Source organism: Salvelinus namaycush, chromosome 3, assembly GCF_016432855.1.
Source record: "Salvelinus namaycush isolate Seneca chromosome 3, SaNama_1.0, whole genome shotgun sequence".
NCBI lineage: Eukaryota > Metazoa > Chordata > Actinopteri > Salmoniformes > Salmonidae > Salvelinus > Salvelinus namaycush.
In genome coordinates, this window is record NC_052309.1 from 41,776,785 (window position 1) to 41,920,963 (window position 144,179).

General features: G+C 43.0%; 5 protein-coding genes across 6 annotated transcripts in view; all 5 read right to left on the minus strand.

The window, feature by feature from the left end:
- Positions 1–10,567: 10,567 nt before the first annotated feature.
- Positions 10,568–44,231, minus strand: LOC120031497 (exocyst complex component 3-like). Its single transcript, XM_038977279.1, has 13 exons — positions 44,122–44,231; positions 33,260–33,759; positions 32,283–32,503; positions 29,045–29,768; positions 28,489–28,603; positions 28,222–28,332; positions 27,922–28,022; positions 27,700–27,810; positions 27,225–27,360; positions 26,913–27,035; positions 26,598–26,753; positions 14,553–14,674; positions 10,568–12,341 (listed from the first exon to the last, which is right to left on the minus strand). Exons 2-13 carry the CDS (start codon positions 33,730–33,732, stop codon positions 12,023–12,025), a joined length of 2,712 nt encoding a protein of 903 aa, XP_038833207.1. The 5' UTR covers positions 33,733–33,759; positions 44,122–44,231; the 3' UTR covers positions 10,568–12,022.
- Positions 44,232–48,995: 4,764 nt separating this feature from the next.
- On the minus strand, positions 48,996–59,418 carry LOC120044362 (protein phosphatase 1 regulatory subunit 14A-like). Its single transcript, XM_038988986.1, has 4 exons — positions 59,221–59,418; positions 55,120–55,200; positions 54,961–54,993; positions 48,996–49,446 (listed from the first exon to the last, which is right to left on the minus strand). Exons 1-4 carry the CDS (start codon positions 59,416–59,418, stop codon positions 49,276–49,278), a joined length of 483 nt encoding a protein of 160 aa, XP_038844914.1. The 3' UTR covers positions 48,996–49,275.
- A 2,598-nt stretch (positions 59,419–62,016) lies between these two features.
- LOC120043875 (delta-like protein B) lies at positions 62,017–67,791 on the minus strand. Its single transcript, XM_038988480.1, has 7 exons — positions 67,741–67,791; positions 67,402–67,641; positions 67,235–67,292; positions 66,854–67,111; positions 65,700–66,061; positions 65,135–65,351; positions 62,017–62,738 (listed from the first exon to the last, which is right to left on the minus strand). The coding sequence occupies exons 1-7, from the start codon at positions 67,789–67,791 to the stop codon at positions 62,017–62,019; spliced, it is 1,908 nt and encodes a 635-aa protein (XP_038844408.1).
- Positions 67,792–114,028: 46,237 nt separating this feature from the next.
- LOC120031506 (calpain small subunit 1-like) lies at positions 114,029–126,842 on the minus strand. 2 transcript variants are annotated; one of them, XM_038977288.1, is made up of 11 exons: positions 126,735–126,842; positions 125,975–126,046; positions 118,297–118,333; positions 118,091–118,183; positions 117,766–117,823; positions 117,489–117,553; positions 115,696–115,764; positions 115,469–115,547; positions 115,114–115,230; positions 114,822–114,880; positions 114,029–114,646 (listed from the first exon to the last, which is right to left on the minus strand). In XM_038977288.1, the coding sequence occupies exons 2-11, from the start codon at positions 126,019–126,021 to the stop codon at positions 114,620–114,622; spliced, it is 651 nt and encodes a 216-aa protein (XP_038833216.1). In that variant the 5' UTR covers positions 126,022–126,046; positions 126,735–126,842; the 3' UTR covers positions 114,029–114,619. The 2 variants fall into 2 exon arrangements, with proteins under 2 accessions (XP_038833216.1, XP_038833223.1); XM_038977295.1 differs by lacking the exon at positions 126,735–126,842 and adding an exon at positions 126,249–126,528.
- A 4,885-nt stretch (positions 126,843–131,727) lies between these two features.
- alkbh6 (alkB homolog 6) overlaps positions 131,728–144,179 on the minus strand; it is a 16,346-nt gene continuing 3,894 nt past the window's right edge. The window contains exons 5-6 of the mRNA XM_038977307.1: positions 140,194–140,292; positions 131,728–134,709 (exon numbers count right to left, since the gene is read on the minus strand). Of these exons, the coding sequence (XP_038833235.1) occupies positions 134,437–134,709; positions 140,194–140,292 (372 nt within the window). The 3' untranslated portion in view covers positions 131,728–134,436. The remainder of the gene's footprint in view (positions 134,710–140,193; positions 140,293–144,179) is intronic.

Here is a 144,179-nt window from a genome sequence, read left to right on the forward strand (position 1 = left end):
ACTCAAAGGAAAACAAATATCCCAGCAACTTTGGATGTTTACAGTGTCAGTGACATCATGCAACTCAGGCCCAACAAAATATTTATAGGGACATACTTTGGCCAATTCGGTCTTGTGTTTCGTGGCATTGTATTATTATTTTTGAAATATGGGCGATCTCTCTCACTTTGTCAGAATTATGAATTGCCATCAAGCCAGAATTAATCTTGTGTAGAAAAAAATTTACATTTACATTACATTTAAGTCATTTAGCAGACGCTCTTATCCAGAGCGACTTTCAGTACATTTACATTTAAGTCATTTAGCAGACGCTCTTATCCAGAGCGACTTACAAGTACATACATTCATACTTTTTTTTTTTTTTTTTTTCTTTTTTTTTTGTACTGGCCCCCCGTGGGGAATGAACCCACAACCCTGGCGTTGCAAGCGCCATGCTCTACCAACTGAGCCACACGGGGCCCGTAACACAATTAACAAAGTAAAGCAATGAATAACTTATTATTAAACCCTGAGCTTATTTTTGATAGGGTTGTTTATAGTTCTCCTTATCCTTCTGTACGTTCTCATCCGTTTTCACAATGAATATGTATTTTTGTGCATGACATGACACACATTTTAAAAACACAAGCATGGAACCTTAAATTTGACTTTGTGGCTTACATGATTTCGTCTTAGACGTCTTACACAAGTGTTCTCTCTAAGTCAGATTAGATTTTATCAAGGTTATTTTACGATGCCCTCTGAAGAAAAGTGGACATCTGCTTCTCATATTCTGGTCAAGGGTAATAATTTAAGGTGGACATGGATACTGACACAAACAGGGTGGGTGGTCCACCAGCCAAGAATCCAGGGAAAAATACTGAGGCTGCAGCATCCCAAATGGCACCCTATTCCACTTATAGTGCACTACTTTTGACCAGGGAGCCCTATAGGCCCTGGTCAAAAGTGGTGCACTGTATAGGGAATAGGGAGCCATTTGGGATGCACACTGAGTTTTATTCTCAGTTCACAGGTTACGGAACCATATGTCTCCTACAGGGCTAAATAAAGAGTAACCTGATGGATACACTGTGATAACATAAATCAGGATATCCCATCGGGTTTGACGAAGTGCCCTATTGTTTTGATTCAAGTGGGTAGTCATCCTGACAGACGCAGAGCAGACGTATACAGTAGTGGAAGAGGACATGGGGTTCTATTGAGTCTTCCTCTGTCGGCCTGTGGCGTGTTACGGCGGGCTGCATTGTGATGTGTTGTTTATAGGAACGTTGTTAAGCAATCTATAGGCAGTCGATGCCACAACCCTGCCCTGCTGGGTCGTCACCCACTAGGAGAGAAAGAGTGCCCACTGGGCACACACTGGTTGAATCAACGTTGTTTCAACGTAATGTGACGTGGAATCAACGTGACAAATACATTGGATTTGAAAACATAATCAACCAGTACTGTTTTCATCTCATTTCAATCAGCGTTGTAAACAATGTTGTGAACAGGATGAAAAGTATTTTTTTACGTTTCTATGTGGAATTTTTGATGCAATTTCAACTTATACATAGTTCTGATGATTATGTTGAAATTAGATTGATGTAACAACCAGTTAGTCAGGTTAAGTCAATGTATTTACGGGGATGTTTTACCCTAATTTCAATGTTGACAATGCTGGTTGAAAATAGTACTGGTTGATTACTTTTTCAAATCCAATGTATTTTCCAAGTTGATTCCACATCACAATACTTTGACAAATAATGTTGAAACAATGTTGATTCAACCAGTGTGTGCCCACGTGGGTGGACACAACTCAACCTTTAGGCACACTCAGACCAGAAGCTTGTATTTATAATCAAAGGGAATAGAGGGTTGCTGTGCTCCAGACTGGGCCGACCCCTTCTTTCCCTCCCTCCTCAACACAGCCAGGCAAATTGAGAGCAAACAACAACAAAAAATGTAGGAACCAAACCATGAAAATTTGTATTCATTGAGCGGAAAAAGAGAGGGGGAGGCAGTTGAGGCTTTGTTCCGAAAACAAACAGTGGATTGTTGGTGATTAAGTCAGATGTGTTTTCCAGTGCTGGCCCGTATTAATTAGGAGGAAGCTGGGTGGTTCTTCCCAGGGACTTCATTGTGATGTTCTGTTGCTGTTGCGCCATTAAAGGACCTGATCAGTGGGAACCTCCATGTACATGAGCTCATTTGGTTCCTGCCCCTACCTGCCTACCTCTGCCAAAAAGGTTGGTCCTTGCCTGGAATACTCACCGGTGGCATCTGTGTCCGTAGTGTTCTAGGTATATGAAAGGATGTCTGATGATGCCATTAGATATCCATATAAATTAGAGTCAGCCAAGCTCAACATTCAAAGCAATGCCAAACTTAAATTGACTTACTTCCTGTCCTTTACAAGACTTGCCTAAATGGACAATACATTGTGCTTTTCTAGGTCAAATAGCCTAGTCTCACAGTGTTCTGTACACTTTGGATGTTTCAACAGGGTTAGCATTGGAGCTAACATGGCTACAGCTAAAGGGTTAGCTCCAATCAACCGGTGGTGTAAAGTACTTAAGTAAAAATACTTGAAAGTACTACTTAAGTTTTTTTTGTTGGTATCTGTACTTTACTTTACTATTTATATTTTTGACAACTTTTACTTTCACTCCGCTACATTCCTATAGAAATAATGTACTTTTTACTCCTTATATTTTCCCTGACACCAAAAAGTAGTCATTACATTTGGAATGCTTAGCAGGGCAGGAGATTTGTCTAATTCACGCACTTATCAAGAGAACATCCCTAGTCATCCCTACTGCCTCTGATCTGGCAGACTCACTAAACACACATGCTTTGTTTGTAAATTATGTCTGAGCACAACTGTGTCCCTGGCTATCCGTAAATTTAAAAAAACAAGAACATCTGGTTTGCTTAATATAAGGAATGAAAAATTATTTATACTTTTACTTTTGATACTTAAGAAAATTTACAACCAAATACTTTTACTCAAGTAGTATTTTACTGGGTGACTTTCAGTTTTACTTGAGTCATTTTCTTTTGAGGTATCTTTACACTTACTCAAGTATGAAAATTGTGTACTTTTTCCACCACTGCAATCAACAGGGACTGGCTTTGATCAATGCTTAAAATCGTTTAATTGTGAGCGAAAGTCGCACCTATTATTTATCTTAGGTCAATATATGAGGACATTTCTTGTTCTAAACGTACCCTCGCAGTGATGCTGCAAGTGCAAGCGAAGTATTAGTAACTTGTTTTGATTATTTTCCGCGTCCTGTCTGTTTCAAAAGTTTAGGTTACTTTGCGCACTTTTTTGTGCGTTTGTGCGTTTACAAGAGGAAATGTCAACCATAGTGTTTACTTAGCATAGTGACAGGAGGCAAGACGCAATAACCATTGGCAGGAAGAAACTGTGAAAGTTTGGCAAAAATTATATCGTAGTACATTTTAAGTTTTTCAACCAAGTATTTCTCCCAAATTGTTTAGGCCTGTATTGCAGATATATTCCACGTTATGGCCGACTCATCTCAGAATCGGCTTCCTATCGCATCACTGGCCTGGGGAGACGACAGCATGTGGCAAACCTGATACACAAACATAGAGAGTACCTCGAAACTGTTAAAGGGGGAGAGAGAGAGGAAAAGAGAAGAGGGAGGATTAGGAAAGGATTGATGACAACCCCAGTCAGAGGAAGAGCGAGGAGAGACATGGCACACATGACAGACAAAGTGAGCTGACAGGGGAGATAAGAATGCTATGGACGGAAACTTTCATGTCTGGTATTCTCACCGTGGGGAATGAAGTCTGTAGACTAACCTTCCCTCTTTGTTTCAGATGACAGCGCAGCCTGGCACCAGGGACAGTTGACCATGCTGTCAACTTTGATTGTCTGACAACTGAAGACTTCCTAACTCTATTGTTTACCCATAGGGTTGCAAAATTCCAGTAACTTTCCCAGAATTCCAACCTTTTTCAGAATGACATGTTGGAGGATTCCTGCTTATTCCCTCTTGATTCCAGGAAACTTCCAGACAGGACTTTGGGGAAGTTAACAGAATTTTGCAAACCTACCCTGGTAGTTCAGTGGCCTTGTGGTTAGTATACGCCCTGAGATTGGAAGGTTGGGAATCCAATCACCGTCATACCAATGATGCATCCCCGCTTGGCAGAGGAGAAACAGTGCCTTTCAAAAGTATTCATCCCCCTTGGCATTTTTCCTATTTTGTTGCATTACAACCTGTAATTTAAATAGATTTGTATTTTTATTTGATGTAATGGACATACACAAAATAGTGAACTGAAAAAAATTACTAGTTTCAAAAAATTCAAAAAACTAAGAAAAAAGAAAAGTGATGCGTACATATGTATTCATCCCCTTTGCTATGAAGCCCCTAAATAAAATATGGTGCAACCAATTACCTTCAGAAGTCACATAATTAGTTAAATAAAGTCCACCTGTGTGCAATCTAAGTGTCACATGATCTGTCACATGATCTCAGTATATATACAACTGTTCTGAAAGGCCCCAGAGTTTGCAACACCACTAAGCAAGGGGCACCATCAAGCAAACGACACAATGAAGACCAAGGAGCTCTCCAAACAGGTCAGGGACAAAGTGGTGGAGAAGTACAGATCAGAGTTGGGTTATAAAAAAATATCAGAAACGTTGAACATCCCACGGAGCACCAATAAATCCATTATTAAAAAATGGAAAGAATATGGCACCACAACAAACCTGCCAAGAGAGGGCCGCCCACCACAACTCACGGACCAGGCAAGGAGGGCATTAATCAGAGAGGCAACAAAGACACCAAAGATAAGGAGGAGGGAGCTGTGAAGCTCCACAGCAGAGATTGGAGTACCTGTCCATAGGACCACTTTAAGCCGCACACTCCACAGAGCTGGGCTTTAGAGAAGAGTGGCCAGAAAAAAGCCATTGCTTAAAGAAAAAAATAAGCAATTACGTTTGGTGTTCGACCAAAAGTCATGTGGGAGACTCCCCAAACATATTGGAAGAAGGTACTCTGGTCAGATGAGACTAAAATTTTGCTTTTTGGCCATCAAGGAAAACGGTATGTCTGGCGCAAACCCAACACCTCTCATCACCCCGAGATTACCATCCCCACAGTGAAGCATGGTGGTGGCATTATCATGCTGTGGGGATGTTTTTCATCGACAGGGACTGGGAGACTGGTGAGAATTGAAGGAATGATGGATGGCTCTAAATACAGGGAAATTCTTGAGGGAAACCTGTTTGTCTTCCAGAGATTTGAGACTAGGACGGAGGTTCCCTTTCCAGCAGAACAATGACCCTAAGAATACTGCTAAAGCAACACTCGAGTGGTTTAAGGGGAAACATTTAAATGTCTTGGAATGGCCTAGTCAAAACCCAGACCTCAATCCAATTGAGAATCTGTGGTATGACTTAAAGATTGCTGTACACCAGCAGACCCCATCCAACTCGAAGGAGCTGGAGCGGTTTTGCCTTGAAGAATGGGCAAAAATCCCAGTGGCTAGATGTGCCAAGCTTATAGAGATATACCCCATGAGATTTGCAGCTGCAAAAGTTGGCTCTACAAAGTATTGACTTTGAGGGGGGTGAATAGTTATGCACGCTCAAGTTTTCTGTTATTTTGTCTTATTTCTTGTTTGTTTCACAGTAAAAAAGTATTTGTATCTTCAAAGTGGTAGGCATGTTGTGTAAATCAAATGATACAAACCACCAAAAAATCTATTTAAATCCAGGCAGTAAGGCAACAAAATAGGAAAAACGCCAAGGTGGGTGAATACTTTCGCAAGCCACTGTACACTATACAGTGCCTTCGGAAAGTATTCAGACCCCCTTCCACATTTTGTTACGTTACAGCCTTATTCTAAAATATATTTCTTTCTTCATCAATAGTGACAAAGCAAAAACAGGTTTTTAGACATTTTTGCTAATTAATTAAACATAAAAAACTGAAAAATCACATTTAGATAAGTATTCAGACCCTTTACTCAGTACTTTGTTGAAGCACTTTTGCCAGCGATTACAGTATCAAGTCTTCTTGAGTATGACTCTGCGAGCTTGGCACAGCTGTTTTTGGGAGTTTCTCCCATTCTTCTCTGCAGATCCTCTCAAGCTCTGTCAGGATGGATGGGGAGCGTTGCTGCACAGCTATTTTCAGGTCTTTCCAGAGATGTTTGATCAGGTTCAAGTCCGGTCTTTGGCTGGGCCACTCAGGAACATTCAAAGACTTGTCCCGAAGCCAATCCTGCGTTGTCTTGATTGTGTGCTTAGTGTCGTTGTCCAGTTGGAAGGTGAACCTTCAACCCAGTCTGAGGTCCTGAGCTCTCTGGAACAGGTTTTCATCAAGGATCTCTCTGTAATTTGCTCCGTTCATCTTTCCCTCGATCCTGACTAGTCTCCCAGTCCCTGCTGCTGAAAAACATCCCCACAGCATGATGCGGACAACAACATGCTTCACTGTAGGGATGGTGCCAGGTTTCATCCAGCCGTGATGCTTGGCATTCAGGCCAACGAGTTCAATCTTGGTTTCATCAGACCAGAGAAACTTCTCATGGTCTGAGAGTCTTTAGGTGCCTTTAGTCAAACTCCAACTAGGCTGTCAAGTGCCTTTTACTGAGGAGTGGCTTCCGTCTGTGCACTCTACCATAAAGGCATGATTGGTGGAGTGCTGCAGAGATGGCTGTCCTTCTGGAAGGTTCTCCCATCTACACAAAGGAACTATAGAGCTCTGTCAGAGTGATCATCGAGTTCTTGGCCAAGGCCCTTCTCCCCCAGTTTGATCGGGCGGCCAGCCATAGGAAGAGCCTTTGAGCGGGTTGAGAGTTTCAAGTTACTTGGTGTCCACATAACCAATGAATGATCATGGTCCAAACACACCAAGACATTTGTGAAGATGGCACGACAACACCTTTCCCCCTCAAGAGACTGAAAGGATTTGGCATGGGTCCCCAGATCCTGAAAAAGTTCAACAACTGCACCATCGAGAGCATCCTGACTGGCTGCATCACCGCCTGGTATGGTAACTGCTTGGAACCTGACGTAAGGCGCTACAGAGGGTAGTGCGTACGGCCCAGTACATCACCGGGGCCAAGATTCCTGTCATCCAGGACCTATATACTAGGCGGTGTTAGAGGAAGGCCCCAAAAACTGTCAAAGACTCCAGTCACCCAAGTCATAGACTGTTCTCTCTGCTACCGCACGGCAAGCAGTACTGGAGTGCCAAGTTTAGGACCAAAAGGCTTCTTAACAGCTTCTATCCCAAGTCATAAGACTGCTGAACAATTAATCCCCCTGTATATAGCCTCGTTATTGTTATGTCATTTTTTTTTTTAACTTTAGTTCATTTAGTAAATATTTTCTTAACTCTATTTCTTGAACTGCGTTGTTGGTAAAGGGCTTTAAGTAAGCATTTCACGGTAAGATCTACACCTGTTGTATTCGGCACATGTGACAAATAACATTTGATTTGATTTGATTTGGTGGTTCCAAACTTCTTCCATTTAAGAATGATGGAGGCCAATGTGTTCTTGGTGACCTTCCATGATGCAGACAATTTTTGGTACCCTTCCCCAGATCTGTGCCTTGACACAATCCTGTCTCGGAGCTCTACGGACAGTTCCTTCGACCTCATAGCTTGGTTTTTGCTCTGACATGCACTGTCAACTGCGGGACCTTATATAAACAGGTGTGTGCCTTTCCAAATCATGTCCAATAAATTTAATTTACCACAGGTGGACTCCAATCAAGTTGTAGAAACATCTCAAGGATGTTCAATGGGAACAGGATGCAACTCAATTTCAAGTCTCACAGCAAAGGGTCTGAATATTATGTAAATAAGGTATTTCTGTTTTTTATTTTTAATACATTTGAAAAAATGTCTCAACCTGTTTTAGCTTTGTCATTATGGGGTATTGTGTTTAGATTGCTGAAGATTTTTTTGTATTTTTTGTATCCATTTTAGAATAAGGCTGAAATGTAACAAAATGTGGAAAATGTCATGGGTCTGAATAATTTCCAAAGGTGCTGTATATAGAAAAGTATGAGGACACCTCTTCAAATTAGTGGATTTGGCTATTTCAGCCACACCCGTTGCTGACAGGTGTATAAATATGAGTACTCAGCCATGCAATCTCCATATTGAAACATTGTCAGTAGAAACGCCTTACTGAAGAGCTCAGTGACTTTCAACGTGGCACCGTCATAGGATGCCACCTTTCTAACAGGTCAGTTCGTCAAATTTCTGCCCTGCTAGAGCTGCCCCAGTCAACTGTAAGTGCTGTTATTGTGAAGTTGAAACGTATAGGAGCGACAATGTCTCAGCCGCGAAGTGGTAGGCCACACAAGCTTACAGAACAGGACCGCCGAGTGCTGAAGCGCATAGCGTGTAGAAATCGTCTGTCTTCGGTTGCAGCACTCACTACCAAGTTCCAAACTGCCTCTGGAAGCAACGTCAGCACAATAACTGTTCGTCGGGAGTTTCATGAAATGGCTTTCCATGGCCAAGCAGCCGCACACAGGCCTACGATCACCATGCGCAATGCCAAGCGTTGGCTAGAGTGGTGAAAAGCTCACCGCCATTGGACTCTGAAGCAGTGGAAACGCATTCTCTTGAGTGTTGAATCACGCTTCACCATCTGGCAGTCTGACAGACGAATCTGGGTTTGGTGGATGCCAGGAGAACGCTACCTGCCCCAATGCATAGTGCCAACTGTAAAGTTTGGTGGAGAAGGAATAATGGTCTGAGGCTGTTTTTCATGGTTCGGACTATCCCCTTAGTTCCAGTGAAGGGAAATCTTAACGCTACAACATACAATGACATTCTAGACGATTCTGTGCTTCCAACTTTGCGGCAACAGTTTGGGGAAGGCCCTTTCCTGTTTCAGCACGACAATGCCCCCATGCATAAAGCGAGGTCCATACAGAAATGGTTTTGTGTGGAAGATTTTGACTGGCCTGCACAGAGCACTGACCTCAATCCCATCGAACATCTTTGGGATGAATTGGAACGTCGACTGCGAGCCAGGCCTAATTGCCCAACATCAGTGCCCGACCTCACTAATGCTCTTGTGGCTGAATGGAAGCAAGTCCCCGCAGTAATGGTCCAACATCTAGTGGAAAGCCTTCGCAGAACAGTGGAGGCTGTTATAGCAGCAAAGGGGGCACAAACTCCATATTAATGCCCATGATTTTGGAATGAGATGTTCGATGAGCAGGTGTCCACATACGTTTGACCATGTAGTGTAGATTGGGGGTAAGCCCCTGTGATAGACTAGCATCCTGTCCAGAAACAGACTCCTGCTCCTACTGTATGCACCGTTCAGACTCATGCAAGGCTTTTTTTACTTACCCTGGTTGGTCTGCTGCAACCCTCCAGGACCAGGCGGTCTGGTGCAGGTGAGTCATGAACACTCACAGTAGGGAAGTGGGACTCTGTGTGCTATTGGTCGCCATTGAAAAACAAGGATGTTCAAGTGGTCAATGTGAACCATCTGCTCTGAGTACAGAATTTTCTGCCATGTGTTGTAATTTTTCCATGGAAAAGGGTAAGAAAGCTACACATAGACATGTAGTGACATAGGCTTTTAGAGATACAGCCCAATTTAGGAAGTGTGTGAAGTGAAAACACAGCACATAACCCATACTGAGGTTGTCTGACTTGTTTTGAACAGCCCATGAGTGTTTATAAAGCATGAAAAAGATCCAGCATGGCTGAACCCACACTCCGACCAGCAAAAAGGAAGTTCCCTCCTAGTGCGTGGCGTAAACTTGGCTCCAATAAAAGCATCCGTTTGCCACCTCGGCGGTAGACAACACGTAGCCTTTGTTTACCACAAAACATCCCCTCGGATGAGTCTGGAGGTACGACCCTTCAGTTTCCCTTTGCAACCAAGCACCATATAGGAGCCATGGTGGAACCCAAATGGACATACAGTAGCTGCCATAACACATGGTGGAGTATTCTTGATACACACAGGAAACTGCTTAGTGTGAAAAACTCAGTAGCGTTGCAGTTCTTGACACAAGCTTATGCGCCTGGCACCTAATAGGCACTTAAATATTTTGTCTTGCCAATACACCCTCTGAATGGCACACATACACAATCCATGTCTCAATTGTCTCAAGGCTTAAAAATCCTTCTTTAACCTGTCTCCTCCCCTTCATCTACACCAATTGAAGTGAATTTAACAAGTGACATCAATAAGGGATCATAGCTTTCAACTGGATTCACCTGGTCAGTCTGTCATGGAAAGAGCATGTGTCCTTAATGTTTTGTACACTCAGTGTATACCCTTCATCATACACTATATCAGTTTGTCAGACTGCCCTTTGGTTTGTTTGTTCACCACTGCTGTTTTCAAGATGTTCAGCATTCCTCCCTTGGGCAGGAAACCACCTTTCTGTCATCAAACATATGCTTCTCAGCACATGACATTTTGTATTTTAAAGATTAGTTTGCTCCCAAACGTGACCAAATATACAGTATGTACTTCTATATATGGTAAAATATATGCCCCTATCAAATGAGAAGTTAGTTCAATCCACCCAATCAATGGGGGTTTATTTACTCATATTCATTCACAGTTGAGTGTTCAAAACATTTACAAACCATGTCATATATATATATATATATTTCTCATATATTTCCATACATATGTGTATCAAACAACAATACAAAGTTAGAGAAAGAGCAGAGAAAAGCTGTGCAGTATCCAAGACAAGGTTAGGATTAGGTTAAATTACCCATAGAATAAAGAGATATTGAACAACATATATATCCATAGGTCATACATTGCATTGGAATCTACAAAGCATTCAACTGGACAATAATTAGTTGGAATATGATGACAACAGTTTGAATAGTTTTGGTAACACTTTAACTTAACCGGTAAAACTTTACATTACAAAGCATTCAACTGGACAATAATTAGTTGGAATATGATGACAACAGTTTGAATAGTTTTGGTAACACTTTACCTTAGCTGGTAAAACTTTACATTAAGGTGTACTTAAAATTATTCTTAAGTTCAGAGTTCTCTGATACAGAGGGGTTGGGTTAAATGCGGAAAACACATTTTGGTGGAATCCATTCAGGTGTGTTGACTAGGTACCCCCTTTCCCTAAGTAGTTTATAAACAATGAATTGTTAGTTATAAAAGTTAACAGTTATAACACATTAGTTAGCTCTAAGTTATCGTTAAATGAATAATTAACAGTTTATTAACTACTTATTTATGTATAAAAGTATACCTTAATACAGTATTTCTCAATCCTGGTCCTGGGGACCCAAAGGGGTGAACATGTTGTTTTTGCCCCAGCACTGACACACCTGATTCACATCGAAAAGCTTGATGATGAGTTGATTAGATGAATCAAGTGCCAGGGCAAGAACAAAAATGAACACCCTTTTGTGTCCCCACGACCATTATTAAGAAACACTGCCTTAATGTAAAGTGTTACCCAATAAGGTTTACAAAACCATTGAAGTGATACATTCATAGATGATACGAAATCTGTGTTTCAAGTATGCCTTAAAATCAATCCAAGCAATGCAACTGTGTACTGGTTCTCATTCCAAACATGAAGAAATATCTGAGCTCGAGGTGCAGTAGATGAGCTTGTATGTGCTGTACCTGAGGTCAAGTCATTTTTATCACATTCCTTTGAAATGTCTGTAAATGAGTGAGAAGTCAATTTACAGATGAATTAAAAGCGGATTTGATAGTTTCACGTTTCTTTGGAGACTTGAATTTCCTATCAGTAGTATGTTTCACAGTATTCCGCCCCATAGTAGTATTCGCAGCACATAATATGACAGATATTAGGATTGAGTGCTCGTCAAATTGTTGTCAACAACAAACCTCTACCTATGTTATTTACAGCAGAAAGTCAAACAATTATATTACGCACCATCAGTATTAATTAGTCATGCAAATGAACACATTGATACAGAATTATGAGTGTTATGGGTGAGCCTCTATTCTACCAATGTGCTCCATATAATTTTCCTTGAAGTCAATCATCATCCATATCCTTCTCCTCGGTCAGGGGTTCCAGTGGCAGCGTGGTTCTGTTCCTGGGGGTTTTCTTGCGGTGTCGTCGAGGCCGGGCCTCTGAGAACCAGTTGGCGAGGGTCATGGCGACGCGGATGAGGCCCAGGTTGATGCAGTGCACCTCGGAGGTGACAGGGATGTCTGAGAAGAGGGCGTGATCCCGGCTTAGAAGGGCAGAGCTGCCACTGCTCTCGAAGTCTCGGACTATGTTCAGGATCTCCTCACGCTCCGCCTGACGCATCATGCCCCGCACGTTCAGCAGGGTGGAGACGTGCTTCTTCCTGCAGGGATGATGGAGGGAGAGAAGGGGAGGAAAGGGAGGGAGATAGAGACTGGTGTTAGTGCGTTTCAGTGGTTTTGATGCTGATTCATGATTCAATTATGCAGAGCAAAGGGCCATAACTTATTATGTTCAGTTGATCTATTGATAAAAAATTATGTATATTTCACGCCAATTAGACACGATTCAACAAAGATGTGACAAGACCTTATTTTTTTTACATTTCTTCACCCGGTACATCTACCAGAGTTTCCAAGTAAATTGAATTTAAAGTGTGTTGCGATTTTAAATTCACTTTAATTTGAGTTGCTGATTGTTTCAATATGAACAAGAGGAAGCATTTGTTCACAAAGCAATCAAGGGTGGGGTGAAACTGACTGAGCTTGTAAACAAAGGTGTTAAACAGTGGTTGGGGGGGATGAGGGGCTGATGTAGGAACTATTGGGACATATGGGGTAGTCCCAGTGGTGGACTGCAGACTTTGATCTCTGAAAATACCAACGGCGAGTTGCGAGCAAGCAAACAAAAGGCACTCCTTGTGCCTGAATGAGTTAACATCGTATCGACCTACTTTAGTTCCATCCTTTGATTCCAGAGCGTGGCACCAGACTGTCTCCCGTGGGGTGGCAGGAAAAGGAAATACTCTGCAGCAGCTTCCTGTCTGCCGGGCCACGGGTCATGCGTCACATACTGGGTACGCTGCCAGCTAGCCGTCCAGTGACTGACCCCATGAAACACACAAACAACGAGGGGCCAGGGACAGTACCTTAAGGGGCTAACCAGCCTCTGCCACTCAAAACAGCCCCTCGGTCCTCTCCAAGAATAGCAGGGTTAATATAAGTATGTTTCCGTGCTTCTTTTCCTTGTGTTGACCCATTGTGTCAACAGAAAGTCTACAATGAGTGCACAAAACATTAGGAACACCTGCTCTTTCCATGACATAGACTGACCAGGTGAAAGCTGTGATCCCTTATTGATGTCACTTGTTAAATCCACTTCAATCAGTGTAGATAAAGGGGAGGAGACAGGTTAAAGAAGGATTTTAAGCCTTGAGACAATTGAGACATAGATTGTGTGCCATTCAGAGGGTGAATTGGCAAGAGAAAAGATTTAAGTGCCTTTGAACGGGGTATGGTAGTATGCCAGGCGCATCGGCTTGAGTGTGTCAAGAACTGTAACGCTGCTGCGTTTTTCACGCTCAACATTTTCCCGTGTGTATTAAGAATGGTCCACCAACCAAAGGACATCCAGCCAACTTGACACAACAGTGGGAAGCACTGAAGTCAACATGGGCCAGCATCCCTGTGGAACGCTTTCAACACCTTGTAGAGTCCATGTGTATTTCACTGGTCACCCCCAGGGCCAATTCCTCCTTTGGCCGCCTCTCCTTCCAGTTCTCTGCTGCCAGTGACTGGAACGAACTACAAAAATCTCTGAAACTGGAAACACTTATCTCTCTCACCAGCTTTAAGCACCAGCTGTCAGAGCAGCTCACAGATCACTGTACCTGTACATAGCCCATCTATAAATAGCCCAAACAATCACCTCATCCCCTACTGTATTTATTTATTTATTTTGCTCCCTTGCACCCCAGTATTTCTACTTTGCACATTCACCTACTGCAAATCTACAATTCCAGTGTTTTTAATTGCTATATTGTATTTACTTCGCCACCGTGGCCTTTTTTATTGCCTTTACCTCCCTTATCTCACCTCATTTGCTCACATTGTATATAGACTTGTTTTTGTACTGTATTATTGACTGTATATTTGTTTTACTCCATCTGTAACTCTGTGTTGTTGTATGTGTCGGACTGCTTTGCTTTATCTTGGCCAGGTCGCAGCTGTAAATGAGAACTTGTTCTCAACTTGCCTACCTGGTTAAACAAAGGTAAAATAAATCAAATAAAATAAAAATGCCCCAACAAATTGAATCTGTTCCGAGGGGAAAAGGTGGTGCAATTCAATAGTAGGAAGGTGTTCCTAATGTTTTATACACTCAGTGTATATGTGGACTTAAATTGTGCTACCTTTGTCCACATGCCAAAAACAGCACTTATGAAACTGCACTGTGGAATGTAGGTTCTGTGTACTATGGCATTGCATATATAGGAAATGGTGACCAATGAATGACACTTGGCAAATTAGTTCACTGTACAACGTTTCTAAAACAGTGCTCTATACTGCATTCCCCAAATGATTGAATCCTTTACCGTATGTCTGGAAACTCCTTCACCAGAACAGCAACCTCCATCTGGATGGACGGAGTGTCCTCCAGTAGAATGATGTCAGCTAGATGAGCGAGGACACTGTCCAGCCAAGAGGATCCTGACTCCTGAGAGAAGAGATATAAGATAAGTCATCATAAAAATGTGTAACACGAATGACCACCCAGAGACATATAAAAGCATTCGAAAACGCATATGCATTCTTCATTGTCCGTTTTTGTCCTTAAAAGGTTTAGCTAATTTCATTGTTCTGGATGAGTTGCGTACTGTAAGTACAAAGGCCAATCATCTCCGTTGTCCATCAGCCATCAACGGATGACTCCTATTGAAAAACCATTGTCTCAATCCATGATTGTCGGACAAAGAATCCACCAAAACCACTCATTCCTTTAATGTACAGTGTTAAATATCACTAATATGTGACAATAATGATTTTTGTGAACAAATGTTTCATTTGGGCGTTATAATAAGATTGGTAGCACATGGAAAATCATTGTGGAAATCTGTTGCAACTCAAGTCGACTACAAAATCCACTAATCCTCTATCTATGGGCTGACTGGCTAGCTCGCTAGGTAGCTAGCTAACGTTAGCAAACGTAGCTACACACAACAATACCAAAGACAATATTAGCATGTAAGATACTGTAGCTAGTTAGCTGTAAAATTGCCTAAACAATCTGCACTATCAATTTAGGAGTCTACAATCTTTGGCGAACACCAACCGTGATTGCTTATTTTTTTCTTTAAGCAATGGCTTTTTTCTGGCCACTCTTCTATGTTCAACCTGCAGATGATTGTGCCTCATAGTGGAGTCTAACAGGCTGACCACAAAATACATTTAGAAATCTATGTTATTAAATTATTGCACCCACACTGCTCGCGCACGCCAACGAGCGTCTGCGTTGCCAAGGGCTAAAATAGAAATCAGTTATATTTCTGACGCAGATCGCGCTGCAAGTCCTGCCTCTCCCATCTCCTCATTGGTTTATAGAAGCAGGTACCCACGTTCCATCTCCTCATCGGTTATACCCACGTGGGTGACTGAAAGATGAATGAGGTCAGTGGCGGTAATGCACCTAATTTATGAAAGTTGCCAATCGCAATATAAAGTCAAGAGAAGAAAAAGTTTGTTGGTGATGTGGACACCAAGGAACTTGAAACTCTCGACTCGCTAGACTACAGCCACGTCAATGTTAATGGGGGCCTGTTTGGCCCTCCTTTTCCTGTAGTCCACGATCTCCTTTGTCTTGCTCACATTGAGGGGGAGATTGTTGTCCTGGCACCACACTGCCAGGTCTCTGACCTCCTCCCTATAGTCGTTGTCGGTGATCAGGCCTCCCACTGTTGTGTCGTCAGCAAACCTAATGATGGTGTTGGAGGCGTGGGTGAACAGGGAGTACAGTAGGGAACTAAGAAAGCACCCCTGAGGGACCCCGGTGTTGAGGATCAGTGTGGCAGATGTGTTGTTGCCTACTCTTACCACCTGGGTCGACCCGTCAGGAAGTCCAGGATCCAGTTGCAAAGGGAGGTGTTTAGTCCAAGGGTTCTTAGCTTAGTGATGAGCTTTATGGACACTATGGTGTTGAACACTGAGCTGTAGTCAATGAACAGCATTCTCACATAAGTGTTCATTTTGTCCAGGTGGGAAAGGGCAGTGTGGAGTGTGATTACATGACAACGTGAACACGATTGGTCAACAGTCTGCTGGGTGGGGCGTTATACGTTCCGTCATTCATTGTATTCCTTTCTCCTTTCTATAATATCGCTGGCAACGGCACCATGGAATACACCCTGGACTAAAGAGGCAGACAAATAGGTAAATTGGGCTAGACCCTCCGTTAAATTACACATTTCTCAAAGTAGGAATATCGCAAAAATATGATCAATGGATCATTCGCGAGAAGACATCCTCCAGAGTTATAACATCGGCCAGTATTGAAATCTGACATGTATGATAAATGGTTTTGCGATGTAAAAGTCTTATTCCTATTAACTTCCAGTGTAGTGAGAACGACTTTATTACGGTGCTACATCATACCGGCCGGATTTATGACTGCTTGAACGTTAAGACCTCAGATACACATGAAAACATGAAATGACCCAGGGAATCGATCAAACATCTCTCAGAGATGCACAAAAACAATATATTATTCAAAATGGGTGAACTTTTCCTTTAATACCAACGTCATGCACCAAAATCCTCCAAGATTTGAAGGCCTACATTCTTTGAATAAAAGGTGCTATGTAGGACCATAAAGGGTTATTTGACTGCCCTTGTTGGAAAACCCTTTTTGGTTCCAGGTAGAACCCAAAGGGTTCTTAAAGGGTTATTTAAAGGCCCAGTGCAGTCAAAAATTGGATTTCCTGTGTTTTATATATACTAAACAAAAATACAAACGAAACATATAGTGTTGGTCCCATGTTTTATGAGCTGATATAAAAGATCCCCAAAATGTTCCATATGCACAAAAAACGTATTTCTCTCAAATGTTGAGCACAAATGTTTTTACATCCCTGTTAGTGAGCATTTCTCCTTTGCCAAGATAATCCATCCACCTGACAGGTGTGGCATATCAAGAAGCTGGTTAAACAGCATGATCATTACACAGGTGCACCTTGTGCTGGGGACTATAAAAGGCCACTCTAAAATCTGCATAATGCCACAGATGGAATGCTGACTGTAGGAATGTCCACCAGAGCTGTTGCTAGAGAAATGAATGTTCGATTCTCTACCACATCTGGCTTCTTCACCTGCAGGATTGTCTGAGACCAGCCACCCAGACAGCTGATGAAACTGATGAGTATTTCTTTCTGTAATAAAGCCTTTTTGTGGGGAAAATGTATTCTGATTGGCTGGGCCTGGCTCCTCAGTGGGTGATTGCTGCGCCCCTGCCCAGTCATGTGAAATCGACAGATTAGGGCCTAACGTATTTATTTCAAATGACTGACGCCAAATCTTTTCAGTCTCCTGAGGGGGAATAGGTTTTGTCATGCCCTCTTCACGACTGTATTGGTGTGCTTGGACCATGTCAGTTTGTTGGTGATGTGGATGCCAAGGAACTTGAAGCTCTCAACCTGCTCCACTACAGCCCCGTTGATGAGAATGGGGGCGTGCTCGGACCTCATTGTCCTGTAGTCCACAATCATCTCCTTTGTCTTGATCATGTTGAGGGAGAGGTTGTTGTCCTTGCACCACATGGTCAGGTCTCTGACCTCCTCCCTATAGGCTGTCTCATTATTGTCTGTGATCAGGCCTACCACTGTTGTGTCATCAGCAAACTTAATGATGGTGTTGGAGTCTTGCCTGGCCGTGCAGTCATGAGAGAACAGGGAGTACAGGAGGGGACTAAGCACGCACCCCTGAGGGGCCCCCGTGTTGAGGATCAGCGTGGTGGATGTGTTGTCACCGTCAGGAAATCCAGGATCCAGTTGAAGAAGGAGGTGTTTCGTCCCAGGGTCCTTAGCTTAGTGATGAGCTTTGAGGGCACTGTGGTGTTGAACTCTGAGCTGTAGTCAATGAATAGCATTCTCACATAGGTGTTCATTTTGTCCAGGTGGGAAAGGGCAGTGTGGAGTGCAATAGAGATTGTATCATCTTTGGATCTGTTTGTGCGGTATGCAAATTGGAGTGGGTCTAGGGTTTCTGGGATAATGGTGTTGATTTGAGCCATGACCAGCCTTTCAAAGCATTTCATGGCTACGGGTCGGTAGTCATTTAGGCAGGTTACCTTAGTGTTCTTAGGCACAGGCACTATGGTGGTCTGCTTGAAACATGTTGGTATTACAGACTCAGACAGGGAGAGGTTGAAAATGTCAGTGAAGACACTTGCCAGTTGGCCAGCACGTCCTGGTAATCCGTCTGGCCCAGCGGCCTTGTGAATGTTGACCTGTTTAAAGGTCTTACTCACTTTGGATGCGGAGAGCGTGACCACACAGACGTCCAGAACAGCTGATGCTCTCATGCATGTTTCAGTGTTACTTGCCTCGAAGCGAGCATAGAAGTTATTTAACTCATCTGGTAGGCTTGTGTCACTGGGCAGCTCTCGTCTGTGCTTCTCTTTGTAGTCTGTAATAGTTTGCAAGCCCTGCCATATAAGACGAGCACGGCGCCGGTGTAGTACGATTCGATCTTAGTCCTGTATTGAAGCTTTGCCTGTTTGATGGTTCATCGGAGGGCATAGCGGGATTTCTTATAAGCTTCCGGGTTAGAGTCCCGCTCCTTGAAAGCGGTACCTCTACCCTTTAGCTCAGTGCTTCTGGTTGGGGTATGTACGTACAGTTACTGTGGGGACGATGTCCTTGATGATCAGTCACTTGCTTATTGATAAAGCAAGTGACTGATGTGGTATACTCCTCAATGCCCTCGGAATAATCCCGGAACATATTCCAGCCTGTGCTAGCAAAACAGTCCTGTAGTTTAGCATCTGCTTCATCTGATCACTTTTATATAGACCGTGTCACGAGTGCTTCCTGCTTTAATTTTAGCTTGTAAGCAGGAATCAGGAGGATAGAGTTATGGTCAGATTTGCCAAATGGAGGCAGAGGGAGAGCTTTCTAGGCATCTCTGTGTGTGGAGTAAAGGTGGTCCAGATTTCTTTCCCCTCTGGTTGTACATTTAACAAGCAGATAGAAAATAGGTAAAACTGATTTAAGTTTCCCTGCATTAGGAGTGGCCAATAGGAGCGCCACCTCTGGATGAACGTTTTCCTGTTTGCTTATTGCGGAATACAGCTCATTGAGTGCAGTTTTAGTGCCAGCCTCGGTCTGTGGTGGTATGTAGACAGCTATGAAAAATACAGATGAAAACTCTCATGGTAGATAGTGTGGTCTGCAGCTTATCATGAGATACTCTACCTCAGGCAGGCAAAACTTTGAGACTTCCATAGATATCGTGCACCAGCTATGTTTACAAATGTGGATGGGCCCCCGCCCCGTGTCTTACCAGAGGCTGCTGTTCTGTCCTGCCAGTGGAGTGTATAACCCGCCAGCTGTATGTTCCTTATGTCGTCGTTCAGCCACGACTCGGTGAAACATAAGATATTATAGCTTTTAATGTCCCGTTGGTAGGATATACGTGCTTTCAGTTCATCCCATTTATTTCCAGCGATTGAACGTTAGCTAGCAGAACGGAAGACAAGGACAGATTAGCCACTTGTCGCCTGATCCTCACAAGGCATCCTGATATCCTCCCGCGAAACCTACGTTTCCTCTTCCAGCGAATCACGCGGATCTGGGCCTGGTCGGGTGTCTATAGTATATCCCTCGCGTTCGACTCATTGAAGAAGAACTCCTCGTCCAATTTGAGGTGAGTAATCCCAGTTCTGATATCCAGAAACTCTTTTCGGTCATAAGAGATGGTAGCAGCAACATTATGTACAAAACAAGTTACGAACAACGCGAAAAAGCAAACGAAATAGCATGGTTGTTTAAGAGCCGATAAGACAGCAGCCCTCCCCTCCGGCGCCATCTTGATCCACAGAGTGATAACGCTGGCATGCGGGACCAAGGACCTGACTTTGACTGGAATACAAATAATACATAAAAGATGATAAGGCTGCACTGAGACACATGGCTTCTGCCTCTGCTCATTCAGTGTGTGTGTGTGTGTGTGTGTGTGTGGTGTGTGTGTGTGTGTGTGTGTGTGGTGTGTGTGTCTGTGTGTCTGTGTGTCTGTGTAGTTTGTGTGTGTGTGCTGAGACACAGATTTGTGTTTGATTATGGCCATGTGTCTTGTTTATGTCACACTTTACTTGAATGAGAGAAACAGATCATGCTCTACTGACTTCCTGGTTTAAGTCATGTTATAACAGATCTGTTCAGTAGCCAAATGTTTATTTATAAGCCACTTTTTTTTATAACCACCGAAGGAAGACTTTGCTCTTGCTTGTCAAGCTATGGCTCTGATTTCTTGTACATTCAAGCCTTTTAAATACCCTTCAGTTAACAAACCACCTCGAGCTCTTTATTGAAGCACAACTTCAACTAATATTTGATCATTAATTAGACAAATAAATCAGAGGTAGACTGCTGTTTTGGATCTAAGGCCGTCTACAGATGGGATACGCACATCACTATCTGGAGTCGGTCGGTGTGGTGATTGTCTCACTGAACTGTAGCGAAGCTTTCATCCCGTTGATATTCACAAGCATCACAACGATTGACTTAAATGGGAAAGAAGGCTGGAGCTTCTCGCACCCTTTGTAAATATGCTCTAAAGTGGCAAGAGCATCAAAATAACTGTCAGGGACTGTATGGGGTAAATGGTTCTAGTGTTAAAGGTTCTTTGTTGAAAGGGTTCTCCCTGGAACCAATAAATGTGTCTCCTACAGGGACAGCCAAAGAACCCTTTATGAATCCTCTTTTTTTGTAAGCTGTATGTTTTTCAGACATACTTTCTCAGAAAGAAAGACAACAGCTTGCAGTGTGCTAACACAGCTTAACCTCTCCATCCACTAAAAATATCCTCTTCCCTTTTAGACAGTGATTAAAAAGTTTCCACAGATGTCTCGTTCTGCTTCTCAAGCGAAAGGCAATCAAGGCTACCTAGAAACACATCAAAGTCGTCCAGCTGACAGGAACAGGAAGTTCCTCAAAACACAGAGACTTCCTGTTGTCAGCCCGAGGTGACAGACATTTCTTTCAACTGGCTCATGGAGAGGGGCAAATGCCATGCTGGCAGACCCAGTTCCTCACAATCTCCCACCCCCTGACTAACACTAACGTAGGCCTGCACTCATTCATCTCCATCTCGCTGACAGCGGCCATTCTTCAGCCTTCTACCCCGTATCAACACTGTCTGAGTTACGCCTGACCTGGCAACCCCCAGGGTCACGGGACCATTCGTAACAGACAGGCCTCTGCATTCCACAGCCGAAGTCCTTTTGTTTCGTCTTCAAAAAAATAAAAAATAATAATCTGCTTCAAAGTGATTTTTCAGAACAAGGTCAATGAAGAGTATAGGGAAGTCAGTTTCTCAGTGGAAAGACTGACAGGGTCTGCCCTATGTTCCCTCAGCCTTGTCTTTTCTGAGCCTTATGTTCCCTCAGCCCTATCTTTTCTGAGCCCTATGTTCCCTCAGCATGTCAGCCCTATGTTCTCTCAGCACCTCAGCATTCACTTAACCAATGTCAAACTAAATTGGCACATGTGTATCGTATTTTATTAGAGGTCTGTTATAAATGCACGCTTAGGGTTTACCAAACAATTGTTGCGAGTGTTAAGCTTAATTGTCTTATTTCATTCAGATAGTTGTTCCCTTTCAGTCAGTCACTTGGTATAACATACTACGGCGAGTCAACGACCAATCCTATTCACCTGAAGAAAACTGAAAATGAAACGGGCCAATGGATGCCGGGGCTCGAGATTCAGCTCCGACTTAGGTGTCTGTTAGTGGGGGGAGCGTACTTGGAGTTTTTTTCTGTTTGCTGAAAGCTAAGCACTTTCTGCTCTGCTTGTGTAGCTAATGCTTCCTTGCTTGGGTAAGAGGGCCAGTGGTAAGAGTTCAAAAACGCTAACCAGACAAATTTGAACCTCCAACCTCATGCATGGGGTTTCACAATGAAAAGTAAGTGCAGTCCTGTTTGTCTGGAGTGGAACCACACTCAGGAGGCCTGCCGGGAGAGAGCAGCAGTGGTGGTTAGAGTTGATAGGGTTGTCATCCCATCTGAGTGAGGCTCATTCTGGTTTCTCTGGCAGTGTTCAGAGTCTGGATTCCAGGGATGATATACTATCCCTGGTTGGCTCTGGACGGTTTTCAGAGTGTGAATCGGATGGCATCTGTACAGGGAGCCTAAAGCCCCGGTTGTGGATTCGATGGGGGAGAGTGAACCATTGGTGGTTAATGCACCTTTGATGGAGCTGTGTCGTAGGCTGGCAGATCACCTGGGGTGGATTGGCCGTCTTCTCCTCCACAGCGGAGTTCCTCCAGTTTTGGGTGAAGTTATTTACCTCCTGTCCATGCAGCGCTTACCCATGTTTAAAGATTTCGCCGATGACCTGGAAATCCCCTCATTCAACCAGGCTAGTGCTACCAGGTTATGGCGAGCTCAATAATGTAGAGGGTACGGAGAAGGCGGGGCTCATTTACACACTGACGATGGATGGAAAGCTGGCAGGTTATTTAGCTCCAGAGGCTAACAAGGGGGCTTATTCTAGCATTGTGCTTCCAAATACACAGTGCCAGTTCTCGGCGGATCAGTTGGACAAAATGTATCAGGCTGAGGGTGTGGCGGCCCTTTCGTTGAATGTGGTCCAGTGCTGCAGATGTATCATATCGATTTGCTGCAGAAGCTAAATAAGACCGTGGAGACGGGGAAGCCGGTTTCAGAGCTTCACGACGAAATCCGTGCTATGGCTGATTTTGTGCTGCGTCTGTCACGCTGTACTATCCTAGCTGTGGGGGAAAGTATGGGGGCAATGGTGGTGGCTTAGCGGGGCCTTCCTCCCCAAGAATTTGTTGTGGCAACAGTGCTTTTAAGTGGCTCGGTCAATGGGGCAAAGTTACTGGTTGCCGAAGTCCCTGAACCCGGTGTGGGCCGGGTATCAGAACAGAGGTAATACGAAAGCACATTGTTTCTACCCAAGGATCCTTGGTGAGGGGTATCAAGACTGTGTTATTGTCCAGGTGTGGGCATAACAAAAAACGAGTTCCTTCCCCACATTCAGACACACGGTTGTCAAGAGTGGTGGATATGAAAACAAGCACGATAAAACAATTTTTTATCCCAGTCCTCAGGGGGGCGCTTTACCTTTTCAGGAGATAAGGTATGGAAGACTGGCAGCATTCTCCAGTCCAGTGGTGGGCAAGCAGTTTCACCATGGGTGATGAGGGCGGTGACAGGGGCTCTGCAGTTCGCCTCTGTAGTGCCTCTGGGACTTCTGTTGATGCTTTTGTTTTAGTGCTGGGGGATTGCTACGTGTCTGGACGTATTTCACCACTGCCATCAGCTGCTCATGGTATCCCAGTCATGCCTTAGGGCGTTAATTCCTTGGAGGAACCCGCAACTGTTGTTGCAGGGGGTTCTCATGGACCGGGTACTGTCCCGCAGGGTGATCACGACATATGCATACTTACTGGGATGGGGAGCTCTGTGTGAGGGATTTGGTCAACAGCGCAAAGGGCACTCATATCAATTACCTAGAGCTACTGACTGTTTTCTATGGCTGAGCTGTTTCCTTCCAATGTTGGAGGGCCAGTATGTGTTGGTAAGGTCTGATAACAGGACGGTGGTGGCATACATCAACAGGCAGGAGGGGATGTGGTCTCTCTCGCTCATAAACCTGTCCCGTTATCTGCTCGTATGGAGCAGTGCACATTTCCTGTCGCTTATGGGGAAGTATCTTCCCGGATCTTTCAACGTAGGTTTGGATCTGCTTTCCAGGGGGTGGTCCTATCTCTACGGAGTGGAGACTGCACCCCTCGATGGTTGTCCAGAATGGGACCGGTGTGCAGGGCTGGCGTAGATCTTATGCATCGTGAGAGAACACGTATTCTAGTCTTTTCTTGTCGATGATGGATCTGGATGCTCCATTGGGAACTGATTCTGTGGAGTATCAGTGGCCTTGGATCCTGCTCTATGTGATGGTTGGGGATCTCTACCTGCTATCAGTACACCCTTCCGGGCTTTCGAGCAGTTCCCTTTCTCACCTCCTCTGTTTGCTTCTAATGAACAATGGAGGATGCATGGCCTGTGTCTGGTGCACACTTTACGCACGTGCTGTATATGAATAGGACCAAGGATATCTGTGTTTGTGACCAGCTTTTTGTATTTTTCGCTAATCCAGCTCGGGGTAGGGCACTTTCTCCCCGGCATATGACAACAAAGGACAAGGATTGCCTAGCGGTGTGCATGCTCACGCCACTAAGGGTGAGGCGGCTGCTTGGGCATTGTTCAGGGGCATGACAAGGTTTTATCGCTTGGATGTAACTGCTGCCGGTGTGGCTCATAGTGTTCTTATGGCTGGGACCAGGAGTGGGTGTTAGGCAGCGCGCAGGTTGCGCATTTATCCAGGTTACAGCAAGTTTCCAGTGGGATGGAGCCTCGGGCTGCCGTGGTTCATCAACTCTGGTCGATGCTATACCAAGTCACAACAAGTGGTCTGATATTTTGGACTTTCGGTTCCTTGTACCAGTTCTGACATTTCAGGATCGCAAGGTAAGTATTGTTTTTGGAACCATGAGATCTATGGACTTGGGCTGCAGCGGCAGCATGTCAGTGTGCATAGCCAAGTTGCAGAAGGTTCTGGTTACCTATATGGGGCTCTGACAGTTCAGGCCTCATGAGGTATTAGTATTAGTATTAGTATTCCCTAAGTATTAGGGACAAAGGTGGCTTCTATACCCCCTTTTAGAGGTGGTGGAACCTGTCTGTGCTTGAGCTGCCCTGGGAATCCTAATTTGGTACCCTCTGAGACGGCTTGAGTCGTTGCTGCTCCTAGACATTTCCACTTCACAATAACAGCACTTACAGTTGACCGGGGCAGCTCTAGCAAAAAAATAAAAAACTTGTTTCAAAAAATTCAAACCGTAGAAGTGGATATGTATTCATGCTATGAAGCTCCTAAATAAGATCTGGTGCAACCAATTACCTTCAGAAGTCACATAATTTGTTAAATAAAGTCCACCTGTGTGCAATCTAAGTGTGACATGATCTGTCACATGATCTCAGTATGTATACACCTATTCTGAAAGGCCCCAGAGTCTGCAACACCACTAAGCAAGGGGCACCATCAAGCAAGCAGCACCATGAAGACCAAGGAGCTCTCCAAACAGGTCAGGGACAAAGTTGTGGAGAAGTACTAATCAGGGTTGGGTTATAAAAAAATATCCCAAACTTTTAACATCCCACAAAGCACCATTAAATCCATTATTAAAAAATGGAAAGAATATGGCACAACAAACCTGCCAAGAGAGGGCCGCCCACCAAAACTCACGGACCAGGCAAGGAGGGCATTAATCAGAGAGGCAACAAAGACACCAAAGATAACCCTGAAGGAGCTGCAAAGCTGAGACTAAAATGTAGCTTTTTGGCCATTAAGGAAAACGCTATGTCTGGAGCAAACCCAACACCTCTCATCACCCCGAGAACACCATCCCCACAGTGAAGCATGGTGGTGGCAGCATCATGCTGTGGGGATGTTTTTCATCGGCAGGGACTGGGAAACTGGTCACAATTGAAGGAATGATGGATGGCGCCAAATACAGGGACATTTTTTAGGGAAACCTGTTTCAGTCTTCCAGAGATTTGAGACTGGGACGGAGGTTCCCCTTCCAGCAGGACAATGACCCTAAGAATACTGCTAAAGCAACACTCAAGTGGTTTATGGGGAACATTTAAATGTCTTGGAATGGCCTAGTCAAAGCCCAGACCTCAATCCAATTGAGAATCTGTGGTATGACTTAAAGATTGCTGTACACCAGCGGAACCCATCCAATGTGAAGGAGCTGGAGCAGTTTTGCCTTGAAGAATGGGCAAAAATCCCATTGGCTAGATGTGCCAAGCTTATAGAGACATACCCCAAGAGACAAAGTGGTAGGCATGTTGTATGAATCAAATGATACAAACCCCCCCAAAAAAATCTATTTTAATTCCAGGTTGTAAGGCAACAATATACGAAAAATGCCAAGGGGGGTGAATACTTTCGCAAGCCACTGTATAGTGTATGTTATACCAAGTGACTGACTGAATGGGAACATAAAGTTATGAATATAGCTATTGTTCGCTGAAGGAGGGAACGAAGTATAACATATTATCGCCCTGCGCCGTCAGGGGATTTGGGCTCGATGAAGAGAGGCACTGAATTGAAGAAATGAATGCGAGCCCGGGTATTATAGCCAGAAAGGCAGGGCTTCCAAGGGCGGGCTTGGCATCCATTGGCCCGTTGGGTAGGATTTCAGTTTTCAGGTGAATAGGATTGGTCGTTGACTCCCCATAGTATGTTGTACCTTGTTCCCTCCCGTTGGGGACAGTAGTTATACTAATAACTGTACATTTGTGGTCATTATGACCATAAGTCAGAGGGATGACTGACCAGGTCTTTGAAGAGTCCTTTGAGCTGTTTGGCCTCGTCCTGAAGTCGGAACGCCATCCTCTTTCTCATCTTCGATGATGTGCAGATGACCCGTCCTCGCATGATCGCACGCACATACTCCACCAGGATCCGCCTGTGTACCTCCCCCACCAGTTTCTGTCAATCAAATAATCAACCAGTCAATCATTCAGTCCGTCAATTGCAATATAAGTGTTGATAAACAAAAAAAATTGGGATAGAAAGGGCAAATATTTATTATTTTATGTATTTCGCGCAACATGTTATCGTGTCAGGTATGTGGTCATTGGTGGATACCTGATAAGGTGGGCAGTCCAGTCTTCTGAACTTCTTAAAGTGTTGCTTGATGCTTGCTTCGATGGCCTCAAATGCCTCCGTGTTGTTTAGCCACTTTCTCTTCACCAGCTTGTCACAGAACGGCTGGAATAGAAATACATAGCTTTCATTTACATGAAGTTGATGAACAGCTTCTCCTATATCAAAACATTTGTGCTAACGTTAGAGCATGTTTGTTTGTATTTGATCAGTCATGAATACGTGTGGAATTGGTGAGTTGTGTATTGAGGACGTTTTACAGCCCTAACAAAAGAAAAAAGCACATTGCCTCACCCTGATGTGCTCAAATAGTTTTTCCGTCAGAACCCTCACTGATTGGTTAATGATCCTATCGAGGGAGGAGTTAGCTCTCTGTGTGGACTCCTCACTGCCCTGTGGGTCACACTGCCTGCAGCGCTGTACGAAGGACCTACACAAAAATTGGAATGCAAACACTGTTGGTCTCGGAATGATCGTATTTCTGACATGGAAAAACCATTTGAACCATTTACAACCTTAATCATGTGGATAACCTAGTTTGATCATGTTGTTAACTTCAGCAAGATAGTTAACTTATTATCCGCAATGTTAGCAAGCTTATCTATCGGGCTGGATTATCGAGCTAACTCATTGGTCTATGCACTTGAATGCTCTCTTGTCGCATTTACAACTTCACCAACTTGAAAATATACGTTTTCGATGAGCATTTGAATGGAGCATCAGTCAACACAGTTGCCACAAGAGATGACTTCTCTGTCTGGGTATCTACCTTAGAGGAGGACAACAGTTGACCAGAGCGATGGTCCTGGAGATGTATCCATCACCCCGGTCCCCAAACTCAGCCTGGGTCTCATGGAACATCTCCACTTTTCTCTGGAAACTGGACACACAGTAAAATTATGAAATTAAATCCATGTATATCGATTTACATACAGGTTATTGATTGAATATACTCATTGTCCATGTCTCTATGAGTACATCTTCTCCTCACCTGTACAGGAAGTCAGACAGCCCATTAAGACTGCAGCGGGCCACCCTGGCCCCCAGAAACGAACTTACAGCTGTGGATCTGTCGAGGTCCACCGTCAGTCTCTGTTACAGTCACACACATACACACTAATAAGGGTAGGAACTTCAAAATCCAACCAGCCAAAATAGGTCATTCCTGAATATTCATAAAAGATTTACAAATGTCTTAGAGTTCTTTGCCACAATGTCACCAGACTGCCATAGTAATAGTGACCTACATATATACTGTACAGTAGTGTCTCTGAGTGACAGTGTGACAGACCTGGATGATGGAGCGGGCCAGATTGGATTGGTACTCCTCTATGTGCAGCATTTGGGCCCACCGCCTCTCCTCCTCGTCCAGAACCTGAGTGAGCTCTGTGGTCACCTTCTCCTGAGATTAACAACAGAACCCACACAACCATGAAGTCCATTGTCTATCCAAGCATGGGCAGTTCCACTACCGTTAGATTAGTGCCAGAAACATTACCCTGTCAGTGGGCAAGTTTTCACCTGACAGTGTTCAGTATTAAAGGAAGTGTGATTTTACCCTGACAGTGTTCAGGCAGTCCTGTTCCAGTCGGTCCACTGTATCTTGGTGCAGTAGGGGTTCCAGTGGGGAGTAGTTAATAGGGGTTTTCATGCCAACGGTGCCCAGGACATCCCTTAAAAAGACCAGAGGAAAAGGGAGGAAGTGCTACTGTCTGTCACTATTCATTCAAGTCTCACAGCTTGAATACCTGTAAAGATCTATATGTTCATATACACGTACATGAACTTACTAACTCTCATAAAATAAAAAGGTTTCTTTGTTTGTTCCCATAGGAGAATCCTTTTTAGTTCCAAGTAGAACCCTTTGTTTGTGAAAAAGGTTATACAAAGAACCTTTTAGTGGTGAAACGGTTTCATGTAGAACCTTGAGTTAGTAAAAAGGGTTCCACTTGGAACCAAAAACAGTTACTTTCAGAGGGTTTTCCTATGTGGACAATTGAATAACCTTTTATGGTTCTAGGTAGTACCTTGTTTTCTAAAAGTGTATACGTCTAACCTGTTGTACATGTCATAGATTTTCTTAATGTTGTTATGTTATGAGTTCTGACACTGACCTGTTGTAGATGTTATAGAACCAGTCCAGCAGGGCGTAGACATCAGTGATCTGCAGCTGGGAGCTGGTGATGATGTTCAGGCGTCGGGCCACTGCCCGGTGGTAGCTCTGCACGTACACCTGGAAGGCCTGGAACTCCTCCGGGTAGACCGACACAACGTTCCTCCGCACCGCGTCCAGGTCGTCCACCATGCGGCCCCTCAGCCGCTCCAGGTACGAGGCTAGCTGCCCTGCCGGAGTTTTCACCTGCTGGGGCAGGCTCCAGTCAGACGCCTCCCCCACTGCCTGCCGCCATTTCAGCTTGAGCTGACGGGGCCGCTGGCTAGGATGGGGCTGGATGCCCTCCCTCAGGGGCTGGGTCTCCTCTTTCTGTGCCTGGGCGGTGTCGGCCTGCTCCTCCTGCTGGATGACCAGCACCACCAGCCCCAGGTTGGGCCCGGCCGTTGGCTGTCGGAGTGACTCCCTCACCACGTCCCACATCTCCTTCTGCAGGGCCTCGTACAGCAACTCCACATCCTTGGCCTTGCGACGGCTGGCATCTCTTGACACATTGGGGCTGGAGGGGTCGTCGAAGGACCCGAGAGGGGTCAGTCCGGGAGGCGTGAATGAGGGTGTGGGGGGGTGGGGCAGGAGGGCCATCAGCTCGCACTCACGCTCCAGCTCCTGGATGTGTGTGTCTGCCAGGAGGAGGTCCCTCTGGTTGACCAGCTGTAGGATCTCCAGCACTGAGGGAAGGAGAGAGAGAGGAATCAATGTCATACTGTTTAGTCTATTGGTTTGTACAGAGTATGTAATGTATGGGTAGGAACGGGTGGGGTAAGTGAAGAGAAAAAGTACATGTTTTCATCAGGCTATATTCTGTGTGAAATATCAACATTGACATATTGAAGGGTGCTGATATGTGTGATATTGAGTATATCAATGATCCAAGCACAGCAAATGTACATTATACCGTGGTGTTGGGAGACACAATGTAAGTAACCTAATTTATGTCCCTCTAACTTCCCTGAATGCCTCTGCTGATCCTACAGCTATTGTATGCAGTAATCATGTGCCTATGAACCAGATTTATACTGTTAGCACTGAGGCGGTGTGCCCTAGTAGGAAGTCCACTGTATGCAGCTCACCCTGCACTGACCTAAATAACATGAGCATATCTACTTCTTCTAAGCTTCCCAGTAAAGCAATGAAAACAAGTAAGCATCCCAGAAGAAAAGTGCTCAAAATAGCCCACGTTAACATATGTAGCTTAAGAAACAAGATTCATGAAATCAATAATTTGCTAGTAACAGATGACATTCATATTCTGACTATCTATGAAACTCACTTAGATAATACCTTAGATGATACAGTGGTAGCAATACAAGGTTATAACATTTACAGAAAAGACAGAAATGTCAATGGTGGAGGTGTATCTGGATAGCACGTGTGAAATGCTTGATAATGTATGTGATATCAAAAGAGAGGTATATTTTCTGGGTGATTTAAATATTGACTGGCTTTCACCAAGCTGCCCACTCATGAAAAATCTTCAAAACTGTAATCAGTCCCTGCAACCTGGTTCAGGTTATCAGTCAATCTACCAGGGTAGTTACAAACAGCACATGAATGAAATCATCAACATGTATTGTTCACATCTTTACCAATGCTGCAGAAATTAGCTTGAAAGCAGTATCTAGATCCATCGGATATAGTGATCACAATATAGTAGCCATATCTAGGAAAACCAAAGTTCCAAAGACTGGGCCTAATATAGTATATAAGAGGTCATACAATACGTTTTGTAGGTGTCCCTATGTTGTTGATTTAAAGAATATTTGGTGGTCCGTGGTGTGTAATGAGGAGCAAACAGACGCTGTACTTGACACATTTATGAAATAGCTTATTCCAGTTACTAATAAGCATGCCCCCATTAAGACAATTACTGTAAAAATGGATATATCCCAGTGGATTGAGGAGGAATTTAAAATTGTATGGATAAGAGGGATGAGGCTAAATGAATGGTAAATAAGTCTGGCTGCACAACCGATTGGCAAAAATATTGCAAATTGAGAAATCATGTGACCTAAACTGAATAAAAAAAAGAAGAAACTACACTATGAAACAAAGACAACATAAAGAGTGATAGTAAAAAGCATTGGAGCACCTTAAATTACATTTTGGCTAAAAAGGCAAAATCAGCTCCATCATTCATTGAATCAGATGGCTCATTCATCACAAAACCGACTGACAATGCCAACTACTTGAATAATTTTTTATTGGCAAGATTAGCAAACTTAGGCATGACATGCCAGCAACAAATGCTGACACTACACATCCAAATATAGCTGACCAAATTATGAAAGACAAGCATTATAATTTTGAGTTCCGTAAAGTGAGTGTGGAAGAGGTGAAAAAAATTATTGTTGTCTATCAACAATGGCAAGCCTCCGGGGTCTGACAACTTGGATGGAAAATGACTGAGGATAATAGCGGACGATATTGCGACTCCTATTTGCCATATGGAACATCAGGGACTGTGAAGCAACATAAACATAGGCACAGACACATGCATACACACATGATAACATACGCACTATACATACACGTACACATGGATTTTGTATTGTAGATATGTCGTGGAGTAGGGGCCTGAGGGTACACAGTGTGTTATGAAATCTGTGAATGTATTGTAATGTTTTTAAAGTTGTATAACTGCCTTAATTTTGCTGTACCCCAGGAAGAGTAATGGGGATCCATAAAAAATACAATACAAATCTCTTGACCTGGCATTTTGGATTGTTGTGAACACGCAATGTACTACACTGTCCTATGATTGTACCTTGTCTGTTTTGGTCCCTATTGAGCTCTGCGAACAGTAGCTCTGGATGAAGTTCTATCTAAAGGGATCTGCAGTGGGAGGAAGTCAGTCATTTCCGGCTTTCATAGCCTGGTGCTGATTGAACCTGATGACTCGGAGGTCCGGGGACCGCACACAGCTCATCAGAAACCAGCATGGGATTGGAGGAGGAAATACTGCAGGACCTGACCAGGAAGTTCCTGACTCGTAAAGTAAACACTGAAACTTACAAACACTGACTGTGGGAGGTCTAAGGTGCTCATGTCAGAGACAGAAGTAACCTGCACTGACCCTTCCATGATTCAGATGTTTCGATTAGGTGATCTGTGATTGGTTGGACCTGCAGGAAACATACCATATCTCCCCTCCTGATTGGTTTGTTTTGGAGTGCCTTGTATACCTGAGAGAGGTTCCCTGGGTTTGACCACTAGTGGCTCCTCCTCCAGCTCCTCCTCAGCCTCCTGGGAGTTGTGGTCCGACAGGGACTCCCTTTTCAGCTTGCCAAGGCTGACCATCCTGAGGAAGGAGGGCCGGCGGCAGGACTCAGCCTCGCTGTCGGCGCTCAGGTCATCACAGGGCAGGCTCTCTCTGCGTTGCGTCTGCTTCCTCCTCCCTGCAAATCTACAAGCAGAAGAGAACCATTAGGAGAGGGTCGGAACTATATTATGCCAGAGTATGACTTTGAAAGGCAAGAATGGCTATGTGTGGATTTCCAGAGTCTGAAATATTGTGGAAATAAAGGTACCATCTACAATATAAATGGAATGGGATACATAATTGTTACCAAATACTGTAGTGTTCAATGTTAACGTGTGACCACCATATCTAGACTAGGCTTCTTATGCTATAAATAAGCAGGTATTTAAATGCTTGAGAGGTGATTGTGACTTTCCCTGACTGGAGCACTCAAAGTGAAAACTGTTTATAAATAGTGCTTAGGTACACAACATAGTATTAGCAAACAAAGCAGTTCTAGTCATAAACATAGTAACTCATGGAACATTTGTATATTACATAACCAAATAGGAAATTATTATGCTATATGCTGTGAACATTTCCGTCATTTTGTTACAGCTTGATAGGGGGTCTCAGTCCTACCCGGTAACAGGAAAATCAGTTTGGATAGACAAGCAAATCAGTAATTAATGGAACTCAACGAAAGCTCTTTGGTCGAGACATTACGAATGAAAATAGTTATTGAGTCATATTATATATAGACATTACATGTATGTTAATCTGTGGCTCTGAACCCGTATTTATAAAGCATCTCAGAGTGGTAATGCTGATCTAGGATCAGGTCCTCCCTGTCCATGCAATCTTTATTGTGATCTAAAAGGCATAACTGATCCTAGATCAGCAACCCTCCCTCCCAGTTACCGGAGCAGGGTCATGATCTCCTCTGAGCTCCTGCGGAGGCCCTTCCTCTTCTCTTTCTCAGGCTGGGGTGAGTGGGGGTCTGTGGGGCATCGCTGGGACGGGAATGTCCCCCACACACTGCACCCCGACATACGCAGCCCCTTCCCCAGCTTCCCCAGGGTCTTCAGGGGCGAAGAGCCGCATAGCCGCTCAAGGGTTCCCCTCAGGGGCCTCCCCCCTCCTCCTTTAGGGGCCTCAGGGCCATGCCTCTCCGCGTTCACCTCATTCTCCTCCTCTTCCCCGTCACGTGACGACCTGCGCTGGAAGATTTTTCCCCCACATACCCCCAAATTGGGGGGCTCACCCTCGTTCCTCTCCTCCTCAAGGTCCACCTCATTGAAGGGGTTCAGGTCCAAGTTTAACCTGGGCAGGATGAGCTCACCATTCCCATGGTTACTCTTGATCCTCCCCGGGAGGTTCTTAAGGATGGGCATTGAAATGTTGTGCTCAAGAATCAAATACTGCAAAGACACAAGGCAAGTTAGTTAGAAGAGAGAATGAGATCACAGATCATTTGAACAAGCTAGTTAGGCTACCAATACCAAGAGCTCAGTAGGAGTGTGCTGGAAAAGGTTGAACAGATAATGAAAGCTAAAACCAGAATGAATGGTAGAGTAATGTTGTACTCGGGGATCTACAGAATATTCTAATAGCATAGGAACTGTTGTAATTATACTATTCATTATGGACTTTACTCAGAGCTAAAATACCAACACAGATGATTAGCCAACAGCTCTTTCAAGTTACGACAGTACAACGTGCTATAGTAATGTACAGGTAACTGCCAAAATAAAGGAAACACCAACATAAAGTGTCGTAATAGGTCATTGGACCACCACGAGTCAGAATAGCTTCAATGCACCTTGTCTGGAACTCTATTGGAGTGATGCGACACCAATCTTCCACAAGAAATGTTATAATTTGGTGTTTTGTTAATGTTGGTGGAAAGCGCTGTCTCCGGCATCGCTCCAGAATCTCCCACAAGCGTTCAATTGGGTTGAGATCTGGTGATAAGATGGCCACGGCTTAGGGTTTCCATTGTTTTCATGCTCAACAAACCATTCAGTGACCACTCATACCCTGTGGATGAGGGCATTGTTATCGTATAGGTAGCCATGGTAGCCAAAATAATATCCAAAATAATGGCCTGCCCAGCATTGTTATACATGATGGGATGTTAATTGCTTAATTCAATATACTTTGTTTCCCTAATTTTCTCAAGTGTTTCCATTATTTTGGCAGTTACCTGTAGATAATCCATACAGTACATAATGACTTTCACCTGTACAGTACATTTACAACCACCTGTTTATCCCATGTACATTATGTAGGACCTAATGCTCTAAGATCTTCACTTGTTTTAGGTTCCTGTACATCTTCAGAGAGCAGTGGTTCAAAGTTACATACAGGGCATTGGGAAAGTATTCAGACCCCTTGACTTTTTCCAGATCTTGTTACGTTACAGCTTTATTCTCATCAATCTACACACAATATCCCATAATGACAAAGAAAAAACAGGTTTTTAGAAATGTTTGCGAATGTACTAAAAATAAAAAACAGAAATATCACATTTACATAAGTATTCAGACCCTTTACTCAGTACTTTGTTGAAGAACCTTTGGTAGTGATTACAGCCTTGAGTCTTGAGTATGACGATACAAGCTTGGCACACCCGTATTTGGGGAGTTTCTCCCATTCTTCTCTGCAGATCCTCTCAAACTCTGTCAGGTTAGATGGGGAGCGTCGCCGCACAGCTAGTTTTAGGTCTCTCCAGAGATGTTTGATCAGGTTCAAGTCCGGGCTCTGGCTGGGCCACTCAAGGACATTCAGAGACTTGTCCTGAAGCCACTCCTGCATTGTCTTGGCTGTTTGCTTAGTGTCGTTGGCTTGTTCGAAGGTGAATCTTCGCCCCCAGTCTGAGCTGATCGCTCTGGAGCAGGTTTTCATCAAGGATCTCTCTGTACTTTGCTCCGTTCATCTTTCCCTCGATCCTGACTAGTCTCCCAGTCTCTACCTCTGAAAAACATCCCCACAGCATGATCTTGCCAACACCATGCTTCATCATAGGGATGGTGCCAGGTTTCTTCCAGATTTGACGCTTTGCATTGAGCCCAAAGAGTTCAATATTAGTTTCATCAGACCAGACAATCTTGTTTCTTATGGTCTGAGAGTCCTTAAGGTGCCTTTTGGCAAACTCCAAGTGGGCTGTCAAGTGCCTTTTACTGAGGAGTGGCTTCCATCTGGCCACTCTACCATAATGGCCTGATTAGTCGAGTGCTGCAGAGATGGATGTCCTTCTGGAAGGTTCTCCCATCTCCACAGAGGAACTTTGGAGCTCTGTCAGTGTCACCTCCCTGACCAAGGCCCTTCTCCCCCGATTGCTCACTTTGGCCGGGCAGCCAGCTCTAAGAAGAGTCTTGGTGGTTCCAAACTTCTTCCATTTCAGATTGATGGAGGCCACTGTGGTCTTGTGGACCTTCAACATTGCACACATTCTTTGGTACCCTTCCCCAGATTTGTGCCTCGACACAATCTTGTCTCGGAGCTCTACGGACATTCCTTCGACCTCAAGGCTCGGTTTTTGCTCTGACATGCACGGTCAACTATGGGACTTGATATAGGCAAGTGTGCGCCTTTCAAAATCACATCCAATCAATATAATTTACCAAAGGTGGACTCCAATCAAGTTGTAGAAACATCTCAAGGATGATCAATGGAAACATGATGCACCTGTGCTCAATTTAGAGTCTCATAGCAAAGGGTCTGATTACTTATGTAAATAAGGTCTGTTAATTTTTACATTTTTTTTTACATATATACAGTACCAGTCAAAAGTTTAGACACACCGACTCATTCCATGGTTTTTCTTTATTTTTTCTATTTTCTACATTGTAGAATAATAGTGAAGACATCAAAACTATGAAATAACACATATGGAATCATGAAGTAATCAAAGAAAGAGTTAAACAAATCAAAATAATTGATATTTTAGATTCTTCAAAGTAGACACCCTTTGCATTGATATTTTTTATTTTTTTTGTTGTAAAATCCAGCCACCCAGAAGTTGAACAGGTACCAGGCCAACACCAGTCTTAACTTCAACTTCAAAGAAAAAGCCATATCTCAGACTGGCCAATAAAAATAATAGATTAAGATGGGAAAAAGAACACAGACACTGGACAGAAGAACTCTGTCTAGAAGGCCAGCATCCCGGAGGCGCCTCTTCACTGTTGACGTTGAGACTGGTGTTTTGCGGGTACTATTTAATGAAGCTGCCAGTTGAGGACTTGTGAGGCGTCTCTTTCTCAAACTACACACTCTAATGTACTTGTCCTCTTGCTCAGTTGTGCACCGGGGCCTCCCACTCATCTTTCTGTTCTGGTTAGCCAGTTTGCGCTGTTCTGTGAAGGGAGTAGTACACAGCGTTGTACGAGATCTCCAGTTAATTGGCAATTTCTCGCATGAAATAGCCTTCATTTCTTGGAACAAGAATAGACTGATGAGTTACCAAAGAAAGGTCTTTGTTTCTGGCCATTTTGACCCTGTAATCGAACCCACAAAGGCTGATGTTTCAGATACTAAACTAGTCTGAAGGAGGCCAGTTTTATTGCTTCTTTAATCAGAACAACAGTTTTCAGGTGTGCTATCATAATTGCAAAAGGGTTTTCTAATGATCAATTAGCCTTTTAAAATTATAAACTTGGATTAGCTAACCCAACGTGCCATTGGAACACAAGAGTGGTGGTTGCTGATAATGGATTTCTGCATAAATTGGTCATAACATTTGATCTGATCTTCATCTGAGTCACAACAATAGACAAACACGGTCTGCTTAAACTAATAACACACAAACAATTATAATTGTTAATGTCTTAACCAGGTAAGCTAGTTGAGAACAAGTTCTTATTTACAACTGCGACCTGGCCAAGATAAAGCAAAGTAGTGCGACAGAAACAACAACACAACAACACATGGAATAAACAAGCGTACAGTCAAAAACACAACAGAAAAAAAGAAAGTCTATATACAGTGTGTGCAAATGGCATGAGGAGGTAAGGCAATAAATAGGCCATAGTAGCAAAGTAATTACAATTTAGCAGATTAACACTGGAGTGATAGATGAGCAGATGATGATGAGCAGATGGTGTGTAAGTAGTCATACTGGTGTGCAAAAGAGCAGCGAAGTAAATAAAAACAATATGGGTATGAGGTAGGTAGATTGGGTGGGCTATTTACAGATGGACTATGTACAGCTGCAGCGATCGGTTAGCTGCTCAGATAGCTGATGTTTAAAGTTAGTGAGAGAAATGTAAGTCTCCAGCTTCAGCGATTGTTGCAATTCGTTCCAGTCACTGGCAGCAGAGAACTGGAAGGAAAGGCGGCCAAAGGTTGGCTTTGGGGATGATCAGTGAGATATACCTGCTGGAGCGCGTGCTACGGGTGGGTGTTGTTATCGTGACCAGTGAGCTGAGATAAGGCAGAGCTTTACCTAGCATAGACTTATAGATGACCTGGAGCCAGTGGGTCTGGCGACGAAAATGTAGCGAGGGCCAGCCGACTAGAGCATACAGGTCGCAGTGGTGGGTGTTATAAGGCGCTTTGGTAACAAAACAGATGGCACTGTGATAAACTACATCCAATTTGCTGAGTAGAGTATTGGAAGCTATTTTGTAGATGACGTCGCCTAAGTCGAGGATCGGTAGGATAGTCAGTTTTACTAGGGTATGTATGGCGGCGTGAGTGAAGGAGGCTTTGTTGCGAAATAGAAAGCCAATTCTAGATTTGATTTTGGATTGGAGATGTTTGATATGAGTCTGGAAGGAGAGTTTACAGTCTAGCCAGACACCTAGGTATTTGTAGTTGTCCACGTATTCTAGGTCAGAACCGTCCAAGGTAATGATGCTAGTCGGGCGGGCGGGTGCGGGCAGCAAACGGCAGATTTCCAATCTTTAGGGATCTCGGACGAAACGAAAGAGAGGTTGAACAGACTGGTAATAGGGGTTGCAACAATGGCGGCGGATAATTTTAGAAAGACAGGGTCCAGATTGTCTAGCCCAGCTTATTTGTATGGGTCCAGGTTTTGCAGCTCTTTCAGAACATCCGCGGTCTGGATTTGGGTGAAGGAGAAGCTAGGTAGGCTCGGGCAAGTAGCTGCAAGGGGTGTGGAGCTGTTGGCCGGGGTTGGGGTAGCCAGGAGGAAAGCATGGCCAGCCGTAGAGAAATCCTTATTGAAATTTTCGATTATCATGTATTTATCGGTGGTGACTGTGTCGCCTAGCCTCAGTGCAGTGGGCAGCTGGGAGGAGGTGCTCTTGTTCTCCATGGACTTTAACAGTGTCCCAAAACTTTTTGGAGTTAGAGCTACAGGATGCAAATTTCTGTTTGAAAAAGCTAGCCTTTGCTTTCCTGACTGACTGTGTGTATTGGTTCCTGACTTCCCTGAACAGTTGCATATCACGGGGACTATTCGATGCTAATGCAGTACGCCACAGGATGTTGTTGTGCTGGTCAAGGGCAGTCAGGTCTGGAGTGAACCAAGGGCTATATCTGTTCTTAGTTCTACATTTTTTGAAAGGGGCATGCTTATTTAAGATGGTGAGGAAATTACTTTTTAAGAACGACCAGGCATCCTCGACTGACGGGATGAGGTCAATATCCTTCCAGGATACCTGGGCCAGGTCGATTAGAAAGGCCTGCTCGCAGAAGTGTTTTAGGGAGCGTTTGACAGTGATGAGGGGTGGTCGTTTGACCGCGGACCCATAGCGAATGCAGGCAATGAGGCAGTGATCGCTGAGATCCTGGTTGAAAACAGCAGAGGTGTATTTGGAGGGCAAGTAGGTCAGGATAATATCTATGAGGGTGCCCATGTTTACGGATTTAGGGTTGTACCTGGTGGTTTCCTTGATAATTTGTGTGAGATTGAGGGCATCTAGCTTAGATTGTAGGACTGCTGTGGTGTTAAGCATATCCCAGTTTAGATCACCTAACAGAACGAACTCTGAAGATAGATGGAGGGCAATCAATTCACATATGGTGTCCAGGGCACAGCTGGGAGCTGAGGGGGGTCTATAACAGGCAGCAACAGTGAGAGACTTATTTCTGGAGAGATACATTTTTTAAATTCGAAGCTCGAACTGTTTGGGCATAGACCTGGAAAGTATGACAGAACTTTGCAAGCTATCTCTGCAGTAGATTGCAACTCCTCCCCCTTTGGCAGTTCTATCTTGACGGAAAATGTTGTAGTTGGGTATGGAAATCTCCGAATTTTTGGTGGCCTTCCTAAGCCAGGATTCAGACACAGCAAGGACATCAGGGTTGGCGGAGTGTGGCTAAAGCAGTGAGTAAAACAAACTTAGGGAGGAGGCTTCTGATGTTAACATGCATGAAACCAAGGCTTTTTCTATTATAGAAGTCAACAAATGAGAGTGCCTGGGGACACGCATGGCCTGGGTTAGCCTCCACATCACCCGAGGAACAGAGGAGGAGTAGGATGAGGGTACGGCTAAAGGCTAGCAAAACTGGTCATCTAGTGCGTTGGGGACAGAGAACAAAAGGAGCAGATTTCTGGGTGTGGTAGAATAGATTCAGGGCATAATGTGCAGACAGGGGTATGGTGGGGTGCGGGTACAGTGGAGGTAAGCCCATGCACTCAGTGATGATAAGAGAGGTTGCATCTCTGGACACGCTGGTTATACTGGGTGAGGTCACCGCATGTGTGGGAGGTGAGACAAAGGAGGAATCAAAGGCATGTACAGTGGAACTAGGGGCTCCGCAGTAAACTAAAACAATGATAATTATCCTAAACAACAGTATACAAGGCATATTGACATTTGAGAGAGACATAAAGCGAGGCATAAAGCAATCACGGGTGTTGATTAGGAGAGCTAGCTAAGTCAACAACGGGTAAGACAACAACAACTAATCAGCAAAGACAACAACAGGTAAAATGGCGATTGGACTATTCCTCTTTACAAAACTATTTGAGTTCTGCAATATTCTTAGGATGTTTGGTGTGAACCCCTCTCTTGAGGTCATGCCACAGCATCTCAATCGGGTTGAGGTCAGGACTCTGACTGGGACACTCCAGAAGGCGTATTTTCTTCTGTTGAAGCCATTCTGTTGAAGATTTACTTCTGTGTTTTGGATCGTTGTCATGTTGCATCACCCAACTTCTGTTGAGCTTCAATTGGCAGACAAATATAGTTACATTCTCCTGCAAAATGTCTTGATAAACTTGGGAATGTATTTTTCCGTCGATGATAGCAAGCTGTACAAGCCCTGAGGCAGCAAAGAAGCTCCAAACCATGATGCTCACTTCACCATACTTTACAGTTGGGATGAGGTTTTGATGTTGGTGTGCTGTGTCTTTTTTCTCCACACATAGTGTTGTGTGTTCCTTCCAAACAACTCAACTTTAGTTTAATCTGTCCATAGAATATTTGACCATCTGGAACATCCAGATGCTCTTTCGTGAACTTCAGATGTGCAGCAATGTTTTTTTGGACAGCAGTGGCTTCTTCCGTGGGGTCCTCCCATGAATACCATTCTCGTTTAGTGTTTTACGTATCGTAGACTCGTCAACAGAGATGTTAGCATGTTCCAGAGATTTCTGTAAGTCTTTAGCTGACACTCTAAGATTCTTCTTAACCTCATTGAGAATTCTGCGCTGTGCTCTTGCAGTCATCTTTGCAGGATGGCCACTCATAGGGAGAGGAGCAACAGTGCTGAACTTTCTCCATTTATAGACAATTTGTCTTACCGTGGACTGATGTACATACATTTAGAGATACTTTTGTAACCCTTTCCAGCTTTATGCAAGTCAACAATTCAAATTTTGTAAGTGTTTTTATAGGGCAGGGCAGCTCTAACCAACATCTCCAATCTCGTCTCAATGATTGTACTCCAGGTTAGCTGACTCCTGACTCCAATTAGCTTTTGGAGAGGTCATTAGCCTAGGGATTAACATACTTTTTACAACCTACATTGTGAATGTTGAAATTATGTATTCAATATAGACAAGAAAAATACAATAATTTGTGTGTTATTAGTTTAAGCAGACTGTGTTTGTCTGTTGTTGTGACTTAGAGGAAGATCAGATCTAATTTTATGACCAATTTATACAGAAATCCAGATAATTCCAAAGGGTTCACAAACTTTTTCTTGCCACTGTAGGGTTAAAGGAAAATATATATATATTTTCCTTTATTAATTCCCCCTAACCCTGCTACCCTTCCCCTAATTGGAGTACACTAATGGACAACAACACTTAGGCTTCTACTTCCAGCTTATATGTACTATATACATTTTATGGACACAGTATGTTTTTCATTAGGTATCTTGTTTTTTTGTTTGTTGTTTCCCTCCCCTCAACCCCTCCCATCTATTTCTGAACACCATCCAGTTTTGATTTCTATTCGCCATATATTTTTCAACAATGATGTGATGTTTCACAAAAGTTCTGAACCTTTCTATTCTCATAGTTTCTACAGATTGTAAAGGAAAGCTTTTTGCTAAGAGTATTATTATATTATTGATCGATTGACAATGACTTTTCAAATACTCCAGCAGTGCTATTTAGAGAGTTAGCTCCAAGTAAATGTTGCAATTCTTCAGCCATTCCTGAACCTGCGACCAAAAACAAGCTAAACACTGAATGGACAGTACCAAAACAAATGATCTAATGATTTGGTCTCTTCGCAGCAAAATCTGCAGAGCTGGGTTGGTTGTATCCCCCATATATATATATATATATTTGAGTTGTTTTTGGTATCTTTTAGTTGTCACTGTATTAGACTAAGCACAGGTGATTAGATGATGTTGAAGTTGAAATGGAGCTGGAAGAGTGGAGGCAGCACCTCTTTACTTTGCGACTTGCGGTAACTCTGCGGTTCTAAATTGATAGTTGTTTAGTAATATGAAAATGTCAGAAACATTACCTTGCTTGACCATGCTGTAGGTCATGTAACGGTTTGTTCCATGCCATATGTTTTGTGGACTTCACCGGACAGATGTTGCTCTTCGGTTTCGTAATGAAACAAATGTGTGGTTGAATATGTTCTGCCACTGTGTCTTCTCATTGTAACTGCCTTAGGCCTATATATCACGGTGTCAAGGCATATGAACTAACAGGTTATAGAGTAAGCAACGCAATTATCACAACACATAGGTTGTAATATGGATTTTTGCTCACAGTTTAGAGATAATTGGGATTGATCCCATTTTGAATTAGTTAAAACTACAGTTTGTGAACATTAGGAACAAATGCTGTGAAATATTTCAGCTTTTTTTTAACAATAAGTGAGTTTGGATTGAACTATTTGCACATTTTTATTTGGCGGATTCCAAAATTGTATTTTCCATTTTATTTTACAATGCTCAGCTCAAATCTTAACAGTGATTGTTTCCTTAACTATTCATGTGTTTCAGAGGAACACTGTGAATCCATGTGTTAAACCACTGATTAACATCTCAGTTCAGAATCCCAAAAATATGTACAGTGTATGAATGTTGGATTGTGTTGAGGCCAATGTTCAGCTGGTGCAGACACATTGAACAGCAACACTGGGAGCAGGAGGTTAGTTTCTAAACAAACACTGGACATTCTGCTCCCTAATAGTTTAGAAAATATCAGGAAATATAAGTAGTGTCTGTCTGTAGCTGGCTACATTATTTTATTTTACTAAAACACTTAACTATTTTAACAACTTGGTATAACATCCAACTGTGTCTATGATTTAATCACTTAAAATTCCTCGCTAAGTTCAGAGTGAAAGAATTGATTGGGTCAAGTGGTTTTAGTGCCTGGTTGCCTGGTACACTAGCTTGCTGACACTGCATGTAATTACATTTAGTACTGCAGCGTACTATATAACCATGTTTAACCATACACTACTGTATAATGCACAGGTATAGGTAATGTGTACTTATTATAAAGTGGGACACAGAGGTTTTGTCCAAAAATAACATATAATAATGAAAATATACACTGTGTACAAAACATTATGAACACCTAATCTTTCCATGACATAGACTGACCAGGTGAATCCAGGTGAAAGCTATGATCCCTTACTGATGTCACTTGTTAAATTCACTTCAACCAGTGTAGATTAAAGGTTAAAGAAGGATGGTTAAGCCTTGAGACACAATATTGAAGTGCCTTTGAACAGGGTATGGTAGTAGGTGCCAGGCACACCGGTTTGTGTCAAGAACTGCAACAATGCTGGGTTTTTCACACTCAACAATTTCCCGTGTGTATCAAGAATGGTCCACCACCCAAAGGACATCCAGCCAACTAGACACAACTGTGGGAAGCATTGGAGTCAACATAGGCCAGCGTCCCTGTGGAACGCTTTCAACACCTTGTAGAGTCCGTGCCCCAACGAACTGAGGTTGTTCTGAGGTTGCAACTCAATATTAGGAAGGTGTTCTTAATATTTTGTACACTCAATGTATAAATGCCGTTTAGCAGATGCTTTTATCCAAAGCTTGCATACATTTTACGTAACATGGTAAGTAAAATATAAAGTAGTTCTTAAAGTCTTGGGAGATGGAAACATGAAAGGTATATGGAAATAATTGAATTATCAGCCCAGTCTAGAAATATGTCATATTGATAAAAAAACATATATTTTTAGTTTTTTTCAGAGAAAATCAGAACATGCGCACAGACCATCACACTATGGTACAACAAAGCTAACCTGAACATATGATGATTGTATAGCCATTTAGAGAATTTGAGAAAGGACGGCAAGAGGTTCAGAAATCAGAAGTACAACGTCCGTCCCGCTTTTTCATAACATGAGAAATATCTGGATTCCTCTTACCTTGTGTAGTTAATGCACAGTGTCTCAGTGGAATGTCATCCCGATGTGTGTTGTACGTAAGTGTGGCAGAGTGTGTGTGTGAGTATGTGTGTGAGAGATTGTGTGTGTATCTCCTCTGTGGCTCAGCAGAGCACTGTGCTCACCCAGCTTCCTGACTCTGGCTGTATTGTAGCTGTAGATGATGCGTTTTCCTGAGGAAATTTCCCCCCCACACACACACACATACACACACATGCATGTTCTGGGAGATTGCAAATTATACTAATTGCATGACCACTGGCAGCACATTCTTCTACAATGGCTCCTTCTTTTTAAATTCAGCACATGTTTCTTTGTGTGTGTGCGTGTGTGTGTGTGTGTGCAGATTCATCTCTGTCTGAGGGTCAGTTGATAAGTCGGTGTTGTGCTTCTACATTCTGAGTTGACCTGAGTAACAGAGAATATTTCCAAGGGCTTCAAAGCTAATTTCCCATGTGAAGCTTTTCAACAATCGCCTTCACTACTCTGACATGAGGTCAGTCTAACATACAATACACCAATTTTTTTTTTTTACTGTTTGTAATATAGACCTTGAAGAGAGCATGTGAACAGATTAAGGGCTGGTGTGTTTAATATCTTACATGACCAATCAAAAGTAGTTTGAGGCCAACAGTATGTCATGAATCAGACATCTAGAACTGACATTTAGTTCATATTCAAAGATGCTAGGTACATTTCATAAGATGGTTGCTTTGCTTAGAAACCTTTACAGTGGAAAGAAGTTAACTTTAGTGTGTACTTACAATTTAGCATGACAAGACTATTAGGTTGATTCCATGCCAACTTGAACAGCAGTAAGCTTCAAACTCTTGCACCTCCAGTGATCAATTTTGTCCTTCTGTGCCCACTAGTGGTAGAATTGTGGACCATCTGGATCATTTCCTATAACCAACACAAGGGGGATGTCTTGAGGAAGGTGATGTCTGTTAGTTGAGGATGTTGATACACTACATGAACAAAAGTATGTGGACACCAGCTCGTCGAAGATCTCCTTTCAAAATCATGGGCGTTAATATGGAGTTGGTCTATGGAGCCAGATATCTGCCAAAAGGTTGAGCGTACAACAGTGAAGTTTCAGTCCGCTAGGTGTATCTCTACAGAATGGGCATATCTCTAGGTGACGTGGACATCCCTATGCATGCACCTTATCAAAATATGACTAATTCAATATTGCACATCCCATTCTCTGGGCTCTGTCAGTAGTACATACCAGGAATAATGAAACATTGAATAATAATAGATGTTTGGTGAATCTATGAATTATGCATGAATCTATGAATTATGCATGAATCTATGAATTACTCCATACATTTTCCCTGACACTCAAAGGTACTCGTTACATTTTGAATGTTTAGCAGGACAGGAAAATTGTCTAATTCACACACTTATCAAGAGAACATACCTGGTCATCCCTACTGCCTCTGATCTGGCAGACTCACAAAACACATGCTACGTTTGTAAATGATGTCTGAGTGTTGGAGCATGCCCCTTGTTAGCTGTAAATAAAAAACAAGAAAATGGTGCAATATGGTTTGCTTTATATAAGGATTTTTTTGTTTATTATTTATACTTTTACTTTTGATACTTAAGTATATTTGAGCAATTATATTTACTTTTGATACTTAAGTATATTTTAAACCAAATACTTTTAGAATTCTACTCAAGTAGTATTTTACTGGGTGACTTTCACTTTTACTTCAGTCATTTTCTATTAAGGTATCTTTACTTTTACTCAAGTATGACAATTGGGTACTTTTCCCACCACTGAGGAGGGGTTAATATGAATTTAAAATAATTTGACATGATTTGCATGAATCGGGTCATGAACATATGGACTTTGAAAAGAACACGGGAGAGGGCTCCCGAATGGCGCAGTGGTCTAAGGCACTGCATTTCAGTGCTAGAGGTGTCCCTACAGACCCTGGTTAAATTCCAGGCTGTATCACAACCGGCCGTGATTGGGAGTCCCATAGGTCAGCGCACAATTGGCCCAGTGTCGACCGGGTCAGGGTTTGGCCGGGGTAGGCCGTCATTGTAAATAAGAATTTGTTCTTAACTGACTTGCCTAGTTAAATAAAGGTTTAATGTAGGCTAAGTCTGGCATAAGCTTATTCCCACAATTTATAATAACTCTGTTGCAGTGGTCTTAGGTAGTCTCCGTATAGGCTATTCCCTCCATCATGACACTGCTGCCCAGTTGAAGAGCTTGTGATCTCCATGCAGCACCATGCGTCTTCAGAAAAGCACCCCTCAGCCTCAGAAGATGCCCTTCTGGAGGCATGCAGTCATAGAGGTATATACCCTATTTGCTTACTAGCCAAATAAAGTGCAGAACATGCGTGATGTGTGCAACTTGTCATTCCAACATATTTGAACATTTAATTAATCCTTCATTCAGTATGTCATCCATTCAGTTGTTAACTAGGCAAGTCAGTCAAGAACAAATTCTTATTTACAATGACGGCCTAGGAACAGTGTGTTAACTGCCTTGTTCAGGGGCAGAACGACAGATTTGTACCTTGTCAGCTCTGGGATTTGAACTAGCACCCTTTCAGTTCCTGGCCCAATGCTCAAAGCACTAGGCTACCTGCTGCTCAGATCTTTTTGCAGGTGTAGCGAAATGTTTGTGTTTCCATCTCCAACAGTGCAGAATAGAACAGTCTTATCCATTTGTTTATTGAAATTCTAAAATGTAATAATTCAATGTTTAATTTAGGCCTATCCAAAAAGAAATAGGCATTCAACTTGTAGGCATTGAAATCATTTTGGCTACTGGTGTCTTGTGGAATAATTTTAGAACTCTATTTGTGTTTTATAACTGTTTCTATTATACGGCTCCAGTTAAAAAGAGACCCTGGCTCACAGGCCTCTAAATATAGTCTCTAAATAAATGTTAAACAAAATAGTTGAAGAAGCACGTGCAGTGGCTGATAGGGAAAACAGTACTGGCAATAAGAATAGGCTATAGATATTCTTGACCATTTGGGACCCCTTGGCTATTTCACTCAGGACAGGTTATAGCCAACACTTAATAAATATTTAGTTCTGTCTCATTTATTGAAATTAATTTAGCCTCTGTGTGATGAGATTGTGCAACAGAAATGACTATAACAAGCCTACATACAGAGTGGAATTCGCAAACACAACAGTCAAAAAGGCCTAATATAAGGCCTACAGTCCATGCTCCCAAATACTGGAAAAAGTGTGATTCATTAGGTTACATTAGGTATAATGACTCCATGGATGCATGCCTCCAGAAGGGCATCTTCTGAGGCTGAGGGGTGCTTTTCCAAAGGCGCATGGTGCTGCATGGAGATCACAAGCTCTTAAGCTGGGCAGCAGTGTCGCGATGGAGGGAATAGCCTATACGGAGACTACCCAAGACCACTGCAACATAATTATTATTAATTATTAAAGTGTGGGAATAAGCTCATGCCAGACTTAGCCTACGTTTAACCTCTCCCTACATTAAGTCCATATGTTCATGACTCGAGTCATAGAAATCATGTCAAATTATGTTTCCTACAGAATACGTTTTGACAAGATTTTGAGTGATGAAATACATTTCAAAATATTATATAAAAGATATTTTGAGTGTCAAAGACTCCAGTGGTCATACATAATTCATAGATTTACCAAACATTATTCTATGTTTCATTATTCCTGGTATATACTACTGGTTATGATTGCAGACAGGGCCCAGAGAATGGATGGTGCAATATTGAATTAGTCATATTTTGATTAAGTGCATGCATGGGGATGTCCACGTCACTCAGAGATATGCACATGCTGTAGAGATACACCTAACAGACTGAAACTTCACTGTTGTAGGTATAATACAGCTAGTGCTATCTAGACCTGCGCTGGCAAACAAATCCATTGCATTAGCTACTTAAATGTGAAGTAAACTCAACTGAGGAGTAATAGAGAATGGAGACTTTTAACTTGAATACGTGCAGAATACCTCTTTCCGGTTTCCCTGACTTCTGTTTTTTTTTATACTGTGTTATGCTTGTTGAGTAGCATTCCTCACAGACCGTTCCGCGTACGTTATTTTTTGTTGGTGAGATTAAACTGATAAAACTCTGAAAAGGTATTAAGGTACGTCAGAATTGCAACACAAGATTTGCTCAAGCCTAAAATGTTAGTCCGTAATCGTAACATGGTGATTATCTGTTCAAAGATTTTTTTAAATCATGTTTACGTTTAATGTTTCACACATGGCTTTTCTTACGATCCTGACAATAAGTACGTTCAACCTTTTGGCGGCTATCTCCATAGATATTCCCCCTTAAAAGATGACATGCCTGACCCAGCCCTGGCATGTCATGCAGACAAGCATGTACAAAAGAAGGACGGACGTACTGTAGGCTACGTCACATGCAAGCCCAGAGTAGTAACACTGTCGCCTCTTTTTGAACTAGAGCCAAAGATAAACTGCCTATAACAGTGCATGTGAAGCATGACAACCATAGAGGGAGTTGCCTACAGCACATACAGATCTCCAGGCCCATATTCATAAAGCGTCCCAGAGTAAGAGTGCTGATCTAGGATTAAGTCCCTCTCTCTATTTAATCTTCTTCATTATGATCTAAATGGCAAAACAATATCCAAGATCAGCAATGCTACTGAATTCAGGACCTGGGACCAGGCCAGACATGCTGTTCTTTTAAAACCTTGTCTAAGCAGCCTATCTACAACATCTTTGTGAATGACAACAACGACAATACAGGCCCTATAGTGATTGACATATGTTTTATTTACCTCCATTTTAATATGATGAATTCATTTAATTCATTTCAATTCACTCAAAAATAAAGTTGGCAGTACAAACAAGAGGGCAAACTGGTAGGGGGCCATGACTGCCAAGATGACTGGGATGAAATGGGGTGACTGGGAAACACATTTACAGAAACATTCCCAAAATTCCCAGGTTTTCTTGAAATCCCGATTGTAGGATTCCCGGGAATACTTGGTTACTTGGTCCCTGCTTATTCCCTCCTGATTCCAGAAATTCTCCAACCGGAATTTATGGAAAACGTGGGAATTTTGGGAACATTTTCAGAGTTTTAGTAAGACTCTAGTCAGAGGTCATATGTCAGTGGTTTGGTGAGCTCAGGGGGTCTGGTGGGTGTGGGTTCGGGGCCAGTTGGGTCTGTTAAAGTGGTAGGGCTCATGGCGGTGCTGGGCGTGGTTGTAGTGGGAGGGGTGTTCGATGCCCTCGGTAGCCAGCTCCTCCTGCTTGTGAAGGCCCTCCAGCTTGACCAACAGCTCTCCGATGAAGGCCTGGCACGGAGGGACATATAGTAGCATCATGTACAGTACCAGTCAAAAGTTTGGACACACCTACTCATTCAAGGGTTTTTCTTTATTTTTACTATTTTCTACATTGTAGAATAATAGTAAAGACATCAAAACTATGAAAGAATCCATATGTAATTGTGTAGTAACCAAAAAAGTGTTAAACAAATCAAATATATTTGCCTTGATGACAGCTTTGCACACTCTTGGCATTCTTTCAACCAGCTTTATGAGGTAATCACCTGAAATGCATTTCAATTAACAGGTGTGCCTCGTTAAAAGTTAATTTGTGGGCCTCCCGGGTGGCGAAGTGGGCTAGGGCACTGCATCGCAGCGCTAGCTGTGCCACCAGAGATTCTGGGTTCGCGCCCAGGCTCTGTCGCAGCCGGCAGCGACCGGGAGGTCCGTGGGGCGACGCACAATTGCCCTAGCGTCGTCTGGGTTAGGGAGGGTTTGGCCGGTAGGGATATCCTTGTCCCATCGCGCACCTGCGACTCCTGTGGCGGGCCGGGCGCAGTGCACGCTAACCAAGGTCGCCAGGTGCACGGTGTTTCCTCTTACACATTGGTGCGGCTGGCTTACGGGGTGGATGCGCGCTGTGTTAAGAAGCAGTGCGGCTTGGTTGGATTGTGTTTCAGAGGACGCATGGCTTTCGACCTTCGTCTCTCCCGAGCCCGTACGGGAGTTGTAGCGATGAGACAAGATAGTAATTACTAACAATTGGATACCACGAATTTGGGGAGAAAAAGGGGGTAAAAATAAAATAAAATAAAGAGTTAATTTGTGGAATTTCTTTCCTTCTTAATGCGTTTGAGCCAATCAGTTGTGTTGTGTAGGGGTGGTATACAGAAGATAGCCCTATTTGGTAAAAGTCCATATTATGGCAAGAACAGCTCAAATAAGCAAAGAGAAACAACAGTCATTACTTTAAGACATAAAGGTCAGCCAATCCGGAAAATTTGAAGAACTTTAAATGTTTCTCTAAGTGCAGTCACAAAAATCATCAAGCGCTGTGATGAAACTGGCACTCATGAGGACCGCCACAGGAAAGGAAGACCCAGAGTTACCTCTGCTGCAGAGGATACGTTCATTAGAGTTAACTGCACCTCAGATTGCAGCCCAAATAAATGGTATTTGATACCATTCCACCTATTCCACTCCAGCCATTACCACGAGCCTGTCCTGCCCAATTAAGGTGCCACCAACCTCCTGTGATAAGTAATGTTTTGTATTTTTCCCTTTCACATTAGATACATACACTGTGTCACACCTTGATCTGTTTCACCTGTCTTTGTGCTTGTCTCCACCCCCCTCCAGGTGTCGCCCATCTTCCTCATTATCCCCAGTGTATTTATACATGTGTTCTCTGTTTGTCTGTTGCCAGTTCGTCTTGTCAGGTTTTACCAGTGTGTTTCCCATCTCCCTGCTTTCTCAAGTTCTGTTTCCCCGGTTCTGACCATTCTGCCTGCCTGCCGTTCTGTACCTGCGTGACGTTGACCCGTTTACAAACCTCTGCCTGTCATAAACCCCGAGTCTGCTTACTGTTCTGTACCTTATTGAGTCTGCGCTGGATTACGGACCTCTGCCTGCCTTTGACCTGTCTTTTGCCTGCCCCCTGTTTGGGTCAATAAACATCTGCGACTCCAGCTGTCTTCATCTGGGTATTATCCTGAGTTCTGATACACTGAACAAAAATACAAATGCAACTTGTAAAGTGTTGGTCCCATTTTCATGAGATGAAATAAAAGATCCCAGAAATTATCCATATGCACAAAAAGCTTATTTCTCTCAAATACTGTGCACAAATTTGTTTACATCCCTGTTAGTGAGCATTTCTCCTTTGCCAAGATAATCCATCCACCTGACAGGTGTGGCATATCAAGCAGCTGATTAAACAGCATTACCATTACACAGGTGCACCTTGTGCTGGGGACAATAAAAGGCCACTCTAAAATGCCACAGATGTCTCAAGTTTTGATGAAGTGTGCAATTGGCATGCTGACTGCAGGAATGTCCACCAGAGCTGTTGCCAGAAATAGTCATGTTAATTTCTCTGCCATAAGCCACTTCCAACGTTGTTTTAGAGAATTTGGCAGTATGTCCAACTGGCCTCACAACCGCAGATCACGTGTATGGCGTTGTGTGGGCAAGCGGTTTTCTGATGTCAACGTTGTGAACAGAGTGCCCCATGGTGGCGTTGGTGTTATGGTATGGGCAGGCATAAGCTACGGACAATGAACACAATTGCATTTTATTGATGGCAATTTCAATGCACAGAAATACTGTGACGTTTTTTTTGCCCAGATGCTGTATTCCTGATATCTGTATTCCAGGTTATGTGAAATCCATAGATTAGGGCTGTAACGCTCGTCCTCCTCCTCGTCTGAGGATGAGCAAGGATCGGACCAATATGCAGCGTGGTATGTATCCATAGTATATTTATTTGTGAAAGACGAACACGAAGAACACTTGACAAAATACAAAATAACAAAACGATGTGAACAGACCTGTACTTGAGAACATAAAACAAGAACGCACGAACAGGAAGGAACACACTAACGAACGAACGAACGAACGAACGAACGAACGAACGAACGAACGAAACAGTCCCGTGTGGCACAAACACTGACACAGGAACAATCACCCACAAACAAACAGTGAGAACAGCCTACCTTAATATGGTTCTCAATCAGAGGAAACGTAAAACACCTGCCCCTGATTGAGAACCATATCAGGCTAATTGAAAATGAACCCAACATAGAAACACATAACATAGAATGCCCACCCAGCTCACGTCCTGACCAACTAAACAAAGACAAAACAAAGGAAATAAGGTCAGGAACGTGACAAGGGCATAATAAATGTATTTCAATTGACTGATTTCCTCATATGAACTGTAACTCAGTAAAATCTTTGAAATTGTTGCACGTTGCATTTATATTTTTGTTCAGTATAGATAATACATAGATAGGAATTAGAGTGGGAGACGGAAAATAGAGAAGTCTCAACCCCAGCCGCTCTAGGTTTGGTCTCTAGAACACCTGGATTCACCTGGTGTGTGTGTGTGTGTGTGTGTGTGTGTGTGTGTGTGTGTGTGTGTGTGTGTGTGTGTGTGTGTGTGTGTGTGTGTGTGTGTGTGTGTGTGTGTGTGTGTGTGTGTGTGTGTGTGTATATGTGGAAGCGTGTGTTTGGAAGCGTGTGTGTGGAAGCGTGTGTGCGTGCATGCCAGAGTATGAGATCGGAGCGAAGTTGGAGCGAGCCCAATTTGACTGGGGTGGGGAGCGAGATTCCCAAAGGCTGGAGCATCGGCCTTCTCGCCTGCTCCAATTTTGCTCCATTAGCACTCACTTCATGAGCTCAGGGCATGCCCGCCCCAGCATGTATTTGTAGTCTGCTTGTCGTAGACTACAAATGCATGTGCTAAATCAAGGTGACTTACAAAAAGGAGGACCAAGAGCAAGAGAGGGAGTACAGTGATGTAGTGTCCACAGCTAAAGAATCATTGTGGAATCTGAAAAGACACGTATCCCAAAAGCATGATTGTGTACTTACTATGAACTTACATGCTAAAAGAAAGGAACGAGGTGGATAGATAACTAGGTGTGTCATTGTAGCAAAGTATTTATAAACAAAACTCTGATCTCTTAAACGTTTAATTCATTTTTGTTCTATTATCTATATAATTGGCCATAATTGATTTTGGCCCATTAGGCCTGGTATACCCTAACCCTTACCCTACTTTCAAGGAGCTTTCAGTTTTGATTGGGTTATCTTAAAAACCTTTAGGCCTACCTATAGAAAAACAACAAAAAAACAACTCTGCCTCTCTGCCCAACCTGGCAAGAGTGGCCAAAGGAGTGTTTAGCATCCCCAGTGGTTCTGCAAGTGTGGAGAGGATATTCTCTGCTGCTGGCCGGCTCTCCAGTCACCATCGCATGAGCCTGAAGCCACAGACTGGCCTAACTCGTGTCTCTAAAAACTAATTTAACACCAGAGTCTCTGGGTTCGCGCCCAGGCTCTGTCGCAGCCGGCCGCGACCGGGAGGTCCGTGGGGCGACGCACAATTGGGCTAGCGTCGTCCGGGTTAGGGAGGGTTTGGCCGGTAGGGATATCCTTGTCTCATCGCGCTCCAGCGACTCCTGTGGCGGGCCGGGCGCAGTGCGCGCTAACCAAGGGGGCCAGGTGCACGTGTTTCCTCCGACACATTGGTGCGGCTGGCTTCCGGGTTGGAGGCGCGCTGTGTTAAGAAGCAGTGCGGCTTGGTTGGGTTGTGCTTCGGAGGACGCGTGGCTTTCGACCTTCGTCTCTCCCGAGCCCGTACGGGAGTTGTAGCGATGAGACAAGATAGTAATTACTAGCGATTGGATACCACGAAAATTGGGGAGAAAAGGGGATAAAATTAAAAAAAAAAAAAAATAACAAATATAAATATATATATATATAAATAAAAAAACGAATTTAAAAAAAAATCTAAGGCACTAATAAGGCATTTTTCATTTAATTTGTATTTAAGTCACAGCCTATATACATCATTTATAGACTATAATGATTTAATACAACAAAATGCTGAGGGTTTTATGTCCTTACCAGCCTATTGTGTCGCACTTGCAAATGCTTCACAATGTATTTCTTTGTAGGCTATAGCCTTGAAAAAATTGAAATAATATAGCCTAAATAATTCATCTTCATTCCTTCTTAGGCTCCCTGTCTGGCTCCTGACCTATTTAGTGTTTATATGCTGTTTAATATGACATGTAGCCTATTTGAAACTATGTTCGCTTCTTACATTCAGTTATCATGTTTATTCACATACTTTTCATTCAAATCCATATGGTTTGGTTTCAATACTTTAAAAACCAATTGGTAGGTCCAGGTAGTCACACAAATAGATGGGTGTTGGTTCAATTGTGATTTTAATGAATGTAGTAATTTTGGAGCGGGAGTTTTTTTTCCTGTGAGTGTGGAGCGGTTTTTAGCTGAGCGGTAGGAAAGGACAAGGAGCGCCAGAAGCACCACTCCATGAGTGATGAGCGGGATTTCCGCCAGCTCAACTGTGCTCACATGCTCTGGTGCATGTGCATGCGTGTTTGGGCCTGAGCAGGCCAGTGTGGGCCCTGTCCTTTGTCAAAATAGGTCCTTTGTTACAGCAGGGAACAGGGGGAAAAAGAGAAGAGAAGAAATAGGGAAGAGAGAGAGAGAAGGCTAGGACAGACGGTCATTGTAAGGCATGTGGAGTGACAGTGGAAGGAGGTGTCAGACACTGCTTCCTCCTATCTGAGGCCTATACAGTGTGTGTGTGTGTGTGTGTGTGTGTGTGTGTGTGTGTGTGTGTGTGTGTGTGTGTGTGTGTGTGTGTGTGTGTGTGTGTGTGTGTGTGTGTGTGTGTGTGTGTGTGTGTGTGTGTGTGTGTGTGTGTGTGTGTGTGTACAGACTAAATAAAAAGGTATGACTTAATATGCATGATTATTCCATATCATAAAACATTAGGGTAAAACATACCTCTGTGTTGTTGCTGCATGTCTGAAGGATCTCCTGATGGTGAACAGAGTTTAAAGAAGTGATAATTCCTTGTATCACAATTCCAGCAGTAAAATTATCTGTCAACATCTGGTTGGTCTGAGTCCATGATCAGAACAACTTTGGGTGGGCGGGGCCTACCTTTAACTTTTTCACTCGCTCCTCATCGCTAGCCAGGTCTAACAGATGATCAATGTTTACCTCATCTGGCATGTCATCCTCCTGCAAAACACAAGTCGGAAGTTTACATACATTTAAGTTGGAGTCATTAAAACTCGTTTTTCAACAAACTATCGTTTTGACAAGTCGGTTAGGACATCTACTTGAGCATGACACGAGTAATTCTTCCAACAATTGTTTAAGGACAGATTATTTCACTTATAATTCATTGTATCACAATTCCAGTGGGTCAGAAGTTTACATACACTAAGTTGACTGTGCCTTTAAACAGCTTGGAAAATTCCAGAAAATGATGTCATGGCTTTAGAAGCTTCTGATAGGTTCATTGACATCATTTGAGTCAATTGGAGGTGTACCTGTGGACGTATTTCAAGGCCTGCCTTCAAACTCAGTGTTTCTTTGCTTGACATCATGGGGAAATCAAAAGAAATCAGCCAAGACCTCAGAAAACAAATTGTAGACCTCCACAAGTCTGCTTCATCCTTGCGTGAAATTTCCAAACGCCGGAAGGTACCACGTTCATCTGTACAAACAATAGTACGCAAGTACAAACATCGTGGGACCACGCAGCCGTCATACCGCTCAAGAAGGAGACGTGTTCTGTCTACTAGAGATGAACGTACTTTGGTGCGAAAAGTGCGAATCAATCCCAGAACAACAGCAAAGGACCTTGTGAAGATGCTGGAGGAAACAGGTACAAAAGTATCTATATCCACAGTAAAACGAGTCCTATATCGACTTAACCTGAAAGGCCGCTCAGCAAGGAAGAACCACTGCTCCAAAACCGCCATAACAAAGCCAGACTACGGTTTGCAACTGCACATGGGGACAAAGATTGTACTTTTTTGAGAAATGTCCTCTGGTCTGATGAAACTAAAATAGAACTGTTTGGCCATAATGACCATCATTATGTTCGGAGGAAAAAGGGGGAGGCTTGCAAGCCAAAGAACACCATCCCAACCGTGAAGCACGGGGGTGCCAGCATCATGTTGTGGGGGTGGTTTGCTGCAGGAGGGACTGATGCACTTCACAAAATAGATGGCATCATGAGGCAGGAAAATTATGTGGATATATTGAAGTAACATCTCAAGACATCAGTCAGGAAGTTAAAGCTTGGTCACAAATGGGTCTTCCAAATGGACAATGACCCCAAGCATACTTCCAAAGTTGTGGCAAAATGGCTTAAGGACAACAAAGTCAAGGTATTGGAGTGGCCATCACAAAGCCCTGACCTCAATCCTATAGAAGATTTGTGGGCAGAACTGAAAAGGCGTGTGCGAGCAAGGAGGCCTACCAACCTGACTCAGTTACACCAGCTCTGTCAGGAGGAATGGGCCAAAATTCACACAACTTATTGTGGGAAGCTTGTGGAAGGCTACCTGAAATGTTTGACTCAAGTTAAACAATTTAAAGGCAGTGCTACCAAATAATAATTGAGTGTATGTAAACTTCTGACCCACTGGGAATGTCATGAAAGATATAAAAGTTTAAATAAATCATTCTCTCTACTATTATTCTGACATTTCACATTCTTAAAATAAAGTGGTGATCCTAACTGACCTAAAACAGGGAATTTCTACTTGGATTAAATGTCAGGAATTGTTCAAATCTGAGTTTTAATGTATTTGGCTAAGGTGTATGTAAACTTCTGACTTCAACTGTATGTTAAAAACGCACACACATGTGTACTGTATATTATCAGAGTAGAAAAGTAATAGTAGCAATGTCCATGTATCCAACTCTCCAAACTGTATCAGTGGCCTAGCCAGACAGAACAGAGCTCTGTTGTTCCAGACCAGTTGAAGATCAGCCTCCTCTCCACACAACTCCTCTGAACTGCCGGCCTGGTACCTGTTCAACTTCTGGGTGGCTGGATTTCACAGTCATAAAATCCATAAAAATTCTATGTTAAGGGCATATCCTAAAATGATAGTTGCTGACATTATTGTTTATCTGATCTAATGCTTAGCTGAGATCAGGCATGGGCCAACAAGGTGCACTATAGGGTTGAATGTCCTGCTTTACACTAGTAGTGTACTAAAATCAAATCAAATCAAAGTTTATTTGTCAAATGCGCCGAATACAACAGAGGGTGGCTACTTAGAAGGGTGGCTACTTAGAAGAATCTAACATCTAAAATATATTTTGATTTGTTTAACACTTTTTGGATTACTACATGATTCCATATGTGTTATTTCATAGTTTTGATGTCTTCACTTTTATTCTACAATGTAGAAAATAGTAAAAATAAAGAAAAACCTGTCACGTGTGCTCCCTCTCCGGCCTCTAGGTCACCAGGCTGCTCGTTATGGCGCACACCTGTCACCATCGTTACGTGTACCTGCGCGTCATCAGACTCACCTGGACTCCATCACCTCCTTGATTACCTGCCCTACATATGTCACTCCCTTTGGTTCCTTCCCCAGATGTGATTGTTTCTGTTCCTGTGTAATTTCTGTGCGTTGTTCCTGGTTCTTTTTTGATATTATGGTGTGTTTATTTATTAAAGCACCTGAACTTGCTTCCTGACTCTCAGTGCACATCGTTACAAAACCCTTGAATGGGTAGGTGTGTTCCAAACTTTTGACTGGTACTGTAGGTCCTGGATGGCAGAAGGCTTGCAGTATTGTTACAAGGTTACAAGGTTATTGTTACAAGGTGCAGTATTGTTACAAGGTGTGTGTCCAAAATTGCAGCTTATTCCCTATATAGTGCATAACTTTGACCATAGAGCTCTGGTCAAAAGTAGTGCACTACATAAGGAATAGGGTGACATTTCAGATGCAGACAAGAACACGGAGCAGAATGTTATATTTTGACATTTTAATAATTTATCAGACACTTTTACCCAGAGCGACTTACAGGAGCAATTAGGGTTAAGTGCCTTCCTCAAGGGCACATTGACAGATGCTTCACCTAGTTGGCTTAGGAATTTGAACCAGCAACTTTTTGGTTACTGGCCCAACGCTCTTTACCGCTAGGCTCCCTGCCACTAGGACACCTGTATCCCCAAACCCAAAACATCAGAGCAGAACATCTGGCTAGTGATGTCACATGGCCAGCTGCAGTATGTTTACCCTACCTCAAGGAGTATTAACCCCATCCTCTGTACGTTGTCTTCCTATTTCTCATCCTTCATCCCTCATTCCCTCACTGTAAGGGAGGGAATGAGGGATGAAGTTCCATTTTTGTTCCTTTCCCTTTTTCCAAGTGGCCATGTAAGGCAGTGAGTTAGCATCCCCCAGCCACCATGTATACATGTGTCTCTGTCAGGAGGCGGCTGCTACAGTGGTGGCTCAAGACTTAGGCTACATCTGACATGGCACGTTATTCCCTAGTGCACTACCCATAGATCCCTGGTCAAAAGTAGTGAACTATAGGGAATAGGGTGCCATTTTGGACAGAGCCTTAGTCCACAGTGCACCTTGCATCTTCTCCTGTCCTTTTATGGACACTGTGCCCTCTCATAACATACATATTGTATACACCTTGTATATACATCTCATATACCACGCCCACAACAATGTGCATGTCTGCTTAGTCCTGTTAAGGACTACGCAGAACAGCTGGTTTAGAAATGCCTCTGTAATTTCAAGTGCAAGTTATTGTGTTGGAATATACTTCAGTAGTTATTCTACATTGTTTGTGTCTCAGAGGAGTGTTCATTTGTCTGCCTGATAGACATGGGTTATAAAGCCCTGTAATACCCTCAGTGCTACGAAAAGTACAAGTTTAATGTTGAGATCCATGTGTTATGTACAGTGTGTCTTTACAGAGCACAAACCCAGCCCTTTTTATATGAATATCCAACTCAAAGCCTTGTTTTTAAACATAAAGTGAACTATTTTTTTAAATCAAATTCTATTGATTTAGGCAAAGGTGCAAGAGCAAAGTTCTCATTCTTAAAGGATGGGAAACTTTCAGATAATATTGCCTGATTAGAAAGTTAACTTGCCATGATACCCAAAATCTCTTAACAGTCTGAAACCTATTGCCTGAGCACTTACATGACACTTTGTGTGGTGACCATTATTATGATCCATAGGCTATGACGGCACTCACTTTGCTCAAGTACAGCTCATCCAAGCAGTCATCGATCCATTTCTCCACGTCTAGTCGTCTCTGTAGCTCTTTTCTGTTGTATTTCACAGTCACTCGAGCTTGTCTCTTCTGAAGGTTGACTCCGTGTTCTCGACACGTTTCCAAATCTGATGAGTGGACTTCATCTGCTCGCATCCGTCCGACCCTGTCGGCTGCCATGTCTGGTCTGAATGGTTCCCAAGCAAATGGGAGCTTGAAACACTGTGTGGGTTGAAGCGAGAATGTCATTGTGGATTCGACAACATTCAATGTAGCAAACCTAAAACAGTCTTCGGGTTCTAGTTTCACTTTTTTCCTGCGGAAGCGCACCGGGAAAAAAGCGCATAGTAAAAAGTGACCGAAACATTGTAGGTTGGTAAACCAACACAGACAGAAATTGGGACAGATTCTGGTAAAAAATATATATATATTATAGAAACATGTGTTTGAGCAAGCGTTCGAATAATTTTGCTAATTGGGTAGGCCTACCTTGCGTACATTATGCAATGGCAGGTTACTTCTCACATTTTATACCAATCGTTTTACATAAACCCCTCATTATAGGCTTATTTTCAAACCCAGCCAAATATGCATATGTAAACATTTGAATTGAATGACATTTATACCTTTGTCTATCATAGGGCCAACATGCTGTATGTTGATACTCAATCGATAGGTGACAAAAGCTGAAGATTTTGTAGTTTTTATTCAACACAAACAGCAACAAAAAACGTTAAAAAAAAATGTTTTGCAAATGCCTGACAAACTAACTTTGGCATGAACATTACACTGGCTGTTCTTCAGAAACAGCAATACTCATGATCCGTGTATCAAAGTCACATGTTCATTGATTTCAGGTCATAAATAATTTCCCCGGAATATTCCTGGTGTATTTAGAATACACAGAATAACAAAGATGTAGAACAAGTTGTTTATTTAGGAGCACATAAATATATCTCTGAATTTGTGACAAAAGGAAAACATTTTACATATAAACTCAGCAAAAAAAAGAAACGTCCTCTCACTGTCAACTGTGTTTATTGTCAGCAAACTTAACGTGTAAATATTTGTATGAACATAACAAGATTCAACAACTGAGACAAACTGAACAAGTTCCACAGACATATGACTAACAGAAATGGAACAATGTGGCCCTGAACAAAGGGGGGGGGGGTCAAAATCAAAAGTAACAGTCAGTATCTGGTGTGGCCACCAGCTGCATTTAGTACTGCAGTGCATCTCCTCCTCATGGACTGCACCAGATTTGCCCGTTCTTGCTGTGAGATGTTACCCCATTCTTCCAAGGCACCTGCAAGTTCCCGGACCTTTCTGGGGGGAATCGCCCTAGCCCTCACCCTCCGAACCAACAGGTCCCAGACGTGCCCAAGGTGGGTTTGTGCCTACAGGCGACATTGTTGCCGGTGATGTCTGGTGAGGACCTGCCTTACAACAGGCCTACAAGCCCTCATACCTGCCTCTCTGTCTATTGCACAGTCTGAGCACTGATGGAGGGATTGTGCATTCCTGGTGTAATTCTGGCAGTTGTTGTTGCCATCCTGTAACCGTCCAGCAGGTGTGATGTTCGGATGTACCAATCCTGCGCAGGTGTTGTTACACGTGGTATGCCACTGCAAGGACGATCAGCTGGCCGTCCTGTCTCCCTGTAGCGCTGTCTTAGGCGTCTCACAGTAAGGACATTGCAATTTATTGCCCTGGCCACATCTGCAGTCCTCATGCCTCCTTGCAGCACGTCTAAGGCACGTTCACGCAGATGAGCAGGGACCCTGGGCATCTTTCTTTTGGTGTTTTTCCAGAGTCAGTAAAGGCCTCTTTAGTGTCCTAAGTTTTCATAACTGTGACCTTAATTGCCTACCTTCTGTAAGCTGTTAGTGTCGTAACGACCGTTCCACAGGTGTATGTTCATTAATTGTTTATGGTTCATTGAACAGGCATGGGAAACAGTGTTTAAACCCTTTACAATGAAGAGCTGTGAAGTTATTTGGATTTTTACTAATTATCTTTGAAAGACAGGGTCCTGAAAAAGGGACGTTTCTTTTTTGCTGAGTTTAATAAATAACATAAATAAAATGATGGTATAACGACTGATAGTTTCTTCTTAGGAAATGGTATGTTGACAAAATAATAGTTAATTTTAAAATGAAAAATATATATGTTTTATCTTTTGGAATTGCTAATATCAGTTCTGGTGAAATGAGCTTACAAACAAAAACAGTGGGAAAAGAGTGGGAAAAGTCAATACAGCAAATATATTCATCTCCTTGAAGGTCATTGATAACAGTCTATTGTCTTCCAAAAAGGTACAGGTCAGAGAATCAGGTCTGCCTGTATTTGGTTTAAATGGTTCTTCCAGAGTCAGTTGGTCAATATCACTGTGTTGGAGCAAGTGCAATGATAGGTCAGTGTCCATCGTATGTAGTTATGTGGTATTGGTAGTCATCTCTTTGGGTTATTTGACATGGAAGACCTTTCTCTGAGGAGATTTCCTGAAGTTCCCATACTTCAAGAGGTCATTTACTGTTCTTCATGACACAAGGTTGTTTTCCAACAGATTTTTTCTTTGTTGTCAAAATGTGTAACAAACACATTTCCAACCATTCAAGCAGTTTGTGTTTTTCTTCATTCACTTAACATTTCAAAAAGAGAGAAAAATAAGTGCTAACGATCCCTTGTTCTTCCTCCCAGTTTTTGTCTCTCCCTCCCCAGGTGTTTGGCTGTTCAGTCTCCTTTATCTGTCCATCTTGGGTCCAGGCCAGTGGCTCATCTCCGCCCAGCCCCGCTGTCCCCCCTCCAGAGGTAGTCCTGTCCAGGGGAGAATGAGTGGCGCTCCCCCCCAAGTCCCCGGCCCGTCCTGTCGTCTGTGGGTCTAAGCGATGCAAGTGATGCCATGCTGAGGCGCGGATCGCTGTTGCTGATCTTGAACAGGCCACTAGCCGCCATGAAAGCCTCTCTCTCGCTGGGGAAGCGGTTGATCCCCGTCTTCAGGTCGTTGAACACCGCCGTGTCGTTCAGCTGCTTCCTGCCACTCAGCCGGCGCCGCCGCAGCATCACAATGCCCGTCGCCAGGCCAAGGGCGAGTAACGCAAGGACGCAGGAGGCTGTGAGGGCGGTGGAGGAAGGTTTATTGGTCAGTCGGGGGGCAGGATGGAAGCTGGGCTGCAGCGTGAACTCGCAGCTGGGTCCCATGAAACCAGGCGGGCACTGGCACACGGGCCCCGTGAAGTGGGTGAAGCAGGTGCCGCCATTCTGGCAGGGCTGGGCGCTGGCACCACGGCCGCAGGCATCTGAGCGCAGGCTACAGTTCTTGCCGGCGTAGCCCAGTGTGCATGAGCAGGTGTAGTCGTCCACACCGTCCTGGCAGGTGCCAGCGTTCTGGCAAGGCGCTGAAGCACAGTCGTCGATGTTGAACTGGCAGTTGGCACCGGTAAAGCCAGAGTGGCAGCGGCACAGCACGCTTTGACCCAGGTCTAGACACTCACCACCTAGAAGACAACATTTCACACGGCGCCAATTAGTACACTGCAGCCTACCACATTCTGAAGTAGCGCAAGATGTGATACATGGGATCACACACTGTTGGCACTTCATGACATCATGAATTGATATACCCTGAAAACATGTATTAATTCATTGTTCTATTAGCCAAGTGAAGTACTTCATTATCAAGTACTTCAAGCAAGTGCAGGTGCGTACTTCAACCACTAGGTGTTGCCAGAACTAAGGCAAGATCCTCTCCATCCACTTTCACCTGTTTCCACTTTTTTGGGGAGCTGGTGGACCGTTTCAAATGCCTTGGCATAACCATCTCATTCGATCTGATATGGCCAGCCAACAAACGCTGTGATCAGAATGGTACAGCAGCGGCTCTATTTCCTGAGGCTACTGAAGAAGTTTAGCATGAGTACAGGCACTCAGTAGAGAGCATCCTGACTGGATCCATCAATGTGTGGTATGGTAACACCAATGCACAAGACTGCAAACGTTTTCAGAGGGTAGCACACACTGTAGAAAGAATCATTGGCACTACCCTCAGCGAGTACATCTATGCAGACAGATCCCTTATGAGGGCCCAAAAGACCCCAGCTACCATCTGGGCGGGTTACAGGAGCATCAAGACCTCCACTACCAGGTTCAAGAATAGCTTTAACCAGAGTACAATCCTCCTTTTAAACCAAGCAACCTTGCTGCTGTTTTTCTCCTACTTTTGGAAGTTTACATAAACAAGTTAATGACTCCAACCTAAGTGTTTCAACCACTCCACAAATTTCTTGTTAACAAACTATAGTTTTGACAAGTCGGTTAGGACATCTACTTTGTGCATGACAAGTAATTTTTTTCAACAATTGTTTAGACTATTTCACAATTCGTTGGTCAGAAGTTTACATACACTAAGTTGACTGTGCCTTTAAACAGCTTTGAAAATTCCAGAAAATTATGTCATGGCTTTAGAAGCTTCTGATATGCTCATTGACATAATTTGAGTCAATTGGAGGGGTACCTGTGGATGTATTTCAAGGCCTACCTTCAAACTCAGTGTTTCTTTGCTTGACATCATGGGAAAATCAAAAGAAATCAGCCAAGACCTCAGAAAAGAAATTGTAGACCTCCACAAGTCTGCTTCATCTTTGCGAGAAATTTCCAAATGCCTGAAGGTACCACGTTCATCTGTACAAACAATAGTGCGCAAGTATAAACACCATGGGACCACGCAGTCATCAAACCGCTCAAGAAGGAGATGTGTTCTGTCTCCTAGAGATGAACGTACTGTGGTGCGAAAAGTTCAAATCAATCCCAGAACAGCCGCAAAGGACCTTGTGAAGATGCTGGAGGAAACAGGTACAAAAGTATCTATATCCACAGTAAAACGAGTCCTATATCAGCATAACTTGAAAGGCTGCTCAGCAAGGAAGAAGCCACTGCTCCAAAACCGCCATAAAAGCCAGACTACGGTTTGCAACTGCACATGGGGACAAAGATTGTACTTTTTTGAGAAATGTCCTCTGGTCTGATGAAACAAAAATAGAACCGTTTGGCCATAATGACCATCGTTATGTTCGGAGGAAAAAGGGGGAGGCTTGCAAGCCAAAGAACACCATCCCAACCGTGAAGCATGGGGGTGGCAGCATCATGTTGTGGGGGTGCTTTGCTGCAGGAGGGACTGGTGCACTTCAAAATAGATGGCATCATGAGGCAGGAAAATGACCCATGCAAATCGGTCTTCCAAATGGACAATGACACCAAGCATACTTCCAAAGTTGTGGCAAAATGGCTTAAGGACATCAAAGTCAAGGTATTGGAGTGGCCATCACAAAGCCCTGACCTCAGTCTTATAGAAAATGTGTGGGCAGAACTGAAAAAGCGTGTGCGAGCAAGGAGGCCTACAAACCTGACTCAGTTACACCAGCTCTGTCAGGAGGAATAGGCCAAAATTCACCCAACTTATTGTGGGAAGCTTGTGGAAGGCTGCCCAAAACATTTGACCCAAGTTAAAAAATGTAAAAGGCAATGCTACCAAATACTAATTGAGTGTATGTAAACTTCTGACCCACTAGGAATGTGATGAAATAAATAATTCTCTATTATTATTCTGACATTTACATTCTTAAAATAAAGTGGTGCTCCTAACTGACCTAAGACAGGAATTTTTACTCGGATTAAATGTCAGGAATTGTGAAAAACTTAGATTATTGTAATTGGCTAAGGTGCATGTAAACATCCGACTTCAACATACTGTATGACTGAAAACATATTTTTTTATCTTTTTACTGTACATGTCTATGTACTGTACTATATGTGAGAGTGCTCCAACAAAGAATTCCAACTACTTGGAAATAAACTATAAACTTCAATTTGAGCTTGATCCACTGCAGTCACTCACCATTCAGACAGGGGCTGTTGCTGCAGCGGTCCAGTTTCTTCTCGCAGTTGGAGCCAGTGTAGGTGGGAGGGCAACGGCAAGTATAGCCCCCCGTCAGCATCTCCAAGCAGGTGCCTCCATTGAAACAGGGCCCATCGGCACATGTCATGGCGATGATCTCACAGTTCTTCCCATAGAAGCCCTGGGGGCAGGTGCACGAGTAGTCGTTCTCCAGGTCCTAAAGAGAGAGATGATTGTCATTGGAGTATTTTTGATAATGTCGAGAGAATTGTCGTTAGACAGACACCTTGACTAAGCTTTGGCTTTTTACAATCCATAGATGAACCATGATTACTGATCATGTTTCTGACATTGTGTCTAATTTAAACATGTTTTACTGTGTTATGTTACACTGCGTTGGTACCTTGGACACATTAACATTTTACCTTCAAATGGACAATTAAGAAAAAAAACAATAACATGGAATGCCAAAATAACTCAAAAAATATTGTTTAATTAACACCCAAAAATCTGAGCCAATATTTAACTACCCCCTACTACCCCTGTAAGCTGTAATATTACTCACATTGCAGCTGCCTCCGTTCTTGCAGGGGTTGCTGTCGCACTCGTTGGTCTCCAGCTCACAGTTGGTGCCACCGTAGCCCGGGCGGCAGATACAGGTGTAGCTGCCCTGGCCTGTGTTGGTACAGGTGGCACCGTTGGCACATGGCCGATGGTTGGTGCAGTAGTTGAGGTCCTGGTCGCAGAAGAGGCCGCCCCAGCCCTCCTTGCAGTCACACTGCCATGGCTGGACGCAGGTGCCATGGAGGCAGCCCGGGTAGCGCACACACTCGTTGCACGAGGGCCCCTGCCAACCCATTCTGCACTTGCAGTCCCCAGGGGCCTCGCAGTAGCCATGCCTCGCGCTGCAGTCTGCCGAACAGATGGCTGGTGGGAGGAGGGGGGAGAGGGTGTGATTACAATGAATGGGCAGATTGGGCGGGCACGCATGCCCCCACCCAACTCTGTCTGAGCCCCCCCACTGCCGGCCCTCCCAACTGTTTGTTAAGTATTAAACCAAGCAGCTGGTGAGCACTCCACCGTAGGAACAGAAGCCAGGCCCTTCTTTTCGCCCTCTGCCACACACACAGCATCTCCAACATGTGTCCCTGGTGAGTCATGTTTCTTTCTCCCTTTGTTATAGGGGAACAAAGGGCAGATCGAACTCCACAAGCCTTCCTTACTATAAAGTCTATAAAGCAACACAACAGGAGGCTTTGAGATAAAAGTAGATACTTAAGGCTCATGCAATTATGCCTGTCTAAAATAGTAGAGTGGCTGCTTATGGGATTAAATTGAAATCCTTGAGGCAGAAGAGTAATCTTACTTTAGAATTAACTTGGCACAAACATTTTCATAAAATTGACAATTAAAATGTGTTGCACATGCTTAATTGTTGGTGTAATTATGTGTAGGCCTGTATGTACAAATTATTGCCACCAATCATTCAGGTCTATATACTGCCCTTGTGACACCTTCAAAGAGCATTAATTGTTTTCACTAAGGAGAATGCAAAAAATAGCATTTGCCTCATTTATCACTGAATCATTGTGTGGACTGTGTAGTCTATTTACAATAGGCCTATACAGTGCAGACTGAGACAACCTGGTTGACAGAATCTGAGTCTGGACAGTAATGTAGCCTAAAGTCATTGACTTTAACCAAGTAAATTGAACTTACGATCAGAACAGTAGTTGCCCTTCCAGCCCTCCAGACATTGTTTGTTCCCCTCCACGTCACAGGTGTAGTGGCCCAGAGTGTCGTCGCGGGGTCTGCAGTATTCCGCGCAGCTGTCGCCAAAGTAGTACTCGTCACAGAATGCGTGATAGGAGTAGCGCAGCTCGCTCTGCTCTCCGAAGTGGACGTCTTGAGACCAGTCCTCGCCTATGGCCAGTCTTCTTCTGGTAGCCAAGCGACTGACCAGGTTGTTTTGGTTGTCTGAAAAAATATAAGGAAACAAATAGTATTGTAGTAGCATATTGGCATACAGAATTTTTTTAAAGTAACAGGTAGGCTGTTAAAAAAAAAAGCTATAATAAGCCTACTGCAACAACACCTTACCTGTGTATTCTGTAGGGATTTCTGCGTTCCATGCTTCAATGATCAGCGAAAATGTTCCCTGTAAGAGGTAAATCCTGGATTAAAACGTTTATGCAAGAATGATAGAGTAACATAACATTTATATTTCCTTGTCTAACATTAGTATTTATGAATATAATATTATTTACCGGCCACTTAAAATGGAACGGTATTCTAATAGGAGCGCTGCTGGAAATTGAGGTCTGATCTGCGCGGATGACGTTGGTGTGTCCTGTTCCAAAAGTGCATGGTGGCTCCGCATGGATGACATCCTCTGAGTGTTTGAGACAAATTCTGAAAAAGATGTGACAGTCCCTATGCCTTCTGCATATGCGCTGAGCAGTGTTGAACGAATGGACTTTCAACTCGAACACACCAGAAGATGATACCTGCCAAGAGAAGAGCGAATTGGACATTAGAGATATGCTGTGCATAAAGCACGGCAATATTGAATGGTTCCTTATTGTTAGGTTACACTTCGTACTTACCACTTGCACTACAGCCAAAGCAAAGACACATCTAAGAGGTAGCGAGGCCATTTCCGCCAGGTGTTTGGTTGGTAGCTATACAACAATCCGCAGGTGATGGCATTCGTTGTGTCCAATAGAAATGTGACAGGCGCGTATTCCCAAAAACCCGGATAGAAAAAAATCCTTGCAGTCACACCATAAAATTAGTATGAAAAGGTATAGCAGTCCTCGCTCTTCCCTATGTGCTGGTCTTCACTTGTTTTGGTTCTGGTGGTTAATGAGAGTGAATGAATTTTATACCCCTGATGCGCGCCCCTGTCACGCGTCAGGAGGCGGGGCACGGTAAGACCCAAGGGACAACCACGAAGCGTCGGATCATGTGTGTGGATTTGGTGCTGATTAAATTTATCAGCAAAAATAACATAAGGCCTATACTTAGAGCATAATCATATTTGAAGTGTGATTGGCACAATACACATTTTATACAGTTATACAGCTGCAACAAACACTCAAACGGGACAGTTTTATTTCAATCTCTTCATTCAAAGACTCAATCATGGACACTCTTACTGACAGTTGTGGCTGCTTTGTGTGATGTATTGTTGTCTCTACCTTCTTGCTCTTTGTGCTGTTGTCTGTGCCCAATAATGTTTGTACCATGTTTTGTGCTGCTACCATGCTGTGTTGCTACCATGTTGTTATGTTGTTTTGCTACCATGCTGTGTTGTCATTTGTTTCTGCCTTCCTATGTTGTTGTCTTAGGTGTCTCTTTGTGTAGTGTTGTGTTGTGTCTCTTGTCGTGATGTGTGTTTTGTCATATATTTATATTATTGTTTTTATTTTTTAATCCCATCCCGGTCCCCACAGGAGGCCTTTTGCCTTTTGCCTTTTGATAGGCGATCATTGTAAATAAGAATGTAGAATGTGACTTGCCTAGTTAAATAAAGGTTAAATAAATAAATAAAACATAAATACAACTAACTAGCCAAATGTCCACGATTTTGGAGTCGAACTAGGAAATGTGTGACACAAGCATCGAAAACTGAATTTTTAGGCCTACATATTTAATTATTCAACTTCAATCAGACAAATAATAATATAGGCCTACAAAAGCATACGATTTTCAACCAGTATAATGAATAGGCTTCACAGCCTAACAGCTCTACAGTATCTATACCTACTGGAAACATGTAACAGAAAAAAAGTTGTTAATTTAAGCACTTTAGCCTACCGGCACAATGATGGTAAATTAAGTGTTAGACAGCATCACATGATAATAAACATTTGGGTTATGAGTGGCTATAACCTAGGCTACTATTCGATATCACCTAATCTTAGTCCTTTAAATTCTGTTCCAAATAAGTTGTTTTCACAAAAGTTTGTCATAAGAACATGTATTGTTCAGTATCAATTCATTGTTCAGTATTAATTAATGTGTGGTAAATATCGATCTGAAGGAAGTAGGGAAGAATAGCATGATCCGCCCTTTCTTCAGTCACAAAATTGTAATTGCTCAGACGCGTGCGGGCAGGTTATGGATGAGACCTTTCATTGCGCGCTTCGGGGATATTCGGGGGTCTATTGTTGAGGTTGAGACGGGGGAGGGGCACTCTCTCTGGACCCTGCAGCAGGCTAGAGTTTTTGCCTTTGTGTGAACAGCTGTATGGTAATCAATGGCACATGATCTACCGTGCGGTGTCCCCACACACTATTGTTTTCTCAAACTGTCCTTCCCAACTGCACACAACTTTCTTAATGCATATTGATTTAGGGGGCATCAACAGGGGTGTTTCCAGCATCTGTCGTGCTTATTGCCATTATAGCCTATACACTTTTTGGGAAAAAAGGTGCTATCTAGAAGTAGTTTAGTTATAGGACTAGGCTACTTTACACCATGCACTTTAAGATCTTTGACCACTTTCAGATCATATGTCTTTCCTGTATTATTACAATTAACTCTAATAACCCAAACAATTACTATTGGATATTGGACTACAGTCAATTTAAAATATTACTATAAAATATCCAACCAATCAAGTCTTAACAATATGGGTAGCCTGCTGAGTGCACTGCCGTTTTACGCAGAGTAGACTCATTATTCATGGTTTTAAAGTGCGACGAGATGTTGAAGTCTCCTGATTATTGAGAACAAAACTTTCTATCAAGCAGCACCACTTGAAAAAAAAGTGCTTCACGCGAAAGTGTGTGTGTGAGCTGGTGTGAGAGAGAGATTTAGAGGGGAAGGGCCACCACTGCTTGTCGTTCGTGCATTGATATTCTAATGAGTGAGGGGCGCGTGCCGTCACTGACCCACACATCATTCCTGGCACACTTCTCTGCTACAACAGTAAATCAAGTAATTCCATGAAGTTGCGCACAAATAAGTCACAAGTAGAGCATAATGAAAGAAGTCCTCAATGACAAAGAAATATAGAGAAATGTTCAACTGAAATATGTAAAATGTAAAGGACACCAAGTAAACTTGACACAACTGTTCGGAAGCATTGGAGTCAACATTGTGCAACTCAATAGTAGGAAGGTTTTCCTAATGTTTGATTTACTGAGTGTATATCTATTTATTATGCATGGGAATAGTTTGGAACAGATTTCCAAAAGTAAAATCACTTGGAGCTGATTTGCATGGTGTATTTACTTTTTATTTTTTATTTAACCTTTATTTAACTAGGCAAGTCAGTTAAGAACAAATTCTTATTTTCAATGACGGCCTAGGAACAGTGGGTTAACTGCCTTGTTCAGGGGCAGAACGATAGATTTTTACCTTGTCAGCTCGGATATTCGATCGTGCAACTTTTCGTCCAATGTTCTAACCACTAGGCTACCTGCCACCCCATTGTATGTCAAACAATAAAAAAATGTACACAAAAATATATATACACTACCGTTCAAAAGTTTGGGGTCACATAGAAATGTCCTTGTTTTTGAAAGAAAAGCATTTATTTTGTCCATTAAAATGACATCAAATTGATCAGAAATACAGTGTAGACATTGTTGATGTTGTAAATGACTATCGTAGCTGGAAACGGCTGATTTTTTATTCAATATCTACATAGGCGTACAGAGGCCCATTATCAGCAACCATCACTCCTGTGTTCCAATGGCACATTGTGTTAGCTAATCCAAGATTAGAATTTTAAAAGGCTAATTGATCATTAGAAAACACTTTTGCAATTGTTAAACTTCCGACTTCAACTGTACATGTGTAGGGGGGTGCACAGTGTGTTCTTTTACATGTTCTTCACAGAAAATGAGCTAAGGCCAATGAGTCTCAGGATGAAAAAAGAATTAATTGTATAATTTTTCTTTTAGTAGACATTGAAAATGGGTCCCACAACCCGGACATCACACAAGGGTTAATCTAACAGTGCATTTAATGTAAAAATAAATTGGCAGTTGTAACCTACCATATAATGAGGCCTATGCACTCACAATGGCCAATGTGCAGATTGGCTCGCTCAACACAGCAGCAGGCCCCAGAGAAACAGGTACAGGGGCAGGCGGGAAGACACTTCCATTACAGGAATCATAAGGATAATGTACTTTACTGTTTGACCAAATCATGGTTTTAGCCTTATAAAAATAGGATGTTTTTAGTGAGGTGAATAAATGTGCAGACCGCACCGATGCAACCAATATTTTTTTCTAGGTGTCAAAGGGTCGCAAAATGTAACTAAATGTGACCCTTTTGAGGAAAATAGGCGTATGTTGCTCGTCACTACTTTACTGGAGAGGCATTTGAATATTTCTTTTTTTTTATCAAAATGCGTTTTTTGGCAGAAATGCATTCTGGAACATGTGAATTTTCATGTGCCTTAATAACAAACTTGTATGGCATCTGTAAATACAGATACAAATATTAAATTACGAGCATAGTTGTTTTAGCCACGGAAAAGGTTAGGAGCCTTCCCACTAGCCATGATTGACTGAGTTAATGGATGGGCTGGATGGGCTGGTCACGCTTATGTCTATAACATGAGCTGCTCAGTATGTGTAGGTAATCTTTTCTTACACGGACATTTTGAAACATATCAAAAAGAACTGCATAAGTGTTGCTAAGGCTCTCCACTTTCTGGAGGACCGTGTTTTGAAATCAGTGGATAGCTAAGGAGATGGAAAAAATTCTGCTGTTTGATTGCAAATAATGCAGAGGGAGTTGAAAAGAGAACACACAGAAGAAGGCTGTTGTAGGGGGCAGTATTTGGAAGTTTGGATGAATGAGGTGCCCAAAGTAAACTGCCTGTTACTCAGGCCCAGAAGCTAAGATATGCATAGAATTGGTAGTATTGGATGGAAAACACTCTAAAGTTTCCAAAATTGTTAAGATAATGTCTGTGAGTATAACAGAACTGATATAACAGGCAAAAACCCGAGGAGAATCCATCCGGATTCATTTTTTGGAGGTGACACCATTTAAAATGCCTGTCTATGGGGAAATCAATGGAATACCTCCCAGATTGCAGTTCCTAGAGCTTCCAGTAGATGTCAACAGTCTTTAGAAAGAGTTTCAGGCTTGTTTTTTGAAAAATGAGCTTGAATTTATAGTTTTTCTAAGTGGCTCCCATTTTGGCTGTAGTGTTGTGGCGCACGTCGGTCAGGGCGGGCACTTCGTTATTTATCTCCGGTAATGAACATACTATTCTCCGTCTTAAATTTTATCGTTTATTTACATATTAGGGTTACCTGAGGATTGATTACAAACATTGTTTGACTTGTTTGGACGAAGTTTATTGGTAACTTTCGGGATTCATTTGTATGCATTTTGAACGAGGGAAACCAGTGGATTACTGAGTCAAGCGTGCCAACTAACTGACTTTTTTGGGATATAAAAAAGGACTTTATCGAACAAAAGGACCATTTGTTATGTAGCTGGGACCCTTATCATTGCAAACAGAGGAAGATCTTCAAAGGTAAGTGATTTATTTTATCGCTATTTCTGACTTTCGTGACCCCTCTGCTTGTTTGGAAAATGTTTGTAATGCTTTTGTACGCGGTGCGCTGTCCTCAGATAATCACATGGTATGCTTTCGCCGTAAAGCCTTTTTGAAATCTGACAAAGCGGCTGGATTAACCTTTTCTCAATAGGGGGTGCTGTTTGCACTTTGTAAAAATTTCATTCCCAAATTAAACTGCCTCGTACTCAATTCTTGCTCGTACAATATGCATATTATTATTACTATTGGATAGAAAACTCTCTAGTTTCTAAAACCGTTTGAATTATATCTGTGAGTAAAACAGAACTCGAGTTGGAGCAATTTTCCTATGAGGAAGTGAGAAATCTGAAATCTGCAGGCTGTTCTGAGGTCAGTTTATTAATTTGCATGTCTTCTATTGGTTGAGATGCACTGCATACGCCTTCCCCTGGATGTCAGCAAATAGTGAGAATTCGAATGGAGTTGCTAGGCAGATCTGAGGCCTTATAAATGGGCTGGCAACGTGGGGTCCTCTCTTTCCTTCGTTCGCCATGACGCAAGACAGACCTCAGGATGGCGTTCTAGAAAGCTCCCGTTATAGCCCTTAGATATATCCGGCTCTGATTTACCTAAGGTTGGATTAGAAACGTTGTTTGAAATGTTTGGACCAAGTTTACAGGTAACTTATTAGATACTTTGTAGGCTTGTTGGGCGAGTTGGAACCGGTGTATTTCTGAATCAAACGCGCCAAATAAATGGACATTTTTGGGACATAAAGAAGGACTTTATCGAACAAAACGACCATTCATTGTGTAACTGAGACATTTGGGATTGCAAAAAGATGAAGATCTTCAAAGGTAAGTGCTTTATTTAATTGCTATTTCTGACTTTCGTTATGCATCTGTTTGGTTGGAAAATGTTTTTCATGGTTTTGTATGTGGGGCGCTGTCCTCAGATAATCGTATGGTATGCTTTCGCCGTAAAGCCTTTTTGAAATCTGACAAAGCGGCTGGATTAACAAGAAGTTTATCTTTTAAATGATGTAAGACACTTGTATCGTCATGAATGTTTAATATTACTTAGTATTTTTGAATTTCTCGCTCTGCAATTTACCGGATGTTGTCAAATCTATCCCGTTAATGGGATTCGAGCATTAAGGGGTCCCTAAGAGGTTTAAACCATGCTGTTATGGCAAAATACAATTTGCTCTTAACAACTTTCCCATACAGATTGAATCACTGACCCACTCTACAGCAAGCTGATCTATCCGTACTGATTGGTGAAGTAATTTTAATGTCGCTCTAAATGTAAAAAATATGTATATTTCAGAGGTTTAAAAAGGAAAAGAAAGGAACGATAAAACAGTACCTTCTTTTGGTTAGAACCGGTTCAGAACTTAATTTTGCTGGTTGGAACAGTGGAACGGAATGAAAAAAATAAAGGTTCTGTTCAGAACGAAACAATTGGAAAATATTTTGGCTCCTTCCCCTGCTTCAATTAAAAAGGTCTCCATCTTCACAATCAATATCAAGCCTAGGCTCCTATCTCGCTTTCTCTCTCTCCTCAGCAGCAGGGCAGCCCTGGCTCCAGTTTTATTTATCGGCTTTTCATTTATTTTATCGGCCAAAAGCTGTCAATTACCGGTTAACAGAAACCCTGTGCCCCAGTGGCTTTCCATCGCCCCCCTACACACACCACAACGTGCTCTGTCCATTATGATGACATAGCGCAGCGGAGATAGAGATTTTGCAAAAACCTGTCACTCAATCATTTGAACTTTTTTTTTCTTTTTTTTTGCTATTTTTATGTAGGGACATAAAACTCAAACTGAGGGGGGACAAGTTTCAACTGAGGGGGCTAAGCCTATTGCAACCATTGATGGCACTAGATTATCACCAGCTGATGTCTCAAACCATCAATATGTGCTAAATTCACCCGCACAGCTGATCTCAATTGCAACCATTATTGGTCACTTCATTACCACTCCCTAAAAGATGTCGGTGTTACCTTAGCCCAGTGGTTCTCAAACTATATACACTGCTCAAAAAAATAAAGGGAACACTTAAACAACACAATGTAACTCCAAGTCAATCACACTTCTGTGAAATCAAACTGTCCACTTAGGAAGCAACACTGATTGACAATAAATTTCACATGCTGTTGTGCAAATGGAATAGACAAAAGGTGGAAATTATAGGCAATTAGCAAGACACCCCCAATAAAGGAATGGTTCTGCAGGTGCTGACCACAGACCACTTCTCAGTTCCTATGCTTCCTGGCTGATGTTTTGGTCACTTTTGAATGCTGGCGGTGCTTTCACTCTAGTGGTAGCATGAGACGGAGTCTACAACCCACACAAGTGGCTCAGGTAGTGCAGTTCATCCAGGATGGCACATCAATGCGAGCTGTGGCAAAAAGGTTTGCTGTGTCTGTCAGCGTAGTGTCCAGAGCATGGAGGCGCTACCAGGAGACAGGCCAGTACATCAGGAGACGTGGAGGAGGCCGTAGGAGGGCAACAACCCAGCAGCAGGACCGTTACCTCCGCCTTTGTGCAAGGATGTGCACTGCCAGAGCCCTGCAAAATGACCTCCAGCAGGCCACAAATGTGCATGTGTCTGCTCAAACGGTCAGAAACAGACTACGCTATGAAAACTCACACAATTGCAGAGACTGTGATATTACCAGACACAATTGATATTGTTGGCTTTTTATAAAGGAGGGGGACACTAACAACAATAATTTGGGCAAAACTGAAAGAACTGACCAGACGTAATGGCTTCAAGCTAGCTAGCTAATATTGTTTATTACTGGATAACATACTACTGTGATACAGTGGCGGGGAATACAATTATTTTATGTTTTCTAACTTAGCTAGCTTGTAGCTTGTAGCTACATACCAAAACAAAAAAAATTGTTTTGGTATGTACATTTTACCATATACATTTGTTGAATACCCAGTTATTTTGTGTTAGCATTAAATAGTGTACACTGTTTAAGATTTTGACAAATTAACAAACATTCTTTGGATATCTGAATGTCTAGCATCTGTTTGACCCATGATGGTGGTTCTACATCATGGCTCTCCAACCCTGTTCCTGGAGAGCTACCATCCTGTAGGTTTTGACTCCAACCCTAATCTAGCACTGTAACATGTGCGCTGGGAGTCGGGAAGCAAGTTCAGGGAGTGCATAAATACGTTGTGAAAAGTCTTAGGAATGCAGTTCTTGTCATGTTTTGTCATTGATCATCATGTCTTGTCCCTGTGCTTCCCTCTGCTGGTCTTATTAGGTTCTTTCCCTCTTTCTATCCCTCTCTCTCCCCCTCCCTCTCTCCCTCTCTCGCTCTCTCTCTCTATCGTTCCGTTCCTGCTCCCAGCTGTTTCCCATTCTCCTAACTACCTCAGTTACTCTTTCACACCTGTCCCCTATTTTACCCTCTGATTAGAGTCCCTATTTCTCCCTCTGTCTTCCGCTTCTGTCCTTGTCGGATTCTTGTTTGATGTTTGCTGTTCTGTGTCCTTGTTCCGCCCTGTCGTGTTTTTGCCTTCTTCAGATGCTGCGTGTGAGCAGGTGTCTATGTCAGCTACGGCCTGTGCCTTCCTGAAGCGACCTGCAGTCTGTGGTCGCGTCTCCAGTCGTTCCTCTCTACTGACGAGAGGATTTCAGTTTCCTGTTTTGGATTTACCTTTGATAATATCCAGGAGAATCATTGTTTGTTTAAGACTGGAATAAAGACTCTGTTTCTATTACGTCGCTTTTGGGTCCTCATTCACCAGCATAACAGTTCTTACAGTATGAATTGTTCTGTATTGGACATTGAGGAGAAATTGCACCTCAATCGCTCTCATACACAACAATACATTTACTGTCTAAGCACAACCCTGCACAACCAAAAACCCCTTCCTCATCTCAAAATACTGCCTGTTAACCTCCCCAGCCTGTAGACTTTGACAGATCATTCTTGTCAATAGTAGCCCCTTGCAGGGGAATTTTCTAGCCATTTCTTTGTGTTGTGTTTTGAGAATCTGCAGAGAGAATGAGGTGGTTGTGTCATTACTGTTGTAGTCTTGATTTTATAGTTTTCAGTGTCCCACACAATCTTGTTGTGCTCCATAACTGGAAGGTGTGTCTGCTCCCTCATGCTTGTGTACCCAAAATGCCCCTGCTTTGGGGTATTTTTCAGCAGGGCACTGTGGAATGACTGCAGATAACCTGAGTTTTACAAAAAGAAAAGGTAAAAAGAAAAGAGGGGTAGAATAAATTGATAACATGGTCTAGAAGGTACTCTGTGGTCCTCAGGCTACCTCTAACCACCTGCTACCCCATAACACAAACCATACAAACACTACCCAATTCATGTTTATACCATAGTTACTGTCAATTGAGCTAACTTAGCCATCAGCTTGTGAATATTTTGTCCAACCTTCACCTTGTGCAGAACTAGGGGTTGGAAGCGGTGGAATCAGATTCTGTACCACCTACAACTTAACACACAACAATACACAATTTAATCACCCCTAATTGTATTGTTTGATTGATTTTATTAAACAATTGTTTTAATACATACATAAGTGCGCTCCAGCCGGTGACGCCTCCACGTAAAATTTAAGAAAATCATCCAGGATAACACAATAAAGCTTAAAAGCGTATTTCCATTGTGTTCCTTTTGAAGAGGGAAGAGGTAAGAGGGAATGCGGCAATTGGCGGCAATTGTAGTGGCAACAGACAATGACAGACAATGACAGACAAAATTGTTGATTGTTTCATAACATGAGACATTTTGTACAATTCCCTTTCCTAATAAACAACTATGGACAGGTACATCTCCCTTGTCTCACATACCCTTAATATATAAAGCAATCAATCCCCATTCAGACCCCTTTACTTTTTCCACATTTTGTTATGTTACAGCCTTTGTCTAAAATTGATACAATAATTTTTTCCGTCAACAATCTGCATACAATACCCCATATTGACAAAGCAAAAACAGGTTTTTAGAATTTTTTGTAAACGTATAATAAAAAAATAAAAAACACCTTATTTACATAAGTATTCAGACCCTTTGCTATGAGACTCAAAATTGAGCTCAGGAGCATCCTGTTTCCACAACTTGATTGAAGTCCACCTGTGGTAAATTCAATTGATTGGACATGATTTGGAAAGGCACACACCTGTCTATATAAGGTCCCACAGTTGACAGTACATGTCAGAGCAAAAACCAAGCCATGAGGTCGAAGGAATTGTCCGTAGAGCTCAGAGATAGGATTGTGTCGAGGCACAGATCTGGGGAAGGGTACCAAAAAATGTCTGCAGCATTGAACCTGTCACGTTCTGACCATAGTTCTTTTGTGTTTTCTTTGTTTTAGTGTTGGTCAGGACGTGAGCTGAGTGGGCATTCTATGTTGTGTGTCTAGTTTTCCGTTTCTATGTTTGGCCTGATATGGTTCTCAATCAGAGGCAGGTGTTAGTCATTGTCTCTGATTGGCAACCATATTTAGGTAGCCTGTTTTGTGTTGGGTTTTGTGGGTGGTTGTCTTCTGTCTTTGTGTCTATGCACCAGATAGGACTGTTTCGGTTTTTCACATTTGTTGTTTTTGTATTTTGTAGTGTTCACGTTTATTGTCGTTATTAAACATGATGAACACTAACCACGCTGTGCTTTGGTCCTCTCCTTCGTCCACAGAAGAAAGCCGTTACAGAACCACTCACCAACCAAGGACCAAGCAGCGTGGAAAAGGACAGCAGCAGCAGCGGCAAAAGACACAGGATTCATGGACTTGGGAGGAGATTCTGGACGGCAAAGGACCCTGGACTTGGCCAGGGGAATATCGCCGTCCCAGGGCAGAGTTGGAGGCAGCGAAGGCAGAGAGGCGCTGGTATGAGGAGGCAGCACGGTGGCGCGGTTGGAAACCCGAGAGTCAGCCCCAAAAATGTCTTGGGGGGGGCACACGGGGAGTGTGGCTAAGCCAGGTAGGAGACCTGAGACAACTCCCCGTGCTTACCGTGGAGAGCGAGAGTACGGGCAGACACCGTGTTATGCGGAAGAGCGCACGGTGTCTCCTGTACGTGTGCATAGCCCGGTTCGGTACATCCCAGCTCCTCGTATCGGCCGGGCTAGGTTGGGCATCGAGCCAGGTGCCATGAAGCCGGCTCAACGCATCTGGTCTCCAGTGCGTCTCCCCGGGCCGGTGTACATGGCACCAGCCTTACGCATGGTGTCCCCGGTTAGCCAGCACCGCCCAGTGCGGGCTATTCCACCTCGCCGCACTGGCCTGGCTACGGGGAGCATTCAACCAGGTAAGGTTGGGCAGGCTCGGTGCTCAAGAGCTCCTGTGCGCCTTCACGGTCCGGTCTATCCAGGGCCACCTCCTCGCACCAGCCCAGTACCACCAGTGCCAACACCACGCACCAGGCTTCCTGTGAGTCTCCAGAGCCCTGTACGCACTGTTCCTTCTCCCCGTACTCGCCCTGAGGTGCGTTCCCTCAGCCCGGTACCACCAGTGCCGGTACCACGCACCAGGCTTATAGTGCGCCTCGAGAGTCCAGTGTGCCCTGTTCCTGCTCCCCGCACTCGCCCAGTGGTGCGTGTCTCCAGTCCGGTACCACCAGTTCCGGCACCACGCACCAGGCCTACTGTGCGCCTCAGCAGGCCAGAGTCTGCCGCCTGTCCAGCGCCGCCTGAGCTGCCTGTCTGCCCAGCACCGCCTGCGCTGTCCGTCTGCCCAGTGCCATCTGAGCTGCCCATCTGCCCAGCGCCGTCTGAGCTGCCCGTCTGCCCAGCGCCATCTGAGCTGCCCGTCTGCCCAGCGCCATCTGAGCTGCCCGTCTGCCCAGCGCCATCTGAGCCGCCCGTCTGCCCAGCGCCATTTGAGCCGCCCGTCTGCCCAGCGCCATCTGAGCCACCCGTCTGTCCAGGGCCATCTGAGCCGCCCGTCTGTCCAGCACCATCTGAGCCGTCCGTCTGTCCAGTGCCATCTGAGCCGCCCGTCTGTCCAGCGCCATCTGAGCCGCCCGTCTGTCCAGCGCCATCTGAGCCGTCCGTCAGTCAGGAGCCGCTAGAGCCGTCCGTCAGTCAGGAGTTGCCAGAGCCGCCCGCCAGTCAGGAGCTGCTAGAGCCGCCCGCCAGTCAGGAGCTGCCAGAGCCGCCCGCCAGTCAGTAGCTGCCAGAGCCGCCCGCCAGTCAGGAGCTGCCAGAGCCGTCCGCCAGTCAGGAGCTGCCAGAGCCGCCCGCCAGTCAGGAGCTGCCAGAGCCGCCCTTCAGTCCGGAGCTGCCCTTCAGTCTGGAGCTGCCAGAGCCGCCCTTCAGTCCGGAGCTGCCCTTCAGTCCGGAGCTGCCCTTCAGTCCGGAGCTGCCTTTCAGTCCGGAGCTGCCCTTCAGTCCGGAGCTGCCCTTCAGTCCGGAGCTTCCCTTCAATCCGGAGCTGCCCTGAGTCCGGAGCTGCCCCTCAGTCATGAGCTACCTCTCAGTCATGAGCTACCCCTCAGTCATGAGTTACCCCTCAGTCATGAGCTGCCCCTCAAGTCCGGAGGCGCTCCTCAGTCCGGTGGGGTCCTTTATTAGGGTTCCAGGACGTCAGTGAAGCGGACAAAGACTATGGTGGAGTGGGGTCCACGTCCAGCGCCAGAGCCGCCACCGCGGACAGATGCCCACCCAGACCCTCCCCTATAGGTTCAGGTATTGCGGCCGGAGTCCGCACCTTGGGGGGGGGGGGGGGGGGGGTATTGTCACGTTCTGACCATAGTTCTTTTGTGTTTCCTTTGTTTTAGTGTTGGTCAGGACGTGAGCTGAGTGGGCATTCTATGTTGTGTGTCTAGTTTTCCGTTTCTATGTTTGGCCTGATATGGTTCTCAATCAGAGGCAGGTGTTAGTCATTGTCTCTGATTGGGAACCATATTTAGGTAGCCTGTTTTGTGTTGGGTTTTGTGGGTGGTTGTCTTCTGTCTTTGTGTCTATGCACCAGATAGGACTGTTTCGGTTTTTCACATTTGTTGTTTTTGTATTTTGTAGTGTTCACGTTTATTGTCGTTATTAAACATGATGAACACTAACCACGCTGCGCTTTGGTCCTCTCCTTCGTCCACAGAAGAAATCCGTTACAGTCCCCAAGAACACAGTGGCCTCCATCATTCTTAAATGGGAGAAGTTTGGAACCACCAAGACTCTTCCTAGAGCTGGCCGCCCGGCCAAACTGAGCAATCTGGGGAGAAGGGGATTGGCTAGGGAGGTGACCAAAAACCCGATGGTCACTCTGACAGAGCTCTAGAGTTTTTCTGTGGGGATGGGAGAAACTTCCAGAAGGACAACCATCTCTGCAGCACTCCACCAATCAGGCATTTATTGTAGAGTGGCGCGATGGACGCCACTCCTCAGTAAAAGGCACATGACAGCCCGCTTGGAGTTTGCCAAAAGGCAAGGCAAAAGGCAGGACTCTCAGACCATGAGAAACAAAATACTCTGGTCTGTGGAAACCAAGATTGAATTCTTTGGCATGAATGCCATGGGTCACGTCTAGAGGAAACCTGGCACCATCCCTATGATGAAGCATGGTGATGGCAGCATCGTGCTGTGGGGAAGTTTTTCAGTGGCAGGTACTGGAAGACTATCATTTGAGTGGCCCGCCAGAGCCCGGACTTGAACGATATCGAACATCTCTGGAAAGATCTGAAAATAGCTGTGGAGCAACGCTCCCCATCCAACCTGACAGAGCTTGAGAGGATCTGCAGAGAGAATGGGAGAAACTCCCCAAATACAGGTGTGCCAAGATTGTCGTGTCATACCCAACAAGGCTCGAGGCTGTAATCGCTGCCAAAGGTGCGTCAACAGAGTACTAAGTAAAGGGTCTGAATACTTGTGTAAATGTGATATTTCAGTTTTTTAATTGTTTAAAATGAGCAAAAAATTCTAAACCAATTTTTGCTTTGTCATGATGGGGTATTGTGTGTATAGTAGATTGATGAGGGGGGGGAACAATTTAATAAATTTTAAAACAAGGCTGTAACGTAACAAAATGTGTAAAAAGTCAAGGGGTCTGAATACTTTCCGTATGCACTGTATACAAGACAATCACAATATGATAAACAACAGGCACCAAAAGGCCATGTGCTATCCCGGGCATTTCCTTCTCAGCCACGTACTATAATCTTACGACTCACTTTTGAGACATGCTACTATTTAGCCATTTTCTCAGTGAGAACCTGAAACTACCTATGGAGGTTATACGTTTCAAATCATTCGGAAGGCTATTCCAAAGAATGGCAGCTGAGAATAAAAAATATTCTTTCCCCATACCACTTTTATATCTAAAAGGAACAACGTCAGTTTCACTACTTCTAGTGGAATAGTTATGGTTATCCCATACCAAGTTAAAGTTACATAGGTACCTGGGACCATACTGTTGACATTCTTATGTACAAGACACAATTTAATCTGAGAGACGCTCACCTCCACTTTGAGCCATCATGCGTAAATGCTGTAAATTAAAGAATTATCCTGACTAATTTGTTCAGAGAATTTTTTTGATTATCTTGGGGGCACTATTTTACCAGGAAGAGCACGCATAGTCAAAGTGGCACTGAACAAGAGTCCCTGCCAATGCCCCTGTTGCATTCTTATCCAGATATTTGCAGGTTCTTGCCAGAAACCTAATTTTATGGTTGACTTTGGAGATAATGTTTTGTGCCATGCTCTCCCCTGTCAGATTATCTAGCACACATCCAATATAAGGAACATAGTATTTTGCTGTGAGTACTATGTCACCTACTACCACCTTAAAATCAGGGGATTTCCTCAGTTTCCCTTTGGACCGGAAAAAGATGGACAAGATGTTTTTCCAAGGTGAAGTGACAGTTTATTGTCATATAGCCATTTACTGACATTCAGACGTTCAGCACTTAAGGCTTTCTCAACCACATTTTTGTCTATGTGGGAAACCAACTGTGCAGAATTATCTGCATAGAGGAACATTTCACATGTACAAGCAGATTTCAGATACAATTTCATAAACAATAGAAAAAAAGTGGACCCAGCACACTCCCTTGGGGTACCCTGCAGTTCAAGATTTTGGGTTTAGACAGGATCCCATCCACATCCACTATCTGTTTTCTTCCTTGCAGATAAGAACTAACCCATTTTATTGCTAACTTGTTAAAGCCCATGTCTCTTAGTTTGATTAACATAATCTCATGATCCACTGTATCAAACGTCTTTTGGAGATCTAACATAACCATACCACAAAATGTCCTTCCATCTACTTCCTTGCTTATGTGGTCAGTTAGATATATCTAACATAATCTTTTCCAAGACCTTCGATAAAACACACAGGATTGAGACAGGCCGATAGTTTCCATGATCTAATTTATTCCCTTTTTTAAATAAAGGAATGATCCTTGCACGTTTTAGTTCAATGGGAAAACACCCTAGTTCAATAGACAGATTTACATTGTGAGTTACACAGGGGGTGATAATTACCGGAGTATCCCTTCGTAATCTGGCAGGAATGTTGTCAAGGCCAGTTTCTTTGGAATGGTCAAGTTCTTCTTTAGCACAGTTGACTCAGACACTTGAATCCCCTGCTGCGAGTAAAACTGCTGGACATGACTTTCCCAATACCAACCTGATTGACAAGGTAACTTGCTAACTAATGTATTAGCTATAGTTGTAAATTAGCTATTCAGACTGTCTGCAACCATGGTCTTGTCTGATGTAACCTTTCCTCTAATGTCCAAGCTAAGATTTCAAGTTTTGGTATTTAATCTGTTACTGTAACCTAACAGCTTCAGACACTTCCATAATTTACTTGGATTGTTCCTATTTTCAATTATTTTGTCATTAAAATAATCTTTCTTGGCCTTCTGTATCATCCTGTTGACCCCATTTCTTAAAGTCTATAAATATATAATCTGCCCTGGATTTCCTGAACTCCAGAAAGCATTCATTTCTACGCTTAATTGCCTTTAAAATGTTAGCGTTTATCCATGGTTCTGTTCTTTGATTAATACAAATAAATAAATCTAGAGCTTGCTTGTCTACAGCATCAAAAAACAATGATTTAAAATTGCCCCAGGCATTTCCCACCTCATTGCATTTCAATACAGCAGACCAGTCCAATTTGCTCAAACAATTAACACAAATATTTGACTATAATTCTTCACATACCACATTTTTATTGAGTTATGACAATTAAAAACTGTTTTCTGAACCTTCCTACGACAGACAATTATGGAATGATCACATTGAACTCTATTAGACTTGCTAGCTAAGCATACCTAACATGGACATTTCAATATTGCCATCTTGCTGTTAGCTAACTAGCATTACTAAATTGGCAGCAAGATTGCTAGCCAGCTGAGACTGGCTGAGTACAAACTAACCACCCATAGATGATTTATACACATTCATCATTGCTACCAACACACAGTGAGTTAGCTATATTGACAATTCTATTTTTAGTAATGGAGTGTTTTCCAATCAAGGGTGGAATATATGGCTACCAAATTGAGATACTCTTTATTTGGAAACATTAGCTAGCTAACATTAGTCAAAGAACAGACAAACATGTTTACTCTGAAGGTAGACCACCAGTCTAGCAGTGACTAAAATGGCATAGGCGGAATTGATTGACAGTGTGTATACCAAAATATAGCTATATATGATATAGCTAATGGCTTTCAGAGTTAAATACAGGACTAAAGTTAGTTAGTTAGCTAGCTAGCTAACTTACCCAACTAGGCTAGCAAGCTAGCTAAAGTTAGGTTACCTCTAATTGAGAATCGTCAGTTTTGTTGTGAAGGAAAACAATTGCTGGTATAGCATCACTTCTCAGCTGTCGTCAAAATGGATTCTCCAACATCCTAAAAATCTGTCTGAAAATCTTTGGTCATCGTATCATACTTGATAGCCACAAACCACTGGAAGAATAGGGGTGAATCTCAGGTAGGAGGAAGAGTGAAAGATTGTCACACCAGCCTTCGCTCTGGCTCCCCCTCCTGTCCAGCTCAGGCGTTCAGCGCCACCGGCCTAGCTGCTGCTGAACCTGCTGCTGGCAAACGCCCTTCACTCATCAACCCCGAACTTGCCTCGTCATCATTACACACACCTAGTTCCAATCCCCACTCTATCAGGGAGGGTAGGTAGCAACACATCTGCCACGCTGATCCTCAACACTGGAGATCCCCAGGGGTGTGTGCTCAGTCCCCTCCTGTACTCCCTGTTCACCCACGACTGCAGGGCCAGGCGCGACTCCAACACCATCATTAAGTTTGCTGACGACACAACAGTGGTAGGCCTGATCAACGACAACGACGAGACAGCCTATAGGGAGAAGGTCAGAGACCTGGCCGGGTGGTGCCAGAATAACAACCTATCCCTCAACGTAACCAAGACTAAGGAGATGATTATGGACTACAGGAAAAAGAGCACCGAGCACGTCCCCGTTCTCATCGACAGGGCTGTAGTGGAGCAGATTGAGAGCTTCAAATTCCTTGGTGTCCACATCAACAACAAACTAGAATGGTCCAAACACACCAAGACAGTCGTGAAGAGGGCACGACAAAGCCTATTCCCCCTCAGGAAACTAAAAAGATTTGGCATGGGTCCTGAGATCCTCAAAAGGTTCTACAGCTGCAACATCGAGAGCATCCTGACCGGTTGCATCACTGTCTGGTACGGCAATTGCTCGGCCTCCGACCGCAAGGCACTTCAGAGGGTAGTGCGTACGGCCCAGTACATCACTGGGGCAAAGCTGCCTGCCATCCAGGACCTCTACAGCAGGTGGTGTCAGAGGTAGACCCTGAAAATTGTTAAAGACCCCAGCCATCCCAGTCATAGACTGTTCTCTCTACTACAGCATGGCAAGCGGTACCGGAGTGCCAAGTCTAGGACAAAAAGGCTTCTCAACAGTTTTTACCCCCAAGCCATAAGACTCCTGAACAGGTAACCAAATGGTTACCCGGACTATTTGCATTGTGTGCCCCCCAACCCCTCTTTTACGCTGCTGCTACTCTCTGTTTATCTTATATGCATAGCCACTTTAACTATACATTCATGTACATACTACCTCAATTGGCCCGACCAACCAGTGCTCCTGCACATTGCCTAACCGGGATATCTGCATTGTGTCCCACCACCCGCCAACCCCTCTTTTTACGCTACTGCTACTCTCTGTTCATCATATATGCATAGTCACTTTAACCATACCCACATGTACATACTACCTCAATAAGCCTGACTAACCGGTGTGTGTATATAGCCTTGCTACTCTTATTTTCAAATGTCTTTTTACTGTTGTTTTATTTCTTTACTTACCTACGCACACCTACACACACACTTACTTTTTTTCCCTCCGCACTATTGGTTAGAGCCTGTAAGTAAGCATTTCTCTGTATTCGGCGCACGTGACAAATACACTTTGATTTGATTTGATATCAATGTATATATACTCCCTCTGTCATTTGTCTTTGTCGGTCATTGTAAATGTTGCTTGTTTTCCTGAGAGGAAGATCTCCTAGTATTTCCTGAGTACTTTATTTTGCACTTTGGGTTTCGTCCCGCTTTTTTTATATATGGTGCTTGAATAAATTCAGTAATTCTAAACATTCGACTGCCTCCTGCCTACTCCTCTCTATACTTGTAACAAAGATTTTTGCAAACGACTTCCAAAAAATCTTGCCTAGAGAAGTTCTGAGGTTACTGTGTGTTTGTTGGTATTTCGAAGTAAACTACGCCATTATTCAAGTTTGTGGGCAATACCTGGCAGGCTGTATCAGCATTCACTGAATGCCAAACTTGGTGGTTCACTATGAGCAGACCAATACAGAGTGAAATGTGCTAGTTCTAGCTCTTGGTTTGGATAATTGTGAAGTTTATGATAAAAACGTAATGTTGATAATATAGCAATGGCTATATGCCGTGGCAGAGCCAGGGTGAAATTCCCCTTTTACCTCAAGGTTTTAATATATGACCATTACTTTTGAATGTTCTATATTTTCTCTGGTTATTATTCTCATCGTCCTATGGTCTTTAAATACAGTAATGATGTTTTTATTTTACTCTCCGTCTCATACTGTGTATTATACCTTTTCATACTATAATAGGGCAAATCATCTTATCTCAATATCTCACTCTGTTCCCCAGTTATTAGCATACCCGTTGTCTTTGTATGCGAACCAATGCGGTGCATATCAATAGGTATATCTGAGAGATCTTTGTGTCAAGGAGCAGATGGACTCTGTGCCTGGTCTCTCTCCCTCTCTGATGTTGTGTCATCTGTATCCCCTTGAGTGGTGTGACAGAAGCCTGCCACGGGGCATGGGAACCTGGGAAGAGGAGTCACGCAGTCACCCAGGCCCTCCCATCACTTCCATTAAAATGACCAGCATCTGTTTGGTTCACAATACAGCCGTCCAGAGACCATTACCACCGCGAGGGAGAGGGGAGAGCTGGGGGAGAATCAGGCCCAGAGCCCCAGACCCTCAGGGGAAAAGCCAGGCTGCTTCGGCCACCGCTCCTAGCCCCTCCTACCCCCCAGCCTGCAGTCTGACTGTGGTACAGGACAAAAGGAGGAGTGGGGATTGTACTGGAGCATGTGGCTGGGTGTGGTCGGTTGTGCAATTGATATGCTGCTCATGTGTCAACGTGTGGATTAAGTATGTGTGCGTGTCTGTTATAGCTATTTTTGTATGTGTGTGTGTGTAAGGACATCAAACTTATCAAACTGTAATGAAACGAGTGAGAAGTACAAGGTCCCTAGCTGGCCACAAACTCTGGTCGCCTGGTCCTAAGACAACTGCCTTAACCACAATCCCAAAAAGGATATCTCTTTTGTCAAAGTTTGTAAGTCGTGTATCAACTAGGGTTATTACAATACGTGTGTGGATGTGTTTAAGTCCCCACAATAATCGTAAACGAACAAAAATTTGACCAACTGGAGACATTTTGTTAGTTCCCACAAGGTCAAATGCTATTTCTAGGGGGTTTAGGGTTAAGGTTAGAATTAGTGTTGGTTAGAATTACATTAAGGTTAGGAGCTAGGGTTAGGGTTAGGAGCTAGGGTTAGGGTTAAGGTTAAGGTAAGAGTACGGTTTAGGGTTAGGGTTAGGGGAAAGTGTATTTTCAATGGGACTGAATTGTGTGTCCCCACAAGGTTAGCTGTACAAGACTGTGTGTGTGCAATGCTTAATTTGTAAATGAGCCCGAGAGAGAGGTGACCCAGGGTGCTCTGAGGTACCAGAACGCTTGAAAAAAAAAAAACACCTTTTATTATAAAGCATTGAGTGCTTAATCATGCTTTTGCGTACTAGCATAGATCAGTAGAGTAGAGGCGCTTGCAAAAGTTGCGCACACACATGGGGAACATGTTTTGTAGCCTAGGGTTCGGGAAAAATGTGGCCTTTATAAACACATTTCATGCAATTCTATTATACCTCACAAAGGCCTGTTTTTGCTGTATGATATTCACGGACAGATTTGCTAAGCGTTCCCGACTGTAGGCATGCCTCCTGATTGGGCTACGCACAATCCACAGCTAGGCAATAAAAAATAAATAAACTATTGATAATCTGTGGCTAAATTATAGGCCTACTCCTGGTGTAGTATTAAGAATGATTTAATTTATTTCTGAACAGACAGCAGTAATTCTATAACTTTGGCAAATGTAGGCTATTTCAATTTATATTGGGTGCTGCGGCACCTCCAGAACCATTCGCTCGGATATGATTCTATAAGGAAATAAATGAAGTGCAACGCTGGAGAGGTGAGAGTTGCAGTCGGATGTCAGTGAGTGAGTGAGAGGCTAATCTCTTACCACAGCAATGGCCACACGTTGGTCTATATACCCTCTAAAAAATAAGGGGTTCAACAAGGGTTCTTCTAAGATCCTCAAAGTTCATCGAAGAAGCTTAGGGTTCTTGGCACTGAAAATTGCCCCCAAAAGGTTCTTCCAAGAACCCCATAGGAGGTGGGGTTCATCGTGGGGGTTCTTGCAGGAACCTAACTGCCCAACTGAAACGTTTACATTTTAATTTGAAAGGACAGCAGGTGCAGTCACTTAACTGAACATTTTTAAGATCTCCTCAATTTAAAGTAAGGTTTGTCCCTTGTATGATCTTTTCATATTTGTGCAAATCTTTCTAAAATAGAAAATGGACACAATTCAATGAATATCAACCAACCGAGGTAAAAATATGTAGGCTATAATAATATGTTGAAGGCTAGCTGTATTGGGTGCAGATGACTGAACTGCTCACTTTGTGTTTGTCTGCAGGTATACATACCAGAAGGCATACAAAGGTATGTTAAGCAGATCACATTTACCATCCTCCTCCCTTACCTCTTCAATGAATATCCCATAGGCCTCTACATTATGGACAATGTATGTGTATGAAAACTATTATCAAAACCGTTTTTTTAATTCACATTTACCACAGGTATGAATGTTGTCGTGTGCATGTTTTGTTAAACATCTGTATAATTACTATTTTTGGATTCACAGTCTTCACCCTCCCTACACCTCTGAATATAACAGGAAACCTGTTTGATCACCATGCACTGCAAAATCATTCTGGCTATGGAGAACATCAACACTAACAACACGCCAGAGGATATACCCATTATACTTGGGGCTCATACAAAATGTAAAAAATATTATTTTCTTTTTATAGTGCATATTTAGATTTTTTAAGTCTGCTTTGCCACTAAAATCGTAATAAACACTGACAACTAAAATATTGTGTTATTTTTATGCTGATTAATAATAATAATAATAATGGGGCCCCCATAAATGTACCCCAAAAGTTTATTTGAGAAACTATTAAAGGGGGATCTTTGAAGAACATATAGAGGTTCTCCCACAGATTCAATTTGAAGAACCCCTAAAAGATCTTCAAGGAACCTTTTCTTTTTACAGTGTAGGCTACAATGTTGCACAAATCATAAACCCGGGTCAGCCCAACACGAATTAATTATCAGCACGTTTTCACATTACGTTTTTTAGGAGGCAGCCAGGAGAATTACAGATGAGTCAACTTGAATTAGCCTAACTTATAATTTGCATATTGCAAACAGTGAAAATTATTTTGCATGCCACAAGAGATACCAGATCCAAGAAAATGGGTTCCGGAAGGACACCGAGGTGCTGGATCCTGTTCCGGCACAAATTAAGCACTGTTACGTTTGTGTGTGTGTGTCATGGATGTGGCAGTCTCTACTAATTTCATTTTGTATCTGCCATGTCCATGAAAACAATGGCTAAATACATTGATACCCCTCCCTGTCTTGATACCCCTCCCACATCTACCTCTATTCACGTCCCTCCCTCTATCCGCCTGTCCCTTACTCCCCATATCCCTCTCTCTCCTCCTGGAGCTACTCTGGCAGATGGGAGATGAAAGGGGGAGCAGGGGGATGGGAGAACAAGAACAGGTGGGCATGAAGAAAGAAAAGGGCTGAATGGTCAACGGGGGCTAAAAGAAAGGGGGAGGAAACTCCAACTTGTACTTGCAGAGAAGGAAGTAAGCCTCCATTTGAGCTCATTTTTCAAAGTAAATAAGTATTGAACATATTTTCCCAATCCAGTTTAGCAGAACAAGTCATGAATCTTCCTTTCCCCAATCTGATCCAATGTCTAAACCAAAGGAAACGCGGAGAGGTAAAAATAAAACCCAATAAAATTGTATTTTTGGTCGGGGACACATATTTTGTAGATGTTATCGCAGGTGTAGCGAAATGCTTATGTTCCTAGCTCCAACAGTGCAGTAATACCTAATAATACAATACGATACACGCAAATCCCAAAAATAAAAAGAATGGAATTAAGAAATATAGTAATATTGGAACGAGCAATGTCCGGAATATAAATATACAGTGCCTTCAGAAAGTATTCAAACCCCTTGACTTATTCCACATTTTGTTGTGTTACAGCCTGAATTCAAAAAGGGAATAAATAAAAAAATATCTTCACCCATCTCCACACAATACCCCATAATGACAAAATGGAAACATGTTTTAAGAAATGTTTGCACATTTTGTGAACATGAAATAGAGAAATGTCTCAGTTACATAAGTATTCACAACCCTGAGTCAATACTTTGTAGAAGCACCTTTGGCAGCGATTACAGCCGTGAGTCTTTCTAGGTAAGTTGCTAAGAGCTTTCCACACCTGGGTTGTGCAACATTTGCACATTTTTCTTTTCAAAATTCTTCAAGTTCTGTCAAATTGGTTATTGATCATTGCTAGACAACCATTTTCAGGTCTTGCCATAGACTTTCAAGTAGATTTAAGTCAAAACTGTAACTCGGCCACTCATTCACGGTCTTCTTGGTAAGCAACTTTAGTGTAGAATTGGCTTTGTGTTTTAGGTTATTGTTCTGCTGAAAGGTGAATTAATCTCCCAGTGTCTGGTGGAAAACAGACTGAACAAGGTATTCCTCTAGGATTTTGCCTGTGTTTAGCTCCATTCTGTTTCTTTTTTATCCCGAGAAACTCCCCAGTCCTTAACGATTACAAGCATACCCATAACATGATGCAGCCACCGCTATGCTTGAAAATATGGAGATTGGTGATCAGTAATCAAATCAAACTTTATTTGTCACATGCGCTGAATACAACAAGTGTAGCCTTTACCGTGAAATGCTTACTTACAAGCCCTTAACCAACAGTGCAGTTCAAGAAGAGTTAGGAAAATATTTACCAAGTAGACTAAAATAAAAAGTTATCATAAAAAGTAACACAATAAGAATAACAATAATGAGGCTATATACAGGGGGCACCGGTATCGAGTCAGTGTACGGGGGTACAGGCTAGATGAAGGTAATCTGTACATATAGGTGGGGACGAAATGACTATGCATAGGAAACAAACAGCGAGTAGCAGCAGTGTACAAGGGAGGGTCAATGTAAATTGTCCGGTGGCGATTTTATGAATTGTTCAGCAGTCTTATGGCTTGGGGTAGAATCTGTTGAGGTGCCCTTTGGTCCTAGACTTGGCACTCTGGTACCGCTTGCCGTGCAGTAGCAGAGAGAAGTCTATAACTTGGGTGACTGGAGTATCTGACAATTTTATGGGCTTTCTTCTGACACCGCCTATTATATAGGTCCTGGATGCTTGGCCCCAGTGATGTACTGGGCCGTTCGCACTATCCTCTGTAGCGCCTTACGGTCAGATGCCGAGCAGTTGCCATACCAGGCGTTGATGCAACCGGTCAGGTCGCTCTTGATGGTGCAGCTGTAGAACCTTTTGAGGATCTGTCTTTTCAGTCTCCTGAGGGGAAAAAGGTTTTGTCGTGCCCTCTTCACGACTGTCTTGGTATGTTTGGACCATGATAGTTTGTTGATGACGTGGACACCAAGGAACTTGAAACTCTCGACCTGCTCCACTACAGCCCCGTCGATGTTAAAGGGGGCCTGTTTGTCTCGCCTTTTCCTGTAGTCCACGATCAGCTCCTTTGTCTTTCTCATATTGAGGGAGAGGTTGTTGTCCTGGCACCACTCTGCCAGTTCTCTGACCTCCTCCCTATAGGCCGTCTCGTTGGTGATCAGGCCTACCACTGTTGTATCGTCAGCAAACTTAAGGATTTTGTTGTCGTGTTTGGCCACGCAGTTGTGGGTGAACAGGGAATACAGGAGGGGCCTAAGTACACACCCCTGAGGGGCCCCAGTGTTGAGGATCAGCATGGCAGACGTGTTGTTGCCTACTCATACCACCTGGGGGTGGCCCCTCAGGAAGTCCAGGATCCAGTTGCAGAGTCCTCAGCTTAGTGATGAGCTTCGTGGGCACTATGGTGTTGAACGCTGAGCTGTAGTCAATGAACAGCATTCTCACATAGGTGTTCCTTTTGTCCAGGTGAGAGAGGGCAGTGTGGAGTGCGATTGAGATGAAGTCACCTGTGGATCTGTTGGGGCGGTATGCGAATTGGAGTGGGTCTAGGGTGTCCGGGAGGATGCTGTTGATGTGAGCCATGACCAGCCTTTCAAAGCAATTCATGGCTACCAACTTGAGTGCCACGGGGCGGTAATCATTTAGGCAGGTTACTTTCGCTTCCTTGGGCACAGGGACAATGGTGGTCTGCTTGAAACACGTAGGTATTACAGACTCGGTTAGATATAGATTGAAAAATGTCAGGGAAGACACTTGACAGTTGTTCCACGCATGCTTTGAGTACACATCCTGGTAATCCATCTGGCCCAGCGGCTTTGTGAATGTTGACCTGTTTAAAGGGTTTGTTCACATCGGCTACCGAGAGCGTTATCACACAGTCATCCAGAACAGCTGGTGTTCTCATGCATGCTTCAGTGTTACTTGCCTTGAAGCAAGAATAAAAGGCTTCTAGCTCATCTGGTAGGCTTGCGTTACTGGGCAGCTCGCATCTGGGTTTCCCTTTGTAGTCCGTAATAGTTTTCAAGCCCTGCCACATCCAACGAGCGTCATTGCCGGTGTAGTAGGATTCAATCTTAATCCTGTATTGACACTTTGCTTGTTTGATGGTTCGTCTGAGGGCATAGCGGGATTTCTTATAAGCGTCCGGATTAGTCTCCCGCTCCTTGAAAGCGGCAGCCTTTAGCTCGATACGGATGTTGCCTGTAATCCATTGCTTCTGGTTGGGATATGTACGTACAGTCACTGTGGGGACGATGTCATCGATGCACTTATTGATGAAGCCGATGACTGAGGTGGTCTATTCCTCAATGCCATTGGATAGAATTATGGTCAGATTTGCCAAATGGAGGGCGGGGGAGAGCTTTGTATGCATCTCTGTGTGTGGAGTAAAGGTGGTCTAGGATTTTTTTCCCCTGGTTGCACATGGGAATTTTGGTAAAACTGATTTAAGTTTTCCTGCATTAAGGTCCCCGGCCACTAGGAGCACCGCTTCTGGGTGAGCATTTTCTTATTTGCTTATGGCCTAATACAGTTGGTTGAGAGTGATCTTAGTGCCAGCTTCGCTTTGTGGTGGTAAATAGACGGCTACGAATAATACAGATGAGAACTCTCTTGGTAGATAGTGTGGTCTACAGCTTATTGTAAGGTATTCTACCTCAGGCGAGCAATACCTCAAGACTTCTTTAATATTCGACATTGCGCACCAGCAGTTATTGACAAAAAGACACACATCCCCCTCACCTCGTCTTACCAGAGGTAGCGTCTCTGTTCTGCTGGTGCATGGAAGATCCCGCTAGCTCTATATTGTCCGCATCTTCGTTCAGCCACGTCTCGGTGAAACATAAGACGTTACAGTTTTTAATGTCCCGTTGGCAGGATAATCTTAATCATAGGTCATCAATTTTATTTTCCTTTGATTGCACGTTAGCAAGAAGAATGGAAGACAATAGGAGTTTACTCGCTCGCCTCCGGATTCTCAGAAAGGTGCCCAATCTGCGGCCTCTTTTCTGACGTCTTTTCTTCACGCAAAAGGCATGGACCTGGGCCTGTTCCAGTGAAAGCAGGATATCCTTCTCGTTGGACTCGTTAAAGGAAAATATAAATATTTTATTATTATTAATATTCTATATTTTTTAAAGGAACTCAGTCCAGCTTTAAATGTACTCTTGAAAGTTTTAATAGTAAAAAGCTCAAGGTGCAATTTTGAAATTGTGTCACGCCCTGACCTGAGATATCTCTGTTTTCTTTATATTTTGGTTAGGTCAGGGTGTGACTAGGGTGGATACGCTAGTTTTTGTATTGTCTAGGGGTTTTGTATTGTCTAAGGGTTTTGTAGGTCTAGGGATTTGTATGTTTATGGTGGCCAGATAAGGTTCCCAATCAGAGGCAGCTGTTTATCGTTGTCTCTGATTGGGGATCATATTTAGGTAGCCATTTCCCTTTGGTGTTTGTGGGTTCTTGTTCTATGTTTAGTTTCCTGTCTGTACTATTCATATAGCTTCACGGTTCGTTTTGTTATTTTGGTTAGTTTGTTCAGTGTTCATTCTTATAATAATAAAGAATGTACGCATACCACGCTGCGCCTTGATCCGATTCATACGACGAACGTGACATATTGGGTAGTGCATCATCAGTTCCTCTTGTCATGTTAGTCATTGCAAACCTATGTTAGTCATTGCAAAGCTATTTACAACATGTCAGAAATGTCCAGATCAACTAGCCCATGTCAGCTAACGTTTTTTTAGCCCATAGATATTGTTGTAACTTTTTTTGTCATTCAAATATCACATGAATACACATTAGACATGTCAAAATGTATAGAATTACAAGAAAAGTTACTTTAAAACCACAGAATGTTCTTTACACCCCATGACAAAACATAGAATTGCAGTAAATAAGTTTTAAACCTGCAAAATTCTTTCCACCAGAGTGATTCTTAGTAGTCTTAAACAAATCTACAAAAGTATACAGTGCCTTCGGAAAGCATTCCGGCCCCTTGACTTTTTCCACATTTTGTTACGATACAGCCTTGTTCTAAAATTGAATAAATTGTTTTTTGAAAAAGTTAAAAGAGGTCTTGTATCTCCAGAGATGCCAGAGCCCGGGCTCTGGCTGGGCCACTCAGGGATATTCAGAGACTCCACTCCTGCATTGTATTGGCTGTGTGCTTAGGGTCATTGTCCGGTTGGAAGGTGAATCCTGAGCACTCTGGTGCAGGTTTTCATCAAGGATCTCTCTGTACTTTGCTCCATTCATCTTAGCCTCGATCCAGACTAGTCTCCCAGTCTCTGCCTCTGAAAAACTTCCCCACATCATGATGCTGCCACCACCATGCTTCACCGTAGGGATGGTGCCAGGTTTCTGTGGTGGTTAATTTCTTTACTATCAAATAAGGAGAGACAAACTTATCACACAAGTCAGAGTCATACTTAAACTAAATCTTTAATAATAAGAGCTTTGCAAGAGCAATGACTTTCAATGATTCACCATTTCTAATGATCCGTTGAGAGTGGCAAAACAAAAGTACAAAGCTCTTTTATAACCAAGATACACCCCTTTCAACCTACATGACGAACAACAGATACATAGAATGGTCACAAGGTTAAGATTTGTATAAAAGATATATATAAGATAATATATAATACATAGCAGACAGCATCTGCAGTGTCAACAGTTTTCATTGTATAGACCAGTGTCTGGCCCTCCTACTCCAAAATGGAACCATCTCTCCCTGGTATGGCATAGAACAGAAACATTAACTCATGTTCTCTGGAATGCTCTTTGGGTTTTATCACCCAAGACATCGTAAATCTCCTCTGTCAGTGTTATCTCATATAGGCCCATCCTCAGTAGAACACACACACAATAGTTAACAGAACACTCTATTCTGTCGAATAAAACAACTATTATAATGCAATACAAGCATTATAACATAATCTTGCAATTACCCTGACATTTCCTCCAGACGTGACGCTTGGCAATCAGGCCAAAGAGTTCAATGTTGGTGTCATCATACCAGAGAATCTTGTTTCTCATGGTCTAAGAATCTTTAGATATCTATTGGCAAACTCCAAGCGGGCTGTCATGTGCCTTTTACTGAGGAGTGGCTTCTGCCTGGCCACTCTACCACAAATGCCTGATTGGTGGAGTGCTGCAGAAATGGTTGTCCTTCTGGAAGTTTCTCCCATCTCAACAGAGGAACTCTTGAGCTCTGTCAGAGTGACCATTGGGTTCTTGGTCACCTCCCTGACCAAGGCCGTTCTCCCCTGATAGCTCAGTTTGCCTGGGCAGCCAGCTCTAGGAAGAATCTTGCTGGTTCCAAACTTATTCCATTTAAGAATGATGGAGGCCAATGTGTTCTTGGGGACCTTCAATGCTGCAGACATTTTTTGGTACCCTTCCCCAGATCTGTGCCTCGGCACAATCCTGCACTGTCAACTGTGGGACCTTATATAGACAGGTGTGTGCCTTTCCATATTAAGTCAAATCAATTTACCACAGGTGTATTCCAATCAAGTTGTAGAAACATCTCAAGGATGATCAATGGAAACAGGATGCACCTGAGCTTAATTTCGAGTGTCATAGCAAAGGGTCTGAATACTTATGTAAATAAGAGATTTCTGTTCATTATTTTTAATACATTTACAAAAATGTCATTATGGGGTATTGTGTGTAGATTGCTGAGGATTTCTTTTATTTAATCCATTTTAGAATACGGCTGTATCGTAAAACAAAATGTGGAACAAGTCAATACTTTCCGAATGCACTGTAAGTATGTACAGTTGAAGTCGGAAGGTTCCATACACCTTAGCCAAATACATTTAAACTCAGTTTTTCACAATTCCTGACATTTAATCCTAGTAACAATTCCCTGTTTTAGGTTAGTTAGGATCACCACTTTATTTTAAGAATGTGAAATGTCAGAATAATAGTTGAGTGATTTATTTCAGCTTTTATTTCTTTCATCACATTCCCAGTGGGTCAGAAGTTTACATACACTCATTTAATATTAATATTCTCACACAAATTATCAATGAACCCACCTGGTACAACCCCAAATCCGTAAACACGGGCACCCTCATAGATATCATCCTAACCAACTTGCCCTCCAAATACATCTCTGCTGTTTTCAACCACGATCTCAGTGATCACTGCCTCATTGCCTGCATCCGTGATGGGTCTGCGGTCAAACGACCACCCCTCATCACTGTCAAACGCTAACTAAAACACTTCAGCGAGCAGGCCTTTCTAACAGACCTGGCCCAGGTATCCTGGAAGGATATTGACCTCAACCCGTCAGTAGAAGATGCCTGGTCATTATTTAAAAGTGCCTTCCTCACCATCTTAAATAAGCATGCCCCTTTAAAAAATGTAGAACCAGGAACAGATATAGCCCTTGGTTCTCACCAGACTAGACTGCCCTTGACCAGCACAAAAACATCCTGTGGCGTTCTGCATTAGCATCGAATAGCCCCCGTGACATGCAACTTTTCAGGGAAGTTAGGAACCAATATACAGAGGCAGTTAGGAAAGCTAAGGCTAGCTTTTTCAAGCAGAGATTTGCATCCTGTAGCACAAACTCAAAAACGTTCTGGGACACTGTAAAGTCCATGGAGAATAAGAGCACATCCTCCCAGCTGCCCACTGCACTGAGGCTAGGAAACACTGTCACCACTGATAAATCCACTATAATTGAGAATTTCAATAAGCATTTTTCTACAGCTGGCCATGCTTTCCACCTGGCTACCCCTACCCCGGGCAACAGCCCTGCACCCCCCACAGCAACTCACCCAAGCCTCCCCCATTTCTCCTTCTCCCAAATCCAGATAGCTGATGTTCTGAAAGAGCTGCAAAATCTGGACCCCTACAAATCAGCTGGGCTAGACAATCTGGACCCTCTCTTTCTAAAATTATCTGCTGAAATTGTTGCAACCCCTATCACTAGCCTGTTCAACCTCACTTGCGTATTGTCTGAGATTCCCAAAGATTGGAAAGCTGCTGCGGTCATCCCCCTCTTCAAAGGGGGAGACACTAGACACAAACTGCTACAGACCTATAGCTATCCTACCTTGCCTTTCTATGGTCTTCGAAAGCCAAGTTAACAAACAGATTACCGACCATTTCGAATCCCACCGTACCTTCTTCGCTATGCAATCTGGGTTTCAGAGCTGGTCATGGGTGCACCTCAGCCACGCTCAAGGTCCTAAACGATATCATAACCGCCATCGATAAGAGACATTACTGTGCAGCCGTATTCATCGACCTGGCCAAGGCTTTCGACTCTGTCAATCACCACAATCTTATCGGCAGACTCAACAGGCTTGGTTTCTCAAATGATTGCCTCGCCTGGTTCACCAACTACTTCTCTGATAGAGTTCAGTGTGTCAAATCGGAGGGCCTGTTGTCCCGACCTCTGGCAGTCTCTATAGGGGTGCCACAGGGTTTAATTCTCGGGCCGACTCTCTTTTCTGTATACATCAAATCAAATCAAATCAAGTTTATTTTATATAGCCCTTCGTACATCAGCTAATATCTCGAAGTGCTGTACAGAAACCCAGCCTAAAACCCCAAACAGCAATCAATGCAGGTGTAGAAGCACGGAAAAACTCCCTAGAAAGGCCAAAACCTAGGAAGAAACCTAGAGAGGAAACAGGCTATGAGGGGTGGCCAGTCTTCTTCTGGCTGTGCCGGGTGGAGATTATAACAGAACTATGCCAAGATGTTCAAAATGTTCATAAGTGACAAGCATGGTCAAATAATAATCAGGAATAAATGTCAGTTGGCTTTTCATAGACTCACATTAAGCATCTCCAATCCAAAATTAAATCTAGAATCGGCTTCCTACGTCGCAAAAAAGCATCCTTCACTCATGCTGCTAAACATACCCTCGTAAAACTGACTATCCTACCAACCCTCGACTTCAGCGATGTCGTTTACAAAATAGCCTCCAACACTCTACTCTACAAATTGGATGCAGTCTATCACAGTGCCATCCGTTTTGTCACCAAAGCCCCATATACTACCCACCACTGCGACCTGTATGATCTCGTTGGCTGGCCCTAGCTTCATACCTGTCGCCAAACCCACTGGCTCCAGGTCATCTACAAGTCTCTGCTAGGTAAAGCACCGCCTTATCTCAGCTCACTGGTCACCATAGCAGCACCCACGTGTAGCACGCGCTCCAGCAGGTATATCTCACTGGTCACCCCCAAAGCCAATTCCTCCCTTTCCTTCCAGTTCTCTGCTGCCAATGACTGGAACGAACTGCAAAAATCACTGAAGCTGGAGACTCATATCTCCCTCACTAGATTTAAGCACCAGCTGTCAGAGCAGCTCACAGATCACTGCACCTGTACATAGCCCATCTGTAAACAGCCCATCTATCTACCTCATCACCATACTGTATTTATTTATTTATCTTGCTCCTTCGCACCCCAGTATCTCTACTTGCACAGTCATCTTCTGTACATTTACCATTCCAGTGTTTAATTGCTATATTGTAATTACTTCGCCACCATGGCCTATTTATTGCCTTACCTCCCTTATCTTACCTCATTTGCACACACTGTAAATATACTTTTTTTCTTTTTTTCTACTGTATTATTGACTGTATGAATGTTTATTCCATGTGTAACTCTGTGTTGTTGTATGTGTCAATCTGCTGTGCTTTATCTTGGCCAGGTCACAGTTGTAAATGAGAACTTGTTCTCAACTAGCCTACCTGGTTAAATAAAGGTGAAATAAAACAAATAAAATAATATATATATATATATATATATTTGGTAATGTTGCCTTTAAATTGTTTAACTTGGGTCAAACGTTTCGGGTAGCCTTCCCACAATAAGTTGGGTACATTTTATCCCATTCCTCCTGACAGAGCTGGTGTAACTGAGTCAGATTTGTAGGCCTCCTTGCTCGCACACGCTTTTTCAGTTCTGCCCACAAATTTTCTATAGGATTGAGGTCAGGGTTTTGTGATGGCCACTCCAATATCTTTACTTTGTTGTCCTTAAGCCATTTTGCCACAACTTTGGAAGTATGCTTGGGGTCATTGTCCATTTGGAAGACCCATTTGCAAACAAGCTTTAACTTCCTGACTGATGTCTTGAGATGTTGCTTCATTATATCCACATAATGTTCCTGCCTCATGATGCCATCTATTTTGTGAAGTGCACCAGTCCCTCCTGCAGCAATGCACCCCCACAACATGATTCTGCCACCCCCGTGCTTCACGGTTGGGATGGTGTTCTTCGGCTTGCAACCCCCCCCCCCTTTTTTCCTCCAAACGTAACGATGGTCATTATGGCCAAACAGTTCTATTTTTGTTTCATCAGACCAGAGGACATTTCTCCAAAAAGTACAATCTTTGTCCCCATTTTGCAGTTGCTAACCGTAGTCTGGCTTTTTTATGGCGTTTTTGGAGCAGTGGCATCTTCCTTGCTGAGCAGCCTTTCAGGTTATGTCGATATAGGACTCGTTTTACTGTGGATATACTTTTGTACCTGTTTCCTCCAGCATCTTCACAAGGTCCTTGGCTGTTGTTCTGGGATTGATTTGCACTTTTCACACCAAAGTACGTTTATCTCTAGGAGACAGAACGCGTCTCCTTCCTGAGCGGTATGACGGCTGCCTGGTCCCATGGTGTTTATACTTGTGTATTATTGTTTGTACAGATGAACGTGGTACCTTCAGGCATTTGGAAATTGCTCCCAAGGATGAACAAAAAAAATCAATTCTGAGGTTTTGGCTGATTTATTTTGATTTTCCCATGATGTCAAGCAAAGAGGCACTGAGTTTGAAGGTAAGCCTTGAAATGCATCCACAGGTACACCTCCAATATGTCAATTAGCCTATCAGAAGCTTCTAAAGCCATGACATCATTTTCTAGAATTTTCCAAGCTGTTTAAAGGCACAGTCAACTTAGTGTATGTAAACTTCTGACCCACTGAAATTGTGATACAGTGAATTATAAGTGAAATAATCTGTCTGTAAAAAAATTGCTTGTGTCATGCACAAAGTAGATGTCCTAACCGACTTGACAAAACTATAGTTTGTTAATAAGAAATTTGTGGAGTGGGTGTAAAACGAGTTTTAATGACAGCAACCTAAGTGTATGTAAACTTCCGACTTCAACTGTATATATAAATATATATACAAAAATATATATATGGGGGATTGGAATTCATGCAGACAATTACATTGATGGAAGCTACGATCTATCTACAATATTAAAGCTGATCTACCACCTAAAAAAAAAAAAAAGAACATTAGGCTCCTTAAGAGCACATCTCAGGCTGAGCTGGATATAAAGGTGAACCTTTTAATTTTGGTTGATATTAATTGGGGCCAATGTGTGTTAAAATGCTGGTGTAAAGGCTACAATGTTCTACACTCTTTTGGAATTCTTGATCTAGTTTCTTAATCCTTTGATGGGGTGATTGAAATGAAAAGATGCAGTCTTGCAGAACAGCCTACACTGCAGCTCAGGCCAGGCTGCCCTCTAGTGACAACATTGTCACTTTCATCCCTGCCTTGACCCGCTTGGTCAATGTATACAATATACAATACAATATACAAGTTTTTGGGCGACCTGACCAAATTCACATAGAAATGTGAGATATAGATATGTCATTGAAAGCAAGACTAAGAAGCGGTAGACCTGTTCTATTTACGCTATTTCTATGCTAAATTTTTTGTTTTGGCATCTTTTACAAATTTTAGTACACCAGCTTCAAACAGCTGAAAATACAATATTATATTTTCTACAAAGCTAAAATATTGAATTGTTTTAAGATGGTCATACCGTGGATCATTTAGTTATTTGGTTTAGAATTTTTGATCCCCTTTAGCTAGCAAAAAATACATAATTTTATAATAATTTTATAAGATATTTTATTTGGCCTATATTACTATAGCCATAGAAATGCATTAATAAATAACACATTCATAAAAGGCAAAAAAGAAATAAGGAATAAGGCTTTCAAGTGTCTGTCCTATATCTAGGAGATATAAGAAAGCTCAGGAAATATATTTTTTGGGACACATATTTAACCCCTTATTATTTTTTGCACAAAACTACCTCCATATTCCATTCATTTTTATAGGTTATCTTCAGACAAGTCCCGTGACACTTCTGGGGGTTGTAGAGCAAACCATTGTGTTCACGAGTCTCCTCTTTCCACAGTGGGGTCATATTAGTTTGTAGCCCAAACATGACCCTTGTCGAGGCCGTAGAACAAAACGGAGAACTCCACGGTGTTCGTGAGAGTCTAAGGCCAAACCGTTATTTGTTTTAGGCCAAAGAGTTCTGACACTACAGAGGTTTCATGAGAAGACCGATTTTCAGGATGTCTCATGGGATGACAAACACTGCTGTAGCTCGGCCTCCTTCCATCACAGATGCGGAAGGCTGACATAGGCGGATGCTGTGTATTGAGACGCAGCCTACTCTAGTTTAAACTGACAGATTTTGATGGGGATTTTTTTAAATGATGTTACTTTGATGCATGGGCGAGTCAATACTCTTAAGGATTAAAACAGGTGAGTAGAACTTTGATTTGATTTATCGGACCATTTTAAAACGCAATACAACCACTTGTGGATTCAACAATGCCATTAAAATCATCAAGGATGACAACGTTTTTAAAAGTATTTCCATTGTGTTCCTCATGAACATACATGAAAACAAAATACATCTAACATTTCTTATTAATAGGGGGGAGGAAACCATAAAAGGAATGAAATAGATGACCAAGTGACGTTAATTGAAACAATTATACATTTTGCCCAGAAACCATTTCCTAAAACTCCCTAGCGTAGGGACAGACTTCAGTAAAGCTCACAGACAACTAGTAAAGCTCAAACCAAGTTTATTCCCCCACTGGGTCAAACAGCTGCAAAGACAAAGACATGTTTACACAAGTACATAAACTCAGCAAAAAAAGAAATGTCCTCTCACTGTCAACTGTTAATTTTCAGCAAACTTAACATGTGTAAATATTTGTATGAACATAAGATTCAACAATTGAGACATTAACTGAACAAGTTCCACAGACATGTGACTAACAGAAATGTAATAATGTGTCCCTGAACAAAGGGGGGGTCAAAATCAAATAAAAAAAATCTCCTCCTCATGGACTGCACCAGATTTGCCAGTTCTTGCCGTGAGATGTTACCCCACTTTTCCACCAAGGCACCTGCAAGTTCCCGGACATTTCTGGGGGGAATGGCCCTAGCCCTCACCCTCCGATCCAACAGGTCCCAGACGTCCTCAATGGGATTGAGATCCGGGCTCTTCGCTGGCCATGGCAGAACACTGACATTCCTGTCTTGCAGGAAATCACACACAGAAAAAGCAGTGTGGCTGGTGGCACTGTCATGCTGGAGGGTTATGTCAGGATGAGCCTGCAGGAAGGGTACCGCATGAGGGAGGAGGATGTCTTCCCTGTAACGCACACCGGTGAGATTGCCTTCAATGACAATAAGCTCAGTCCGATGATGCTGTGACACACCGCCCCAGACCATGACGGACCCTCCACCTCCAAATCGATCACGCTCCAGAGTACAGGCCTAGGTGTAACGCTCATTCCTTCGACGATTACCGTGAATCCGACCATCACCCCTGGTGAGAGAAAGCCGCGACTCATCAGTGAAGAGCACTTTTTGCCAGTCCTGTCTGGTCCAGCGACAGTGGGTTTGTGCCCATAGGCGACGTAGGCGACGTTGCCGGTGATGTCTGGTGAGGACTTGCCTTACAACAGGCCTACAAGCCCTCAGTCCAGCCTCTCTCAGCCTATTGCGGACAGTCTGAGCACTGATGGAGGGATTGTGCGTTCCTGGTGTAACTCGGGCAGTTGTTGTTGCCATCCTGTCCCACAGGTGTGATGTTCGGATGCACTGATCCTGTGCAGGTGTTGTTACACGTGGTCTGCCACTGCGAGGACGATCCACTTTCCGTCCTGTCTCCCTGTAGCGCTGTCTTAGGCATCTCACAGTACGGACATCAAAGTTTATTGCCATGGCCTCATCTGCAGTCCTCATGCCCCCTTGCAGCATGCCTAAGGCACGCCCACGCAGATGAGCAGGGACCCTCTGCATCTTTTTTTGTTTTTCAGTCAGTAGAAAGGCCTCTTTAGTGTCCTAAGTTTTCATAACTGTGACCTTAATTGCCTACCGTCTGTAAGCTGTTAGTGGCTTAACGACTGTTACACAGGTGCATGTTCATTGTTTATGGTTCATTGAATTAGCATGGGAAAAAGTGTTAAAACCCTTTACAATGAAGATCTGTGAAGTTACTTGGATTTTTACGAATTATCTTTTAAAAACAGGGTCCTGAAAAAGGGACGTCTCTTTTTTTGCCGAGTTTATATTTATAATTTACAATACATCTCTATTGCTAGGCAGGAACTTAAGTGGTGACTGTTTCTTCTCACTTCATCTGACCTGACCTCGGCCCGAATTCCTCACTCCTCCCTAATTCACGGCTGTCCTACCTTATCAGTGACTGAAACCAGACTGTTACCCTTTTCCTCTCTCCATAGAATACACAAGATTTAAGCTCTCTGCACTTCCTCACTCAGTAACTTTCCATACACCAAGTTGTTATCCCTCCATTGACCCCAACATATACATTCATTATACATGTACAGTAATCAATAAGTTCTAATATGAATAAGTATATTCCAAGCTAAAATCCAACAGTCCCTTCTTTTGAATAGTAACTCCATACTGTTCAACATTATATACATTTGGAAATGACTTATGAACAGAAAATAAAACATGATTAACACTCAGTTGATTTGTATATTTACACCTCCGAGACTTATGACCTCTGATCTATAATCACATTATTGCACACTCTTATTCCCCCCTCTCATCTTACAAAGGATAATGACATTTCAGCTGTAGCTTTTGACTTTCTCTATTTCAGCTTCCGGGTTCCTAAGAACATAACTAGTATTAACAATGCGTTAAGCTATGCATAATTAGATATGCAAAGAAAAACTGAAGTTTGATAACATGATGATTCCCACTCTCTCTTAGCCTGACTATACCTTCGGGATACTGTTTTGCTGGGTTTCACAAAAATGAAGGCCCTAAAAGACCGTATGCTTTCACCCAGTCTTCCCCGTTAGGCCACAGGTTACAGAAGCTGTTGCAACGCCATATAATTTTAACTTCGCCCCTCATCTCCTTCCTCCATGGCCACCCAATATACATGTGCAGTGGCCTTAATCAACTTTACCTCATCTTGAGGCAAATCAGCACTGTCTACACATATCAACATCAATGCCTTCAGAAGGTGATATCCCAGCAATGCTCACAAGGTAACCCCTGCTACCAATAACACTGCCCATGATGCATACTTCAAAATACACCTCATTTGCGCCATAGTCCAGTTCCATGCTGTTACTATAGCATCCTTCACCACTACCACTACTTCTTCAATTGCTGTCCCTACAGCGACTGCCGTGAGAATAGCTATTGCATTGAATCTGTCTCCTGGTCTCCTATTGCCCTTGTGTTTTGCCGATAGATCTAGGACTGAATCTTTCATATACTTCCTACCTGTCTCCTAACTCCTACACCAACATCTCCAAGGACATGCTATGTTCTGCTACAGTCGGTATCTGTGGATAATACTTCCCTGTGCTCAGGTAAGGTACACATCTCTCATCCCAAGGCCAATCTACACCCCACCCCTTTGTGAGCACCTTCGTTACAGTGTAAACTTTGGGTCCCAACAGTTGATAAGCAGCAACCTTCTGACACTTTCCTGTTACCATCACTCGGTCCCACTGATGGCAGTTAGGAATGAGGGAGAGATTTGTGGTGTTGGATGTGTATCCAACCGTAGAAACACATGTTTCTTAATCACCACCTGCAGGAGATGTGATGCTATTATTACAGTGTACTTCCCCCTTCCAGTGAGGTGGCTTCCTGTATACAGGGATCCGTAGCTAGTCTTTCAAGAGATGTATCTTCTTCGATGGGTATGCGTGACGATTTGTCTTCATAGTAGTCTCTATATTGTGCATAGTTAGCTGTCCTTCCTCTACTATGAGCTATCCCCTGTATCTATACACAGAAGAGTGGTATCGTTCCACAGAGACACTCTTTACCCACTTCCTTAATCTATGAGCCTCACAAATCTCTACCACAGTCATATTCAATTCCGCTTTCCCAATTCCCTGTAACGTTAAAGCCTTGGCTTTTGGGATTCCATAGAATGCACCGATGTCGGTCCTGCAACTAACACACTTATGCAAACATTCAGTCTCAAACACAGGCCCCCTAATGTACTTTGCCTCTGGCCACAAATACATTTGCACATAAATCATTCCATCTAACCCATAACATGTTAGTCACTACTGCTAGTCCACTTATATAGTTATAAACATACTAAAACATGCTCAAGTCAATTAGTCAGTTTCCAACAATCCCTCATCTGGAACAATGATCACTCATGTTCCACACCCCCTAGAAAACATATTGACTTGAACAGGGAAGATCATTTTTATTTAACTAGGCAAGTCAGTTAAGAACAAATTCTTATTTACAATGACAGCCTTCAAAAGAATACATGTTTAATAATTTCATACACTCTTGATGAGAATGAGATTGCAACAAGAACCATCCATCCGTTCTGTTCCATGCCAATGGGATGCTAGTCTCCATGCCAGTCTCCTTAATCCTCATCCTTGGGTGTCAGAGCAAGACGCAGACTACGAGCCTTTTAAGTAATTAAATGTACTATATCATCCAGAAAGCCATATGTATTGATGAGCTTTAACATTACGATTCAGATGACATGGTAAAACAAAACCCCTACTATCAATGTCAACATCATGGTTAGTCCAAGCTACCGTCTACATTTACATTTAAGTCATTTAGCAGACGCTCTTATCCAGAGCGACTTACAGTCTAGTGCAGGGGTATATATATACACTGCTCAAAAAAATAAAGGGAACACTTAAACAACACAATGTAACTCCAAGTCAATCACACTTCTGTGAAATCAAACTGTCCACTTAGGAAGCAACACTGATTGACAATAAATGTCACATGCTGTTGTGCAAATGGAATAGACAAAAGGTGGAAATTATAGGCAATTAGCAAGACACCCCCAATAAAGGAGTGGTTCTGCAGGTGGTGACCACAGACCACTTCTCAGTTCCTATGCTTCCTGGCTGATGTTTTGGTCACTTTTGAATGCTGGCGGTGCTCTCACTCTAGTGGTAGCATGAGACGGAGTCTACAACCCACACAAGTGGCTCAGGTAGTGCAGCTCATCCAGGATGGCACATCAATGCGAGCTGTGGCAAGAAGGTTTGCTGTGTCTGTCAGCGTGGTGTCCAGAGCATGGAGGCGCTACCAGGAGACAGGCCAGTACATCAGGAGACGTGGAGGAGGCCGTAGGAGGGCAACAACCCAGCAGCAGGACCGCTACCTCCGCCTTTGTGCAAGGAGGAGCACTGCCAGAGCCCTGCAAAATGACCTCCAGCAGGCCACAAATGTGCATGTGTCAGCATATGGTCTCACAAGGGGTCTGAGGATCTCATCTCGGTACCTAATGGCAGTCAGGCTACCTCTGGCGAGCACATGGAGGGCTGTGCGGCCCCCAAAGAAATGCCACCCCACACCATGACTGACCCACCGCCAAACCGGTCATGCTGGAGGATGTTGCAGGCAGAAGAACGTTCTCCACGGCGTCTCCAGACTCTGTCACGTCTGTCACGTGTTCAGTGTGAACCTGCTTTCATCTGTGAAGAGCACAGGGCGCCATTGGCGAATTTGCCAATCTTGGTGTTCTCTGGCAAATGCCAAACGTCCTGCACGGTGTTGGGCTGTAAGCACAACCCCCACCTGTGGACGTCGGACCCTCATACCACCCTCATGGAGTCTGTTTCTGACCGTTTGAGCAGACACATGCACATTTGTGGCCTGCTGGAGGTCATTTTGCAGGGCTCTGGCAGTGCTCCTCCTTGCACAAAGGCGGAGGTAGCGGTCCTGCTGCTGGGTTGTTGCCCTCCTACGGCCTCCTCCACGTCTCCTGATGTACTGGCCTGTCTCCTGGTATCGCCTCCATGCTCTGGACACTACGCTGACAGACACAGCAAACCTTCTTGCCACAGCTCGCATTGATGTGCCATCCTGGATGAGCTGCACTACCTGAGCCACTTGTGTGGGTTGTAGACTCCATCTCATGCTACCACTAGAGTGAAAGCACCGCCAGCATTCAAAAGTGACCAAAACATCAGCCAGGAAGCATAGGAACTGAGAAGTGGTCTGTGGTCACCACCTGCAGAATCACTCCTTTATTGGGGGTGTCTTGCTAATTGCCTATAATTTCCACCTTTTGTCTATTCCATTTGCACAACAGCATGTGAAATTTATTGTCAATCAGTGTTGCTTCCTAAGTGGACAGTTTGATTTCACAAAAGTGTGATTGACTTGGAGTTACATTGTGTTGTTTAAGTGTTCCCTTTATTTTTTTGAGCAGTGTATAAATAAATAACAGGTGCACAATTAAAATTCAAAGAGGTCCAGTGACTAACATTTTCTCCCCACAAAGGTCCAAACTATTAAAATGTCTAACGTGCGCTATGATTTGGGGGCATATGTAGATCTTGTGTGTGTATGTGTATATATATATATATATATATATATATATATATATATATATATATATATATGTTTGTGTGTGTGTGTATATATGTGTGTGTGTATATATGTGTGTGTGTGTGTGTGTGTGTATGTATGTGTGTGTGTATATATATGTATATATGTGTGTGTATATATATGTATATATATGTATGTATATATGTGTGTGTGTATATATATATATATATGTGTGTGTATGTATATATGTGTGTGTGTATGTGTACATATGTATGTATATATATGTGTATATATGTATGTGTGTGTATCTATATATGTATATATGTGTGTGTGTGTGTGTGTTACGTTCCCCAGTTTCTGTGTTGTGGTTTTGTATGTGTGCGTTTCAGGATAGCTTCCTGAAATTCCCCCAAGCAACTGATTGGTCGGCACCATTGCTAATTGGCGCTGACCCCACCCTCTCGTCAGAGGATACAGCTGTATCCCATTACAGACTCCTTTCCTTCTCCAGCTATATAAGCCAGTGTTCTGTTGCGCAGAAGAGAGCTGATTATTATGTCATGTGTTGGTTGTTGCTGATGGTGATATTTTGGTTGTTGCTCAGAGATAGGTTTTCGTTAAGTATTTTTGTAGCTGCCGATTTGAGGTATGTGTGTGCCAATAGAACTGTGTTTTTGATTCTTGAAATGGTTTACTTACGTTTGTGTTATTCTGTTTCATTTGTTCCCAGGGCGGAAGGGGAAGGCACCTAGGGAGTGCTTAGGCAAGAGGCCTGGGGGCATACATAACCCGTAGTATTTACTGTCTATGCACAGTAGGTAAGACATGGGCGGACCACCCACTGTAATTTGGTTAGCGCACCAGGTGGTGCTTAGGCAGGTAAGGTAGGAGAGGGGGCTTTGACTTTTAATTTGCTTTGGTTCCATCCAGCCCATCTTCCCCAAATTACCGTGTGACGAAATAAATTCTCAGTAAACGGTAAATTCTCTGCCTTTGTCATCCTTACTTGCACCTACAATCCCATACCTCTTCTTTCACTCCACGGGGAGTTGAGTTGTAGCAGGGTGTTGCGTTCCTTCTTCCTAGAGGCGTACGTAACAGCGTGTGTGTATATGTGTTTTTATGTATCTATGTGTGTGTATATATATGTATACACTTATTTGTGTGTGTGTGTGTGTGTATATATATATGTACAGTCATGGCCAAAAGTTGAGCATGACACATTCATTTTCAAAGTTTGCTGCTTCAGTGTCTTCAGATATTTTTGTCAGGTGTTACTATGGAATACTGAAGTATAATTACAAGCATTTCATAAGTGTCAAAGGCTTTTATTGACAATTGCATAAAGTTGATGCAGAGTCAATATTTGCAATGTTGACCCTTTTCAAGACCTCTGCAATCTGCCCTGGCATGGTGTCAATTAACTTCTTGGCCACATCCTGACTGATGGCCCATTCTTGCATAATCAATGCTTGGCGTTTTGTCAGAATTTATGTTTTTTTTGACCACCTGCCTCTTGAGGATTGACCACAAGTTCTCAATGGGATTAAGGTCCGGGGAGTTTCCTGGCCATGGACCCAAAATATCGATGTTTTGTTCCCCGAGCCACTTAGTTATCACTTTTGCCTTATGGCAAGGGGATCCATCATGCTAGAAAAGGCATTGTTCGTCACCAAACTGTTCCTGGATGGTTGGGAGAAGTTACTCTCGGAGGATGTGTTGGTACCATTCTTTATTCATGGCTGTGCAAAATTGTGAGTGAGCCCACTCCCTTGGCTGAGAAGCAACCCCACACATGAATGGTCTCAGGATGCTTTACTGTTGGCATGACACGACTGATGGTAGCGCTCACCTTGTCTTCTACGGACAAGCTTTTTTTCCGGATGCCCTAAACAATCGGAAAGGGGATTCATCAGAGAAAATGACTTTACCCCAGTCCTCAGCAGTCCAATCCCTGTACCTTTTGCAGAATATCAGTCTGTCCCTGATGTTTTTCCTGGAGAGAAGTGGCTTCTTTGCTGCCCTTCTTGACACCAGGCCATCCAACAAAAGTCTTTGCCTCACTGTGCGTGCAGTTGCACTCACACCTGCCTGCTGCCATTCCGTACTAGTGGTGCCCTGATCTCACAGCTGAATCAACTTTAGGAGACGGTCCTGGCACTTGCTGGACTTTCTTGGGCGCCCTGAAGCCTTCACAACAATTGAACTGCTCTCCTTGAAGTTCTTGATGATCCGATAAATGGTTGATTTATGTGCAATCTTACTGGCAGCAATATCCTTGCCTGTGAAGCCCTTTTTGTGCAAAGCAATGATGACGGCACGTGTTTCCTTGCAGGTAACCATGATTGACAGAGGAAGAACAATGATTCCAAGCACCACCCTCCTTTTGAAGCTTCCAGTCTGTTATTTGAACTCCATCAGCATGACAGAGTGATCTCCAGCCTTGTTAACGTGAGAATCACTGACTTGTCAGCTGGTCCTTTTGTGGCAGGGCTGAAATGCAGTGGAAATGTTTTTGGGGGATTCAGTTAATTTGCATGGCAAAGAGGGAATTTGCAAATAATCTTATCACTCTTCATAACATTCTGGAGTATATGCAAATTGCCATCATACCGAGGCAGCAGACTTCGTGAAAATTAATATTTGTCATTCAACTTTATATATGCGTCTGTATATATTTGTTTGTGTAAATATATATTATACACAAACATGTACCTGTGTAAATATTTGAGTATGTGTGTTTGTATATAAATATGCATGTATATGTTTTTTGTGTATGTGTAAAAACATTTATTTTAGGTTCAACACTTTTACTACATGGTTCCATAGTTTTGATGCCTTTACTATTATTCTACAATGTAGAAAAAGTAATAAAGAAACCCTTAAATGAGTAAGTGTCCAAACGTTTGACTGGTAGTGTATATACAGTGCCTTTGGAAAGTATACAGACCCCTTCACTTGCTCAACATGTTACGTTACAGCCTTATACTAAAATTGATTAAATAAATCCTCAGCAATCTACACACAATACCCCATAATGGACAGAGTGAAAAGTTTAGAAATGTTGCATATTTATAGAAAACAAAAAAACCTTTACATAAGTATTCAGACCCTTTGCTATGAGACTTGAAATTGAGCTCAGGTGCATCCTGTTTCTACAACTTGATTGGAGTCCTCCTGTGGTCAATTAAATTGATTGGACATGATTTGGAAAGGCACACACCTGACTATATAAGGTCCGACAGTTGACATTACATGTCAGAGAAAAAACTAAGCCATGAGGTCCTTAGGAACTGTCTGTAGAGCTCTAAGACAGGATTGTGCTGAGGCACAGATCTGGGGAAGGGTACCAAAACATTTCTGCAGCATTGAAGGTCCCCAAGAACACCACCATTATTCTTAAATGGAATAAGTTTGGAACGACCAAGACTTTTCCTAGAGCTGGTCACTGGCCAAACTTTACAATAGGGGGAGAAATGAACAAAAACCCGATGGTCACTCTGATACAGCTCAAGAGTTCCTCTGTGAAGATGGGGGAACCTTCCAGAAGGACAACCATCTCTGCAGCACTCCACCAATCAGGCCTTTATGATACAGTAGCCAGACGGAAGCCATTCCTCAATAAAAAAGCACAACAGTCCGCTTGGAATTACTCTCAGACCATGAGAAACTAGATTCTCTGGTCTGATGAAACCAAGATCGAACTCTTTGGCCTGAATGTCAAGAGTCACGTCTGGAGGAAACCTGGCACCATCCCTACTGTGAAGCATGGTGTTGGTAGCATCATGCTGTGGGAATGTTTTTCAGCGGCAGGAACTGGGAGACTAGTCAGGACCGAGGAAAAGATGAATGGAGCAAAGTAGAGATCCTTGATGAATACCTGCTCAGAACCTCTGGGTTAAAAGTTCACCTTCCAACAAGAAGCAAACAGCCAAGACAACGCAGGAGTGGCCCGGGGACAAGTCTCTGAATGTCTTTGAGTGGCCCAGCCAGAGCCCGGACTTGAACCCACTCTAACATCTCTGGAGAGACCTGAAAATATATGTGCAGTGACGCTCCCCATCCAACCTGACAGAGCTTGAGAGGATCTGCACCAAATACAGGTGTGCCAAGCTTGTAGCGTCATACCTAACAAGACTTCAGGCTGTAATCGCTGCCAAGGGTGCTTCAACAAAGTAAAGGGTCTGAATACTTATGTAAATGTGATATCCATTTTTAATAAATGTGTAAACATGTGTATTCATTGAAGTGAGGCAGACATATTCCACAATGCCCCTTATCCATCTCGTTGTCTGCTCTCGACCTTCCCTTCCCAAAACAATTCTCAGTACATCACTGGACCTATATAAAATAGACAGCATACATCTAAAATAAGATGCATTTGATAAACTATAGAATTCTGGTTACAAAATAACATTTATGATTGATAGTGTAACCTGGATAAAAATCAGCAGGTGGGCGCATCAAAAATCAGGTAAAGTGAAGTGTGTCCACGAATGCGCGTTTATATTCTATTTGGTTCCCGTTACATTGCATGAAAGAAAAAGAATACAAGCCCTGCAACCTATAATTGCACTGCTGGGACAGTCTCGCGCAATCAGTTTAACAGACGCAACCCGAGTACCATCATCATCAAATTGAGCCATAGAGCAGCCAGTGCTCCAAGTCTTGATTTAGTTAATCTTGACGTTACTGGGTAGACTGCTATTTAAGTAGCTACATTAGGTAAAGTTACCCTTTCGAAAAAAAATGCATGACTTGCTAGCTAACGTTAGCTGTAACGTTTATGTACACAGCGGTAAACCCTGTTGGTATGGCAAATGGTAACATATTAGCTCTGTAAAAAGCACAATGCCTCAATCAAATGTCGTTTTACAAATTTTCCCATGTTTATCCACAAATAACGCTAGCTAGCTAAACTAATGTTAGTTAGCTAATGTTAACTAGTCACGTCTTTACAAAATTGTAGCTAGCTACCCAACGTTTCCCACGCATTGTCGCCTCTTCATTCTTTTTACAAGACCGACAAATAAACTTGATATTTGTAATATTACTATGCATGACAGTGTTACCTTTGAGGGAAATAAAGGTTGTGTCATTTCTGATTAGTGGGAAAACATTGTAGTTGGCTAGCTAGCTAACCAGTCATATTTCTCACGCTAGTTTGTACGCAAGCTCAGTAGCTAGCTACGTGGTTTACTTTTCTGAGAAAGGAGAAGTACCCGGACTGACCACAATACATGAGCTAGAGCACTGTGTTGGATGCACATCTGAACTATAATTTTTTTAAATCCATTTATCATTCCAGCCATTAGGTAAATGCATCAACCCTTAAAGATTGAATGGTCGATAAGTAGGCTTGAAGTGTTGAAATAACACATGCAATAAATACATTGTTTAGATTTCTTTAATTCCATACATTTCAAAGTAATAACAGCTCAGTGACTTATGGCAACATTTACCCAATCATTAAAATGGCATCTGTTGGCTTCATGACGCAATGGCACAAGACCATTTTTTGTTGTGAGACATGACAAAAACTAGCATTGTATTGCTGTTGTGTAGCTACATATGTGACAGACTATTTCATAACTGGCTTAAATAATTGTTAAATGACTACTATTTGAGAGAGCTCTTTGAAAGGTGAAGACAGCCATAGCCTGTGTAGAGGTTTTCTTGAATTCAAAAGGAAAACAAGCAGATAGTCGTGGGCGAGTGCAAGACTAGCATTGGTATTGAGCAGCCCAAAGAACACCGTGTGCAGGTTTTTGCTACCACAATAGTCTACAAATTGGTCTACAACTCCCCTTTGTTATATGAGAAAATGCTATATTCACATAGTGTAGGTTGCAAAGCATGTAGGGAAACCTGCATACACTGGGGGGCTGGTTGACTGACATAGGGTGTCCCTGGAGTGGTCTAAAGCGCAGCGCCATGTAGAAAGAGTTGTTTTGTAAACACGTGTAGGCATTTAATGTGCTTAGGAGTACATTGTCAACTGGAGCCACTGCAGAGAGACAGAAAAACAATTGATTGACATCAACCCTGTACAATGGTGGGTTTTGACCTCGTGTGATATCGTCGGCATTACTCTACAATGTTGTTCCTAAAGTAGTTCTGCTAGGCTAATTACATTCATAAAACCGTCTAATTGTTACAGCTTGTAAGTGTGACATGCTTACCTCTTGAACGTTGACCTTGATAGTTCCATTGTTATCCTTGTCTAAGGTTTTGAAGGCACCTGAACCAGGAAGATACTACTTTTAGTGACAAAACAACTTTGCCAATTTTCACAATGATTATGTACCCCATTATTTTCAAAGTACCATTAGTTGTGCTGACACAAAAATGTAACAAAGGTTAATGCGTATGTAATTATATATATATATTTTTTTTTACATCGAACACCTATACAGATCAAAAATAACCATTGCCATGGTGATGAGATAGGAAAGAGCAGGGAATTGGACTTACGGCACATAGCGTCCAATCTCACAAGGCAGCCAATGCAGTTGTCAAAGTCCATGTTCCCGTTCTCATCGCTGTATCTGCGAATGATCATCTGGAACAGCTGATCATTGAGGGGAAAGCCTGTGTTCAAACCATAGACATAAATGTTTAGGTTTTATGTACATCCTTGGTCCACACTGAAAAGCTGATATGTATAAAGTTGTAAAGAATAACAGAATTGCTGGGTCAAACACCACTTTACTTAAGAATTTAGAGATTCAAAATGTATTCATATCACAAAGTGCAATGTTTCAAGATGTATGCTGTAAAAAGTGTCTGGCAAACAGCCAAAATGTTTGTGCTACATGATAGCTCTTACCTGCCGCCCTGAAAGCATTGGGAAGCTCATCTGCACCAATAACCCCAGAGCCATCAGTGTCATAAGTCTTATACACACACTGAAAAAACACAGTGAGATACATGTGTATGTTGTATGATACATCTATGATTAAATCTCCATGGTTACAAATTTGTATTATACTTTCTAATAAAAAAATAAAAATGTATATTAGTGCCAATACTCTCAAACTACTTTGTTACTCTCACCTGCCATTTCTTGATATTGTTCCAGAGGTGTTTGAACTCATGGAATCCGAGCTTCCCAGTACTGTCACACTGCAACAGCGTTAAGGTTAACAAAAACCTGACACCTATAACAATGCTGTGTACACAAAACATTAAGAACACCCGTTCCTTCCCTGACAGATAAGGTGAATCCAGATGAAAGCCATGATCCTTTATTGATGTCACTTGTTAAATCCACTTCAAAACAATGAAGGGGAGGAGACTGGTTACAGAAGGATTTTTCAGACAATAGGGACATGGATTGTGTATATGTGCCATTCATAGGGTAATTGGGCAAGACAAAAAAGATTGAAGTGCCTTTGAACAGGGTATGGTAGTAGGTGCCAAGCACACCGGTTTGAGTGTGTCAAGAACTGCAACGCTGCTGGGTTTTTCAACCTCAACAGTTTCCTGTGTGTATCAAGAACGGTCCACCACCCAAAGGACATCAAGCCAACTTGAGAACTGTGGGAAGCATTGGAGTCAACATGGGCCAGCATCCCAGTGGAATGCTTTTGACACCTTGTAGAGTCCACGCCCCGATTAATTAAGGCTGCTCTGAGGGCAAAAAGGGGGTGCAACTCAATATTAGGAAGGTGTTCCTAATGTTTTGTACACTCAGCGTAAGTTACCTCATTGGCTTGGTGGAGGCATGGGCTAATGGGAGTTTCCACCATATTTCTTATACCAGTCATTTTCTTTCAAATCAGTAAAGGGAAGTGAACACAACAAATCTAAAAGCATTGTATTGGTGGAGGCATGGGCTAGGTGGAGTTTCCACTTTATTTCTTATACCAGTCATTGGGAGATTCTCAATTTGTTTTGCTCGACTCATTGCTTCCACTACTCGTCTCCTATGAAAAAGGCCAAAGGTAAATCGAGGAGCGGAAGAAAGGAAACAAATGCGCAGTATGAAATGAGACTCCACCACGCACATCAGGCAAATTACGTTTACAGAGGAATCCCAAAATACATGTGTTAAGTGGTAAAAAGAAATGTAGCTGGTTGTGCCAGACATTTCATATATAAAAGATAAGTAGTGTATTGATTTTAAACATGTGCATGGTCTTCTCATTCGAGAAAACAACAGATGATTCAAAGGGGGTGTGGGCAGATTTCAAAACACTTCCATGATAGGAAACACCAGAATGTCCTTGGCTGGAGGAGGCTATCAGAGAGGTGCAAACTCTTCCGTTCGCCTATTAACAAATTGACATCCCTACATATGGTGACCACTTATTGGTTTCCGGGTCACAGAAAAGAGGATGGCGTAGTCGAGGGGAGGACAAACTTTACCAATTGAGAATTCCCCCATTTCCTTTCAAATCAGTGAAGGGAAGTGAACATGTGCACAATTACTTCCCACAACTCTAAAAGCATTGGATTGGTGGAGTGAGAGTTTCCACCATATTTTTTTAAACCAGTCATTTCCTTTCAAAATCAGTGAAGGGAAGTGAACAAATACCCACTTAGGAAGGTATTTCGACATAGCCATAGAAAATGTCTAAGAACAAGGGGGAGGTTATGAACAACCCATGCTTTCCAAGAGTTTAGGTCAATTTAAATAATCCATCAGATGTGTTATATGATGGATTATTTTAATTGACCTAAACTCTTGAGAAACATGGGTTGTCAATAAACCTTCCCCCGCTGAGACCTTTTATATGGCCATGTCTGAATAATCTCTCCATCCTTATGGCACTAAATTCTGGAAATGATACTTTTGCATCAACATCAGATGCATTACCACAAACAGATAATAACAGGAAGGATACATCCATGACTGCAACCATGCTCCTGCAGGACTCAATGCTAAACCCGTCTGTCTTCAGGTCACCATCTAAAATTCAAAAGCAGCCAGGTCACTCACTGGATTAACATGCCCTTAATGACTCACAAAGACAAACAATAATCAATCTCACTGAGAAATTCATCACAAATATTACATCTCAAACATGGCTTTCTGAGATAGAGTGATTGAATAACAGGTATACACTTAATGCACACAAGCACAGGCAAAGCCACATGAACAGAGACAGAAACATAGCTTACGTTTGGAAATAATTCTGTTCAAGATGTTCATCAATTCAGTTGGGCTCACCTCCATGTCCTTCGGGAAAAGTTATTCCGTTTAATTACTCCAACATCGAAGAATACCACGTATAAAGTGTCTTAACAATATTCAACTTGAGACATTCTTAAAACAGAAATAATTACATGAAGATCAAACTGCTATGCTGCATCAATTTCAGCAGTCACAGTGCCTTTCTAATGGCAATGTGTAGCATTGCCACAAGGGGTTTACTTTTACAGGGGTATTATGAAGGTAAACTAGAATAGGAATGTGTGAGAAGTGACAGGGACGTATCGTACTCACATCTCCAGCCAACTGCTGGAAGACTTTGCGAAACTGTCTTTCCTCGTCACTCTCATTCTGCTCTGCGTACGCAAGTGGCCTTCGTGGTGCGGGCTGCACGATAACATTTGTACTTCAGGTTACAATTATCCATAACAAATGCACATTTTCAGCAATACAGTATGCTCTGGTGATAACTTGAATGATAAAATAGCGATGCCACTCACTGGGTCAGAGGGCACAAACACAGCTGGATCAATATTGCTGCAAAGGACACAGGAAATTAACAGGTTAGTCACTTGGTAGCATTCCTAAGAGATAGATACGACACACACACACACACTTGTGGACACCCCTTCAAATTAGTGTATTCGGCTATTTCAGCCACACCCGTTCCTGCAGCCATGGAATCGCCATAGACAAACATTGGCAGTAGAATGACCTTACTGAAGAGCTTTGAACGTGGCACTGTCATTGGATGCCACCTCTCCAACAACTCAGTTCGGAAAATGTCTGCCCTGCTAAACTAAGTGCTGTTATTGTAAAGCCTTGGTTTCATGCATGTTAACATCAGATGCCTCCTCCCTAAGTTTGTTCTATTCGCTGCTTTAGCACACTCCGCTAACCCGGATGTCCTAGCCGTGTCTGAATCCTGGCTTAGGAAGTCCACCAAAAATTCTGAAGTTTCCATCCCCAACTACAATATTTTCTGTCAAGATAGAACTGCCAAAGGTGGCGGAGTTGCAATCTACTGCAGAGATAGCCTGCAGAGTTCTGTCATACTGTCCAGGTCTGTGCCCAATCAGTTCGTGCTTCTACTTTTAGAAATCCACCTTTCCAGAAATAAGTCTTTCACTGTTGCCGCTTGTTATAGACCCCCCTCAGCCCCCAGCTGTGCCCTGGACACCACATGTGAATTGATTGCCCCCCATCTATCTTCAGAGCTCGTACTCTTAGGTGACCTAAACTGGGATATGCTTAACACCCCACCCGTCCTACAATCTAAGCTAGATGCCCTCAATCTCACACAAATTATCAAGGAACCTACCAGGTACAACCCCAAATACGTAAACACGGGCACCCTCATAGATATCATCCTGACTAACCTGCCCTCTAAATACACCTCTGCTGTCTTCAACCAGGATCTCAGCGATCACTGCCTCATTGCCTGCATCCGCTATGGGTCTGCGGTCAAAAGACCACCCCTCATCACTATCAAACGCTCCCTAAAACACAGCAGGCCTTTCTAATCGATCCTGGAATCCTGGAAGCATATTGACCTTATCCCATCAGTAGAGGATGCTTGGTTGTTCTTTAAAAGTGCTTTCCTCACCATCTTAAATAAGCATCCCCCATTCAAAAAAATGTAGAACTAAGAACAGATATAGCCCTTGGTTCACTAAAGACTTGACTGCCCATGATCAGCACAAAAACATCATGTGGCGTACTGCATTAGCATCGAACAGGCACACGATATGCAACTTTCAGGGAAGTCAGGAACCAATATACACAGTCAGTTAGGAAAGCTAAGACTAGCTATTTCAAACAGAAATTTGCATCCTGTAGCACTAGTTCCAAAAGGGTTTGGGACACTAAAGTCCATAGAGAATAAGACCACCTCCTCCCAGCTGCCCACTGCACTGAGGCTAGGAAAAACTGTCACCACCGATAAATCTACAATAATCGAGAGTTTCAATAAGCATTTTTCTACGGCTGGCCATGCTTTACATCTGGCTAACCCTACTAGAGATCGACCGATTAATCGGAATGGCTGATTAATTAGGGCCGATTTCAAGTTTTCATAACAATCGGAAATTGGTATTTTTGGACACCGATTTGGCCGATTTTTACACCTTTATTTAATCTTTTTTAAACTAGGCAAGTCAGTTAAGAACACATTCTTATTTTCAATGACGGCCTAGGAACGGTGGGTTAACTGCCTTGTTCAGGGGCAGAACGACAGATTTTTACCTTGTCAGCTCGGGGGATCCAATCTTGCAACCTTACAGTTAACTAGTCCAACGCTCTAACCACCTGATTACATTGCACTCCACGAGGAGCCTGCCTGTTACGCGAATGCAGTAAGCCAAGGTAAGTTGCTAGCTAGCATTAAACTTATCTTATAAAAAACAATCAATCATAATCACTAGTTAACTACACATGGTTGATGATATTACTAGTTTATCTAGCGTGTCCTGCGTTGCATATAATCGATGTGGTGCGTATCGTTGCTCCAATGTGTACCTAACCATAAACATCAATGCCTTTCTTAAAATCAATACACAGAAGTATATATTTTTAAACCTGCATATTTAGCTAAAAGAAATCCAGGTTAGCAGGCAATAGTAACCAGGTGAAACTGTGTCACTTCTCTTCCGTTCATTGCACGCAGAGTCAGTGTATATGCAACAGTTTGGGCCGCCTAATTTGCCAGAATTTTACATAATTATGACATAACATTGAAGGTTGTGCAATGTAACAGGAATATTTAGACTTATGGATGCCACCCGTTAGATAAAATACGGAACGGTTCCGTATTTCACTGAAAGAATAAACGTCTTGTTTTCGAGCTGATAGGTCATTAATATGGTAAAATCTGGAAACTAAGGCTCATATTTCTGTGTGTATCATGTTATAACTAAGTCTATGATTTGATAGAGCAGTCTGACTGAGCGGTGGTGGGCAGCAGCATGCTCGTAAGCATTCATTCAAACAGCACTTTCGTGTGTTTTGCCAGCAGCTCTTTGTTGTGCTTCAAGCATTGCGCTGTTTATGACTTCAAGCCATCAACTCCCGAGATTAGGCTGGTGTAACCGATGTGAAATGGCTAGTTAGTTAGCGGGGTGCGTGCTAATAGCGTTTCAAACGTCACTCGCTCTGAGACTTGGAGTGGTTGTTCCCCTTGCTGTGCATGGGTAACGCTGCTTCGAGGGTTGCTGTTGTCGATGTGTTCCTGGTTCAAGCCCAGGTAGGAGCGAGGAGAGGGACGGAAGCTATATTGTTACACTGGCAATACTAAAGTGCCTATAAGAACATCCAATAGTCAAAGGTTAATGAACAACAAATGGTATAGAGAGAAATAGTCCTATAATAACTACAACCTAAAACTTCTTACCTGGGAATATTGAAGACTTATGTTAAAAGGAACCACCAGCTTTCATATGTTCTCATGTTCTGAGCAAGGAACTTAAACGTTAGCTTTGGCACATATTGCACATATTGCACTTTTACTTTCTTCTCCAACACTTTGTTTTTGCATTATTTAAACCAAATTGAACATGTTTCATTATTTATTTGAGGCTAAATTGATTTTATTGATGTAATATATTAAGTTAAAATTATTGTTCATTCAGTATTGTTGTAATTGTCATTATTACAAATAAATAAATAAAAATCGGCTTTTTTTGGTCCTCCAATAATCGGTATCGGTGTTGAAAAATCATAATCGGTCGACCTCTAAACCCTACCCCGCCAACAGCTCTGCACCCATCCACAGCAACTTGCCCAAGCCTCCCCCATTTCTCCTTCACCCAAATCCAGATAGCTGATGTTCTGAAAGAGCTGCAAAATCTGAACCCCTACAAATCAGCTAGGCAATCTGGACCCTCTCTTTCTAAAATTATCCGCCGAAATTGTTGCAACCCCTATTACTAGCCTGTTCAACCTCTCTTTCGTATCGTCTGAGATCTCTAAAGATTGGAAAGCTGCTGCGGTCATCCCTCTCTTCAAAGGGGGAGACACTCTAGACCCAAACTGTTACAGACCTATATCCATCCTGCCATGCCTTTCTAAAATCAAGTTAACAAACAGATCACCGACCATTTCGAATCCCACCGTACCTTCTCCACTATGCAATCTGGTTTCCGAGCTGGTCATGGGTGCACCTCAGTCACGCTCAAGGTCCTAAACGATATCATAACCGCCATCGATAAGAAACAATACTGTGCAGCCGTATTCATTGACCTGGCCAAGGCTTTCAACTCTGTCAATCACTGCATTCTCATCGGCAGACTCGATAGCATTGGTTTCTCAAATGACTGCCTCGCCTGGTTGACCAACTACTTCTCTGATAGAGTTCAGTGTGTCAAATCGGAGGGCCTGTCGTCTGGACCTCTGGCAGTCTCTATGGGGGTACCACAGGGTTCAATTCTCGGGCCGACTCTTTTCTCTGTATATATATCAATGATGTCGCTCTTGCTGCTGGTGATTCTCTGATTCACCTCTACGCAGACGACACCATTCTGTATACATCTGGCCCTTCGTTGGACACTGTGCTAACAAACCTCCAAACGAGCTTCAATGCCATACAACACTGCTTCCATGGCCTCCAACTGCTTTTAACTTCTTATGGCTGCAGGGGCAGTATTGAGTAGCTTGGATGAAAGGTACACAGAGGTGCCCATAGTAAACTGCCTGCTCCTCAGTCATAGTTATTAATATTTGCATTGGATAGAAAACACTCTGAAGTTTCTAAAACTGTTTGAATTATGTCTGTGAGTATAACAGAACTCATATGGCAGGCAAAAACCTGAGAAGTTCCACTTCCTGTTTGAATTTTTTCTGAGGTGGCAGATTTTCAACCAAGCTCTCAATGAAATTACAGCGAGATATGGATGAGTTTTCACTTCTTACGGCTTCCACTAGATGTCAACAGTCAATAAAACTTTGATGACTCATGTGAAGGGGGGCCGAAGGAGACAGGAATTAGTAATCACTGCCACGAGCTGAGCATGCTTTCACATGAGGAGGACCTCCGTTCCACCGCTCTTCTGAAGTCAATCTAATTCTCCGGTTGGAACGTTATTCAAGATGTATGTTAACAAAATTCTAAAGATTGATTCAGTACATCGTTTGACATGTTTCTACTGACTGTTACGGAACTTTTGGACATTTTGTCACGTTATAGTGGAGGCGCTTTGTGACTTTGGAATTGTTTACCAAAGGCGCTAACCAAAGTAGCTAATTGGACATAAATAACGGACACTATCGAACAAATCAAGCATTTATTGTGGACCTGGGATTCCTAGGACTGCATTCTGATGAAGTTCATCAAAGGTAAGGAAACATTTATCATGTATTTTCTGGTTTCTGTTGACCCCAACATGGCGTCTAATTTGGCTATTGTTCTGAGCTCCGTCTCAGATTATTGCATGATTTGCTTTTTCCGTAAAGTTTTTTTGAAATCTGACACAGCGGTTGCATTAAGGAGAGGTATATCTATAATTCCATGTGTATAACTTGTATTATCATCTACATTTATGATGAGTATTTCTGTTGAAACGATGTGGCTATGCAAAATCACTTGATGTTTTTGGAACTAGTGAATGTAACGCGCCAATGTAAACTCCGATTTTTTGTTATAAATATGAACTTTATCAAACAAAACATGCATGTATTGTGTAACATGAAGTCCTATGAGTGTCATCTGATGAAGATAATCAAAGGTTAGTGATTAATTTTATCTTTATTTCTGCTTTTTATGAAAGCTATCTTTCGCTGGAAAAATGGCTGTGCTTATTGTGGTTTTGTGGTGACCTAACATAATCGTTTGTAGTGCTTTCGCTGAAAAGTATATTTGAAATCAGACACTTTGGTGGGATTAACAACAAGATTACCTTTAAAATGATATAAGACACATGTATGTTTGAGGAATTTTAATTATGAGATTTCTGTTGTTTGAATTTGGCGCCCTGCACGTTCACTGGCTGTTGTCATATCGATCCCGGTAGCGGGATGCAGCCATAAGAAGTTAAATGCTAGTAAAACTAAATGCATGCTCTTCAACCGATTGCTGCCCGCACCCGCTCGACTAGCATCACTACTCTGGACGGTTCTGACTTAGAATATGTGGACAACTACAAATACCTAGGTGTCTGGTTAGACTGTGAACTCTCCAGACTCACATTAAGCATCTCCATTCCAAAATTAAATCTAGAATCAGCTTCCTATTTTGCAACAAAGCCTCCTTCACTCATGCTGCCAAACATACCCTGGTAAAACTGACTATCCTTCCGATCCTTAACTTCGGGGATGTAATTTACAAATTAGCCTCCAACACTCTACTCAGACTACATCCAATTTGCTATCACAATGCCATCCGTTTTATCACCAAAGCCCAATATACAATCCACCACTGCAACCTGTATGCTCTCGTTGGCTGGCCCTCACAACATATTCGTCGCCAAACCCACCGGCTCCAGGTCATCTATAGCAACACCCATCCGTAGCACGTGCTCCAGCAGGTATACTTCACTGGTCATCCCCAAAGCCAACACCTCGTTTGGCTCCCTTTCCTTCCAGTTCTCTGCTGTCAATGACTGGAACGAATTGCTAAAATCACTTAAGCTGGAGACTTATCTCCCTCACTAACTTTAAGCATCAGCTGTCAGAGCAGCTTACCGATCACTGCACCTGTACACAGCCCATCTGTAAATAGCCCACCCAACTACCTCATCCCCATATTGTTATTTTTTCCCCCACCCAAGTATCTCTACTTGCACATCATCATCTGCACATCTATCACTCCAGTTTTAATGATAAATTGTAATTATTTCATCACTATGGCCTATTTATTGCCTTACCTCCCTAATTTTACTACATCTGCACATAGCTTTTTCTATTGTGTTATTGACTGTACGTTTCTTTATCCCATGTGTAACTGTTGTTTTTGTAGCACTGCTTTGCTTTATCTTGGCCAGGTCGCAGTTGTAAATGAGAACTTGTCCTCAACTGGCCTACCTGGTTAAATAAAGGTGAGAAAATAAATAAATAGGAGCAACAACAGCCCTGCCGCAAAATGGTAAGCCACACAAGCTCACAGAACTGGACCGCCAAGTGCTAGAGCGTAAAAATCACCTGTCTTCAGTTGCAACACTCACTACCGAGTTCCAAACTGCCTCTGGAAGCAACGTCAGCACAATAACTGTTTGTTGGGAGCTTCATGAACTGGATTTCCATGGCTGAGCAGCCGTTCACAAGCCTAAGATCACTGTGCGCAAAGTTTGGTGGAGGAGGAATAATGGTCTGGGGCTGTTTTTCATGGTTCAGGCTAGGCCCCTTTGTTCCAGTGAAGGTAAATCTTAACTTTACAGTGTACATACTAGACGATTCTGTGCTTACAACTTCTTGGCAACAGTTTGGGGAAGGCCCTTTCCTGTTGCAGCATGACAATGCCCCTGTGCACTAAGCAAGGTCCATACAGAAATGGTTTGTTAAGATCGGTGTGGAAGAACTTGACTGGCCTGCACAGAGCCCTGACCTCAACCACATCGAACACCTTTGGGATGAATTGGAACGCCGACCATGAGCCAGGCTTAATTTCCCAACATCAGTGCCCGACCTCACTAATGCTTGTGGCTGAATGGAAGCAAGTCCCCACAGCAATGTTCCAACATCTAGTGGAAAGCCTTCCCAGAAGAGAGGAAGCTGTTATAGAAGTAAAGGGGGGATTCCATATTAATGCCCATGATTTTGGAATGAGATGTTCAACAAGCATGTGTCCACATACTTTTGATAATATAGTGTATGATGAGGGATTGATTTATGGCCTGAGGTTACTATCTGAAGAATCATGCTCCTATCCAACATAGCTTGGCTGTTGCAATGGTACAATCAGTTTTAGGAGTGTCAGTGTCCTAAAATTAGACTACTTTCATTGCCCTTCCTCCCCCGCAACCTATACAGCCTCCTCAACCACCTTCCCATCTGGCAAAGTCCAGGAAACAATTATTAATTTTTTTGCCAGAAACATGTAGAGACTAAATTCCTGTGGTGAACATTGTTTATTTGTAAGTCGCTCTGGATAAGAGCGTCTGCTAAATGACTTAAATGTAATGTAATGTAAATGTTTATACATAAGAGAGAATGATTTAGAAGACGTCCTTACTACTACAGCCAGATCCCTACCTTACGACATCAAGAATGCCACCGATGAGTCTTTTGGCAAGAAACATGTTTAATCAATTGAAATGTGTCAACCTGGGAGAAAGGAAAAACATGAAAAAACGTTAGTCGTTTTTAAACGTAGTTTATATTTAAAAAACACACCTGAGTCAAATACATCATGGAAATCATACGGCCATTACAAGAATAATGGAAGCCTACTAAGTCAGCTAGGATAGGCCAATGACTATGGGGATAGGCTAATTACTCAAGTTGATACATGCCATGGGAGTCATACCCGCTGCAAATGTTTCGCCCTACGACGACTTTGGCAAAAAAACACCCCTTTCAGAGTGGTCTGCTAAAAAGGACAAAATGAATCAATATTAACCCTGCGAATGATAAATTGATGTTTAACTCACGACAGCTAGTTAGGGGGCTAATTTGCCGACCACATCGACGTTAACTAGCGAAGTTAACTTAAATCAATGCTACGAACATATTTAATGGGAAGGCTGAACAGTCAGTTCGTTTAAATAATGTTACGATTACAACCCAAAACTGTATGGTCTTTTTCGTAAGCCTACAAACCAACTACTAGACAGGTTACCTACTAGCTAGCTACTAGCTAGCTTGCCCGGACAGGAAGAGGATGGCTAGCAGTGTGTTACTAACTAGTTAACGTTAGCTAGCTGAGAATGCTGACGTAGTAGGCAAACGAGGCTACAATAACACTATAGTCACATCGACAAAAGTATTCAACATGTTAGTAGTAGCTACTTACCAGACTTTGAGTTGCCAGTGATATTGTAAAAAGAAAGCAAGGAGGCTGTCACGCACGTTATTTTGGTAAACCAATGAGGAGTGATGCCGTGCCCATGTCATGTCTGAAACTGGGGTCCTCTTAGTTAAAGTGAACGTAAGTTTTTTGCGTAGAGCTTGCTGCTTCTTCGATGAGGTTTAACGGCGGTTAGCATCCAATAAATGTTGCATTACAGCCACATACTACACTGGAGTACAACTAACTCCCTTATACTTTGCTTGAATTTTTATTTATTTTATAAAAATTTAAAAAACTACCCTCTAACACTACACTCACAAAAAATAACACCACACTACTCCACTATTTAAATATATTTAGTCCTACCTCAGGCCAATAACCTGAAAGGATGGGACACCACCACTTAACACACCCTGTAAATTCTGATGTCATGTCTCGCACACCCAACTACCTCTCTGCAGCTGCCACCACAACCTCAATTTTCTGTGACTTACATTCTATCCCTCCAGTACAGTTGATAACCATTGCTATAAATGCTAAAAATCCAATCTTACTCTAACATATCACTTTTTGGCCTATCCCTCTGTACTGGTACATATCTACCTCACACCCCTCCTCTCAGGATCCCTCCCCCTTGACCCATCTTCCTCTACTTTCTTCACTGTCTCAGCATATGACAACTTTTGCACTACTCTAACCATGAAAACATCAACCTGCCTCACTCGCACGGGCCTTTTCTGATCCCCAGCCCCATGACTACACCTACAATTAACACATACCACTACTTTCCCCAATGCTACACATTCCTTTGTCTCATGCCCTTCTGCACACTTCTCACATCTAGTAACCTCCCTCCTACACACTGCTGCTACATGCCCATAAGCTTGACACCTGTAACAACGTAAAGAGTTCGGCACAAAAGCTCATACAGGATAACTTATATATCCCAACATCACTTTGGCAAGCAGACTCAACATAAAAACAACAAACAATGACTCTTCTATTTCACCACTCACACCACCCTGTCTGCGTCGCACCAAACGACGAGCATCACAAACACCGGGAATCTTCCCCTTCAATTGGTCAACTTTTACATTTACTGTTACCCCAGTAAATCACTCCTTTCAATGGCGCTATTTTATTGAGAGCAAAACAATTAAAATGTCTTGCCCCCATTGGTTTAACGCAGAGCACCTTCGTACCTATGACCAGCAGAAACACAAACAATTATCACAAGACCACTTCTGGTTACCCTCACTGATTCCACAGCACCCAATTCTGTTTTCACTGACCCTAAAACAACAAATGGATCAGCCAAAGGGCAAGGGTCCACATCTTCCAAAAACTTCAGCCCTACTGTCAGACTCATCTTTATCCTGACCCTCGGTGCAAGCCTCGGGCTCCGAGAAATTCACCACACCTACCACCTCGGATACTTCGACCTCATTCACTTCCATTTCTCCTCCTGTCTTCAGCTCACTCTGCTTACAATTTCTACCATTCTTCTTTAACAAACCATCTCCCTTTTCCCTGCCATTTTTAACCGACTCAAGCTTATCCTCTTCCTTGCTCTCTCTCTCTGCCTCTCTTTTTCCCTCCATTTCAAGTATATGTCTCCTTATGATAATACTGCACTTCTCCTGACATACATCTTGTTCTTGCCTTTGTAACGGATGTGAAATGGCTAGCTAGTTAGCGGTGGTGCGCGATAATAGCCTTTCAATCGGTGACGTCACTCGCTTTGAGACCTTGAAGTAGTGGTTCCCCTTGCTCTGCAAGGGCCGCGGCTTTTGTGGAGTGATGGGTAACGATGCTTCGTGGGTGACTGTTGTTGATGTGTGCAGAGGCGCCCGGGCGAGGGACGGACGTAAAGTTATACTGTTACATTGATGCTGTTGACCCGGATCACTGGTTGCTGCGGAAAAGGAGGAGGTCGAAAGGGGGGTGAGTGTAACGGATGTGAAATGGCTAGCTAGTTAGCGGTGGTGCGCGCTAATAGCCTTTCAATCGGTGACGTCACTTGCTCTGAGACCTTGAAGTAGTGGTTCCCCTTGCTCTGCGAGGGCCGCGGCCTTTGTGGAGCGATGGGTAACGATGCTTCGTGGGTGACTGTTGTTGATGTGTGCAGAGGGTCCCTGGTTCGCGCCCGGGTCGGGGCGAGGGGACGGACTAAAATTATACTGTTACACCTTCAAGGGACACCATTTAACCGGCTGTCACAATCTCCGTACAATGTAGCGCTCAACAGTGCATCCCACTTATAAAGCAGCTGCTTCATCTTGATGTTCTTTTTTATCAAAAGCTACCTCAACTCTTTTCCATTTCAAACAAGCGCACTCTTCCAACCACCATCTACATAACCCTAACCCTTTTTCTAATCTTAACCTAAGTCGCATAGAGCTTGCTATTGGTTGATTCTGATACATACTGTAGTTCCCAAGTGGGAACTCTGGTATCATCTTTCTACGCGTCAGCAAATTGTCTGTGATTCCGCGTGAGTTGATCATGGCATAAACAAAACCACTGACACTGTCAATCAAACTCACTAGCTGGGTCCCCCGAAGCAGAATGGATGATCATGCAAAGAGAAAGGAAGTCTTTACCGCCAAACATAACTTGACCACAAGTAGAAAATATTTGCCACAATCCTGATAAAACCATACATTAAATATTATCATCTAACATCTGTGTGTAGTTTTATGTACTGTTATCTGTACAAAAATCTGAAAATCTATAGACTCTGGTTTCTCCTCATTACGCACAAACCTGTGCAGTGGAGATTTTCTGGGGTTGTGTACCTCCATACCTTTTCTCCATCTTCTATTTTATTTTGGCGGACAAGGGGACAGCGCTAGTAACAGTGACTTGACCACGGCTATGGCTGTTCCCCTAGTTCACGGACCACTCAGACACCTGAAAGACTGGGGAAGAAGGGAAGCTACTGTAAGTGTCTTGACAGCGGTCTGACCTGACTCCACGGACTCCCCCAGCCACAACCAGACAACCGCCAGTAGCAGTTTCCTAACAGGAGAAACCAGGCCGGACGCAGAAAACACCACCTCAACCAGGGCACAGAGTAAGGAATCCCCTAAAGATACCAACCTACGCCCGGAGCGAGCAGGCCACAGGGGAGTACCATCACTGACCTCCGGGTCTTGGGCTTCCGTGTCTGTGTAACAGTATAGCTTCCGTCCCTCTCCTCGCTCCTACCTGGGCTCGAACCAGGGACTCTCTGCACACATCAACAACTGACACTCACAAAGCATCGTTACAACTACTTCAAGGTCTCAGAGCGAGTGACGTCACCAGTTGAAACGCTATTAGCGTGCACCACCGCTAATTAGCTAGCCATTTCACATCGGTTACATCTGCTTGCTCCTCAAGTTGTCCCAGTTCCAGCACCAGACCCAGTACTGGAACCAGTCCCAGACACCAGACGAGGTGCAGAGGATGGACCAGAATTCTAATCTTCACCTGAAGCAAGCAGACCACAGGGGAGTGCCACCGTTGACCACTGGGTCTAGGGCTTCCTTGTGTGTCTCTACTTGCTCCTCAGGTTGCCCTTCCTCCTGTCTACAGACCCAGTCCCAGCACTAGAACCAGCACCCACCCCAGGTTTCCAGTCCTGGTACCAGCACGACTTCCAGACCCGGACCAAACACAGGTACAAACCAATGATTTACAGCAGGGATCATCAACTAGATTCATCCACTGGCCGATTTCTTCTTGAGCGGATGGTCGGGGGGCCGGAACATAATTACAAATAATTTGGAGACTGCAAAAAGCCCAAACAGATATAATATTATATAATAGATATAATATTTGACTAAAACTTAATCATTTCAAACCTTGCTTACATTTGTATATGATCACGTGTCTCTCTATTTTGTGTGGAAATGCATTTTACATTTACATTTTAGTAGACAGATTTCCCAAATTAAAATCACTTGGAGCCAATTTACTGGTGTTTTTACAGTTTATGTCCAACAATGAAAATTCAACAGAAACTTGAGGGGCCAAATAACTACCCGCGGGCCGGTAGTTGGGGAACCCTGATTTACAGTATATACACTGAGTATACAAAATACCAAGAACATCTGCTCTTTCCATGACATAGACTGCAAGGTGAATCCAGGTGAAAGCTATGATCCCTTATTGATGTCACTTGTTAAATCCACTTTATTCAGTGTAGATGAAGGGGGGGAGACAGGTTAAAAGAAGATTTTAAGACAATTGAGACATGGATTGTGTATATGTGCCATTCAGAGGGTGAATGGGCAAGACAAAATATTTAAGTGCCTTTGAACGGGGTATGGTAGTTGCCAGGTTCACCGGTTTGTGTCAAGAACTGCCACTCTGCAGTTTTTTTTTGTTCACTCTCAACAGTTTCCCATGTGTATTAATAATGGTCCACCACCCAAAGGACATCCAGGAGCGGTGCAACTCAACATTAGGAAGGTGTTCATAATGTTTGGTATACTTAGTGTACACATACATATACACACATACATATACATATATATATATATATATATACACATACATACATACATACATACATACACGACAGACACCTTATTGCATACTTTTAAATTATTTTGTGAGAGCATTGCAGAATAATAGTGAAGACATCAAAACTATGAAATAACATATATGGAATCATGTAGTAACCAAAAAAGTGTTACAAATGTTTTTATATTTAATATTCTTCAAAGTAGCCAACCTTTGCCTTGATGACAGCTTTGCACACTCTTGGCATTCTCTCAACCAGCTTCATGAGGTAGTCATCTGGAATGCATTTCAATTAACAGGTGTGCCTTGTTAAAAGTTAATTTGAGGAATTTCTTTCCTTCTTAATGCGTTTGAGCCAATAAGTTGTGTTCTGACAAGGTAGGGGTGGTATACAAAACCAAGTCCATATTATGGCAAGAACAGCTCGAATAAGCAAAGAGAAACGGCAGTCCATCATTACTTTAAGACATGAAGGTCAGTCAATTCGGAAATTTTCAAGAACTTTGAAAGTTTCTTCAAGTGCAGTCGCAAAAACTGTCAAGTGCTATGATTTTTCCCATTCCGAAGCGAGTGCTATTATGAAGTGGCTATGTTGAGCGTAAAAGTGATCATATGAAACAGTTCATATTCACTAGATTGAGTAATTTGGCAACAATTGTGAATGATACTACCCTTAAAAATGTCCAAGAAATCAAAAATATACGAGCTGCATGATGCAACTACAGGCTACTGATGAGAAAGTCGCAAAAAAAGCTTGCGCTCTGTTCCTTGCCTTTGGCTGCACAGCTGTTCTCTCATCAAGTGATCATATTTTCACCAATCATACTTTTCTCAATTTAATCTTTAATGTGCAAAACTAGTTTTGATTTAAGAAGGGCCCGTTATGAAATGGGCAAGAACAGGGGCAGGGGAAAGAAGACGTCATCCGTTTGTACTCCAATAGTGAATGGAGGCCACTTTCCCGCCGGTTAATTTTTTCTCCCCAATGATGCTGGGTAGGCTACTTCAGTTTTATAGCAGAGCATGTGCTTAATATGAGCAGCTAAGAAATAAATATAGTAGCAGCAGGGATCCTCTTTTTAGTGGCAACCACAAAAACGTTGCTTTCACACGGGGTTGCATATAGAAATGTCTGGCCTTATAGGAACACTTACTTCTCTCCACGCATCAATCACTGCTTGAGGAGCATGCACTCGCAGTGTGACAGGTGATATTCCGCCCAAACTCTGTATGCCATGGGCTCTCCAACCCTGTTCCTGCAGCAACCCATTGCTTAATTTGGGAAACCAAGTAAAATCTGTTGGGGAACATCGATACTAACATGTTTTCACAACAAAACATTTAATTCAACCGTTGACAGCCCCTCTCTCTGCACGACCGAGAAAGGAATGAAGGAGAGAGGAGCTGGTGAGATTCTGTATAGCTAAAAGGTCATGTGTAAGCCTAATAAATTATGAAAATATAAAAGAATGCAGGTTTGTCAAAAATCAAATACATCACTATAATTGTAGGCTAACTCCATAAGCCGCCCTGCACAATCAATGAACCAACAGCATCGCCTAGGCCTATACGTTCTCTTCCAGACTCGTAGACAACGTTTGGAGCGTAGCACAAGGCAACCAGTCCATCCAGTATGCATAATAATACAGTCCACACTCAAAAGGCAATTACTAGAATTTGTTTAATTTTGGAGTGTAGGCTAGACCAATTACATCTGAAATCAGTTTTGTTTTATGTTTTTCTGCCGTGCATAATATGCGGTAGGCTATATATTGTATAACGGCACAATCATTTAAATTTGTTTTAAAAACTGTTTTAGCCTTGCATATGCGTAAGCTCTAATATGTGCATGGATGTTTTGAATTAATCATCACCTTAGAAAGTACTGTCCATTTCATTGTTTTGGTCGTTGTTTCAGAGCCTATGTTTTCCACTCAGTTCCAACCTGTTGTTGAACTTCTTTCTTCAAATTGATCATCACAGTGAGGTGTTTTAAAAGCACAATACTGTTTTGAAGATAAGTGTTTATGATTTTCGATAGCATTTGCATTGATGTCAGAGTGGTTAGAAGGACAATAGAGCCCTGAGTACCAGGCCATTGGTGACCTGAAGGTCGTTAGCAATTTGGGTACTACCAACCAGGGCCTAAAACTAACTTTTCTGTATACCAGCCACTGTGGCAGGTATAATTATTATTATTTTTAAATCTACTAGCCACTCAGATTTTTTACCAGACAAAATATAGCTTTGCATAATTACACAAAAAAAACATGAGCATGCTTAGTAATGTTTCTAAAACAAATGTATTACTAGTAAGCATGTTGTATATTGACTGAGTTAATATTCTGTGATCTTTGAACCAAAATAACAGAAGAAAAAAATTCTGCTGCCTGTTACCTTGGTAACAGGGTCACTCAAGTCATGTGTGCCTGTGAGAATCTCACTAGTAGAGTCCGACAATGTCTGTTTTTGCTAGCAGAGGAAGCAAACTCCAACATTAAAAATAAACCTAGTTTGTGAACAAAACAATGTCAATAGCCAAGAAAAACGGGGACAGTCTCACTTTAGTCGAATTGAGTAAATTAGACCAACTTTTATTCCTGTGCGCATTGCCTCTAAAAACAAACCTTTTAGCACTTCACACATGGTGCTCATAGCCCCCTAGACAGGCAGCATTGCTGTGCGAGGTGGGATAGCTATAACGTTACGATTCAGATTTCTTTGTGCATTACCAGATATTAAACAAAATGGCATTTATTTTGCTATAAATCACAACTGGCACTTGTGCCCATACTTGACTATTTTTATGAAATGCTCGCACTGTAGAGCCCTGAGTATTACCACCTGCCAACGTGGCTAGTGAATTACACATTTTAGGCCCTTCTACCAACGGATGTCCAGATCACAGAGAAGATTACCGTGACCGTTGTCATGTGGAACTTTACTGCAGCCATGACAAATGACTGCCGGTGTGGCGGTAATATATCCACTGCAACAACCGTACCCGTTTGAAATTTCAACTTCAACAGGATGACGTCAAGAGTTGGAACATCCCAAGGATCCCATTTAAACTTTTCCTTGGCATTATAATTAATACATTTTATAGAGGATCGAGACAGTGAATGACATAATCAAGTCAGTCTGTATCATGGTGTCAATTTTTTCCCAAGCCCTCAAATGTCACTTCCTCTTGTCATTTCCTGCCCAGGAGCAGATTGGCCCTCATGACTATGGGCACGTGACGCACGGTGAGGGACACCCTGGTGCCTCGGGTTAATGTGGCACCTGGCAGGACACCAGCAGCGAGCAGGTTGGCCACCCTTTCAGTGAGGGAGTCGTGGTGCGTCCCCTGGATGCCGTGGAGGAGGCGCTGGTACATGTCGTCCTGGAGGATGAGGAGGCTCCGCGGCCGCACCAGCAGAGACAGGAGGTAGCGGCTCTCCTCAGTCTGTGGCACCTCATCCAGCTGGAGATGAAGTGAGTGACAAGACGTTAGTAAGCTAGTTCCACCAATTCGGTGTCTTTTGAGAAGTGTAACTTGGTAAATAATTATAATAATAAATCACCTCATAACATTGTCAAAAAAGAGCACATGTTCAACTTCATAAAAACAAGATCCCATTTTAAGAGGTTAAATAAACTATAGTAAGTGTCTATTGAGTAACAGGGTTGACAATTTATTCTTAAAAATCAGCCATGAATCCCTTTATGACATGGGGAATAGAATCTTGTTCTGTGCAACAGCGAGTGGAAATTGAACGTGATCTTCATCCCCAAAAATGTAATTGTTAAAACATTTCTAGCCTTTCTATCCATGGATAGATAACAGGGTTGATGCGTTATGCTCGAACCGCTCAGTTTTCCAATACAAACCACAAGAAACTGTCCAAAAAGAGAACCAGCTCAACTGCTTTAACTCAATTTTTTATTTTATCTTTATTTAACTAGGCAAGTCAGTTAAGAACAAATTCTTATTTTCAATGACGGCCTAGGAACAGTGGGTTAACTGCCTTGGAAATAAGCAAACAGGAAACCACTCACCCAGAGGCAGCGCTCCTAGTGGCCGGAGACTAATGCAGGGAAACTTAAATCAGTTCTACCTCATTTCTATCAACATGTTAAATGTGCAACCAGAGGGGGAAAAAACGTCTAGATCACCTGTACTCCACACACAGAGACACGTACAAAGCTCTCCCTCCATTTGGTAAATCCGACCACAACTCTATCCTCCTGATTCCGGCTTACAAGCAAAAATTAAAGCAGGAAGCACCAGTGACTCGGTCTATAAAAAAGTGGTCAGATGAAGCAGATGCTAAACTCCAGGACTGTTTTGCTACCACAGACTGGAACATGTTCTGGGATTCTTCCGATGGCATTGAGTACACCACATCGGTCACTGGCTTTATCAATAAGTGCATCGAGGACGTCGTCCCCAGAGTGACTGTACGTACATACCCCAACCAGAAGCCATGGATTACAGGCAACGAGCTGCCGCTTTCAAGGTGCGGGACTCTAACCCGGAAGATTACAAGAAATCCTGCTATGCCCTGCGACGAACCATATACAGGCAAAGCGTCAATACAGGGCTAAAATTGAATCATGCTACACCGGCTCCGACGCTCGTCTTATGTGGCAGGGCTTGCAAACGATTACAGACTACAAAGGGAAGCACAGCCACGAGCTGCCCAGTGACACGAGCTAAATCACTTCTATGCTAGCTTCGAGGCAAGCAACACTGAGGCATTCATGAAAGCATCAGCTGTTCCGGACGACTGTGTGATCACGCTCTCCGTAGCCAACGTGAGAAAGACCTTTAAACAGGTCAACATTCACAAGGCTGCGGGGCCAGACGGATTACCAGGACGTGTGCTCCGGGCATGTGCTGACCTACTGGCAGGTGTCTTCACTGACATTTTCAACATGTCCCTAATTGAGTCTGTAATACCAACATGTTTCAAGCAGACCACCATAGTCCCTGTGCCCAAGAACACGAAGGCAACCTGCCTAAATGACTACAGACCCGTAGCACTCAAGTCCGTAGCCATGAAGTGCATTGAAAGGTTGGTAATGGCTCACAACACCATTATCCCAGAAACCCTAGACCCACTCAAATTTGCATAAGGCCCAAACAGATCCACAGATGATGCAATCTCTATTGCACTCCACACTGCCCTTTCCCACCTGGACAAAAGGAACACTTATGTGAGAATGCTATTCATTGACTACAACTCAGCGTTCAACACCATAGTACCCTCAAAGATCATCACCAAGCTAAGGATCCTGGGACTAAACACCTCCCTCTGCAACTGGATCCTGGACTTCCTGACGGGCCGCCCCCAGGTGGTGAGGGTAGGTAGCAACACATCTGCTACACTGATCCTCAACCCTGGAGCCCCCCAGGGGTGTGTGCTCAGTCCCCTCCTCTACTCCCTGTTCACCCACGACTGCACGGCCAGGTACGACTCCAACACCATCATTAAGTTTGCAGACGACACAACAGTGGTAGGCCTGATCACCGATAACGATGAGTAAGCCTATAGGGAGGTGGTCAGAGACCTGGCCGGGTGGTGCCAGAATAACAACCTATCCCTCAACGTAACCAAGACTAAGGAGATGATTGTGGACTACAGGAAAAGGAGGACCAAGTACGCCCCCATTCTCATCGACGGGGCTGTAGCGGAGCAGGTTGAGAGCTTCAAGTTCCTTGGTGTCCACATCACCAACAAACTAGAATGGTCCAAACACACCAAGACAGTCGTGAAGAGGGCACGACAAAGCCTATTCCCCCTCAGGAAACTAAAAAGATTTGGCATTGGTCCTGAGATCCTCATAAGGTTCTACAGCTGCAACATCGAGAGCATCCTTACTGGTTGCATCACTGCCTGGTACAGCACTGGGGCTAAGCTGCCTGCCATCCCGGACCTCTACACCAGGCGGTGTCAGAGGAAGGCCCTAAAAATTGTCAAAGACCCCAGCCATAGACTGTTCTCTCTACTACCGCATGGCAAGCGGTGCCAGAGTGCCAATTTTAGGACAAAAAGTCTTCAACAGTTTTTACCCCCAAGCCATAAGACTCCTGAACAGGTAATCAAATGGCTACCCGGACTATTAGTATTGTGTGCTCCCCCCAACCCCTCTTAAGCTGATGCGACTCTCTGTTTATCATATATGCATAGTCACTTTAACTATACATTCATGTACATACTACCTCAATTCACCCGACCAACCAGTGCTCCCGCACATTGGATAACCGGGTTATCTGCATTGTGTCCCGCCACCCACCAACCCCTCTTTTACACTACTGCTTGTCTCTGTTCATCATGTATGCATAGCCACTTTAACCATATCTACATGTACATACTACCTTAAATCAGCCCCACTAACCAGTGTCTGTCTGTATGTAGCCTCGTTACTTTTATAGCCTCGCTACTGTTGTTTTTATTTCTTTACTTACCTATTGTTCACCTAATACCTTTTTTGCACTATTGGTTAGAGCTTGTAAGTAAGCATTTCACTGTAAGGTCTACACCTGTTGTATTCGGTGCACGTGACAAATAAACTTTGATTTGATTGTTCAGGGGCAGAACAACAGATCTTTTTACCTTGTCAAGCTTTCGGTTACTAGTCCAACGCTATAACCACTAAGCTACCTGCCACTCCTATATGATGAGCATTATATGTTGACTGTTTCTGTTGTTTTTTTTTATCACCATATTAAAACAAGAGTTCAGTTCACGTAACAGGGTTGACCTTAAAGATAGACGCCTCACAAGTCCTCAACTGGCAGCTTCATTAACTAATACCCGCAAAACACCAGTCTCAACGTCGACAGTGAAGAAGCGACTCCGGGATGCTGGCCTTTTAGGCAGAGTTGCAAAGAAAAAGCCATATCTCAGACTGGCCAATAAAAATAAAAGATTAAGATGGGCAAAAGAACATAGGCACTGGACAGAGGAACTCTGCCTAGAAGGCCAGCATCACGGAGTCGCCTCTTCACTGTTGACGTTGAGACTGGTGTTTTGCGGGTACTATTTAATAAAGCTGTCAGTTGAGGACTTGTGAGGCGTCTGTTTCTCAAACTAGACACTCTAATGTACTTGTCCTCTTGCTCAATTGTGCACCGGGGCCTCCCACTCCTCTTTCTATTCTGGTAAGAGCCAGTTTGCGCTGTTCTGTGAAGGGAGTAGTACACAGCGTTGTATGAGATCTTCAGTTTCTTGGCAATTTCTCGTATGGAATGGACTTCATTTCTCAGAACAAGAATAGACTGACGAGTTTCAGAAGAAAGGTCTTTGTTTCTGGCCATTTTGAGCCTGTAATCGAACCCACAAATGCTGATGCTCCAGATACTCAACTAATCTAAAGAAGGACATTTTTATTGCTTCTTTAATCAGGACAACAGTTTTCAGGTGTGCTATCATAATTGCAAAAGGGTTTTCTAATGATCAATTATCCTTGTCAAATGATAAACTTTGATTAGCTAACACAACGTGCCATTGGAACACAGGAGTGATGGTTGCTGATAATGGGCCGCCGTACGCCTATGTAGATATTCAGCTACACTACCTTTTGAACGATCGTTGCACGAATGTACCTAACCATAAACATCAATGCCTTTCTTAAAATCAATACACAGACGTAGATTTTTTTAAACCTGCATATTTAGTTAAGAAATTAATGTTAGCAGGCAATATTAAACTAGGGAAATTGTGTCACTTCTCTTGCGTTCATTGCGCGCAGAGTCAGGGTATATGCAACAGTTTGGGCCGCCTGGTTCGTTGCGAACTAATTTGCCAGAATTTTACGTAATTATGACATAACATTGAAGGTTGTGCAATGTAACAGCAATATTTAGACTTATGGATGCCACCCGTTCGATAAAATACAGAACGGTTCCATATTTCCCTGAAAGAATAAACGTTTTGTTTTCGAAATGATAGTTTCCGGATTTGACCTTATTAATGACCAAAGGCTCATATTTCTGTATGTTATTAGATTATAATTAGGTCTATGATTTGATAGAGCAGTCTGACTGAGCGGTGGTAAGCAGCAGCAGGCTCGTAAGCATTCATTCAAACAGCACTTTACTGCGTTTGCCAGCAGCTCTTCGCAATGCTTCAAGCCTATCAACTCCCGAGATTAGGCTGGCAATACTAAAGTACCTATTAGAACATCCAATAGTCAAAGGTATATGAAATACAAATGGTATAGAGAGAAATAGTCCTATAATAACTACAACCTAAAACTTCTTACCTGGGAATATTGAAGACTCATGTTAAAAGGAACCACCAGCTTTCATGTTCTGAGCAAGGAACTTAAGCATTAGCTTTTTTACATGGCACATATTGCACTTTTACTTTCTTCTCCAACACTTTGTTTTTGCATTATTTAAACCAAATTGAACATGTTTCATTATTTATTTGAGACTAAATTGATTTTATTGATGTATTATATTAAGTTAAAATAAAATTGTTCATTGTTCATTCAGTATTGTTGTAATTGTCATTATTACAAATATATATATAAAAAATAAAAGAAAATTCTGCTGTATCTGCTTTTTTTTGGTCGGTATCAATAATCGGTATCGGCGTTGAAAAATCATAATCGGTCGACCTCTAGACCTTATATAGTCAGGTGTGTGCCTTTCCAAATCATGTCCAATGAATTGAATTTATCACAGGTGGACTCCAATCAAGTTGCAGAAACATCTCAAGGATGACCAATGGAAACAGGATGCACCTGAGCTGATTATTTTAATTTAATCCATTTTAGAAGGCTGTAACGTAACAAAATGTGGAAAAAGTCAAGGGGTCCATATACTCTCCGAATGCATTGCATCTGTATATTGCGCGTGTGAAATGTGCTCCATAGATGAATTATTACTACATGTTAGCATCTATTCACATATTTATAAATGAGAGCAGACACAGTGCTGTGTTGGGAAGCTTACCTCCTCGGCGCTGATGGGCCTGTAGAAGTCCAGCAATGTGTGGGAGCCCAGGCTAATGGTCGTCACTGTGGGATGGTACAGAGGCCCGTCCTCATGGGGCTGTGACAACACACACACACACACACACACACACACACACACACAACCCCCCTGCAGTAAGCAGTAGCCAAATCACCACCTACCAGGGGTTGGTCATATACAGTACCAGTGAAAAGTTTGGAAACACCTACTCACTCAAAGGGTTTGATTTATTTTCACTATTTTCTACATTGTAAAATAATAATGAAGACATCAAAACTATGAACTAATACATGGAATCATGTAGTAACCAAAAAAAGTGTTCAACAAAACAAAATGTATTTTATAGTTGAGATTCTTCAAAGTAGTCACCCTTTGCCTTGACAGCTTTGCACATTCTTGGCATTCTCTCAAACAGCTTCATGAGGTAGTCACCTGGAATGCATTTCAATTAACAGGTGTGCCTTGTTAAAAGTTAATTTGTGGAATTTCTTTCCTTCTTACTGCGTTTGAGCCAATCAGTTGTTAACAAGGTAGGGGTGGTATACAGAAGATAGCCCTATTTGGTAAAAGACCAAATCCATATTATGGCAAGAACAGCTCAAATAAGCAAAGAAACGACAGTCCGTCATTACTTTAGAGTTACCAGCCTCAGAAATTGCAGCCCAAATAAATGCTTCAGAGTTCAAGTTATTTTTTTTAAATTTCACCTATATTTAACCAGGTAGGCCAGTTGAGAACGATGTAGTTAGGTAGGCCAGTTGAGAACTGCGACCTGGCCAAGATAAAGCAAAGCAGTGTGACACAAACAACAAAACAGAGTTCCACATGGAATAAACAAACGTACAGTCAATAACACAAGAGAAATATATACAGTGTGTGCAAATGAGGTAAGGCAATAAATAGGCCGTAGTGGTGAAGTAATTACAATTTAGCAATTAAACACTGGAGTGATCGATGTGCAGAAGATGAATGTGCAAGTAGAGATACTGGGGTGCAAAGGAGAAAAAAATAAAAAATAACAATATGGGGATGAGGTAGTTGGATGGGCTATTTACAGATGGGCTATGTACAGGTGCAATGATATGTGAGCTGCTCTGACAGCTGGTGCTTAAAGTTAGTGAGGGAGATAAGTCTCCAGCTTCAGTGATGTTTGCAGTTCGTTCCAGTCATTGGCAGCAGAGAGCTGGAAGGAAAAGCGGCCAAAGGAGGTGTTGGCTTTGGGGATGACCAATGAAATATACTTCCTGGAGCGCGTGCTGCGGGCGAGTGCTGCTATGGTGACCAGTGAGCTGAGATAAGGTGGGGCTTTACCTAGCAAAGACTTATAGATGACCTGGAGCCAGTGGGTTTGGTGACGAATATGAAGCGAGGGTCAGCCAACAAGAGCATACAGGTCGCAGTGGTGGGTAGTATATGGGGCTTTGGTGACAAAACAAATGGCACTGTGATAGACTACATCCAATTTCCTGAGTAAAGTGTTGGAGGCTATTTTGTAAATGACATCGCCAAAGTCAAGGATCGGTAGGATAGTCAGTTTTATAAGGGTATGTTTGTCAGCATGAGTAAAGGAGGCTTTGTTGCGAAATAGGAAGCCGATTCTAGATTTAACTTTGGATTGGAGATGCTTAATGTGAGTCTGGAAGGAGAGTTTACAGTCTAACCAGACACCTAGGTATTTGTAGTTGTCCACATATTCTAAGTCAGAACTGTCCAGAGTAGTGATGCTAGACGGGTGGGCAGGTGCGGGTAGCGATTGGTTGAAGAGCATGCATTTAGTTTTACTTGCATTTAAGAGCAGTTGGAGGCCACGGAAGGAGAGTTGTATGGCATTGAAGCTCGTCTGGAGATTAGTTAACAGTGTCCAAAGAAGGGCCAGAAGTGTACAGAATGGTGTCGTCTGCATAGAGGTGGATCAGAGAATCACCAGCAGCAAGAGCGACATCATTTATGTATACAGAGAAAAGAGTCGGCACGAGAATTGAACCCTGTGGCACCCCCATAGAGACTGCCAGAAGTCCGGACAACAGGCCCTCCAATTTGACACACTGAACTCCATCTGAGAAGTAGTTGGTGAACCAGGCCAGGCAGTCATTTGAGAAACCAAGGCTGACCAAGACCTTGAGCGTGGCTGAGGTGCACCCATGACCAGCTCGGAAACCCGATTGCATAGTGGAGAAGGTACGGTGGGATTCGAATCGGTTGGTGATCTGTTTGTTAACTTGGCTTTCGAAGACCTTAGAAAAGGCAAGGTAGGATAGATATAGGTCTGTAACAGTTTGGGTCTAGAGTGTCTCCCCCTTTGAAGAGGGGGACGACCGCAGCAGCTTTCCAATTTTTGGGGATCTCAGACGTTTTGAAAGAGAGGTTGTAATAGGGGTTGCAACAATTGTGGTGGATAATTTTAGAAAGAGAGGGTCCAGATTGTCTAGCCCAGCTGATTTGTAGGGGTCTAGATTTTGCAGCTCTTTCAGAACATCAGTTATCTGGATTTGGGTGAAAGAGAAACGGGGGAGACTTAGGCAAGTTGCTGTGGGGTGTGCAGAGCTGTTGACAGGGGTAGGCGTAGCCTGGTGGAAAGCATAGCCAGCCGTAGAAAAATGCTTATTGAAATTCTCAATTATTCTCCATGGACTTAGTGTCCTAGAACTTTTTGGAGTTTGTGCTACAGGATGCAAATCTCTGTTTGAAAAAGCTAGCCTTTGCTTGCCTAACTGCCTGTATATATTGGTTCCTAACTTCCCTGAAAATTTGCATATCGCGGGTGCTATTCGATGCTAATGCAGTACGCCACAGGATGTTTTTGTGCTGGTCAATGGCAGTCAGGTCTGGAGTGAACCAAGGGCTATATCTGTTCCTGGTTCTACATTTTTTGAATGGGGCATGCTTATTTAAGATGGTGAGGAAGGCACTTAAAGAATAACCAGGCATCCTCTACTGACGGAATGAGGTCAATGTCCTTCCAGGAAAGGCCTGCTCGCTGAAGTGTTTTAGGGAGTGTTTGACAGTGCTGAGGGGTCATCGTTTGACCGCAGACCCATTACGTACGCAGGCAATGAGGCAGTGATCACTGAGATCCTGGTTGAAGACAGCAGAGGTGTATTTAGAGGGCAGGTTGGTCAGGATGATATCTATGAGGGTGCTCGTGTTTACGGATTTGGGGTTGTACCTGGTAGGTTCCTTGATAATTTGTGTGAGATTGAGGGCATCTAGCTTAGATTGTAGGACGGCCAGGGTGTTAAGCATGTCCCAGTTAAGGTCACCTAAGAGTACGAGCTCTGAAGATAGTTGCGGGGCAATCAATTCACATATGGTGTCCAGGGCACAGCTCTGGGCTGAAGGTGGTCTATAACAAGCGGCAATGGTGAGAGAATTGTTTCTGGAAAGGTGGATTTTTAAAAGTAGAAGCTCGCATTGTTTGGGCAGAGACATGGACAGTATGACAAAACTCTGCAGGCTAACTCTGCAGTAGATTTCAACTCTGTCCCCTTTGGCAGTTCTATCTTGTCGGGAAATGTTGTAGTTGGGGATGGAAATTTCCGAATTTTTGGTGGCCTTCCTAAGCCAGGATTCAGACACGGCTAGGACATCCGGGTTGGCAGTGTGCTAAAGCAGGGAATAAAACAAACTTAGGGAGGAGGCTTCTCATGTTAACATGCATGAAACCAAGGCTTTTACGGTTACAGAAGTCAACAAATGAGCGCGCCTGGGGAATGGGAGTGGAGCTAGGCGCTGCAGGGCCTGGATTAACCTCTATATCACCAGAGGAACAGAGGAGGGGTAGGATAAGGGTACCTGCTAAAGGCTATAAGAACTGGTCGTCTAGGGCATTCGGAACAGAGAGTAAAAGGAGCAGGTTTCTGGGCGCGGAAGAATAGATTCAAGGCATAATGTTAAGACAATGGTATGGTAGGATGTGAATACAGTGGAGGTAAACCTAGGCATTGAGTGACGAGAGAGGTTTTGTC

Coding starts and splice junctions, on each gene's coding strand:
- LOC120044362 (XM_038988986.1), bottom strand. CDS start 59,418: ATGGCAGCCGACAGGGTCGGACGGATGCGAGCAGATGAAGTCCACTCA. Junction 55,201..59,220: donor ATGAGCTGTACTTGAGCAAA/GTGAGTGCCGTC, acceptor TGTGTTTTGCAG/GAGGATGACATGCCAGATGA. Junction 49,447..54,960: donor CATGCAGCAACAACACAGAG/GTATGTTTTACC, acceptor CCTCCGTGCCAG/GCCTTCATCGGAGAGCTGTT.
- LOC120031497 (XM_038977279.1), bottom strand. CDS start 33,732: ATGCCCATCCTTAAGAACCTCCCGGGGAGGATCAAGAGTAACCATGGG. Junction 28,604..29,044: donor TTCTATAACATCTACAACAG/GTCAGTGTCAGA, acceptor GGTCTTTTTAAG/GGATGTCCTGGGCACCGTTG. Junction 28,023..28,221: donor TGGCCCGCTCCATCATCCAG/GTCTGTCACACT, acceptor TGACTGTAACAG/AGACTGACGGTGGACCTCGA.
- LOC120043875 (XM_038988480.1), bottom strand. CDS start 67,791: ATGGCCTCGCTACCTCTTAGATGTGTCTTTGCTTTGGCTGTAGTGCAA. Junction 66,062..66,853: donor GGGCAACTACTGTTCTGATC/GTAAGTTCAATT, acceptor TCCTCCCACCAG/CCATCTGTTCGGCAGACTGC. Junction 65,352..65,699: donor AGAACGGAGGCAGCTGCAAT/GTGAGTAATATT, acceptor CTCTCTCTTTAG/GACCTGGAGAACGACTACTC.
- LOC120031506 (XM_038977288.1), bottom strand. CDS start 126,021: ATGTTTCTTGCCAAAAGACTCATCGGTGGCATTCTTGATGTCGTAAG. Junction 117,824..118,090: donor TCCAGCAGTTGGCTGGAGAT/GTGAGTACGATA, acceptor CTTTTCCCGAAG/GACATGGAGGTGAGCCCAAC. Junction 114,647..114,821: donor TCAAGGTCAACGTTCAAGAG/GTAAGCATGTCA, acceptor GTCTCTCTGCAG/TGGCTCCAGTTGACAATGTA.